This window comes from the organism of the source record quoted next, unplaced genomic scaffold (assembly GCF_019419815.1).
Source record: "Pyrus x bretschneideri cultivar Hongxiangsu unplaced genomic scaffold, Pyrus_bretschneideri_v1 Contig4, whole genome shotgun sequence".
Lineage (NCBI taxonomy): Eukaryota > Viridiplantae > Streptophyta > Magnoliopsida > Rosales > Rosaceae > Pyrus > Pyrus x bretschneideri.
In genome coordinates, this window is record NW_025999723.1 from 3333111 (window position 1) to 3454606 (window position 121496).

Genomic DNA, 121496 nt, shown 5'->3' on the forward strand with positions numbered 1-121496 from the left:
ATACCGTTCCGTGTACCGATCACATTAAAAAATCTCTCATAGCCTTTTATTTTTTTTAGGCTTTTTAGCCAAAATGGTCTCTGAGATTTCAAATCAATAGAAGTGGTCCCTGATATTGTCCATCATCCATCATTTTGATCATTCCGTTAAAAACTCTGTTAAGTGTCCCGGAACTCTTGGCTAGAAGTTTAAGCAATTTTCAAAGCTTCGTAACTCATCTTGGTGATGTATATGTTTTATCTGTATTTAGCACAATACACTGATAAAATAAAGCATGTTCATTGATCTCCGAGAAATTACAAGTGCGTATAAAAAAAAAAAGATGAAGCTTTCACAAAGGTTGTTCACGTGAAGACCCACTACGTGGCAAAACTCTAGAAGCGGAAGGCATCGGAGCAGAAGGCATCAGAGCGGGAGGCATTGAAGATAGAGCATTCGAGGCCTCAATACTGGGTGGAACGCTAGATGACCCAGGAAAAAGGTGCCTCTGGAGATAAGTCGCAAGCCTTTGACGGTCACTTTGAATTCGACCTTCAGATTCTTGCAGCTCATCAAGCTTCCTCTTCATGCCCGTCGAATAGTTATTTGCAAGCACATGCAAACTTCTATTCTCATACTTAAGCTGTTTGATCTCTTGCTTAAGATCTTCCACCTCTGCCATCAATGATTCCACTTGACGAGACCGAGCAAGCAGACGTTGGCCCATGTTGGACACAGAGCTCGCACACTGAACACTGAGAGCGAGGGACTCTTGAACGGCCAACTCATCGGACCGTCCTGAAAGCAGCCTACTATCTTTTGGTGTGAGGAGGTTCCTAGCTACTATTGTAGCTGTTGTTGCATTCTGCATCACTGAGTCTTCACCTGTAAGAGGACCGTTAGAAGATAAGAAAGACGGGCACCATACATTACCTTGACGCGGCGCAACCGGATCACTGCTGAGACTCAATTCTAAGCTAAGGTTCGATAGGTTAGCCATTTTTCAAAGGTGTTAAAAGAGATGGGTGGATGGAGTTAAAACTCAAAAGGCCGGAGATGATTTTTAGGAATGAGCAAACTTCAAAGTGTGCATGTTAGAGGTGATCAATACCTCTATAAAAAGGAAGAGGCGCTTGCTCAGAAATCGAAGGGCCGCTTATTCAAAAGTGAAGAGACATCGCTCTGCAAATCTCAAAAGCTGGATTTTCCGGCATAAGTTGACGACGCTTTCTCTGCTTTTCAGAAAACGCGTGCAGCTTTGTCAAAAGAGGCGCTCGTTCAGAAATCGAAGAGGCGTCGTTCAGAAATCAAAGAGGCGTATTCAAAGATCGAAGAGTCGTCACTATTTCAAAAAGCTGGATTTGCGGGATCAAAACGTTTGTCGACAAGGGTAAAAGAACAGTACCACCACTTGCTATTGGGAAATCCCTATATATGTCGACCTTCATCTTTTATGGCAAGGCAGACCTGCAAACAAAAAAAAAAAAAAAAAAAAAAAAAAATGCCCAACTCTTCCTCACCTCCGAGAGTGCACTCCCAGCCCTGCTCTCAAGTACTCATCTTCAACTATTGATGTACCCCCAAAGAAGATACCAGATGCCTGGAATACAGATGAGGCAGGAGGAAACGGTAAATCGAAGCATGTGGAGACAAGCACAACAAATATATGTGTTGATTCATTCGCTGCTTCTTCAAAAGCAAAAGTATCTCATATCATCAAGGGCGAAAGCAAAGGTATCTCATATCATGCTTTTTCCCTGTCTTTTCCTTTGCCCTTGTTCTCACCTGCCAAGACAAGGACAGAGAGAGCAATATGTCGGAACCTCCACTCAAACTTGCGCTGCCACCAAGAAGTGATGGTCCATTCAAATGCAAGGTTTGCATTCTACTCCTGTATCAGAAGACAAATACTACAAGAGAAGATGCCAAACCTGCATAAGGAAATACCACTTCTACAAAGGGGAGCAAGTAAGGCAAGTGAAAATGATACATTGAAGCATGTGGAGACAAGCTACAACTGCATATGCTGAGCTATCCTCTAACCCTCTTCAATACGAATTAGAGAGATTGAACAAAGAAACAGAAAAAATGAGTAAGCTCAGACCTTCGGGGGAGACCAAAAGAATCCTGCTACCCAGTTCAAGAGTAGCACAAAGGAAAATCAACGAGTGGAGGAGACCAAAAGAATCCTACACCCAATTCAAGATCAAGCCTCGATGGCCCTTGAAGAAATCACAAGCCCGATTCGAAATCAAGTGTTCTCCACCCTTGAATCAAAATCAACTCCAGATAAAAGGAGTAAGTTCAGACCTTCGGGGGAGACCAAAAGAATCCTCCAGCCCAATTCAAGATCAAGCCTCGATGGCCCTTGAAGAAATCACAAGTCCGATTCAAAATCAAGTGTTCACCACCCTTGAATCAAATTCAACTCCAGATAAAAGGAGTAAGTTCAGGCCTTCGGGGGAGACCAAAAGAATCCTCCAGCCCAGTTCAAGACTAAGCCTGTGGAAAATCAACGATTGGAGGAAACCAGAAAATCTTCCAGTCGAACTCAAGATCAAGCCTCAATGGCCCTTGAAGAAATTTCCAGCCCAATTCAAGATCAAGCCCCAACGGCCCTTGGGTTGACATCTACATTAAGAGACTTCAAAACGCACCTTCTACACGTGACAAGCACATGTCTACGACGCGCCTTGAAGTGGGGGCATTTGTAGACATCGAAATTTCAGTAAAACAAATGTTCACCAATGCATTAAAGTTTTGACGTGTCAAGGCATACATGGCATACGCCACGTGTTGTACAAATTATACACGTGGCGTGTGACTCAACAAAATAGGGAGAAATACCCTTGAAGGATTAAACAAGTTTTTCTTCTCATTTTGGGCAATGACAAGGCAAGTACATTTCAATCCATTGAGGATCAAAACAAGTTTTTCTTCTCATGTTGGGCAATGACAAGGCAAGCATACTTCAATCCATTACGGATCAAAGCAAGTTTTTCTCATTTGGGCAATGACAAAGCATACACATTTCAAGTTTAAAATGGTGTTAAGTGGGAAATTAAGCCATAAGTTACACCACTTCAAGTTTAAAATGGTATTAAGTGGGAAATTAGGCCATAAGTTACACCACTTCAAGTTTAAAATGGTATTAAGTGGGAAATTAGGCCATAAATTACACCACTTCAAGTTTTAAATGGTATTAAGTGGGAAATTAGGCAATAAGTTACACCACTTCAATTTCAATATTGCATTAAGTGGGAAAATTAGGCAATGGTGCTTGGAAAAGAAAAAAAATATTTTGTGGTGATGATTCATTCTCAAAGCCTATAAATAGGCTTCTCCATCAAGGTATCAAGCATCAAGGAATTCACAAATACATTTCTCTACTCCAAAATTAGAAGAGGAATTCCCCAAATCCTTGAAGCTTTGAAACTCCAAAGCTTCCAACCATCCAAATTCCCAAGAATTCCGAAGGATCAAGAAAGCTCTCTTCGTTCTTCGTTAAATCCTCTTTCAAGATCAAGCCCCGACGGCCCTTGAAGAAAGTGTTCATCCGTTCATCCTAAGCATAAGTCCCCAACGGCCCTTTGGATCAACAACCTCAACAAATCCACACATCCAATCGTTCTTCAAGATCAAGCCCCAACGGCCCTTGAAGAAAGCGTTCATCATTCATCATCCGTTCATCCTAAGATCAAGCCCCAACGGCCCTTTGGATCAACGACCTCAACAAACCCATACACCCATTCTTCAAGATCAAGCCCAACGCCCCTTGAAGATCCATTCATCAACTGTTCATCCTTAGATCAAGCCCCGACGGCCCCTTGGATCAACAAACAAATCCACACATCTATTCTTCAAGATCAAGCCCAAAAGCCCTTGAAGAAAACCAACTGTTCATTCAAGATCAAGCCTCGACGGCCCTTGAAGAAAACCAACCGTTCTTCAAGATCAAGCCCAAAAGCCCTTGAAGATCCGCTCATCCATCAACATTCAAGATCAAGCCCTGAAGGCCCTTGAAGAAACTTCCATCAACCTTCAAGATCAAAGCCACGAAGGCCCTTGAAGAAACTTACAACCGTTCATCCAAGATCAAGCCTCGACGGCCCTTGGATCAACAAATCTACATCTTACGGAGATCGAATCAGAGGATCAAATTTGAGAGAGATTGTAACCCCAAAATCATTAAACACAAAAATATTATTTTGTACACGTTATTCTTGTTTCTTGTTTCAAGGAACTTTCGTGTTCACAATAACATCTCGTATAAGCTGACAATCCAATAATATCGGCCATTTTTCAGATCCTCATCTCGTTGGAATTGGTTCGGCATGTTAATAAATCTAAAGATTTGTTGAAAGTTTTGCTTCTGTGGTGACGACGGGAGAAATTAACTTATACCATTGCTTTTGCCATTTAGTTCTTACCTTATACAACCAAGAACCTCTGTTGCTTTTGCTCTGGAATCAGGTTTCAACACACTATTTGTGTTATTTTGTTTCTGTAAAATCAAAGAGGAAAAGTCAAGAAGAAGAAAACGTATAATGGTGGAAGAGAGGGTAACATTGGAACCCAGATCCTCTCCAAATCTCTAAAATCGGAGCTCAGGAATCAAATGATCTGGACCGTTAAAATTTGATCTAACAGCTACAAACCGGAAACTCTTCTAAAAATTATAATAATTGTAGCCGTTTAATTAAATTTTAACGGTCCGAATCAGTTCATCTCTGGGCTTCGATTTTTAAGATCAGGAGAGGATCTGCATTCGAAATATTGGGTGTTGAATTGAAAGGCCACTACTGCTGCACGAATCATATTATCATAGGAGGCAGATTATCTGCCGTCCTGTTTGGTGTTCTTCCCATCCCCTCCTATTTTATACGGTCATAGTTAAGTCACATCAATATTTTATATTGATTTTTTATTTATAAAGATAATAAGATAAAAAACAATAAGAATATAAAAATGTTAATGTGGTTTAAGTATGATCGCATAAATAGGAGAAGATGGGAAGAACATCTAAATAGGAAAGCAGACAATCTGCCTCCATTATCGTACCAGTGCCCACACTCCTCATATAAAAAATGTCATCAATATTAGAACGACACTTGTCTACAATCTAAAGGTATATAAGCCTTTGCATCTAAGCCCTATATGTGTCCAATTGACTCAAGTAAATCATAGCGACGTGAATCATGGAAACCACTAGACAATTTACTTTTCAACAGTCCGTGCTTGGATATTTTTGTATTCTTTCTGATAGGGTCGCAGAGAAATCTTGACCTTTGCTCTTTGATTCAAATCTTCCATCGATCGATGACGAATACTATGAACAGTGTAGAGTTTGTTTTATTTTCCATGGTTAATTCATGGTGGAACCTGAACTAAAACTGTTGGGAGTGCAATTCTCCTCTCTCTTAATTCTATCATCTTCCCTTCCCTCCTCACTCTTTTTTTTCTTTTTCTTTATATAAAAAAAATGCAAAATAAGATGTTGACCTAACTAGAAAAAGATGGAAAAAGAGATAATAAAAAGAAAAAGAATCTTACTCCGTCTTAAAAATGGGTAATCCTCGAAAGGCTGAATTTGTGCGCAAAATTTTATAAACTAAATGACATAGAAGTTAGCAAGTAATCGTTTACCATAATGGTGGAAATGTGTTGAGCCCTTGCATACCGGCGTGGGTTCAAACTCCGTTGGTGGCTAATCTAACAAAATCTATCATTTGAAAAAAAAAAAAAAAAAAAAACATAGAAGTTGATGAATAAATTATGACTTAAAATGTTAATAAACGTATTTATTTTTATTAGTGATATATCATTTAATTTGTAAATTTAGTCCATAAATTTAATTTTCTATGCATTACCCTAAAGAGGGACTAAAATGATATATAGGCTTTACTTATTTTTATTAGTGACACATTATTTAATTTGTAAATTTTATCTATAAATTACGTGATTAAAAATTATTATAACTGCACAATTTACGATGAATGAATGTAATAAAAAAATCTTCAAGATCCTTATAAAGAGAATCCGGTAAACTCCTCTCTCCTTCCATAAAGCCTTTCAACACGGAAAAGTCTTGCATACAACCGGCAAGGACTTTTCTTTCCTTCAATTTTTGGTTTTTTGTCCTCGTTCAAGTGTATTGAAACTTGACTATAATTTTTCGTGAAGTTTCAGAAACAATGAAGCAAATTGAGAGATGTTCAGACGGAGGTAGATTGTCTGCCCTTCTATTTGAGTATCTTTCTCATTCTCTTCTATTTGTATGGTCACGGTTAAACCACGTCAACATTTTATATTCCTATTATTTTTTGTCTTATTATCTCTATAAAAAAATCAATATAAAATGTTCTAATTCAATTAATTTAATTGTGTAAACCAATGACAAAGTCTAAGCCAGCTCTCAATTAATTTAATTGTGTAATCCATCAATTAATCATATTGCAGTCTTTGCAGGCTTGTTCTGATTCAATTTCAGTAATTAATCAGTCCCGGTTTATACCGTGGATTTGGCTTATATATGAGCAGATTAATTTGCTTTTATCCATACGGCAAGAAATGAGAATTCGAGTTAGAAAGGTGGTTAGCAATGTGTTCGTAATAGTTGAGTTGGGAATTGCGATATTGTAGCAACAGGTCAGGTCAACAAGTAAAGCCAAATTAACGAGTTCAGATCTACTGCACTTATGTTTCATCTGCTTGCATCCGCTGCTGACAAGTGTCCTATAACACCGTCAGCAAAAGTACGCGGATGGAGGATGAGCATAGGAAACTTGTGCACCGCTGATTTGAACTCCAAAGGAACCATTGCCACCAACTGGGATTGACTAGTAAATTGCATGCAATTTGCCCTTAACAAAGTGAGCGGGTTGTCTCTGGTTTTGCATCCGCACCTCCCCAAGTCTCTCCCCAAGTCTCCTTTTAAAAAGTAACAAAACAACCACCATTTTGTCGTTGCCTACCATGATTCGTGAAGCCTTTCAAATCATCAGTTCAAAAATTCTTACATACAACTTGTAATTCCAAAATTATACCCCACCACATTACAATACTAGTTATGGGGATTATTCCACCTCTTTTTACAACAATTTCTTGAATTTAATGCATGTTCATCGGTTGGTGAAAGATAAAGACAAAGACTCAAACGTGTCCTTCAACCCATTTAATCACGTCCAGCGGTCAAATTTTGCAAGGGCAATCATGGGCCATGCAAAGTCCGTCCAAATGCCTAAGCAAAAGAAGCCCAAGCTGACGTCAACATGGTAATTGACTTTGGTCTTACCCTTTTTCCTCCAAAAAAGATGGACTTACACTAATGCAATTACTATTTAGAGTAAATAATAAAAACAATTTCAATGCCTTGCCCTTGCCCCTCCTTAAACGGGTGAATATGTGAGCTTTTATTTTTTCACTCGTCCTATAGCGTTATTCGCTAACTTCTTTTACTCGTATATGCAATTTCAATGTTTAGAGTGATTCTGCCATTTTGTATCTTTGGCCAGAAAGCATACAACTGATTCTGCCATTTTGTATCTTTGGCAATGGCAGGAGTATTACATGTACAGAAAATCTATGATTTGTGCTCCATATGATAAACAATTGGTTAGGTTGCAGACGATTTTCTAGATTGGAAGGAGACGTCAACATTTGTCTTTTGGCTAATATGTGTTGTACAGTACATGCTGATTGAAATTCGAAAGTGACTAATTCTAAGCCAGCTCTCAATTAATTTAATTGTGTAATCCATCATGTAATCGTATTTCTAATTCAACTGCGGTAATTAATTAGTGCTGGCTTATACCCTGGACTTGGCTGATATATGAGCGGATTAATTCGCTCTTATCCCTCCGGCGAGAAATGAGAATTCAAGCTAGAAAGATGATTGACAATGTGATCGTAAAAGCTGAGCTGGTTACTGAGATGTTGTAGCAATAGGTCAGGTCAACAATTTAGACCAAACTAACGAGTTCATATCTGATGTGCTTAAGTTTCCTCAGCCCACCCTCTCAGCATTCTCCTGCTCACGGTGTTAAGAGAAAACTTGGGCACAGATCTGAACTCCAAAAGAACCGATGCCACCAACTGGGATTGACTAGTAAATTGCATGCTTCGCCTTTAACAAAGCCAAGGGGTTGTCTCTGGTTTTGCATCAACACCTACTGAACTCTAATTTTAAAAAGTAACCAACAAAACAACCACCAATTTATAATTCATGAAGCCTTTCAAATTATCAAATTAAAAATTCTGACATACTGCCGGTAATTGCAAGATGACATAAACAAAGACATTCCACTGTTGGAGCAACATTAAAAGGGGTGTGCTAGAAGATTAATATAAATAACTAGAGAGAAGTAAGGGAAACTGGTAAACTTGGAGATTGAGGCTTGCATGCTGTCACATTCTGGCCCGGGACGGATCATTTTCCGAGCCCGCTCCACCACCATAGTACGATATTGTCCGCTTTGGGCTTACCATTCCCTCACAGTTTTGTTTTTGGGAACTCACGAGCAACTTCCCAGTGAGTCACCCATCATGGGATTGCTCTAGCCCCATTCTTGCTTAACTTCCGAGTTCCGATGGAACCCGAAGCCAGTGAGCTCCCAAAAGGCCTCGTGCTAGGTAGGAATGAGAATATACATATAAGGATCACTCTCCTGGGCGATGTGGGATGTCACAATCCACCCCCCTTAGGGACCCGACGTCCTCGTCGGCACACCACGACCAGGGTTAGGCTCTGATACCAAATTGTCACATCCGGGCCCGGGGCGGATCATTTCCCGAGCCCGCTCCACCACCGTAGCACGATATTGTCCGCTTTAGGCTTACCATTCCTTCACGGTTTTGTTTTTGGGAACTCACGAGCAACTTCCCAGTGGGTCACCCATCATGGGATTGCTCTAGCCCCCTTCTCGCTTAACTTCGGAGTTCCGACGGAACCCGAAGCCAGTGAGCTCCCAAAAAGCCTCATGCTAGGTAGGAATGGGAATATATATATAAGGATCACTCCTCTGGGCGATGTGGGATGTCACACATGCAATGTTCTAAAGATAGAATTTCGTCCCTATTCTTGTGTAGGCATCCATCTTTCAAGATTCAACAATCTATAATCCGAAGTCAAAGCACCTCTACCTTTGGACTCGTAAAGAACTTTATATATTCTATATTCTCAAGACACGACTCAAAATTGAACAACAAATGAAGAGCATAGAGTACATGGGTAATACTCTTATGTCCAATACGTTCTAATTATTTTGTGAAGACTAGGTCAAATATCTACGAATGGAGTGCCTGCACCTTTTGATAAGTTATGTGTCTATTGGCTTTAAACCGTATGACACCTCTTAATACAAGTATAAGTTTTTAACAGAAAGTTACACTTAAGTTGCAACCTTTGTGAAGAATAATGTCATCGCTTATCAAAAGATGGCACCAATTTGAAACACCAAAACCGTTTTCACTAATTGAATGACAACTAGCAATTTACATTCGATATTAGAAATTAAAATATCATATAATTTCCAACCATCCCACCACATTACAATACTAGTCAAGGGGATTATTCCACTTCTTTTTATAATAATTTCTTGACTTTAGAGCATGTCCGGTTCGTGACAGATAAGGGTAAGGGCTCAAAAATGTCCACCAACCCATTTAATCATTTCCAGCAGTCCAATTTTGCAAGGACAACTAGTGGGCCATGCAAAGTCCGTCCAAAAGCAAAAGAAGAGTGCGGGTAAAACACCACGATAAGACATCAGCTGCAGACGCATGTAACGCATGCACGAAGAAGGAGAGGAGAAATTGAGTGACCGATATCAAGTGTGCAAAAAGCAGGTATTGTTTATTCTGTTGGGCTGATATGAGTGGGTTAATTCGCTCCTATGGATCGTTGTCGTCAGGACTGGTCTTGAGAATTTGGAGATTTTAGGCAAGCTTGTGAAGTGGGATTCTAAAATTATCTGATTTCTGGTTTTTTGTGTATTAATTTGTATAAAAAAGAATTCGTTAAATATATAAAAAGTTCTATTTTCACATCAAATATCATTAAAAATTAATATAAAAAGAAGATAAATATACAAACATTATTTAAACATTACACGATTCACGTTTTCAGACACAAATGTACTAAATGTTTGCAGTCAAGAGTTTAAGATTGAGAGTGAAGAACAATAAAACTTGATGATTAAGAGAGTGAATAACAAGAAAACTTGATTGACCAGTATAATAAATTCAACGCCAATTGTTTCTCTTGTGTTTTTTTTTCTTCTAAAATCAACATCACACTAACGAATTTAATATTAAAATAATCCAATTGAATAAAAAATTATTGAAAAGAAAAATATATAATTCAAAGTTTTGATTACCTTAAAGTACAATCTTTAAGACCATATGATAGTTGGTTTAAACATTCGATAGAAATGGATAGAATGAGAAGTTGAAAGAAAAAAGATTGCAAAGAGACTTGAGTTTTATAACTTTATATGCATTTGGACAGATGGATTGGCAGTAAATTTGAAAAACAAGAAAAATTAAGAAAAATCTAGTGACTGAAAGGCGGCTTTGTGTTTCAAACTCAACACCCCAAAAAAAAAATGAAGCCAACATTTCCACTGCACTAACAAATGAATTATGATATTTCTTACTTTTTTTGTAATTATATGTTAATTACAAAATATAAATTTTTTTTTGAGGGCCCTTATGAAGTGGGGGCTCTAGGCAGGCGGGCGCCTACTTGGGCTACCCTTAGGGCCGGCCCTGGATGTCATTGGACTCAAAAAGCTCTAATACCATATACATGTAAGAGCAACCATATAAGCTCTATAACAAACTAGCCAAGAACATAAGATTTAACTAACTAAATCACAATCATCACTCCAAATATTCTGTATATGCAAATACTGAAGTAATATCTGCAACACATACCAGCAAAACTGTTTGCCAAAGTCTTTCCCGTGTGTTCTGTCATAATAGTCCTTCATAGTTTGTTATATGATCTCCCTATCCCACACATGGTGAAGATTGGATTTGTTTCTGTACCAACGCAAGGCTATCGTGTTTCCTCCCTCATCTGTCCTGAGCCCGACATGCATCGGCAGCAACACACATGTTCTTTACGGCATTGATCAAAGGAAAGAATAGTGCTAGACACCATATCATAACTATGTTCAACAAATTAGGATTAAGAGCCATTAGAGAAATCTACACACAACCTTCTCCTCTCTGCAAAACTCAATGTTCTCCAAGTTATAGGTAATTGGAACAATAAGAGCGTATATTTGTGAGAGCAGGGCTTGTGGTTTTTATACTACAAAATCTGGATTACCCTATAATAATCCTACAAGGAATACAAGACCAAATCCTTGTACAAGTATGAGTTCTATTCTCAAGCCAACAGTAGAGTTTCAATCCAAACCAAAGTTGAATTAACTCTTATAAACACATTAAGACCTCTTTATACCAATATGAAATAACAATGATTATTACTAAACTATGAGAATCACACTCATACTCTAACATTCTCCCACTTGAGTATGATTCACAATAGTAAATAATCATCTCAAATTCAATATAAAGGTGATCACATAAGTCATTCATCAACACACTAGTACATAGACACAACCAGCTTACATAAACCAAAACAATGAATTTATAATTGCCTCTGCAACACAAAATACAGATTTAACTTACAAATCACAATGTCCGGTTCATGTTCATAGCAATGTATCTAAGCTCAAGAGTAAACCAAGACGTCTACTCCCACTCATATAGCCCAAAATTGATAAAAAACCAAACCAATTTGCTCACACTTATCTAGGCCATACTTAACACAAACAAGTTAAGTATAAGTTAATATCAACTGTATTAACTAACAGTCATTGCAATACACTGAATGTCTTATCAATGTGATCAATTGCCGTAACCAATATGCAAACAGATTCCATGATCACATTCATCCAATTTGTATTTACAACAATGTGATTTTACTTGACTAGAACAAACACATAAATTGGTTTGCTCCCACTATTTCAAGTTAAGTTTAGTTCCAGCAAATAGCACTAAACTTCTCATTACTTAAACAAATTAAGTAACATAAATAATTCAACCAATTGCTTCAATAAAACCATAAACTGGTTTGCAAGCATCCAAATGAATTATAATGGCTGGCCTAAATACTCTTAGCCTTATGCTTACATTCGAATATATGATTCTCCCACTTAAGCATAAGCAGAATATACTGCATAGCCGATAAAGAAACCAGAGATATGAACCAATTGGTTCCCGATTCCTTACCTATTGCATAATCTCAGTTTAGTCATATACACCTAAACCATTATGCAAAACAGTCTATGTATCAAAAGATAGTCACAATCCATTTGGAATAACTTATCTCACATAAACCCAAAATTACCAGTTTCAACAATGATCAAAATCAGAATAGCAAGCACAATATTTTTGCATTCAATTTGATCTTAACTAGTTCAATATCCATCGAGCAAGATCAACCAAATTTTGATAATGTCTGGATATATATCACAACAATGTCTTGATTAAAACGAGATAATCAAGACCACTATTTCTTCTGGAAAACTCAAAATTCATCTTCCTCCCTATTTGTGATTTCAACCAAAGCATAATAGCGGAAGCATGCATCATATATGAAATCACAAATATATATATATATATATATATAAAAAATAAGCATGCATCTTAAACTCGATGATTTTCACAATACAATAAGCACATGCCCTCTTATGAATTCATAAATTTAAATCAATATGCATTCGGCAATGTCAATTTGTATTGTACAAGAATATAGACAATAGCTCACATAAGCAATTTGTTTATCATCCCTGTATATGGATGAGACAAGCTAATTCTCAAAATTTATAGCTTGACCTATATAATCATACCAGTAAATTTTTTAAGGTTAAGGTCAATGCCAAAACAACTAATTAAATTTTCAATGCCATGCATTTAAGTTCAAATGATGCCATTCATCTCCCGATCAGTTTTTAGGTCTTAAAACTACATATACAAAATACCTAATAAGAGTTGGCAACAGAACATTTCGCATTGAAGTCTCACGCAATGCCATTGCTTCTCAATGATCAGTTTCAAGTCTTCAAGCCACAAAATCTAATTTGGGTCAACTAATGAAAATAAGATCATTACAAAATAAAACCCAAATTACACTGTATACAGATCCGTCATATATGCACAATAACGATTCTACCCAAAACATATTTCACATATATGTTCATTCATCTGTTCATATATTTTCTTGTATGCATGCATCAATATGCAAAGAAACTTGTGCAAGTTCTATTTGATATAGATAAAACCGCATGCCCATAATTACAACATCTATGCACGAATTCTATCTCCATATGCATATAGATTTCATTCATATATGCTATTATATATAAATCACAAAGCAATTGGCATCCATTATATATATGCATTTGTATTTGTTTCTATATAATACATGCCGACTTGCATATGATATGCAGTCAAATCCATTCCAACCCAAACTTGATATAAATCAAACCAATTGAAAATCAGGAATTGACAATACGATGTGCAAGTGCTGCTCCCCGCAATTAAATACATCGTGATTACCGACATCTCACGTAAATCACAAGTTGGCATCTATAGGGATTTCGAGTGTAATCATGCCTTCACTATATATATATATATATATATAAACAAACAAGCATACTCGAAATAGCACAAAAGCCCTAATTCATTATGCTCCAACTCTTCGTACTATAATCACGCATATAGGAGAACAATTAATTATGCATGAAACAGTGAACTGAGTTACCTGAATGCATCATTGGACCCGTGTTCGTCAACCCAATTGCAATTCCTCGGTTCCAAATCAACGAAACAAATTATCCATCAATGCTCGAGACCCATCCATGCGGATTGCCATCACTCCCAATTCCGATGGACCTCGTACCATTGCAAATTATCGAAGTAAATCGCCATTGTTACAGACGCGCCGACCCAAAATCATCGTCAAAGTGACAGCCAGAATCCATCGACATAAATTCCCATAAAAAAAAAAGACAAACCATGAACATTAATATCTCCTAGACAAACAAAAACTTATTAATGTCATCAAACGAAGATTTCATCTTTCTTTTATGTTACTAATATTTGGTCTGTACAAGGCATATTTTATGCACATCTTTATTCATATAAAGGATTAAGAAACCACAATTACCTCAATTTTCAGACATCATAATGAACACAGCGGAAGCAATAATTCTCAAAATTAGAACTATGATGTTAGATAAATGTGTTTTGCTAAATCTCTTTATTGATCTCCAAAGAAGCAAGCAAGAATAAGTTCACCCTTTCCCAGATTGAAGAACACGAGTTTCTCCCCTATTGGATCGATAATGGTAAAAAAAAAAAAAAAAAATTTAAATAATAAATCCCTAGTTTTTCTTTTACGTTGTCAGGGTCAGAAATAAAAACAAAAGGGTATTACTAAAACGACGTCGTATTATCATCGTTCTATAAAACCAATAAACAAACTTATTCTTTAACTTAATTCGCAATTAGTTTTGCAGATTGAAGGACCAATGATTGAATTTAATTGAAAAATCCATTGGCTCTGATACCACATGTAAGAGCAACCATATAAGCTCTATAACAAACTAGCCAAGAACATAAGATTTAACTAACTAAATCACAATCATCACTCCAAATATTCTGTATATGCACATACTGAAGTAATATCTGCAACACATACCAGCAAAACTGTTTGCCGAAGTCTTTCCCGTGTGTTCTGTCATAATAGTCCTTCATAGTTTGTTATATGATCTCCCTATCCCACACATGGTGAAGATTGGATTTGTTTCTGTACCAACGCAAGGCTATCGTGTTTCCTCCCTCATCTGTCCTGAGCCCGACATGCATCGGCAGCAACACACATGTTCTTTACGGCATTGATCAAAGGAAAGAATAGTGCTAGACACCATATCATAACTATGTTCAACAAATTAGGATTAAGAGCCATTAGAGAAATCTACACACAACCTTCTCCTCTCTGCAAAACTCAATGTTCTCCAAGTTATAGGTAATTGGAACAATAAGAGCGTATATTTGTGAGAGCAGGGCTTGTGGTTTTTATACTACAAAATCTGGATTACCCTATAATAATCCTACAAGGAATACAAGACCAAATCCTTGTACAAGTATGAGTTCTATTCTCAAGCCAACAGTAGAGTTTCAATCCAAACCAAAGTTGAATTAACTCTTATAAACACATTAAGACCTCTTTATACCAATATGAAATAACAATGATTATTACTAAACTATGAGAATCACACTCATACTCTAACAATACAAACTTAAGAACTGCAGGTTTTGTATATTCGACAAGATGGTTGTTTCACATCAACTTTGCATACACAGAAAGACTTGGGTTGCGTATATTTATAGCCAATATACAGATTACATTCAGGGTTTGAGAACCCAATTTACATGGGAGGTTTGAAATTCAAATATACAAACATAAATCTTAAAGACGTTGACAAAGTCCTAAGCCTATCCAACTCCGAAGAGATAAGTCTTCGAAGCCAAATACAACACTTCAAACAGACTAACGACTCGGTCTAACAATAGGCTGTTGAGCAGTGCCAAGATCAATGTGACTCCTGGCTCAGCCTGCCACTACGTAGAACCAGGATGGTTCAGATGTTGTTTTACTACTTTGACTTCAGAGGATGTTGCTTTAGTTATATGGACCGGATCCGGAAAGTTGCTGAAAACAATTAAGACTTCTAGTTAGTTGATGTTTTTAAAAAAAAAATTTGCTATAAACCTCTTTGGGTGCCTTTGGCATTGCCCGTTTAGTCGAAGCTGATATAACTCTAGAAGAGGGCTATGTTGTGGATAATCACAGATTCGATATTGAAGCTAAACACACATTCAAGCGTTGCTCGCTTTGGTACATATTGGACGTCTATATACTCAAGCCCAAAGTGAAAACTAAAATCATCCGGAGGACAGACTACATGGAGAGGACTGACTGCATGTTGCGTGGCTCGCTTAAACTTTAAGCTAGTGATTTTTTTTTTCACATCAGTTTAAGTGCAGGCAAGTTCTTCCTCTTGCTGTACAGCCCTTCTATCACCTTGATTCCAGTTCCGAAGATACCGCATCCAAAAGCTCTATTCTTCATGAGTTTCTGTCATTGATGCATTGAGGAAAGAGTAACAGTTCATGAAATCTTGGCGCTGTCAAAAGGAAGGACCTTCAGTTGATATATATAATTCTCTTTTCTGTTTTAAATTGATATGAAATAATATTTGGTACAGCCGTAGATGCGCCGGAGTAGCTTGGGAACCAAATAAATTTTAGAAAACGACGACAGTGAACGTAAGAGTAAGAATGGAAATTTACCATTGAGTGATTGTGTTAATTTTCTCATTTGAATCAATCAGAGCTTATTTGTAATTGATGGATTCGTTCATTTGATTTCTTTTTAGTTATTTTTGGTTTTTCGATCTATAAATTTGACTTGAAAAGACTCTTACGCATGAAAATAATTCACATATTGGTCATATCTATATATATCTCTGTGTGTGTGTCTGTGCGTCTGTTGTGTGGATTCCGAACCCACTGACTTGAGTGCATTTTTGCCCATCCCCTAAAGTGAAGGTGATGCTCACCCCCTTAATTGTCGTTAGATTAGGTTAAGTTTTAAAATTCGTGTCTTAAATTAATTAAACCAAAACTAACGGCAATTTAGGGAGGTCAGCACCACCACACTAGGGAATGAGCAAGGTTGCACTCCACCGACTTAAAGTTTCTACCAGAAAAAGAAGGAAACAAAAAACATTTAGAAATCTGTACAGAGTAGGTTAATTAGAAACCAATCCTAATAGGAAAAGGAAATTCATACCGCTCCTAATCCTACATCACTAGGCGCGAGCACCCCTTCGCACTATAAAACTACTCACATACTCGCCAAACCTCATAACTAATAATTGAGAGCATTCACTTTTCTAGATTCCAAGTCTCAAGTTCTATTTTCCACCTCCCTTGTATCACTTAACTCCGCGATTACGAAAGTAACAAAAAGAGATTCAAGAAACCAAATATGGACTCACCAAACGACACCAACATGGAGCCTCCACGCTGTGCAAAAGGCTGCGGCTTCTTTGGCTCTGTGACGAATATGAACATGTGCTCAAAGTGCTACAGACAGTACCTGAAAGAAGAGCAGTTTGCTAAGCCTGCAGCCATGGTAGGGTTAGCTTCAGTGGACAACACACTCAGTGACTCAAGCTCCGCTACCGCAGCCGTTATTTCTTCTTTGCCTCCACAATCTTCACAAGGTTCATCAGATTTATCGCAGAAAAAGAGGTGCTTGAGCTGCAAGAAAAGGGTCGGCCCGACAGGGTTCGAGTGCCGCTGCGGCGGTGTGTTTTGTGGGAAGCATAGGTACCCTGAAGAACACTCATGCTGTGTGGATTACAAGAAGACTGGGCAATATCTTTTGACCAAGCAAAACCCTCTTTGCAAGGGTGATAAGCTGCAGTGGAGGGTTTAGAGTTCTAGGTGAACAACTTAATTATCATAATGTTTAGTTGGCATAGATATAACATTGTCTTTGTTAGTTTAATTGCTCAATTTCGAGTTTGTAATTCTTTTCCTTTTGATTTTATGTCATTGATTATATATTGAGACACAATATAATTATTTTAGTTAATTGAATTACAATTAAAGTCGAGATTTAATTATTAGAAAATTTTTATGCATGATGTAATATTTTTATAAAAAAAAAAAAAAAAGAAAAAAAATAGAAGACATATCATCGGTACAATATTGATATTATCCATGATGTATCAATACGTACACACGAATAGTATCGATGGCAAACAATCGGTCCCGTAGCCGGTAAAAGGACATACTCGTACTCTCCAAATACCAAGAACATCAATCACACTTTTTTTTTTTCGTTCAACATAATGGGCCTAGGATTAGTGGGCTTTTCTTCAACATATGGAACCTAAGGTTAATGGGCTTAAGATAACTGGGTAGCCTATAAAAAATTTGCCACATAAATACCAAAAAATTTTATGTGGACTCCTTTAACAAAAAGAAAGGTGATTTTATGGTTTCAAAGGAAATGTCAAAATCCTACATGGATTGACATTCTTCACTCCAAATTTGAAAGTAACGCCAATTTTTCTTTTGGACACATATTTCTTTAATTTCTTCACTTATTGATTATTTTACTAACCCCAATGAAGGGGAAACTTGATATAAGTCCAATTTTTTGAGCCAATAGTAAGAAGAGTCTAGTTTATTAAAATAAGTCCAATTTGTTATGTTTAATTTTTTAATTATCAATAGTTATCTGTTCAATGACAAGATTTATTAAAAAAAAAATCAAATTTCTTCCCAATTATTTCTTTGCTTATTTCTTTTTATTTTTGTTTTTGTTATTTCTCGTTTTTCCTTCTGCTTTAAACCTTATTTATAGATTTTATTTTTAATTTTTATAATCAACCTATATCATAGGTTAATTATATTTATCTACCTAAATGATAGATTATATATATATATATATATATATATTATAATCAACATATCACAGATTAATGTGTCTTACTTGTAGGTATGTTATGTTTTTTCTACCTTTTAATTAGGTTTCATATCTCACTTATGGGTATAATATACATTCATATATTTGTTACTTGAGTTAGGGTAGAATGTTTTGCAAATAAATTTATGTTAGTATATTAGTTTTTTTGTTATAAGATATTAATTATATTTTTTGGAGTTGGAAAATACATAATATTAGAAGATTTTAATTGATTTTTAATATTTGTAGAAAATATAAAATGAGTATAAAAGAAATAAAAACATATAATTAGATAATTAGACTCACTCCTAAAAACATTCTATGTTTTTGGACCTGGATCTAAAAACCCCAATAAGTGAAATTTGACATTTTAATTTGACATCTTTATTGGAGATGTTTTAACAGTCACTTAAAGTTGTGTGTTAGATTTGCCCCTCCTACAACATGATTCGTATCAATACAAAGGAAAAAGATCTCAAGATTCGATTTTTCAATTCAAACTAAAACACATTCACTTAATGCCCTATAAATTGTCTTTCAATGCCAGATGGTTCAATTTGGAGTGCTTTTTAACACATATCAAATACAATGATCATATGAATGTCAACCAAGAATCTTTTACAAATATATATTATAAGTGGGGCAATGCATCTTTGCAATTATATGAATTTCACTAAGCAAGATGCCATTAGCTGGAGGATCAAACACTTTTTTATTCCTATTTCTTTGAATTTGTGTGTTTGGATTTTAGTCCACTAGTGTTTGGGTCTGGCCGAAAGGTAGAGATTCAGACTCACATGCTCACATGAAGTCCCTTCTGGATTTACATGATTTACTTGCATGAATTCAATTTTTTATATCGTCTTGCGCTTGCGAATGTAGGTTAGGCTAATTAAATTCGGCAGTCTCGTAAGTTATATATATATATATATATATATATATATATATATTTTTTTTTTTCACGGGTAGATTAGTTTTTGTATTCAATCAATATTGGAGAAGAGAAATTCAAACTCAGAAATTTCAAATGTTATTGGTGTAGAACAAATGGTAGATTGGATCGAAGAGGAAATGGACCGCCGAAAGACAAAAGAATGTAGTAAGAATTTGCAAATTTGACGTCCGAGCTTTGATTTGGGCCCATGGTACATTTTTGGAAAGGAACTACGCCACGAGTCCAACTCATGGATTTCTCGTGATGTACGATGGATTTTAGCCATCTGAGGTCATTTCAGCTTCCAAAATAGTGTTTAAAGTTTTGTAATAAAATCAGACCCTTCTTTTCTCGTCGATTAATGTTTAATTAATGTTGTTTAAATTTCTAGAAGTCCTTTGAGTTGTTCCAAACCTTTGTAATCATTATTTAAGTCATCTAGATGTAACCATTCGATCACTCAATTCTCAATTAAACAACAACCTTTCGGAGTTTCTCTCAAATTTTTGGTGAATTCTAGACTTATTCTTCAAAGGATTACGTTGGTAATTCTTTTGATTACTTCATGCTGCGTCAGCTACAAAGAATACTCTTAATTAAGCTACACATTCCTTACCATAAAAAGTACTTTTGATGAGCATAAAATGTGCTTGAATAGTGAGAAATCATATATTCGAAGTTGACATAATTTTTACTTATATATACTTTTTCTAATAAAATAGTGAGGAAAATAAAAGAAAGTGGTCACAATAAAAAGGCTAGATTACACTGTAACCGAAAATTAAAAGGCTATATTATTTAGGAGTTTAAGTGGGAGTCCTTTATAAAATAAATAAAGCATACGGTATCAAGTATTCCCGTTGGAATAAACTGAATTTGAAAGTTTTGGCAGTGGCGAAGTCAAGATTACCAAATAATGGAATCATGATTTTGACGGATTTTTTATTTTTTATTATTGGATCATTTCGATGAGCACCTAGTAGGAACATGTCAATTCTTGTCAACATATGTTGAAGGAATATGCTAACATATGTCAACAACTATCATGATATGTGGAGGCTTGTTAAGGGTGGCTAGAGTAATGTAGAAGGCTGCCAAGAGAGCGCACAATAGAGTTACACTCAAAAAGAGATAAACGGAAGATAGGGATGATAAAGAAAAAATAGAAGAAAAAGTAAAGGAAGTTGTGTATTTAGTTTGCCTAGCTGTTTATAGGATCTAATACAATACATATACAAATATACATAAGATTTTTGAAGTTGTTGGGGTCATGAATAAATAATGACCTCATACTAGCTCCGCCAATGAGTCTTGACCAATGATGGACTCGTAGCTAAAAATGTTAAGAGCGTTTACAATTATACTCAAAATTTTGTTGTTGAATTTTCATTCCTAATATCGTCTGCTTAAATAGAATCTGTACTGTAGCCGAATTTAATTATTGGGTAAAGTACAAACAACTACCTCAACTATAGGTCGAACGATACTTTCATACCTCATCTTTTAAAATTGACAATGTCATACCTCATCTTACGAATTTATGACAATGTCATACCTTCTGTCAGTTTGTCTGTCATCTATTCTGTTAAGTAATGACGTGATTTAAAAAAATTAATTAAATATTAAAAACTAAAATTATAAAATCATTTAACAATTTTTTTTTACATGGGGACCCACACCTTATCCCCCTCACCTTTCTTCCTTCCTCGCATCTTCCCCCACCCAAAACCCAGATCCCACCCGCTCCCGTCTTCCCCTAACCCACCCCCTAAACTCATCACCCTCAACCATCTTCCCCACCTGTCTCCCCCGAACTCATCGCCTTCACCCTTTTTCCCTATTTCAGTCTCCAATTTTTAATTTACCTAAACAAATCAAATCCCAATTGGAATTTCGCAAATTGGGTGTGCTCTGTTGCTACCCCTTTGACACCTCTGCCTCGTGCATCCATCATTTTCTTTCTCCCCTGTTCGAATCCCAATTGGAATTTCACAAACTGGGTGTGCGCCGTGACGGCGTGCTCATGCGTCCATGGATTGCTACATCGTAGTAGAGGAATTAGAGCGGGAAAGGCGCTGGACTCACAGATCAAGGCACGATTATCAACCCGATTCTTCGCTAAAAGCCTGAGCTTGGCCGTTGCAGATTGCTTCACGACAAGTGACAGCGATTGGAGGTCGTCGATGCAGATCTTGATCGTCGGCTGAAGATCCTTCGGCGAAATGCTCTCGATGATCTCGGTTGAGAAGTTCTCCCTCTGCAAAAACCCCTGACATGGTTCCAGTTCTGGCGCAGCCTCAGATAATTCAGAGGTCAGCGCGTTTTCAGGCGACGGCAAGCTTACGAGTCGTTTTAATTTTCCCGATATGTCGTTGTTGCAGGCGGAGAAATCACTGAAGGCTTGGGATAGCTAGAGGTACTCCTTGTCAGAAGACGCAGACTTACTAGCGAAGCTGTAGGTGCGGAGGGCAAGCTCGCCGAGGCGCATGTCAACGACCGAATCGGTTAGGTTCTCGGAGACGAAAAGCTATCGGCGTGGGTGCAGAGGATGAGGTTTGTGAAGTTTAGGGCTTGGAGCTTGTGGACAATGGTAGAGCCGACGAGGCTGCTGTTGCAACATGAAAGGGAGAAAGGTAGAGAGAATACGGGAGGAAATGGGAGAGAGAGAGAGGAGGGATGGTGGTTCTAGGCACGGCGAGGGAGAGCGAAGTGGGGATGGGATCTGGGTTTGGGGTGAGGGAAAACGGGAGGAGGGAAGAAAGGTGAAGGGGATAAGGGGTGGGTCTCCATGTGAAAAAAAATTGTTAAATGATTTTATAATTTTAGTTTTTAATATTTAATTAATTTTTTTAAGCCACGTCAGTACTTAACGGAATAGATGACAGACAAACTGACGGAAGGTATGATATTGTCACAAATTCGTAAAATGAGATATGACATTGTCAATTTTAAAAGATGAGGTATAAAGTGTCATTCGACCCATAGTTGAGGTAATTTTTTGTACTTTACCCTTTATTATTTAATGAATTGTTCATAACCAAACACATGTATTACAAGTTCACAAGAAAATATTCACCTTATTTTAAAATTTTATTTTGTGATCTTTTATTGGTACAGAGTATCAACAAATATTTTTCACATGATCATGCATGAACTATAATCTCAAAATTCATAATCCCCTACTTTTGATTTCGGAAAATATCTCAAGAAACAAATCATTTACATTTTATATCTATTTATTTCATCATATACAAACGAGAATTCGATACAAAAACGAACCCTGAAGATCTTATCAACGCAGCTCAATTCAAAACACGATGGTAAAATTTCAGAAATCAAAATTGAAATCCAAAATACGAACTAAAATAACCCCAAAAAAAAGAAAAAGAAAACGGTTTGATTCTTTTTCCTTCACTAGCTAGCTAGAACTCTGCAAATTGAGCAACCCATTAATGGAGTTATTGCATTCAAACAAGGCCTTAGCCGTCATCTCCCTCTCAAACCTGCAAATATAATTCAACCCCACAAGCAGCTCAGTTATGGCAGCCTCCGTCTTGTCCTTGTTTGCAAAAAACAAAGTTTGCAAAAGCATAACATTTGTTTTTGGCACAATGTTTTGTTGCTCAAAGCTCCTCTCACTTTGCCATTTCATCATATTGTGCGCCAACGGCGCCAACCACTCTAGGATCTTCCCCAACGCTTCCCTCCACTCGCCGGCTAGTACCGGATCGCTGGCGGAAAACCCTACCCCTCTCAACCGGGCGCGTAGCAAAGACCTTACGCTGCTCGGCAACATCGAGTAGAGATCGTCCCTCGCGTCGACGCCAACCATTTGTGGGAATTTTATCATCTTCTCCATCACTATGATCAAGTTAGCGTAATGAAGCGACAAGGCCGCCGCGCCTAATGTGCTCGCAGGTGGCTTGAGGAGCTTCGAGTTGGACTCAAAAAACCCAATATCCTCCGAACTGTCTTTCATATCAGCGAACGTTCTGGACAGAGATTTTTTTTTATCTTGATGGTCAATCTTTGTGATACTTGTAAGGTACGACTTGCACACAGAATTTTTGTTATCTTGCTGATCAAGCTTCGGGGATCTCAAGGGCCCTGATACGAAATGACATGTCGATTGGTTGGACGGATGGACAGTAGCTGAGGCCGAGAGGCTCCGAGGCAAAGACAACGGAGGGCATTGTCCGATACCAAAAACGAGCTTTGTCCTCGCAAGAACAGTGAAAATCGACCTCGCTATAACCCAAGTGACCGTGTCGAAGCTTCGGCTCCACAACGATCTGCCCTTCAAATACTTCACCTCATTTCTCTGCCACACGATCTTCTGCTGAAGATCGACAATTTTTTGCTCTTTAGTACTACTTGTCATCGGCGCGGAATGATTATTAATCTCGTACTCGTTGCACTTCCAGGCTTTTCCCAACGCGCTCTCGAGCGCACCAAGCTCGTCCATCTCTCTGTGGAGGGTGGACGTGATCGTGACATACCTCTCCAACTTCTTGACAGTGTTAGCATCCATTTCTTTAAATCCGAGCACCCAATTGTACGGATCGCGGCCGGAGTTGGCGAACTCGAGGAAGACGCGGTCGAAGGAGCGGAGGTGGGAGTCCTCGCATTTGGTGCTGAGTCGGGAGATTGAGTTGGCGAGAAGGCGGAGATTCTCAACGAGCTCGGCGCAGGCGAGGGCAAGGAGGAAATCGTCATCGTTTGAGACTATTTTTCGGACGCCATCGAGGGAGATGGACTCGTTGTGGAGGCGGATCATGTTCTTGTCGGACAGGGCCTGCCAAAGGTGGATGAGCTTCGACATGAGGCCGGCAATCTCGAAGGCCAAGACGCCGACGTTTGATTTTCTTACCGGTTTGAGTGGGTGGTGCGGGTGGTGGGTGAAGGTTCGCACGGCGTCGAAGCGGTGGGAGATTGCTGTCTTCACCTTGAGAAGCAGAGTCTCAAGTGCCATGAATAAATATTTTATGATAAATTAACAAAAATGTTTAAATTTGAGAAGAAGACGAAGAAGATGATGTATGAGTAGAACCAGTGAGTGAGAGAAAGAGAGAGATAATTGAAGTGTGGGAATTGGGGAGAGAGAGAGAGAGAGAGAACAGAGGAAGCTAATGGAAATAATGGAGGGAGGTGGTGGAAGAAGAAAAGCTTTGGCTAAGCTTTGTAAATGTAAATTAAGCTCGTGAGGTGCTGTGGGCGTTACATATAAAGTCTAATAAATAAATATTAAAATATTAAATAAAATGAAAAGAGGGAGAGGAGGAATTTTCGGTCATTGCCACTTGATATTACTTGTCAGTCTCTATTATAATACGTGTATAATTAAGAATTTTTTTTTCAAATACGACGGTCGCACGACCCCACCTGTTACTAATTGATCGTGCTAGGTTTTATAACATGGATAAATGACATGGTGTATACAGTGATATTACCACGCAAGGTCGCAAAACTTTTTACTGCTTTTGCTTTTCAAGATGGTTTATGTCGGCTTGGTACTTTTATCTATGAATAAGTTATCGGCGTTTTATTCCTATAACACACTATTTTGCTTTAGAAGTGTGAATTTGACAACTGTGGCATGTTGTTATATAGGATTCAAGACCCATCAGATACATGTATGACACTCAACAACTACACTCACTCTTTAAGACACATTTTTTTCTGATTTTGTGTGAGTTCGATTTCAGTTTATAAAAACTTAAAAATTTCTATATTAATTATGTAAAACAATACGAAGAGGTAACTATGTTGTCCATACATATTATAACATTTAAATAAATATGTGACAGAATATATGTCGCTAAAAGGTTTCTCAAGGAGTGAATTTGGGTAAAAATGTCAGGCTGGCCTACACAAGACATGTTTTTGTATTTTTTTTTTTTGGTCGAGGGCAATATTCATTGAACAATATAATGTACATTTGGATAAAGCCAATCAGCCCAACAAACAGATAAGCAAAAAACTCACAACAGATTGAGAAAGCAAGACAAGACCAATCGGTTGAAAAATATATTTTAAAGCATAATCCTAATGCATATCTTGAAATGACGGAACGTTGCCGCCGCTGTCACGACCACCTACACAAGGCGTGGTTAGTTTTGTAGTTAAAGCATTGGTTTGTCTTTTCCGGTTAATTTTGTAGTTAAAACATTAGTCGGTAAAGAGGAACTGTTAGGGGCTATTTGGATGCTGAAAACGTTTTTTTTAGATGCTGTGTGTTCTACAAAAGTGGAGTGGGAGGGCCATACCATTTTTGGTTTTTCCTTTTGATTGTTGTGAAGAAATAAACGACTTTTCTCATCGATTGATTTATTTGTCGTGTATTATTTATTATTTATTCAATCCAACAACTTTAACTTGAGAAGGAAAGATGCAAGCTCTAATCTATGAAGAAAAGTAGTGACCTCACAAACTAAATTTTGTTATGATTAGTAATTAGCTTAATTTGGGAAGAGAATATTACCAAATAAGATCTATTTAATTTCCTTCTTACGCTTGAGGAAGTTAAACCCTAACATATTTCGTAACCTATACACTATAGGAAAATGAATTATTAGGGACGATTTTTCTTTGTCATTTGGGTTAACCCGAAGGACTTATTAGGTACTATAAGCTCTATGAAACAAGAAAGTTTATTTAGTATATACTGCTTAATAATTCTCATTTGATCATGGATCTATATATTTTAAATTTCTCCAGGAATATTATATTGTATTCTATGTAAAAATGATAAAGATAAAAAAAGAAAGGTAATGATTGATTCAATTTGCACTAAGTGCAAGTTGATATGTTAACTTAAAGGAATAACGTTAGAGAGATCATATAGGTATATTACATTGGTGTAATATCACATGTGGCAAGTGATTCATACAATTAATATTCAATGAGATAAATTCATTAATTAACGTGACATGTACGCATCACTTAACACATCAGATAATACACTAATGTGGTACAAAAAATGTAATATCCCTTACATTTCCTTAGCTTAAAGTAGGATTTTGACCCATGAGTTGGCCACAAACCACATTTTTTTTAGGTGCCATTAGATGTGGTAGTAATATTCCTATAGTGCAAATACCAACCTCAAGTATATATGTTGTTTGACATTGAATTCATCGAAGGGTAGCGGCTGTGCGGGGCCTTAGGTTAACTTGGAAGAGTCACTTGATGGAGAGATGCTTCACCATGCATCTTAGCTAGCTAGCTAGCTAACATAATGATGATACACCAAGTTTGAATATACAAACTGATTAAGTTGTTAACATATACTTTAATACATATAATCTCACAAATGATAGTAGACTTGTCTCAATAAAATATTGTGTTATCAATGTAATTGATAAAGTGTGTTTGATGACGAAGTTAGAATTTTTTTGCGATCAAGATATAATTAAAGAAGCTCCCAACCTCACAATGTTGAGAAATGTTTCAGTACCATTCCTCACAATATTCAATCTCCTTTCCTTTACCCTCATTATTTCTTAAAGATATTTCATCATCAAAGATTTTAGGGTAAATATTAAATATAAACGTCTCGAATGAACATCGAACGAGATTAATTAGTGAAAGACCAAGCATGACCATTGGGGTCATTTGAATCCATTAATTCCGTAGCTCTGTTATTGTGTGCATCTAAATAACATAATTGTATAGCGAAAAAATAATATTTTTGGGTGTAGAGAAAATAGGGATACATGTAAGATTAAATAAAAGGCACTAGGTTACTCATTCCTCATCACATGGTGAGCAGGAAGTGTGGTCTTACTGCCTGAGAGAGAGAGAGAGAGAGAGAGAGGATGTTTAAAGGCTTGTTTCTTTTTTACTTTGCCTTAGCTTTTGCCTACCAATGGAACGGCAGAGACGATTTCCTTTGTTTACTTGTCGGAAAACGAATAGGCAAGCCATCACCCCCTTCCTACATCTCCCCATCTCCATGTCTTGGTTAAAGTGCTTCTCTCTTTCTCTCTAAACACGTACAACTAGTTTAATTATTACAATTTTCATCATGTCAAAAGATAAAAAGGCAATGCCGACTGCCAAGTTGTATTCTAATGAGTCCTTTGTTCACATGGATATTGCGTAGAAGGGGTTAATTTGACATGCATATGTATATAATTCGTAATGAATGGGACGGTTAAGAGCTTTACTTTCTCATTGTTTGTGGGGATTTCAATATTATGATACATATCAAGTTGATTGATATTATATTAGAATAATTCTTTATTTTCGGTAACGAACTAATTCTTCATTACGTGTCATTATTTTATTGCAAAACTCATAATTATTTTTTTTGACTATCTGTATATGTGGAAAGAAATATTGACAAGATCAACTATAACTATTAGGGGGCGTTTGTTTGCCCTCACTAAGTTGGACTGGACTAGCTATTAGTCCAATACTGTGTTTGTTCCATGCTGGAACTAACATTAATGAGACTAAAGGGGACTAGCATGGACAAAACCCTTCACTAAGAGGTCTTAGCGAGACCCCCCAATAACCATGGGACTAGCTAAGACTATCCTCTCTTTGTAAACCTCGTCATGCTCAACGACCACTCCCGACAGACTCCTCGTCATCTCCGGTCACCTAGATCAATCATTAACTTTCCGACTCCATTTCAAATCCATTTCACAACCAACTTTCATATAAAATATACCAAATTGAAGCTGGGAGTGACAAGATTACGATTTTATCTGAATAGAGGCCAAAATGTGGTCGAATGTGGCCGGAAAATGGCCTGGAAGTCTCGGCTTGTTTGGGCTTCTTCAAATCCATGACAGATTCGAGCATTCAAAGCTAAGATCTCGGTCTAGGGATGGTGATGAATTTTTTGGCGGTGCTAACTTCATCCAATTTAACGAGGGTTGGCCGGAAAACACATCGGGAAACCTGCAACTCGTCGGAAATTGGAGCCGTGAGGTTCCATTCGAACAACACATAGCTAGAGAGGGAGGGAGGACAGAGAAATAGACACTGGAATCAATAAGGAGTTTGACCAGGAATGAGAAAGAGACATGAATTGAGAGGTCTAAGAGGAAAAAAAGAAGGAGAGGGTGGGACGATGAGAGAAGAGGAAAAGAGTGGGACGGAAATGGTAGGAAAAGATGAAGAAAAAGATAAGATCATAATAAAATATTAATAATTTATATATTAAATAATATAATATTAGAATTTGTTATTATCCAGCTTCTTAGTCCAATACTGCACCAAACGCTTCACTAAGTTAGTCCAGTTTAGTCTAGTCTAAGCCAGTCCAGCTTAGTCCTTGAAGCTAATCCAGTCCGAGATAATCCGGCGCAACAAACGTCCCCTTAAGGTTTCCTTCTAACCGAAATAAGAAAAGTATTATTCATTATCATAGTGTGCACATATGTATGTATGTATGTATACACACATATATATATATATTAATAGGGTTTGAGTATGCACCCTTTTTTAACATCTTTTTTGTCTTTTGTCTGTTGCATTGCTAATATCTAGAGGCAACGGGATTTGCAGTGATGTAAAAGATCAACTAGATCGCAATGTACTACGTACCACTTGTTTGTTTCGCTGAAAAAAAGCTAGCTTTTCAAGAATTGTTGGAAAAGGATGCCAACCAAGCTCCCAGTATATTCTTGGTCTGCATCTGCACGAACATGACACTTGGCAGAAACTGAATGGATAATTGGTGAAAACTAGATCCGTCGCACAAGCGGATTAAACAGCTATAACCCCTGATCGTGATTCCAGATTTGTGATAGTGTTCTTATAAATTTATAATCAAGTACACTAATATGATTACCATTAGTCAAACAGTCAAATATTATCGAAGGTGCGAGTATCAGTGCAAATCCAAGATTGCCATTTTTTTTTAAAAAGACAAGAAAATTTATTAATTTGGAATTAAATTGTTTACATCAGTTTCGAAGATTGTGATTTAATCAGATAATATTGTATAAAGAATAAATTAAGAAGAAGGCGTTTTGTTTTTTACATGCGGACATGGCTTTTTGTTACGAATGCAATGCACCGAATGTTATCGAATCTGCAAAACTCAAAGAAGATCTTGGATTCTCTGCCGACTAAGCTGACAAAAAATGGGTAACATGCACTTTGTCTCTGTTTTAAAATGCTGCATTTGACTTCTATATAAAAACTAGTCAAATAATGAAGCAGGATCTCTAAATTTGTCATAAATTAATGTTCAGTATAATTTTTTTATTATAAGCGATATAACTATTTTAATTTATAATAAAACATATTTAGGATCTAAAATGTGTTGACAGTCTCATTTCAGTGGGGGAAGTCAATAAGGGTGGCTTTAAATATGATTACCATACTCTAACATTACCGATGCCTTTTGTGGTAAAACTCCACACTTGACGGATTGGGCAGGTAGTAAAATTTGAGATAGTATCCTTCCTGAAAAGATTGAAAACAAGTGTAGACTCCATTGGAGTGGATCTCCACATGTGGACCACTAAATTGGGTTGTTTCAATTGCTAATGTGTGGATCTTCACGTATGGATTACTAGTTTACACGTGAGGGGTAGTCAACAAGGGTGGCTTTAAATATGATTACCCTACTCTAACTAATACCAAGATCTTTTGTAGTAAAACCCCACACATGACGGATTGGATAGATGGTAAAGTTAGGAACAATATCGGTGTCATCAGAGTGGGATCCTCAGATCTGTCGATTTAAAAAATTTCAACAAAATGAAGTTGAAAAAAAAAAAAAAAAAAAACCTTATCCACTAAGACAATCCACCACTTGCTTCAGTTTCCTTCTCAACATTCAAAATAACTTCATATATGTAAATTTTAATTTGAAATTTATAATCGGAAACAGGCAGCATTGCATCTGCATGGGAGACAACATGATATAGTCAATTCCATTACTTTAGCGTTGACTAAAGTTTCGATTTTATAATTCAAATGGAGTTATATATAATTGAACTTTCCGAAATCACAGTACTACCAAGGTGAAAAGAGTGTACATGTGTAATTCATATGGCCAATTTGGACATGGATAAGCTTTTTTTTAGAGAAATTGGTTGAAATGAAGAGTTTACAAATTATAATTACTGAAATAATTAAAAGCAAATAGTGACAACATATATACAAGATTCTGAATCATTTTAGCAAAGATTTGTATATTGATCATATTAGAAATTTCCCTATCTTATTTATTTATCTATGCATTTGATAATATAAAGGAATAGAACAAGACCTGGATGGTAAGACTCTTGACCAACCAAACTGTAAGTTTTTTACATTGATATATACGGATATGACCCATCTAATTACGAGAGTACTAGGTCAAGGATTGAGATGATGAAACAAGAAGAGGGTCCAATTAGCTTCATGATGGTAACCAAGTACACTATGAGAGCCAAGGCAAAACAAATTAAAATCGTATTTAATTAGCAAATGATCGAAAAAGAGACTACAAAAATTGGTAATTTTCAAGTGTGTGTGGCACCATGCGGACTGACTTAGGCTTGGTTTGGTACTGAGATGATTATGAAAAAAGTTGGTATCAAAAAAAGTTGAGAGCTATTTTTGTGTTCGGTAAACATTCAGCTTCAGTTTTTTTTTTCACAGTTTTGGATGAAAAAAAGCCAAAAACAAGAAGCTGCAAAACCCAACTTTGAAAAACCGGCTTTTTTTTTCACATCTATTTTACATAAAAGTTTCTATAATACTGTTTTTTTTTCAAAAGCACTTTTACAAAAAAGTTTATCAAACACTCTGCTGCTTTATTTCATAACTACTTATTCTCACAGCACAATAAAAATGGTTTTTTTTTAAAGCACAACAATATCAAACCAGCCTTTAATCTGATCTCGACGGCCAAAGTGGCTGGAACTGGAGCATGCTGGCCTGTCATTGCTTTCACGCTGCCACGCAAACCCCCTCATTTAACATCATTCAACAAGGAAATCATCATCAACGTCGACTCGGAGGGATGGTGAGGTCAGAGTCAGAGCATGCTAAGTGGGTGCATTTTAATCCATATATACATAAATATACGTATATCTTTATAATAATGGGGCTGATGCCATCATCCATATAACTAAGTGGGTGATGATACATACATAATATATATATTTATACATAGTCTCTCCCACTTTCTCGTTCAAGTCAAAGGGATCGATCGATGAAGATTGGAAATAATTTTTTGGAATGTATTTAATGACTGACGTAGGCTTTTAATTATAGGGCATATGGATGGATAACGTGAACTCCTTACAGTCCAAGGACATTCTGCAAGCTTTTGATTTAAGCCACACTTCTGAGTCAAAGACTCAAAATATGATATGATTTCAAAATGACAATATAACACGCTTGTAAATATATGTTTGTGTGTATCTGTTTGAATTGGACTCAAATTATTAGTGCAAGTCTCTTTCTATCATCTGAAAATCTGAATAATGGTACATGAAAACCATTTTACCTAATTGAGTATTTTCGTATAGATTTAGGGTTCCTCCACTAATTTTTGGCTGCTAGCACAAAGTTTGAGAGGTTGCACCACTAAAACCACAAGTTTGACTCAAATTAAACAGGAGGAGGGGAAAATCAAAATGACAACGTATGATGTACTAACAAACTTGAGAATTGAGTGTAAGATATTTTTAGCCTCAAAAGAAAAGATATTAATTATGGTATCGTTTATCCTGCCTAAATGACGAGAGTAACTTACCTATACCGAAATCAGTGTTCTTATCTCTTTTTTCTTTCTTGACGTGATTGGTCATGTAAGAAAAGAAATACACACACTCATGTTGAGAGAGAGAAAGAGACTAACATGAAACGAGTTTTCCTAAATTAAGGAAAGGAAATGCGACATGCAATTAAACGACATTGTAAGAACAATGTTTTATGCTGCCGTTTTACTGTCATCAAATGCTCGGGGGGCTGTCGCTTTGACAGCAATGGAGTAAAAGAGACCATGTGAAAAATAATTAAAAAGGTAAAGATAAAAAGGAAAAACAAATTAAAAGTTAATTCTGGTTTTGTCAAGAAGCAGTGAATCATCAGGGTGGCCATTGCCAAAGTGTTGATTTGGACGTCGAATTGGACCCATTAGAAAACAGAAATTCAAACACTACCTCAACTTTGGGCATTGTCAAAACACTTGTGTTCCGCATTGTCAAAACACTTGTGTTCCGCTCTCTCTCTCATAACATCAGTGTGCACTACTAAAATCCCACTTCTAGTTCTAGATTTTCTAGTAGTGCAATGCCTTTTTTGGAAAATTAAAAATTTAAAAGGACGACTTCAAATTAATAATGTTTTTCATTTTGCGAGAGTTCGGTAGGGAAACACGTCTACTATACGTAGTTTTACTCTTGTTTTGTAAAGAAACTATTTCTATGATTCGAACCTGTAACCTTTTAGTCATAAAAGAGTAACATTTTCATTGCGCAAAAACAAAAAAAAATAAAAATTAAAAACGCTCCGCCCAAAAAACGTTTGACAAAATATTGCAAAGAAATATATACCTATAAAAAATGGAAAGAGATAAGGGAAGTAGTAGTGATGGATTGGGACATGAGAGGGAACAACTCCTCACACTCCGTGGCCTCTCTCCCATTCATCACATTTGAAATGAAGGACTTAGTGTTGCGCTTTAGCTCGACATTCTTTGAATCCATTGGTCCCATAACACTACACCACCTTCCCACATGCATGCACTTTTCCTTTACAAAACCCAAACCCTAATTAGAAGATGCTCTTTCTATTTCTCTTCTATGTTTCCAGTCATTCATTCCCCTTGCCCAAAGAGATGGATCGAATTATGTGCACGTGAGTTATCATCATCTTACTTCCTATGTGCATGACTTCCTTGAGAAAGTTTTGTGTATATCTGAGAACACATGTTAGGTGTGATATTTTTAATGCGGTATAATACAAATGACAAATTATTTTCGGCTTTTTAGCCAAAATGGTCCATGAGATTTGTATAACACATCACTTTGGTCCCTGAGGTTGAAAATCAATAGAAATGGTCCCTGAGATTGTCCACCATCCATTATTTTGGTCATTCAGTTAAAAACTCCGTTAAATGTCCCAGAGCTCTTAGCTGAAAGTTTGGGCAATTTTCAAAGTTTCATAACTCAATCGTTTCTTAACCAAATTCGACCCATAATATATCAAAATGAAGATAGGAAAGTGTAGAACAAGATTATACTTATTTGGAAGCCCAATAGTTGCCGGAGATGGCTGGAAAATATGTGACTGGTCCGCGGGAAAACTAGAAAACTCGCCGGAAACTGGGTAAACTTTAAACGTTCATAACTTCTTCAATACTCAACAAAATCAAGTGATTCAAAAACGAAAACGAAAATCATGCTTCTTGACGAGACGACCTTTATCAATGGCTAACTCGCTATGGTTTGGCCAAAAAATAGCTCAAAAGTGGCTAAGTCAACGGCCAAGACGGCCACTTTCGAGCCGTGTTCTGGATAAACCACGGCGAGTTAGCCTTCAAGAAAGATACCATTCTCTTCATCTCATCTAAAGCAAAAGTTACACTGAACACTCAACTGTTGAAGATCAATAGTCGCACACAAGCACCAAAAACCAATAATTGGTAGAACACAATCCAACCAACGAAACTAGCATGCTCAACCTCGAGACTCATAAACGCAATACAATTACACATGTAAAACCTAAGAATTATCTTCAAGAAATCATAATTTGAGCTCGAAGTCGAAAATCCAGACATGTAATAGCAACCCTTTAACTTCCCTCTAACACCATAATTAACATTGTGGTAATAAGCCCATAAGATAGGGAACTTACCTTGCATGCCCATCCTGGGGAAACACACACCTCACGGCAACCTTCAAAAGCCAACGCCACCAACCATGATTGATTTTTTGGGAATGTCCTTAGCCTCTGCATATCCCCCATCTTCCTTCTTCACACTATAGAAATCACCTCTTTCAAAGTGATCATTATTGCTTCTTCCAAGCATCTCAAACCGCAAACACTCAATTCACCCTCATGCCCTAATTTCCTACTACACATGTAACTTAGAGGAATTTCCAACCACATAGTTAGAAAATTAGTTAACTTAGCTCCAATTAGAGAGAAGAAATACTCTAGAAACCACCCAAACACAACAATAATTGAAGCAATTGGGCAAAACCCTAACCCTAGAAATTTTCCATGTTTTCCCCTTTTCCCCCTGTCGACTCTCATTTTAATGAAGCCTTTATTTATATTAATATACCTTAGAAGTGAGCCTTATAAAATAATGGCTTTTTATCCAAAATTGTCCCTGAGATTTGCATAACACATAATTTTGGTCTCTGAGATTGAAAATCAATAGAAATGGTCCCTGAGATTGTCCACCATCCATTATTTTGGTCATTCCATTAAAAACTCCGTTAAGTGTTTCGGAGCTCTTGGCAGGAAGTTTGGGCAATTTTCAAAACTTCGTAACTCAATTGTTTCTTAACCAAATTCGACCCATAATATACCAAAATGAAGATAGAAAAGTGTAGAACAAGATTATACCCATTTGGAAGCCCAATGGTTATCGGAGATGGCCGGAAAATAGCCTGAAAGATAACTGGTCAACGGAAAAATTGGAAAACTCACCAGAAACTAGGTAAATTTTAAATGTTCATAACTTCTTCAATATTCAACGAAATTGAGTGATTCAAAAACAAAAATCATACTTATAGGGTTTGGGTGTTAGATGTTGTTTCTATCCCATATCCTATTTTTCTCTGCATGAACTTCCATATTTCAATCATGACGGTCATTTCCCAACATGAAGCCTCTTCCTCTAGGCAAGCTCATATCCCTAATAGCCCCAGAATTACTTCGTGGGATAATAAATTTGCCAACCCTTTGCATGGGCAACCCTTGGTGGCGGTGGAAGGTGCTCGTGGCACCTTCACACTGGAGAGTGGTATTACCAGGGTCTCTACCAATATTTATTCAAACCTTAATGTCGAATACATGGAGAGCAGGGTCCTTATGGGAAAGCTTATGTGAAAGCAGCTGGATGCGAGGACCATTAAGTGGAAACTTGGTCTAACTTGGGAGGATAGAGTTAAGAATCCATTTTATCTCGATCATTTTGGTCATAGGTGGTATGCCATTGAGTTCACTGATGAGGAGGAATTGGAGTTTGCTTGGATAATAGGCCCTGGTATCTCAAAGGGCAAATATTTCATATGGAAATGTGGAATGTCCATTTTCGGGACATTGATTTTATCTCCAACCTGAAAGTTTGGTTAAGGATTCCAAGGGTGCCAGTTCAATACAGGGATACTCAGATATTGGAAATAATTACTCAGCATGTGGGAAATTTTATTAGAGCGGATAAGACCACCATGTCTGGTCTGAATGGTATGTTTGTACGAGTTTTACTTGAAATGGATCTTAGACTACCACTTAAGAGGATTCTAGTGGTGAATGATGATGAGGAGTGCCCTTTGCTGCTGAGCTACGAAAAGCCCTTCGAAATTTGTTTCTACCATGGAAGAAAGCGCTGTGAGAGGCATTCCTGCCCTGTGGATTATGATAATGATGGTTGTTTGCTAGTTGATAGGATCTTTGTAGATGAGCCTTTGATTTGCCCAACTGATTTCCCAGTTAGTGAGGAGACCAAAAACGAATTAAAAGATAAGGTTATGTTATTTTTCCCTCAACCTACTTTGGTTGATGAGTTTAGCTCTACGGAATGGGATTTCTAGGCTCGTGGTGATAACACTCAGGAGCATCATATGGAGGATGAGGGGTAGATTCAGGTGCTTGTGAGGCGAGCTAGAAATAATAATAGAAGTAGGGGTACTGCTCATGGAGATGGTAGAAATTATGAGAATGTAGTCAGAGGTAATAGAACTTGGGTTTTGCAGGCTGATTTGGTGTCTAAATAGTGCCCTATGGCTGATAGGGTTCTAATACAGGGGTTGTTGGTGGGAAGAGTGGTGAGGCGGAGCATGCTATAGATAGTGGTAGTAAGAGGAAGAGTGTGAAAGAGCTCACGAATCTTGAGACGGGGGGTGAAGTTTTTAAGGAAACTGAAGAATGAGAGTTTGAACAAGAACAGTTTGGAGGAAATAGGGAGAGGATAAAAAGTGAAGCTAAAGGAGGAGCGAGACCAAGCTACAACCTGGAAGATGTTGACTAATGAAGTTGTTGCTATGGAACTGTAGGGGTTGGGGCAGGCCTGATTTTGCCAATCAGTTTTATTTTCTTTATTGTTTAAATGTTTTAGATGTTTTTTGTATTGTTGAATCGAAGTTTGACCTTGATAGTGCTATTTTGTCTAAGCAGTTTGCTGGAATGTTTTTTTTTTGCAAGAGGGGATGGCAGGGCTGAATGCCTTTGCTTATGTTGGAATGACCTGAATATTAATATAAATGTACTTGCCAATAATTCCAGATTTATTCATTGTGAAGTTACCGAAAAATGTTCGGATAAACACTTCCTATTTACTTGTTTCTATGCTTACCCCCAAAAGAGTCTCCAACTCCAGTTATGGAATGAAATTATCTCTTTAGTTCCAAGTAATAATTTCACCAACCTTTGGTGCTACTAGGTGATTTTCACAACATTGTTAATATGGGAGAGAAAATTGGAGGTGATAGAAATGTTAATAATCACATGGTTAACTTTAATAACTGCCTTAATGAAGGAAATCTAATTTTTATTTCCGTCACCGTGTTTTGTTTACCTGGTGCAATGGTCATAAGGATAATACCATTATTTTCGAGAAACTAGATAGGGCCATTGCTAACATGAACTAGCTTAACTTATATCCTAATGCTACTATTCATAACCATCCTATATTTGGGTCTGATCATAGCCCGATTTTGCTTGAGACTAATAGCTATAGGAGTGGTAACAATCTGGGTGCGAGCACCTTTAAATTTAAAGCTATGTGGCTCTCCCATCCTAGATTTAGAAATGTTGTAGGAAAAACTTGGGAGCAAAATATTTCTGGTTGTGCTTGTGAAAAGATTAAGGGTTACTTGGGGACTTTTAAGTTTCTAGTTAGAAATTAGAATAAAGAAGTTTTTGGGAATTTATTCGAAAGAAAGAAAAAAAAGTCTTCTTTGGGACCTGAATAATATCCAACAAGAGATTATGAATATGTTTGATCCTAGTAACCTTTTTGATAAAGAGATCAAAATTAAAAACTAGCTAAGTGATGTGTTAAAGAATGAGGAGTTATTTTGGGCCCAAAAAGCTAGAACTAACTGGTTGCAACTTGGAGATAAGAATACTAGATACTTCCAAACGGTGGCCAACATAAGAAGGAGATGAAATGAAATTAATAAAATAAAAGAAAATCAAGGCAATTGGTGGTCGAAGGGTGAAGGTTTGGAGAGGGTGTTTGTGGAGGATTTTAAAATTAGGTTCTTGGCTTCTATTAGACCTTCTCAAGGATCTCTAGATAATTTCATGGCATTATTGAGCCTTGTATATGTGGTGAGCATAATGGTAAATTAAATAGGCATATCCTTGATAGTGAGGTGTATGAGATTGTTAGAAGTATTGGTGCTTTGAAAGCACCTAGACCAGATGGTATTCATGCTTCCTTGTATCAAAACTGTTGGGAGATTGTTGGTCCCTCAGTGGTTAATTTAGTTAAGGATTTTGTTGGTCCCTCAGTGGTTAATTTAGTTAAGGATTTTTTCAACAATGGTTCAAGCCTGAGTTTGATTAACCATACTAATATTGCTATCATCCCAAAGGTGGAGAATCCTGAATTGGTTTCTAATTTTAGGCCGATTAGCCTTTGTAATGTTACTTATAATACTAAAATTTTGGTGAGTAGAATTAAGCCTTTGTTAAACAATTGCATATCCAAGAAACAGGGAGCTTTTGCCACTGAATGCGCATGAACTCTTTGCCTCTTTTAAGAGTAAAAAAGGTAGAAGGGGTGCAATGGCCATTAAGCTTGACCTTGAAAAGGTGTATGACTTCCTCAGCTGGGATTATATTAAAGGTATGCTTACTAAATTTGGATTTAATGATCACTGGATCAAGCTTATCATGGAATGCATTACTTCAACATCCTTTTCTATATTTATTAATGGTAAATCTCATGGTTATTTTTGTCTTCATAGAGGTATTAGGCAAGGAGACGCTCTGTCTCCTCATATTTTTATCCTTTATATGGAACCCTTGATCAGACACTTGGATAAGTTGGGAGAATCATCCAGAAGTAATGTTGGTCTGTTGACTACACTAGAGGTTATAGAATTACTAATCTAAAGTTTGCAGATGGCTGTCTAATTTTTGCTAATGCCACTAGCACTGTTGCCAGGAATATTGCTATGGTGCCAGATAAGTTCGCTTAAACTTCTGGTCAAAAGATAACATTCATAAGTCTTCACTTTATTTTTCAAATAATACTCATAACCATACCAGAATTGATATTGTTAATATTCTTGCTATTAAACATAAAATCACTATTGGTAGGTATCTAAGCATACACAATATTATTTTATGGAAGGATCAAGTTAATGCAAAAGAGCTAATTATCAAGATAAAAACTAGTTGGTAAAAACCCACACACACACACACAACCCACACACCCTTGTATTCCCTCACTTTCTCTCGTCTCTTTGGCTAATCTCTCTCCTCCACACTTTGTTTTTATATTTGGTTGCTGAATGATGTAGCCTTGCTGTCTACAAAAACCGGGGAGCTACTGTTGCTCACCCTTGTTTATGATGGACGGTTAGTAATTACAATTTTTTTTTTTTTTTAATTTCGTTTGAGCGGAAGAAGCAGAGCTTGTTACTTTCTTCACCACCAGTGCATGACTTGCTAATTGTATCATCTTCTGTACCATAATATCTTGTACTTGGAGGGTATTATCATTTATATTTTGCGTGATTAGGGAATTGTGTTGTGATTTTTTATGATGTTAGAATTACAAGAGGGCTCAAAATTTCATTTTATGAGATAAAGTCAGTTATTTCTGTATTCAGGTTTCAGAGGTGTATGCCAAAGATTTCAGGGTGCCATATCTGCATTAGCCTCACTTCATGGTCATCTGTTGATAGCTCAAGGTCCTAAAATTACTTTAAACAAGTGGAATGGCACTGAACTGAATGGTGTGGTATTTTTTGATGTTCTGCCATTGTATGTTGTGAGCTTGAATATTGTACGTATATTTCCTTAACTGTCTTTTTTAAATTGATTCATTGTTTGATACCTGGATATCAGTACTGGAATATACAATTTAATTGTGTGATGTGAAATAAGAGGGTGCATGTTGAAATGTTTCAAAACTTCTCAAGTTGTGTCTTTAATTTGATTCTGTGTGTATAATGTTAGTCTTAATTTATTAAGATATGATTCTGTGCAATATTTGACCAGTGTCAATGGCCAAATTTGTCCTTGCAGGTCAAGAATTTTATCTTCCTTGGTGACATTCACAAAAGTATTTACTTTCTCAGCTGGAAGGAGCAGGGATCTTAACTAAATATGTTGGCCAAGGATTTTGGTGACCTAGATTGTTTTGCAACGGAATTTTTTATCGTTGGAAGTTCACTGAGGCTTGTAGTTGCTGATGAACAAAAGAACATTCAGGTTAGTGACTTGTAGTTGGAGATATATTTTAGTCCTCTTTTAGGGCTCTTGTTATTTTATTTTTTTGTGACTAATAATTCTTTTGGTTGGTTTTTCATCCCTGATTGTTGGAGGGATTGTGTTAGTTTACTTATTTTAAACACATTTTATATGCCAAACAGATCTTTTTTCTACGCACCAAAGAGGTCTGAGAGTTGGAAAGGCCAGAAGCTTCTCTCAAGGGCTAAATTTCATGTTGGTACCCATGTTACCAAGTTCTTGCAGTTGCAGATGCTCTCTAACTCAGGACCAATCCAGGCTCCAACAAAACTAATCGCTATGCTTTGTTATTTGGTACCCTGGATGGCAGCATTGGCTGTGTTACGCCTCTTGATGAACTCACATTTCGTAGGTTGCAGTCACTACAGAAAAAGCTTGTTGATGCAGTTGCCCATGTTGCTGGTTTTAATCCAAGAGCTTTCCGCCAGTTTCGGTCAAATGGAAATGCTCATCGGCCTGGCCCTGATACCATAGTTGACTATGAGCTTCTAACCCAGTGAGTTCCATGTTCCTTCTATTTAGATTACCGTTCAAGATACAAAAGATTTTCTACCTTGCTCTTTGGAGAGAAATATGCCGTCATCTTTGTAAACCCAATGATGCTAAAAACTTTCCTGATAAAATGATGCACGCTTCTAATTCTAGATCAACACCATCAACAGTATTTGATGGCATGATAAAAACCGGGCCTAACAAGTGTACTTCAATTTTCATCCTTGCAGTTATGAGATGCTTCTATTGGAGGAACAGCTTGAAATTGCAAACCGGATAGGGACGACTCGTTCCCAAATTTTTACAAACTTAAATGACCTCGCTATAGTAACGAGCTTCTTGTAAGTGCTGCGTTTGCCTTGTTCGTGATCGTTGGGTTCCGCTGAATTGAGAAGAAAGAGGAGGGGTAAGAAGTGGGAAATACTGTTGCTTCACTGCTGTAGTTTTAGATGACAAGAGTAGAGAGTTTCCGGCTAACCAATATTGCTAGGCTCGGTGAATCGTTCGGTTTTGTTGCGACAAGTATAGCAGCCTAGCAACCTAGTCATTCGTTTCCGCTGATGGGTTGTAAGTTATCATAGTCGTTAACCTTTGTCCGAGACCGCTACATTTGTTCACATGTAATAACCGTATTGATGAAATTACCATGAGTTTTTATCACCTCCATCTCTTTCGAACTCGATTTTCTTCTTTTCAAGGACGTTTCTTTATGCACTTTTCGGGCAGAATGCCATTTTTTAAAATATTACAGCAATGCCTTGTAACTCAAGGCTCCTCTTTCGCTTTTGTGAAAGGAAGTTGAAATTCTGGATTTGAATGGAAATCAAATTATTGCACATATCGAACTTATGAATTATTGTTTTCTGAATATATGTTGAAATTCCAAATTCTTTTGGAACGGAACTGGAAGGGCGGGCAGAAGTTCGGCCCGGTTTTTTTTTAGTGTTGCAGGGAAGGAATGGCCTTTCTAACGTATGTTCCGTTGTACCGACATGGCCGCACTGATTTGTTTCCGATCGGAGCATCAAGCAACTTCAGTGATGGTGAGCTGGTCAAGTAAGGAGAATCGACAAGGTGGAGAAGATTTAAAAAGAATCTGCAGCAGTGAGAGTCAAATGACCGATCGTGATCGTCTGCAGAAGTTGTTTGAGTCTTCAAATATGTAAGCCTGTTCGCTGAGGTGAACAAGTAGGCCCCGTATGCCCTGTTGGTATTCACAAGAGTTTACTAACTCAATACCAAAATATGTGGGTGATAAGTTTACAAACTCTATCACACCTCTCACTTTCACTCTCAATAAAATTGGACAAAGAAATAGAGAAAGGAGGGAAGCAACAAGCTTTGATAAAACACTTGGACTTTGATATATGAAAGAAGTAGCAAGCTTGGTGATAACAAACACTTTGAAATATTAGAAGAGTTTACAACTCTTAAAGCTTACAAGCTGAAAATGAGAATGGAAATGGGATTTGGATGGGATGCTATAAAGCTTAGCAAGATGGCCTATTTATACAAAACAGAAATTGATAAACAATGCAACAACACATGCAATGAATGGGGTGTTTAACATCTTTACACCCTTTAAAACACATGCAAGAACTTTGGACAGTCTAGCACACATATGCAGCTATCTTTCCAGCTTGCAATCAACACTCTTTCGGCTAATACACAGCAGCACACTGCTGTCTTCCTGCTAGCACATCACATGGCAGCACACTTGCTGTCTTTCATCACCATTTCAGCTAGCACATGGAGGAAACTTTAGTCTTTGTAGTTGCAACATGTGTGGATACAACCTGTAAAGAAACTAACAGCTAGAAGCAACCTTTTACAGCCTGTTTTTATTTGAATTTCCAACATGCCCACTATACGGCTGAATCGCCAACTTGCTGCCCGAGCAACCTGGTCCCTAGTCTCTTACTTGTTCGTTTGATGCGTGGTTTGTGTAACACGTATTGACGAAGTCAACTTCTGATATTAATTCAAGACAGATTTGGGTATTGGGTTTTTATGTAATTTTCAATTCCAAAAAATTGTGGATTATAATCTCTTGATTTCGATTTGATCTTTTCGAAAATCATGTTTATTGATTACATTGTTTTATTGGTTAATAGAAGATTATGAGGAGTAAGGTAAAATGTTTGTAAAACACAAAGTAAAAAGTAAATTAGTCAATCGTTGTGTGAACTTTGAACGTCCTCTCCTTCCCCACCAATGAGAATAACAATCAAATATGAGGTGAATATATCTAATAGAATCTAGAAAACAACTGCACGAGGTAAACAATGGCAGACGGAGACAGCATGAGTGGTTTTCCACTGTTCCATAAACCTCGTGGGCCTATCATGACGATGCGCGTGTGCCCAAATTTACTAATTACTCAGGTGACCATCTCTCTCAAGTCTCACCCCCCTCCCTCCCTCTTCATGTAGTGGATCAAAATTTTATTCTATTGGAAACATTGTGACGTGATGTTATAATTTTACTCAAATTACATAATGTATGCCAATCACGGTTGGCTAAGTTGGTAATGATTTTTTTTTTTTGCTGGACCAAGACCTAGGTTCGAATTTTGTTGCCAACAATTCTTCTTGGCGGATTATATGTAAAAACTAAAAAAAGGGATAAGACCCCCTCAGTAAGTCCTCAAAGAGACTTGTGGTATGTCCTAACCCTAAGATGGAATAGCCTCCCCTCTCCCTAAACTTTCAGCAAATAAACAAATTATATTATGTATTTTTTTTTATATTTTTTTAATAAAAAAAAACTACATTAAAGAGAAAAACCCCTAAGGCAACCGGTTTTGGTACAATCAAAGAGGAAGGCTTGACGAGCTTCCAAAGGAAGAGTTTTAACCCAAACATGAAAATCAAAGACTGAATAACCCACACTAGTTATAGCATCTACCAGAAAATTGCTTCCCTCAAGACATGCTTCCTGCAAATTTCCTCAAACGACTTGGCAAGCCGGTGAATATCCTCTAGGATGACCTTCAATCTCCAATGAGGGGCTATAGGCTCCGCTGATAGACTCAATCACTAGCTTTGAATCACGCTCCACCATAATGCGAGCCAAACCTTTGGCCTTAGCCATCCACATGTCATCCCTCAACGCCAGGCATTCCGCAACCGAAATAGTGTTTTGACCAATAAATCTAGCTCCCGCAACAATAGGCTATCCCTTCTCATTTCTAATCACAAACCCAACAGCTGCACCTTGATTCACAACAGAGCCATCGAAGTTAAGTTTAACAAAACGAGCATTCGCTGGGGAGCATCGGATAGAAGATGGTGGAGAGGACCTGCTACCATTGTAAACCACAGGAATTATACCATTGGCACCTATGAATTCCCTCCCTCGATTAAGGGCCGACTTAACGATCCATGTATGGTTTGGAATTTTATTTTGGAAAACCACAAGATTCCTCTCCTGCCAAATCTGCCAGCAAACTAGTAAAACTTTACTAAGATCACACAAACTTGCATCATTCTTAACAGTTAATTCATTGAGCCAATCATTAAAAGGAAGAAATTGATTTACTCTTATGTTGTTAGAGATAGCTTGACAATTCCAAACTAGCCTCGCAAAATTACTATTTATAAAGAAATGAGATCTGTTTTCATCCTCTAAATTACACATAGGACAGGTGGACAAGATATTATTGACATATCTTGATAATTTGTCTCTTGTATGAAGCCTTCCAATTATGAGAAGCTAACTAAAAATTTTAACTTTATGAGGAAGTTCAAGCTTCCACATTTTCTTAAGAAGCTCTCTTACATTCTTATTGGTATTATCACTATTTTGTATCTAAGTTGCCGACTGAACTAAGAACTTACCATTTGCATTAGGCCCCCTACAACACATATCGCATTGGGGAGTTAAGGGGAGGGGAAAACTATAGATTTTATTCACAATGTCCTCATCAACTAACGATCGAAGTTGATCATTATCCCATTGTCCATTATTAATGAATTGACTCACCTTCACATTTAGATCGATGTCATTAACATGACTGGGAGAAATAAAGTTGGATAGAGGGAAAGGAAAAACCCAATTATGGGTCTAGAAGAGGATACTCTCTCCATTTCCCACAACCCCCCTCAGCCCCATTTTGATAATATCTCTAGCCTTAAGGATACCTTTCCAAGCACAAGAGTGGTGTTGTCTGACACTAGTGTTAAGCTGTCTGTTCAAGTATTTATTTTTAACAATCTGTACCCAATAATTTTGATTATTCGTTAGGACTTTCTAGCCAAGTTTTACTGAACAAGCATTATTAAAGTGATCACTTTTCCTAATTTCCAATCCCCCACTTTCCTTAGAGCTGCAAACTCTATCCTAAGCCACAGGACAAGTTTGCAATCTTTTCCCCAAAAAAAACTTCTACTTTCTCTATCTATTTTTGTGATTTTCTCAGGACACTTAAAACAAGACATGGTATGATTGCATAAAGTAGGTAAAAACCTCATAAAAATGTGCTTCAGCTAATAAATCCACTATAATAAATTAACTTACCTGGCTATGATAATGGATTAAAATTTGCACTAATCACGAGAACACCGCCAATTGGAGATGGTACAGCAAGCAGCTTGTAGGAATCATGTGGGAGATTCTGACACAAATATAAGTAAAAATAGATCGAGTGTAAGGATGTCTTCCCAAATATTCTCACATTAAGAAGGATAATCTTTCAGGTCATCTGACTTGCATCAAACATACACATTTCTCCAGTATAGCAAAAGCATGCAAGACTTTCAAGAAAAATTTGTTCGTAGTTTCATAGTCAGCTGAATGCTTAAACATTGATTTTATGGATCAAAATGACTCTAAATTAATTTTATGAACATAAAAAAAATAGTTGGGGACATAAAGAAAAGAAATTTATAATGAGTAATTTCAAAGTTTGAAGATAAATTTATCTTGGTGGAACTTACAAGAGCTGACCATATAAGCGGACGCTGCTTCAAAGTTGTGCTGATACTAAGTGCAGAAATCATACAAGTATGGTGCTTCCATGAGACACGCCCAGCCCAAGTAAGCTTCTGCTCATGAAGGATAACCATCACAGGCTCAATGTAACCTATACAACACGCGTTATGTCAAACTTTACAAGATAAAAAGCCACAAGAAGTTATTAGAACTAACCTATTTTGTTTCAAACCTACTCGGGAATGCAATACAAGAAAATATGGATACTGATAACCACAACCATTTTTTTTTTTTTTAAGGAAAAAAACACTTTTATTAATATAAGGAGTGAATTATGCAACCTATATGAAATTCTGTTAATTTCAAATACTCAAATTCACATATGAATTTCATTATCATAGAATATCTAAAGTCTCATTAAATAATGCACGCTAAGAATTCATATCCAAATATCTTTTTAGTTCACAAATCCAAATACAAACTTTGTCTATTAAATGTCTTACAAATATTGCTTCTTCCAAAGATTATTCCACATCCAAACTCACCATGTACAAATGTATAATCCTATACATGCTTCATGTCCATGTCTACCAGATTAACAATGTAAGACGACTCAACATGAGCAGAAGTTGCACCTTCGGAACCAAAACCATCATCGTCCCCAACCAAACCAGAGCCACCCTGACAAGAAGATATACAAATTGAGATACAGGAGGACCCTCTAAAAAAGATCACGTATCTACTAGAGGACCATGAGAGTTGAGGCACAATGACCAAGCCAATAATTGAAAGCAGAACTAACAAAGGCATACTGCATAGGTAACACTTAGAACTGTAACTAAGGCAACAAGGTTTCACTTTTTTCCTTCCAAATCCTACAATTTAAAAAACAGGAATAGAGCATTAACTTCTTAAATTTTACTTTTTTAGCCTAAGACACCGTGACCAATACTAAGCAACACATTGTTGAATATGAGAGCCAATAACTAGTTGACACAATATCGTAGGCCAATTGAGTATGCTCCTAATAAGGGCATAGGAGCCAATGCTTAGAACTGTCGCTAAGCCAACAGTTTTTCCTTTTTCCCTCCAAATCCTATTGTAAATGGATCAGGAATCAAAACTAACTTATTAAGCCATAATTTTTCAACATGAGACACCATGAGAGTGCTAGTACCACTATGACGACCAAAATACAAAGTGTAGGAGGCAAAAGAGACCTGCGCAGCTTGAAGAATTATCATTTGAAAGCCATAAACAAGAACGCCTCCGCACCTGCCTTGGGGATCAACCTTAACCAACGGGCCTCTTGCAAATGACTCTCTGCCTTTTCTCAAATGAAGCCATTCTGGGCCCTCAAAACAGTGCATAGAGCTGGGAAAAGGTCAACGTCAATGAATTAATATCACCTTGCAACACAGTTAAACAAACTATGGAAACATATATATAACCAAACTCCGGTAATAACACAGTAAGCAAACCATGGAAAATATATAACTAGTTAATAATGAGAAAGACTACAGATTAGAGACTTTAAAGCTCTTCAATCACTAAATTACACAACCAACTTCAAGTCTTCTTCTTCTTCTAAGCCTTTTCCCACTAGGTGGGGTCACCCATCCTAGTACTCCTCTCGCCCAAAACTCGCTTAACTTCGGAGTTCAAATGGGACCGATGCATGTGAGTTGGTATGATCGCATCCCATTAGTTGATGTATAGAAGTCTGCTAGAGGACATCGAGTATTCCCTTAGCAAATTCACGATTAAATTCTTACTCGGGATTCAACATTCGTGACTCCAACACTCCAACACTTCCAAAAAAAAAAAAAAAACATTCAAGTGTGTTCCGATTTGGACTTAAACGAAACTTGAACTGATATAACATCAACCGAAATAGCAAGACTAATAATTAATTTTTATTAACACACCTAGTACGGAGTCCATGAATTGAATCATCAAACTCAAGAACTGAAATTTTTGCATCTTCAAAGGCTAAGACAATAGGATCTCTTCTTCTAGAACCATCGCCGCCTCCGCCAGAAAATGCCGCCATCGTTACCACATTACCGTGCATTCTGCAATCCAACTGCATGCAAACAAAAATTTGAATAGAAACCATCATTAATTAATTCAAAAACAGTATTACGAAAGACTAATTTAGCGAATTCGAGCTAAACTCCAGGCCGAACGCCAAGAAAATCGAAAGAGCGAACCTGTAATGGCGGAAAATCTTTAGTTGGAATTGATTTCTTAATATTGGACATATTTGTAACGGCAGAGCTCAAGGCTGTCAAGTGTTGTTATTTTGTTGTCGTTTTGCTGTATTCGGCAGCCCAACGAAGGCCCAATTATGGGTTTTTCTTTTTTTTTTTTTTGGTCCTCCCCTCTCCAATTATGTATTAATTCCTTCAAAACTAATAAATAAAAATAAGTTTTAACGAAACACTTTTGGTACCGTTCATTTTTAATTAAAAATCACATTTTTACATTTTCCTGATACTATTTACTACACATTTATTTGTCATTTTTCATTAAAACTAAAGTTTTTTTTTTTACTTTTCATTAGTTTTTCTTAAATAAAAAGGTTTTTTTTTTTTTAAGTCATCTTGTTACCAAAATTCTAAAAGACGCTAGGCATTAGTTGACTGGCAAGCTAAAGCCTAATGCTTAGGCAGCTAGGCGGAGTTTAACTGGAGAATTAGGGGTATAAGATGGATTGAAGTAAATTATCATATATTGTATAAATAAGTGTTGATTATACTTAAAAAAAATGCTTAATTGCATTGGAATACATTAATTGCAAAATAGAATGATATATATAGATCATAAAGTATTAGAAAATAATAAAAACATAAGAAACAAACATATAATTTGCATTCATCTAATTATTCAACAAGTCTCTTACAAGTTATTAAAAAATGTAACATGAAAACTTATTTATTTTCTGTCTAAGTGAGTCTCAACCTAGGACAAGTAGGTGTGGGCGGATGCCAAAGTAGGTTTAGTCGTCATTTCTTAATTTTCAAACGTCTAAGAATTAATTAAAACGGTGGCCAACCGCTTAATCTAAGTGGAACCTAAACGACACCAAACATGAATTTTCAATAAATTAGCTTTCAATATAATATAATTAACTCCTTCAATGTGACCTTCCATCAAAATGTAATGCGAAAACGAGTCGACATTAAATTTCTTAATTAATTGTTGAATTTGATTGACTTCTTTCGAAACAAGTCCATATTTAGTAATGTTTATTTTTTCCCCAAGAAAGTAGTGTATCTAAATTTGCAGCTTTCAACAAATTGGCCGTCGCAAAATATCAAGCATAGCCCATAATTAAATTGTAAGTCGATACAGAAAGATTTTTTTAATGTACAGAAAACACGTTCTAATACACAATTATAATAATATAATTAATTGGAAATTTGCAAAATTAAATTTCCATCAACAGCACAAACCATCATGGCGGACCAAAGGGCATTGTAGTAATTTCAATATTCACATATCTCTCCTGTTCAAACTATAAACAAATCCCAAGAAGACGATTCGTCTAATTCAATCTGCCGCACATCACTCAAATAAACAAGATTATATTTTTCCCATCTAAATCTTTCTCTTTCATCTTCATTCTTTAAATCCAAGCCCCCTCTCCGGATCTTCATCCACCACTTCCATTTCCACCAGCTCTCCGCCGTTGATCTGATTCCATGTTCCGTACATAAAGCATTCAACCTTCCAGGTCGGGAATCCAAGTTTCCCATTGTTTCCACTTACCCAGGAATCCAATTCCCCTGTAAACAAATCTTCATGCATCCATTTATTGTTTCCTTTTAAGTGCTTCAAGATCTTCTATTGCGTCTAGCGTTGATCAAGGTATATTTTCTTTAGATCTTCATACCCTTTTGGAAGCAATTGTTGTTTGTCTATTTTTAGTAATTAAATTTACTTATAAACGTAATTATCATTAAGCATGATTATAAAGTTTCCATTTTTAGCATTGTGTTGCTTGAATTACATGTAATTTCTGGAGTTGTTTTGTATGTTTTCAGGGTTTGCTGGAGGAGGTTGAGCTCAAAGTTGGGGTTTTCCTAATTTGGAAAAAAAACGATGAGTTGGGATTTTTCTTTAGCCATTTGTATCCATGCTTTTGGGGTTTTCCATTGGTAGTTTAATTTAGGCTAGATAGTTTATTTCACACGAATTGCTTGATTTGGAAAGCGATGACTTCATTGACTTGGGCTTCGTCCAAAGGTTCGATTTCGATGACTTCCTACCCGAAAGCCCTTTCGTGGATGGTAGTTTCCGGGGTGGCATTGGCTTTTTTCTTACTTTTTGCTTCTTGGGTTTTAGTAACTTACCCGATTGGTTCCACGGTTAGCTGGTATTTCTATGGTGTTGATAGTATGCAGAAGTTGGATTATTCTACCTCTATAGGGAATCCCACTAACCACGATGCTCCCCTTCCTAATAATGTAGATAGTGTCGATAAGAATATGGTATCGGAGTCTAATTCAGAAGTTCCGAAAAGTTCAGTTGATCCACAAACAAAAGTTGTTAATCAGAATATTCTTACCGAGTCGAATTCACAAGTACCCTCGAGGTCAGATGGTTCACTGGTTGTTTCAGAAACTAGAGAGATCAAAGATCTGCCGGATGTGGCAAAGAATTCATCCGGTTTATCAGATAATGAAAATGTTGGATCAGTAAACTCAACTGGTACATCAGAGCCTGCAGTTTCAACCGCTTCATCAATTGATGACAGTATGATTAAAACTGATAAGAATTTGTTAGACGAGTCCAATCCACAACTGTCCTCGAGTTCAAGTGATCCATCAATAGTTTCGCAAACAAAGGAGATGAAGGATATATCAGCACCTGCACTCAAGCCAAATGATACTACATCAGCTTCTTCCCATTTGCCCAACAATGCAACCAGTGGTGTTTCCGTTGATTCAGGTAGCTTTCGTGTTGTTTTGTTATGTTTTCATGTATGCTCAAATTTGACATTTTGCTATAATCTTAGTCTTTTGTACTCTGATTGAACTTATGTCTAATTTAGCCTTCTGTACTGCTGAAATTTGACTACTTGCTATAATATTTTCAAGTACTTGTTTCTTTGAATTTGACTTACTTCTGTTCATATTATGCAGGCTGTGATCTGTACAGTGGAAGTTGGATTTATGATTCAGCAGGACCGGTATATACAAACAATACGTGCCCTGTCCTGACACAGATGCAAAATTGCCAGGGAAATGGGAGGCCTGACAAGCAGTATGAGAATTGGCGATGGAAGCCCTCTCAGTGTGACCTGCCACGTTTTGATGCCAGGAAATTTCTAGAGTTGATGAGGGGGAAAACAATAGCTTTCATTGGTGATTCGGTTGCTCGAAACCATATGGAGTCATTGTTGTGCATGCTCTGGCAGGTAATTGTCTAAATTTTTTTATGATTTAGTTACCTCAAATTAAATGCTTTTTTCTTATGGTAGATGGAATTTTTGCAACTCTGGATTCATCAACCCTGCTAGTATTATATATCTCTAAATTCATGTGGAATTAAACGCAAAGCAGCTTTATGAAATTTCATCTCCATCCCTTTTCGCGGATAATGCTGTTTTAAGTAACTCTAGTGGTGCTTACATCTTTGTGTGGTGTATGCAGGTAGAAGTTCCAAAAAATCGGGGGAACAAGAGAATGCAACGTTATTATTTCAAGTCGACATCTATGTTTGTTGTCCGGATTTGGTCCTCTTGGCTTGTGAAGCAGACATCCGAGGCATTTGATTTTGCTTCAGAGGGCGTGGCCAAGCTCCACCTTGATGCCCCTGATGACAAATTCATGGATCTCATCCCACAGTTTGATGTGATTATTTTCTCTTCCGGCCATTGGTTCGCCAAGCAGTCAGTATATATCTTAGACAACGAGATTGTGGGAGGGCAGTTGTGGTGGCCGGACAAATCAAGGCCTATGAAGGTTAACAACATTGAAGCATTTGGAATATCTGTCGAGACAATTCTCACTGCTGTTGCTAGACATCCAAATTATACAGGGATCGCCATCGTGCGTTCTTATTCACCTGACCATTACGAGGGTGGAGCTTGGAACACAGGAGGATCATGCACCGGGAAGGTAAAACCTCTTGCACTGGGCGAAGTAGTGGAAAATGGCTTTACGAACATAATGCATGAAAAACAAGTTATGGGTTTCAACCGGGCGATTCAGAAAGGTGTGACAAACAAGTCGAAGTTGAAATTGATGGACATCACGAAACCTTTTGAGTACCGCCACGATGGGCATCCAGGCCCGTACAGAAGCCCCGACCCTAATAAGAAAACACAGCGGGGCCCTGACGGAAGGCCTCCGCCACAGGATTGCTTGCACTGGTGCATGCCGGGTCCGGTCGATACATGGAACGAATTTGTGCTTGAAATTATAAGGAGAGAATATGAGGGCAGCGACAACTCTTCTTCATGAGTTGGGGCAAAGCTTGCATGGTAAATTTTTTTGTTTAAAGTCTTTATAAATATAAGAAAATGATTGTAGAGTAATTATTTGTTGCAATAGGTAGGAGGATTAGCGGCTAAATTTGTATTTTGCGAGCAATTTTAGTTTAGTTACCATTATGTGTTTTTGAATAAATTAAGTGCTGGCTTGTTTAGAACTCGTTTGGAAACGTTTTCAAATGACTAAAAGCGCTTTTGGGGAAAATAGTTTTGAAACCAATTTTTAGTAAAGATGCAGGTTAATCCTAAATAAGCACTTTGAACCGCTTGCTAAGCACATAACTAGTGTTTTTGCAAGAAGCATATGAAGTCACTTAAAACTACTTTCCAAATAGGTCATTTAGTATCATAGTCAGGTGATATTTCTTTTCACTTAAAATTTTAGGTTGGAAACTCGTGGATGACGAATTCAATACCAAATTAAATTGCCTATTGTGTGGTTTTGCCAAACTTTTCTTTCCTTTAGTATAAAAAATATCAGTGTACTAAAAAAAAAAAAAGGAAAAAAAAAGAAACTACTTTCTAAATAAGCTGTTAGTTGTGTACTCCTGTCATACATTTCACTTTTGATCAATAAGAAACTTTCTTTTTAAATTTTCATTCCAATTTAGAAATTTTTTTCTAAAAATTCTTTGATTAGTCTAACCTTAAACTACATAGGTGAAGAGGAGAGGCGGACTATTCTAGTCAACTTAAATATGTTTAAATTTGGGTTTGGTCTAGTGGATAAAAGCTGGCTAGGCCATAAGTTGGGCAGTTCTTCTGAGTACCATCTTTAGATCATCTCTAATGGTTGGGTTAAAAGCCAAATATTTTAGTCTGAAAAATTTAGCTTTGAGCTCAGAAACAGATTTTCTACTCCAATTGTTATGGCCAAAAATTTTAGCTCGGGATTATTAAAGAATGAACTTAGGTTTTTTTTTTTTTTTCTTAAATTAAATTTAAAAAAAATATGTAGACTATCGTAAATTAATTTTATGAACATTTTAATCTAAAAAATTTAAATTTCGATAAATATTGAAAAATCACTAAATTTTCCACAAAGCAAGCCTTCAACTTTTACCAATCTTTCAACCCTGGGCTAACTTACAATTCACCAACTGTTTAACAATTTGGAAATGGAAAGAAATGATAGAAACATAAATTGGAAGAATTGTAAGAGAAAATTGAGTTTTGTATAGATGTTTGAACAAATACATAGGTATTTATAGAGTTTTTGGGTGAATTTTGAGTTAAATAATTTTTTTAAATTATTTTAGTCGTTGGATTTAAATTTGGGCTGCTAGATCTTTTTTTTTTTTACCGTTATATTTGATTATATTCGATCTCAGTTGTTGGATTCAACGTATTTTAAAATAACATATTCTAAAAAAATTAAATTTGAATCTAGACCATTGGATCAACCAACGGTCCTTAAAGCCCAGCCATAGGATCAAAATTATGGCCGTTGGGTTTTTGTGGGTGGCCGACACACACCTGACGGCAGGGCCCACCCCTGTCGGGAAACCTTTGCAAGCGCACCATGTGGTGCGCGTTAGAGGGTGGGTGGGCCGAGACTGGCCCAACAACCGGCGAGTCCACTCACTTGGGGGGGTATTTGGCCCACCTTTGGCATTTGGCATTTAGCCCAAAGTTTTAGCATGGGTTGGAGAGTGTTTGGGGGGGGGTGAATTTGAGGGAAAATTTAGCATTTAGCCCATCATTGGATATGGTCTGAGGGAGGTCAGAGGTTCGATCATCCGCTTGTAAAAAAACCTCTTGGGGAGAGCTTTTCGTAAAAACAGCGATCCGGCTCGAAGTGGTAACCCACTACTACCATTTTTTTTACCAAAAAAAAAAAAAAAGGAAATGAGATAGATAAATCTTATTTAAGTATTTATTTTCATATTTATTGTTGCATTGATCCAGTATCATTTTCAAATTTGGTATACCTTAGATTATGTTTTTGAAAAATATTAATTTCCTTTCACAATCTTATATCCAATTTTTCTAATTTGGATCCCATCCATATCCAAATTGTAGAATTTTAAGAATCCTCACATACTAACCGTTTATCGTATATCGTGCAGTCATAAATTATTTTAAATTTTTTATTTAAAATTAAACACAAATGACAAAACTCCATTGGACAAATACATATTAGAGCATCTTTAAAGGAGATGTTAAAATGTACACATTAGCTATAACAGTAAAAAAATATCACACTAATATTCTCCAACCGAGATGCCAAATTCTATGTAGCGATGACATGGATTGACAGCAAAAGAAGTTGCTGTCAAATTTGACAGCAGTTTCAAAATTTTTATTATTATTAATTATCAAATGTATTTTATTGATTTTTAATTAGTTTAATCATTTATTATAATTAATGTTGAGTTGACCAATGTAATTATCATACTTTTTTTTTCTTGTCAATCAAGGAAGGTGAACAGATTATTAATTAAACTTTAAATGTTATTTATTAAATTTTAATTAGTTTAATAATTTATTTTATAAAATAATAATTTAATTTGACAAATTGATTGAAGAATAAAATTTTAAAACTGTCAAAATTTAAATTTTATGTTAAAAATTTCACATCTGATGGTCTCACAGCAGCGATAAATCGACTACAGCAATCCGAGTCATCTCCTGAAAATTTGAAATTCAAATGCCGTTGGTGCGTGACCTGCTTCGTCCCGGAGAATCATTAAAAAACAAATCTTTAACAAGCCCCCCCTGCGTTCTTCAACGGTCCTCTTTTCTCCACATTCAAACGGCTTCTCTCTCTCTCTCTCTCTCTCTCTCTCTCTCTCTCTCTCTAAACATCTCACATCTCCATTAAAATTCAAACCCCAAATCCTACCTTTTTCCCCCAAAGTTTCCAAGAGAAGAAAAACGAAACGAAACCCACATTTTCTCGGGAAAATCCTCCAATCGCCGGCCTCTGCTGTGGCAAGAAAATCCATACAGCAGATAGAAAATTGATGCTCGTTGACTTGCTCTCTCAGGTTTGTTTCCGGGTTTTCCTCTTCCCGTCTTCGTTATTTTTCTTCAATTTTCCCCAGTTCCCCGTTTGGTTCTCGAGAAAGAATTTGAAATTTGAAATTTTGAATTTTGATAACAATTTTTTGAATTGTTGAAAAAAAAATTCCTCAGCTTCTTCTAGTTGATTTTGTCGCCTGTGGTCTGGTTGGTTCTTTTGATTTTAATTTCTTTGAGCTAAATTGCTTGGGAATTATTTGTAGAATAGAGAATTTTCCATTCAATTTTAGAATTTGGTGTTTACACAGAAATCTGACCTAATATGGACTAGAATTGGTGATCTAATTTTCTTTTTCTCCAAAATTTTGGGAGAAACCTGCAGTTCGAGATATTTTTGTCTGGGTTTCGAGGAATCTAGGGTTCTGTTGCTTTTTAGCTTTTTCCATATATTTTGTTGCTATTTAGAGATTTTTAAGAATTTTATGGTCAATTTATGCAATGCATATAGTTAGGGTTTGATGGTGAAAATTGTTTATGGCAGGTAGCACTGCTTCAATATGTCTAATCTCCAAAGTGAGCAGCTTCTGCAAATGGAAACAACATGTGGATCACTTCTATATGAGCTTCAGGTATCACATGAATCTCTAAATATCGAAAGAAAATTTGTCTAGTTTTTTCTGTTTTTATTTTATTTTATTTTTTATGGAAATTGGAGTACTCGAAAGTACTAATCTCAATTTGTTTCTTGTCTAATACGAAAATTGTAGATAATTTGGAATGAAGTCGGAGAGACTGACAAAGATAGGGATAAGATGTTGCTTGAGCTTGAGCAGGAATGTCTAGAAGTATACAGAAGAAAGGTAGATCAGGCAAATCGGTGTAGGGCACAGCTACGGCAGGCAATTGCTGATTCGGAAGCAGAACTTGCGGCAATATGTTCTGCAATGGGGGAGCGACCGGTACATATTAGACAGGTCAGGATGGACTGTTTGGTGGATAACTGTTATTGTTTTTATAGATAAATAGTTTAAATGTCCCGTTCCCATCGAAGTTAAGAAGACTATTGCTTAAAATCAGAATTATTTACAAATTGCTTTATCATTTCAGTCTGATCAAAATGCCGGAAGTTTGAAGGAAGAGCTCAGCAAAATAATCCCACAGCTGGAGGAGATGAAGAAAAGAAAATGTGACAGAAAAAATAACTTTCTGGAAGTTCTAGAGGAGATACGGAAAATTTCAAGTGAGATTAATGGAAGCATAGATTACAGTTCTAAACCGGGTGTGGATGAAACTGATTTGTCATTGAGAAGGCTTGAAGAATTGCACAGACAGCTACATGCACTCCAAACTGAGAAGGTTGGGAGTTATTTTTTCAATTTCCTTTCCATCTGCATATCATCTTAATCTGATTTTGTATTCTTTTATGCTCTTCAATTCCTCATGTATCTGCTCTTTCTTGCTGTGCAGAGTGATCGGCTTAAGCAGATACAGGACCACCTGTGTACATTGAACTCATTTTGCTCAGTTCTTGGTATGGACTACAAACAGACAATTAGTGAGGTACATCCCAGTTTAGTTGATTCCGCAGGAAGCAAGAATATAAGTAATGATACAATTCAGCGATTGGCTGCTGCAATACAAAAATTGCGGGAGGTTAAATTACAGAGAATGCAGAGGGTAAAGAATGTTCTTTGTCGTTTTTTAGTTTTTAGTCGAAGTTATGTGCATTTAATTGAATGATATTAACCTCCTAATCTCTGACAGCTTCAAGATCTTGCAACTACCATGTTAGAGCTGTGGAACTTGATGGATACGCCAATTGAGGAACAACAGATGTTTCAGAATATAACCTGCAATATAGCTGCATCAGAACATGAGATAACTGAACCAAATACACTATCTGTGGACTTTATCAATTATGTGAGTTTTTTTATGTTGTAACTCTGTATTATTTCATACTATTGGATCAGTATAGTTGTCAAGTATTCATTTGGAAATCTATTGTGCAGGTTGAGGCAGAAGTGTCTCGGTTGGAAGAGTTGAAATCAAGTAAAATGAAGGAGCTTGTTCTTAAGAAGAGATCAGAGCTAGAGGAAATCTGTAGAAAGACACACATGGTCCTAGAAGCAGATAATGCAATTGACTACGTAATTGAAGCTATAGAATCAGGTGAATCTTAAATTCTTAATAGCATATCATGAGGTAACAAAAAATTCCTACGTAATTGTCCTTGAACTTGTGCATCATTTTTACTTGTGCAGGAGATGTGGACCCTGCCTGTGTCCTCGATCAAATTGAGCTTCAGGTTTCAAAGGTTAAAGAGGAAGCTTTTAGCAGGAAAGACATACTTGAAAAAGTTGAGAAGTGGTTGTTTGCTTGTGATGAAGAGTGCTGGCTCGAGGAGTACAACAGGGTTAGTTGTTTCCATCACCATGTCACTTACTTCACAACATTGAAATCCCTTTGCTTACTTGTTCCTTTTTGCATTCGTGTAGGATGAAAACCGATACAATGCTGGAAGAGGAGCTCATCTTACTCTCAAGCGTGCTGAGAAAGCACGTGCTTTGGTTAATAAACTTCCAGGTATTGACCGCATTTGTAAAATGGCACCCTTGGTTAATAATGCTAGACTAGCCCATATATGAAACTGTTACAAAACTGTGCTTTGGTCAAGAATATCATTTTGATGATATTTCTGCTGGTTTCAGTTTTTTCTGTCATTTTTTTAATTTTAAATGTGTTTTTACACGGATCCTGTTTTTTATACAGCAATGGTGGATGCATTGGCTTCAAAAACCATATCATGGGAGAAGGAGAGGGGCATTGAGTTTACATATGATGGTGTAAGTTGCTTCCCTTGTATTTCTGAAATCTCTAGGAGGTCTATTCCAGTTGAGTTTATTTTTTTGTTTTCACACATGCAAATTCTGGAACAATTTTTATTGTTTTCAACTTCTGTTCAGATTCGTCTTCTTTCCATGCTTGAAGAGTATACTATATTACGGGAGGAGAAGGAGCAAGAACGTCGAAGGCAGCGGGTATGGCCCAGCAGTTTCTCTTGGACATATTTCTTTGAAGATCTTACTGTGAACCGTGTAACAACTATTCATCTCCCATTTTCAGGACCAGAAAAAGATTCAGGGTCAGTTGATAGCTGAACAAGAGGCACTTTATGGGTCAAAGCCAAGTCCATCGAAACCTCAGAGTGTAAAGAAGGGTTCAAGAATGTCAACTGGAGGTGCAAGCAATAGAAGACTTTCAATGCAAGCTCCAAAACCCGATCCACTTCACTCCGTCAAAGGTACTCCGCGTCCGCGTTCAAGAAAGGGTGACCGAGTCCACCAAAACGAGCAATTAAACAATCATCTGGATGATAGCTTTTCATCCTTGTCCACAGGTTAATCTCTTCTCCAATAGTTCTCATTTGTGTCTGGTTGACAAATGAGAGTATTGAAAATAAAAAAGATATATTTAGTTGCTTTGAAGGTTATTCACCGTCTGTTTCCTTGCAGGGGGGGACTCTGACTCTGGTAGTAGTACCTAAAAACATGTTTGTATTATTCTTCGTTGTGCCGGTGTTTCAGAAGCTTCTGTTGATTTCATTTTAAACAAAACATGAGGCATGACACCGGAACACCATATCTATGTTGCTGTCTAGTGCTTCGATATAAAAAGCCTGCTTTCCAGACATCATACGAAAACATGCTAACAATCAAATTTTAATATATCTTTATCCACGTCTTTGCTTATGCAGGTAGACGAGGCTTAGATGTTGCTGGACTTCCTGTTAAAAAGCACTCTTTTGGTGCTCCAAATGCTTCTGAAGTGGAGACACCAACGACTCGTAAACCCTTCTCCCCCATTTCTGTTCCCGTTTCCATTCCAACAGAAAATGTCACTTTCGCTACTACTCCTCTGAAGCCTAGAACTGTTGCAGAAGAAGCGAACAAGACGCCCAAGGTAATGCCAATCTTCGTGCCAACGACACCATCAACGGTGTCAGTTCCCATGCAGACAGCTATGACACCAGCTCCTCCTCCTCCACCAATTCCATTTGCTACCAACTTAGTCCAAGAGATTCCTGAGGAGATTGAGTACTCGTTCGAGGAAAGAAGAGCTGGATTTGTGCTCCCTAAAACACATGTGAAGCCAATGATACAAGTTTGATAGGTTAATTAGTTAAAGTTTGGTGAGATTTTGAGAGTTAAAATTGCTGTTTTAGCATTTCTTTTCCCTTTTGCATGGAATTTTTTTGTTTTTAAGTCAATTGTAATTGGCTTTCCTGGTTTTATGTACATAGTCTAAGAATGTCTAAACCTCTTCCCTGTTGATTAATGTGATCATTAAGTTTCTAATCTCTGTTTTGATTTTATGGTTTGTTCTAAAGAAATTTTAGTTGAGCTGTCTGATCGAGGTAACTCTCATATTTAATACGAATTAATGTTTTTGTATAAGATGGACAACTAATATACAATGATTATGTTTTGTAAGAGCAAATATAGTAGAACACGTGATTTGGCTGTTTTTCGCAAATTTTTCTTGAAATTTTGATTTTGGTTGTATTTTTTTGAAGGGCATATTTTATTTACAAATGGCATTAACAGTAGATACCTAAAACTAAAAGGGTGTTTAGTTCAAATTAAAATCTTCCAGTCAAAGTTTAATTTTCTGAAAAGACAAAGAAGTTGTCAGTAGTTGGAAAATTGGTGTAGCTCTTAACGTTAGCTTTACAGCTTTGAGAGAAATATTTATTTATACAACTTTAAATAAATAAATGGTAATAAAAAATAGAAAAGCCCTTTTCTTTTCTCAAACAAAACTTGATTGTTTTTCTTTAATATTCAAATTTAGTATCATTGTCCATTTATTAAATTCACCTTTATTAAATTACCAAGACGGACGTGAAACATTTTCTTAACTAAAATTTATACTTTGCATTTGCAATTAGAATATTAATTTTTTATTAAATTTCATCAATATTTAATTATAACAATTTCATTTTTATTTATAATTTTCCAAATTTTTATACTTTATTTATTTCTCCTCCTTTTCCTGCAAAACCCTAAATTCACATTTCTCAGAAGTATTTCTGAAATCAATGTTGCCTGTTTCCTTGTAATTTCTTTGAAGTGGTTTATAATTTTTTTACTGAAATTTCAGTTTCTGCCATTGAAGCTTTCTGCTTTCTCTGCAATGGTGGAGACAAGCTTCAGAACTGGAGGAGTTGCAGCACTGAGTTCTTCAGCTTTCTGCATTTAGAGACGACTTTTTGTTTCTGGGTTCCAAATTGTTTGAAAGTTTGGAACTTTCTAGCCTTCTTTAACAGAATCTGCTCAAGTTTTTGTTTTTCAGTTAAATTATTTTCTGGTTTTTTTTTTTTTTTTTTTTTTTGCTTCCTAAAGTTGCAGACTTTAATTGGTAGATTCTAGGGTTTCAAGTGTTTATAGGGTTTAAGATTTTTTAGGGTTTTGGGTGGTTTTTGTGTGTCTGCAAATTTGCATATGCAAATGGAGGAGAAAGACAAGAATTTGTTTTCTGGTGTAGCGGTGAGCGGTGAGAACGCTCCAGATGATTACAGGATTGCCCCAAGAAATGAAAACCCTAGCCCATCTGGGGGACCCACAACGGCGGCAGCTCCGACGGCTTCGCCGATGAGCTTGACCGGGATCGGTACGGATGGAAAGAAGAAGAGGGGCAGGCCTAGGAAGTACGGACCCGACAGCAAGCCCCTCCCGTCGTCGGCATTGTCCCCGATGCCGATTTCGTCGTCGATTCCGCTGACCGGAGAGTTCTCCGCCTGGAAGAGGGGCAGAGGCAAGCCCGTTGACTCGATCAAGAAGTCTCACAAGCATGACGTGTTTGAGAACTCAGGTAACGAAATGAAACGAAACAACCCTTTTAAATAAAAGCTTTGAAAATTTTGACTTTCGGTTAATGTTGGTTACCGTTTTTACTGTTTTACATTTGGGATGAAATGATCATGATCTGTTGTTGTAGCTCTGACACTGTTGACGGGGACTTTTGGATCAGCGTTTTTTTATTGAGCGTAATGACGCAGATTCAGAAATCCCCGTCAACAGATTGTATCATGTTTACTGCTGTGTGTGTGAATTTTGGGATTGGATTTGTGTTTTTAGAGTGAGATTTGAAGGGAATGTTGGTTGGATTTGGTTTGCAAGTGGACCCTTTGTGATCAGATTCCCTTGTCAGATCTGGAAGTAAATGGTGTTTTATGTGGATTGGAATTACTGATTTTTTCTGCTGGCTACTGCAATTTATATTATACTCTCTTTGCCTTTAGGAAACAGAATGAGAGAATGATTGAGGTAGCTAGCTTGTCCAATAGGTAGAGTATACTAATTAGGCTGACGTGCCTGGATTAGACTTGCCTAATTAGGTCACCTCTTAATCACCTGCTGACTCGGGTCTAATTTGCACCAGATAAGAAAGAAAAGAGAAAAAGAATGAAGAAACTAGAAAGCACAAGCAGGGAATTGTGATATAAACACCTGGTTTATATGCTCCTAATTACAATTTTAATATGTTTTGGGGTCAGTTTTGACGTTAACCACTCTTTTCAATCTGACCATTCCACTTTTGAAACCTCACCTTATGTTCAAAGCTCCTGTCTCCTGAGGATTACCGTTAGGCGTAAACTATGACCTTTGTTATGAAATTAATGGGGTTTTAAATATTAGTTAATCATTTTGGTTTGAGGTGATTCTTTCGTCTTGTGAACTAGGCAACAATTTCCGGGCTTTGTTCATCTTGACCCTCTATCCTAACAAATTATCTCCTGGCATTGTCGTTTTCAGGTTTACGAGTATTGTTTTCATTAGATGAGACTTTTCCTGTTTGTTAATGTTTTGTCTTTTTGATTGCTTTGGTGATTAGATCATTAAACTAGCATTTTGAATTCTAATTGGGATACTTCTGGGCGTTTAATTATGAAAATTCCAATTTAAAATGATCATTTGATTTGGGATTTACTGACGGTTTTTAATTTTTTTTGTGTAGGTGAGAAAATTGCGTACTCGGTTGGTGCGAACTTTACACCTCACATCCTTACTGTCCATTCTGGCGAGGTATGCATCAGAAAATTGTTATATGTGAAGAAAAAAACTCGTGTCAGTACAAAACTGTTGTGTCAACTATTCTAATCGATAACAAAAGGTTTTCATCGTAGAATTCATGAAACCAGTTATTATTCTTGTAGACGTTTAAAAAACGAGCAAATAACAACATCAAACAAAATTACAAGCTAGAAAGTTGATTCGGGTCCCTTATCTCAAGATTTGTAAAGGATGAGTTCCAGTGTTATTGCTTTGATCAGGGTTGTACTTTTACTTGATTTCTGATACTAATTCTGGTTCTTGCAGGATGTTACAATGAAGATCATGTCATTCTCTCAACAAGGAGCTCGAGCTATTTGCATACTTTCTGCAAATGGTACCATTTCAAATGTTACACTTAGGCAGGCCAGTTCTTCTGGGGGTACTTTAACATATGAGGTATGGCGGTGTGGCCGTCTTTGAAATTATCTGTTATTAGTTATTACTGTATCAATGTAAGTTCATAGCTGCAAGCTATTTACATAAGGGAAATTTTATTTGAACTCATGTAACTTCTTTTTACACCCAACTTACTCTTTAAACCCTTGTTATTTTTAATTAAAGAATTAATATCTCTTTAAACCCAAAATTATTATCTAAATACCCTCCCAAACCCAATTCAAAATGTAGATTTATTTTTACACCCATTTAAAAAATAAAATCCCAAACTAAATAATTTGGTGAAGTTTCTACTTGTTTATGAATCTTCTTAAAACCTAACACTTTTAAATTTCTTGTTTTCTTGATATTCATCTCCCCGTGGTTTTATTTGCATGTAGGAGTAATAGATTTTCTTGAGCATAAGAAGATACTTCAAAGGTTGTGTTTTCAAGGAAACTCGAGATCAAAAATCTTTTCGGTCCTTTCTCTCCCCTCCCCACCTTGAGCTCTTTGAAACAGAGCTTTTAGTCCCTTGTTTCCTCTTAGCTTTTAGCTCTTTAGTGATACAGCTTTTTGAAATTTTTCTCTGAATTTTCCTACCAATTGCTTCACTGCATCTTATTTAATTTTTTCATGAAGTTTCAAATTTCCAACTCTTATGGCATCTCTTATGCGTGCATCTTATTTGATCTTTTTCGTATAATCTTCCTAGTAAAACAAAGGCCTCAATTTTCATGGGCTAACAACTTAATCATGAAAGGTCAGAGAGCACGGTAACTAATGCTTGCTTAATATGGGAGGACAAACTAGCACAGCAACAAATTGTAATACCAAAGAAACAGTTTATTCTTTCTAATATGCCAAACAATTTATTAACACTTCTACCCATAGAAAGGGTTTAGCATCCAAGAAATTTGGTGTCTGCAACAGCTATTAGGGTTTGAACTCGAATGAATGTAGGATAAACAAGGAGTGATGGTAGGTTTAATTATACGGTGTGTGTTTGTTGATAAATTTAAGTTTTATTATTAATTTCATGTTGTACTTGATGGTAATTATACATGAGGATAAAAAAGACAATTAACATTTAAAATTTAAATTGGGTGTAGAAAGAGGTTATATAGATTCAAATAAAATTTCTCTTTACATAATCGGTCTCGTGCTTGCCGTGTTTTGATTAAAATCACTCTATATATAAGAACAGAACCTTCAGTAGTATTTTCTTTATGATCATGGAAGCTCTCTCTCTTGAAGAAAAGACAGTATATACGTCATGGTTGCTCAGGAGAACATCTCAAATTCTTTTTGCTGATTTTACAGGGCCGCTTTGAGATACTTTCCTTGTCGGGATCGTATATACCAACTGAGAATGCAGGAACAAAGAGCAGATCCGGTGGCATGAGTGTTGCTTTGGCAGGTCCAGACGGTAGAGTGGTTGGGGGTGGACTTGCTGGTATGCTGATCGCTGCTGGCCCCGTGCAGGTAACATCATTATACAATTATATAGTAATTTTGACCATCAATAATCTAGTACTTCGATATTGTGTTAGAAATTGGTTGTGGCAATGTAGTTTACTCTCTAACACTAATTCTGTAATTAATGCTTTTCCTCCGAACTGTTTTGACTGCATCAGGTTGTGGTGGGCAGTTTTCTGCAAGGTCACCAGCTGGAACAGAAGCCGAAGAAGCAGAGAATCGAGCCTGTATCATCGTCAATTGTCCCTATCATTGTCAATGCTGTGTCTGGTGAAGAAATGAAGGTCTATGGCGGAGTAAAGCCCATTCTGATGGCTCCTTCCTTCCATGGAGATCATTCTAATTCTCTGAATCCCGTGCAAAGCTACAAGAACTCAGCTTCTGAGAGTAAATCATTGTTGTTGGAAGAGGAATCTAAAGGCTCTGGTCAAGCGAACTGTGAAATTTCTTATTGATCATGCTTTTTCCTTTCGTGTGACGGTTGTATCTTAATTGTATTGTTCAGACTCAGTGACATCTAGGCTTTCTCAACCTTGTCTGACTATTTTATGAAGGACAAACTAGGCTTAACGTACCTTGTGTTCGTTTTAACCCCGATTTGGTAGTCTTTTTTAGTAGGTTTTAGGTCAGTCTGATCGTGATCAGGCTCGTCAAGTACGTGGCTGTTGTATCCATGTATTTCAAGTGTTGTATGATGTAGCATTTTTAGATGTATGAAAAACATGACTCGTCATTTATCTCTTCAAGTTCTTATTATCTGAATGTTGGAATATGAATGGATGTTGTGACTCTTTGCTTACGAACTTTAAGTGCTTAAACATTCAAAAGTGCTTATGAGCGTAAGTGCTTTTTTCTTATAGTACATTCTCTTTGAATGATTTTTCTTTACATTGCTACAGTAGAGTTTCATTACTGCACCACAAGATTGCTGCCTAGAATACGCATGAAGTTCTCAGTACTTCTGCCTTCCATGCCTTATTAACCTTTTCTATAAACTCTTCTGCTCTCGATCTCAGCTCGTCATCAGTGTCAGTTTCATCATAGTCGCTGTCTCCATCGGTGCTGCTGAATTTACCATCGTCGGCTGATGCATTCTGTTCATTGGACACTAATTCACTGACCTGCATCAAGCCATTCTTCTCCTTCCACACGTGTTTGGCCTCCATGCCTTGTTCATCGTCCGCACGGTTGCTGGCGGGCTTTGTGATGCGAATTTTGCTTCGTTCATCGTTGTTGGAGACGGGTTTTGATCCCACGAGGATAACGACTATGATCAAGTTGCAGATGCAGAAGATGAACACGGAGTTGGAAGCTGCCTGTGTGATTAATTCTAGCGTGGAACCAAGCATTATGAAGGTATGTGTGAGAGAGATTTAAAAGCAAGCTTGTATCGATGGATGAAGGGTGAGGGTGGAAAGCTTTATTTATGTAGCAAAAGATGAGATCATTTCCAACCGAAGGCTGGCAAGAGGGTTCAAACGAACCCTTTTACCCTCAAGATATTAATATTTTAATGAACATTATATTGTCATATTTGCCTCCATCTCCAACCGAGAACCAAATGGCTATAGGGCTCGTTTTAGTCCTGTCATAAAAAACGGTCTCCAACCGAGAGCCAAAAATTCATAGGGCCAAACATAATTTATTATTTAAATTTAAAAACTACAATAACTTAAATTTAAAAAACTACAACTTATGATTAAAAACTACAACTTAAATTTAAAAACTACAAATTAAATTTAAAAATTACAACAACTTAAATTTTTAGGAAAAAAATGAGAATTTTTTAATATTTTTTTTTAAAATTTTGGCCGAAAAAAAAAATCAAATTCAAATCCAATAGCTATATGATGTTAGCTAGCTGTTGGATTTGAATTTTTTTTGCTATAAATAGATTGGATATTGGGCTATAATTCACACACCTTTGAATTCAATCTATTTCATTTCAATCTCTTTCAATTCAATCTCTTTTAATTCAATTTCTTTCAATTCAAGTTTACAATGAATTCCAACTTTGGATCCTCTTCAAATTCCAATTAGGGGTCCTCATCCAATTCCGATTTGGAATAAAAATGGGCACAAATGAGACGAGAAGATGAGGAGTTTGATGAAGAAGATGAAGCATGGCGCAACAAACAATATGTGGCAGCCATGGTGTGTCAACCAACTGAGGAACAACCTCAATGTGGTGGCTCTGTTGCTGGTCGCTTTTACAAACCACGAAACAGAGCGATGACGCATGCCAATCTAATGAACAACTACTTCAACCCCAACTCGATGTACACAGAAGATGATTTCAGACGTCGTTTTAGGATGAGGCGTCATGTCTTCAAGCGTGTACTTTATGATGTCCATCATGTCAACCCATATTTTCAACAGAAGCTGGACAGAGTAGGCTGCTCTGGTTTCTCACCTCATCAAAAGATTATTGTTGCACTATGAATGATGGCCTATGGCTCCCCAGCTGATTCGATGGAAGAAATCCATGGTATGTCTGAGTCTACATGCCTTGATACTCTTGTTGAATTCTGTAACACAATTATTCAGCTTTACAAAGAAGAGTACCTCCGGAAGCCAAATCAAGAATATATGGATCGGCTCTTTCACAAAGCTAAAGACCGTGGGTTTCCGGGCATCATAGGGTCATTAGACTGCATGCATTGGAATTGGAAGAATTATCCCATCGGATGGCAATGAGGCTTTAGCAGAAGGTCAAGAAAGTCAACTATTATGTTAGAGGCAGTTGCCTCGTATGACACATGGATCTGACATGCTTTCTTTGAAGTCTCTGGATCCCAAAATGACATTACAGTTCTTGGTTGTTCACCCTTCTTCAATAACTTGACGGAAGGTAAATCACTTTAACTTGACTACTACATTAACGGTCGTCGATGCAATATGGGGTATTACTTGGCAGATGGCATTTACCCAAAGTAGGCGACACTTGTCCAAGCAATCCCAAACCCTAAAAATGATGCCAAAAAGTGTTTTACCTTACACCAAGAGGCATACTAGAAAGATGTTGAGAGTTTACACAACATGATTGTGGAGGATGAGCGAGATGGGTATATTGATGGAGAGTCCGATGACTACCAAAAGGATCCAAATAGGTCAAGAAGGGCTCGTGCAAAAATATATGATGAGCCTAATTTTCCTTTCAATCCAAGAACTGGTAGTATCTCTATAAACGAGTACATGAGGCGCTATAGGATGATACATTCCCATGCCACAAACAAGTACCTACAACAAGATCTTGTTGCACATCTTTGGGCCAAAAGAAGCATGGAGTAGGCGTTTAAGTTTTATGTTGTTAAATGTTTTTTAAAATGTTGTTTAAGTTTCATGTTGGTAAATGTTTTTTTTTATGTTGTATAATTTTTATGTTGGTTAATGTTATTTATTGTTGTTTCATATTCTTTAATGTTGTTTCATGTTACTTAATTTAATTTAATGTTGTATAATGACTTAGAAAGTTATAGGAAAAAATAGAATTTAAAAAAAAATGAAACAAATTTTGTAAAATAGAAGTTCTAGGAAAAAAAATAGAATTTTAAAAAAATATATATGAAACAAATTATGTAAAATAGAAGTTATAGAAAAAAATAGAATTTAAAAATAGAAGTTATAGGAAAAAAAAATTGTTAAAAAAATATAAATAAATAAAATCAAACTGTAAAATAAATAAAAAATAAAAAATAACGGCTAGCTGACGTCAGTTAGCCATTGCATTTGAAATTTGGCTTAGCATTCCTGTTGGATATAACCGATAGGAATATATTTAACATAAATATATTCATGTCGGTTATAATCGACAGAAATGCTATGATTTCTGGCCAAGCCCGGAGCTGGTTGGCTGGCTGGATTGGGCCAACAAGTTGGCCCTTTGGCCCTTTTAGATTTCGTGGGGCCCACGAGCCATCTGATCTAGCTCTCGGTTGAAGACGGTTTTTGGCATTTTTCGGCCCTTTGGACCTTTCGATTAGAGATGGTCTGAGAGGAGGATATGATGTTCTGTATAATGTGAAAGCTTATTCTCAACCATATTATGTAGAAATTGTTTAATGTGTCGAAACAGGGCATGGTACACCAAATGTCATAATACAAATGATTGATTTTATTTTTTCAAGTATCCAACTACTTGTATTATAACACGTGACATACCAAAACCGCGTTTCTGACCTATTGAAAAACTTCTCTATGTTGTAGGGCCTCTTTCTTTCTTTTTTTTTTATTTATTTTTATTAAACTGTGTTTATTACCTATTGAAAAATTTCTCTATATTGTAAGGTCTCTTTCTTCTTCTTTTTTTCTTTTCTTTTAGAAGCGACCTCTTTCTTCATTAGTTTTGTGATTTTTTTTTTTAAAACTGTGTTTCTGAACTATTGAAAATTTTCTCTATATTGTAGGGCCTCTTTCTTCATGTTTTTTGTTTTTTTTTTTTTTTTTTTTTTTTAGAAGCGGCCTCTTTCTTCATTAGTTTAATGAAAAGACAATTGTACCAAACAAGAACATCACATGGATCCTTCTCATCCTCTCCTTTTCCTTCCCTCTTATGTCATCACATCCACATCACTATTCCTGGATTTATGGAACTTTGTTGTCTTCTCCTTTCTTTTGGCCTTTTTCTTTAAATCAACACAAGCCGAAAATTTCGGTTCTTTCAATATTGAAAGTATTACTTGACTATGGGCAAGTTGTTATACGTGCGATACGACGGTTGCTCAAGATATTGTATCTGCTCTTTGCATCCAAGTCTGTATTCCCGCTCTCTATTTATTACAATAATTTAGAATATATACAGCCTTGTAAAAGAAAAGAGTAAATTGTAGCAATGGTTCCTCAATTTTAGTTAATTGGAGCAATAGTCCCTCAACTAAAAATCTATTATCATTGGTCCCTCAACTTATCAAAATGTATATCTATGGTCATTTTCGTCAACTTAATCAAAATTTTGTTAAAATGAGTTATGTTGGAAAGATTATTGCTACAATTGGGTTAAAGTTAAGAGACTATTTCTCCAATTTGGTTAAAGTTAAGGAACCAGTTCTCCCGTTTGATTAAAGTTGAGTGACCATTGGTAATGGATTGAGGGATTATAGCTGCACGTTTTGATGAGTTGAGGGACCAATGGTAATAGATTTTAGTTGAGGGACCATTGCTCCAATTGAGTTAAAGTTAAGGGACCATTACTACAATTTACTCAAAAGAAAAAAACACTAATTGGTCTCTTTTCTTTTGCAAAAATGAAGTACATGTACATGTCTTGATTAAATTATGACATTTATATCAATATTTGAATGATTCTTTTTAAGTTGAAATGTATCTATGAGTTTTTTCGAATTTTAAAAAGATGAACTGCAATAGAAAAACCTGATCTATTTCACATGATAATAATAATAATAATTGACCCCTTAAAATTGACTTAGCAAGATGTTGACAAAATACAACATTAGGTGATTATGTGAAAGAGACTAATAAGAATAGTCTAAATTAAATCATATTTAAAGGTTGGTGGTAACGGTTGTATATTCATGTCTTTAATTACCAACTTGCTTCGAAATTGCTTCAACGACATTGACCTGGCCTTCAAATCGACAGCTTTCTTAAAATTGGCAACATAATTTGGAAAGGGTATCCCACGCTGAAAAACAATGAGTGAAGCAAATATGAGAATGATTTGTTGGATGTATAGGCACATAAGAGATAATATAATTAAGAACGAGCATATTCAAGATAAAGTAAGAGTGATCGCAATCGAAGAGAAGATGAGATGAAATCAGTTAAGATGGTTTGGACGCGTGAACTGAAGACCTACAAATGATTCGGTTAAAAGATACGACTATGGGATGAAGATTCAGGACAAAAAGAGTAGATGAAGACCTAGATAGACATTGAAAGATACTATAAGAAAATATATAAAGTACTTGAAGCTAACAGAAAATATTACACAAAATCAAGCGCAAGACATTCTAGAATTCATACAACAGACCCTACTTAATGTGATAAGACTTTATTATTGTTTGTATCCCACGTTTCGACGAAAATCTAGCGTGAATGCTCGATCTTGAACTTCAATTAATTTTGAGATAAAGGACGATAAACGCTTTATGAGAATGTTATTGCCAGGTGGGAAGTGATGCAAAAGAGAGAAGATAAGAAAAAGTTCAACATCTTATATCATATGCAAGTTACAAACGAACATGCCCTTTTGTAACTTTTTCAAGCACTTTTTTTCTTCTCTTTATCCATGTGATGTGAGACGAGAATCAAATGCATTTTCTGTGTTTTAAAATATTCGAAACATCCAAACCCTAAAGAGGCTTTTTCTTACCAACTTGTTCTCCGTCCACAAACGATTGTAGTTGCAAATGAATTTCAAACAATTAAAATTAGAGTCACAGAAATGCAATCGCTCATTCTTAAAACCAATAGTACTAAGACTAGACGGGAGAAAATGTAGCAAAAGCATTTGAAGTTTCCTCAGTAAATCAGATTAGAGTTACAAATGTTCAAATTTTAAGCTTGATCACTAAAACCAAACTTCAAAGAAAAAGGCGACTCCAATTCAACAAGGCTTCCAGCTTTGCAAGGGTCAAAGGAACGTTTATCGTATACAGTCTTACCCTTACTTTGCAAATAAGCTGTTTCTACCACTAAAACCAAACTAATACAAATATCCGATGCTTAGATTAAATTTAAATGTGAGGTTCTCGACAACTCTGCCTTCCATCCTCTGTTAACTTTTTCAATGAATTCCTCCACTCTTCTTCTCAGCTCATCTTCATTGTCACACTCCTCGCTTTCATTGTGATGATCGCCGCTGCCATTGTCTTCTCCGGCAGTGGCAAGTTCGTCCTCGGGATTCGCCACTTGGCCAAAAGCAATTGGTGATTTGATCATAGTACCCTCCTGCTCACATTTATCATCTTCAACTTGTTTATGACCATTTGAGATTCTGGTTTTGCAGCTGCTGGTGACCGTTGAGACACTTTCTTGATCAACGTAAGAGCAGGGTTTCGAACCAACGAGGATCATGAATATGATCAAGTTGCAGAAGCAGAAAACATATAGAGAGTTGGAAGCAGCCTGAGTGAGCAAGTCCAATGTAGAATCCAACATGGTCAAAGAACGGGTAGGATTGGATTGGACTGGATAACTCTCTACGAGCACAAGGGAAGGTGGGTTTATGGTGGTGTTAAAAGAAGGAAATGAAGGTATTTATAAGCACTGGTGTGGTGTGGAGGGGATTGAAAGAAGTGTCTGTGACAAGCTTTTTGTAGGGGAACATGTTGAAGGAGTAGATGGTGAGTTGTGTGAAAGCTAACCGAGAAAATGACATATATTATATATTTTAAATCAAATGATTAAAAAAAATTAATAGTAAATTTGGGATGAAACTTCTCAACTTGCCGTTTTGTGGGTCTTCGGTCGTTTTGTTTATTCAAAGACCACAGGTACCTCCCAAGAACCTCACATGGAACTTCCTTGGGTTTTCTCATGGACTCCATGTCATCGAAAAATGACATCATAGACGAGAAAGGGTAATGATTTTCGCACTCCAAATTTAAGATTCGATGGTCCGACAGCGAGTGAAATTTTGTATAAATAATTGATTTGGAGAAGCTAAATTAAGAGTGCCAAAATCGCCGCCTTAAGAAAAAGACATAAAGTTGCATTGTAAAACGTTGCAGTAAAAACGGATTTTCTTCCTTAACCCACGCACCAACTGTCGCCCTTCATAAAATTATGAACTTTCTATTACCAACAAGATAATTTTCCAATCTCCCGTCCGTCTCCGTCAGCCGAAGCTCGCTCCTACATCCCGGGCAGCCTCAAAGTCCGGGGCACCAAGTATAATGTCGAGACTGCCTCTGTTTTTAACACGAGAACTAAAAATTACCGAGGGCATCAAAGAGCAGGAATCACCAGACCTGCTGGTCTGAATCTGGCTAATAGAATACGAAGTACAGACCATTTACAACGCATGAATACTGTAAAAATTTCGTACGAGTTGGAACGGATGAACACAAGTGTCAGATAAGTAAAACATTCCATCAGCAATAAATATTACTACATAAGATACTAAAGCAAAGCAGAACAAAACTTAAAAGTTCACATGTATCAGAATCACCGGCAAAAATCAATAGGCTACACAGGCAAGCCCTTGCCGGAACACGAGAGTAGAACAAAAACCAAAATCATAAGATGCTATCACCTCTTCCTTTTCTTATTTCCTGATGTGAGACTATCTTTGTTGAATCCCCTCAAATCGTTAGTTGTTTCCGCCATATTTTGCTTCTTGGAACCTTTCCTCCCTCCGTATCCAAACTTGGAATCCTTAATTTCCCTCTTCTTTGGTTTTTTTCCCGTCGGCTTCCCACCTTGTCTTGCCTTCCCTCCAGACCGATCTCCTGGAGCCACAAATGGCTTCTTATTTGACCTCTCGAATGGTTTCCCATCCTCGAATGCCAAATCCAACTCACTGCCTTTGTCACCCCCGGCAAACCCACTCTGCTGCCTCTGCTTCCTCCACTTCTTCACAGATTCTATGTCCTCCTTTTTCTGCTTAGCTCTCTCTTTCAACTTCTGAGCCTGAATCTCTTTAGATAGTTTCTTGGACTCCCTCGCTTTCCTTCTCTCATCCGCTTCCTCGATCTTCTTCTTCTCTACCAAAAGCCGGCTCTTCACCCTCTCCATATGGGAATCTGACTTCACCATCTCAGCATAGTAGTCCTCGGGCCTCAGAAAAGGAAGCCCCATTGACTGAAGCTTCTCGAAGGCCTTCCTCGTTCCCTCTAAAGCCTGTGTGTAAAAGGCAAGCTCTCGAGTCAAGTCATCATTCACGTCCACCTTTTGCTCTTGATCAATGTCAACAGAGAGTTTGTGCACCCATCCTGCATTCTCCGGCCAGCTTATATCACCAAGTTTATCCATTACACCATCTCTGTTGTATATGGCCTTCTTCGACGGTTCATCCAATTTCACATCTCCCTCCTGTTCAGATTCTGCCTCCGATTCTGACCCAGACCCAACATCTTGGAAATCATCCTCTTCCATCGAATCCTCGTTCAACAACCGGGACTCTTTATTGGACACACCCATTTAGTAAACCTATTAAAGAGAAACAATTCCCACATACTAATGAGCAAAATGTACAAAAACCGATCAATGAATTCCGAAAAACAAATAATGAATTCCTAACAATAATACATATCCTAATCTGAATAAACACAGAAGCATTCCAAATACCGACAAAATTGTATTATTTCCAGCTAAACTCAATCAAACCTCAAAAATCATATTATCGCACGACAACCTATGAACAACATATTCAAACCCTAGAAACATAAAATTGGGATTTCAGGAAAACTGAAAACAACAAAAATGGGATACTTCTTACACAAATTTTCTCGGCAACCAAACAGAAAATGGGAAAAATAAGAACTCAGAACTCATAACCCAGATAATAATACAGCTAAATCGAAAGAGGATGATGAGAGTATAGAGCTCAAATCCGATTTGCTTTAAGATTGGAATTTAGGAAGCTGAGTGAGAAAAATATTACCTTTCCGCCGTGGCTCTCTGAAACCTCGATAAAACCCTAATTCTTCCAATGGTGTTGGTCGATGCAAAGAAGGGGGTTTTAGGACCCGGCTTAAGGGCTTAAAATTTGGGCTCAAAGATGGTGGGCTTGGGCCTTTAACATTCCAGTTTTTCCTTCTTGTTTGTTGGGTGTTTTGACCTCGGATGTGGGGAATGCCTCTGTGTTTATTCAGATTAAGATATTTATTATTTGTTTTTCGGATTCATTGACTAGTTTTTAGTAAAAGCAATGCAAATGAATCCTTAAAAAAAAAAAAAAAAAAAGATTTTAAGTGCTTCTTACAAGAACACGACTGATTCTTTTTGCAGAAACATTTTTAATCCTTTTAGAGTTTAATTTTTAATTTTTTATAGTAGAAAAAATGGAAGAGAGATGGCGGTGAGAAATGGGATTACTAGCATGTGAGGGAGAAAAAATACAGCAAAATTATATTGCCCGTAACATTTATTTTAGTGTTTGCTTTGTTGATAGGATCAAAATGGTTTTTTCATCATCTTTTTATCGACAGAGATTTTTATTAAATAGGAAGGATTAATGAAAAGCGAAGATGAAGTGCAAAAATGTACAAATAAATTGGGGAAAATTTCGTCACTAAAAGTATTAATTTGAAGTTTTGATCAAAACCAGGTTCTTATGGAGAAATGAAGGAAAAAATAAGCTACATTATCCTTTAAGTCAAAATTGGATGCGGACGGAGCATCCCCACGGCTGATTTTCCGATCAGAACAAGAACTTCAAAGTTAGAGGCCAACGGAGCATCTCCATAGCTGAATCAATTGACATCGAGCAGCTCAACATCAAACACAAGCCATGAGTTTGGTGGTATTTTACCGGCACGTTTATTTCCATAACTGCATCCAAAGGAAACACAAAAATAAGCTTTGCGGAAATGGGAGAAAGGACAACAGCTCAACTGGTTTTAGGTCCCCCTGTTTCATGGGAAGATACGGTTATGATCATGGCATACCCCATTTCTGGTGGAATAGTGAGTCTTCTTTTGTCCCCGACACGCATACCTGGAGGAAGGTAGATCCGCATTAAAAGATGCAACGACTGCTTAGTAAAAGTTGTAGATCGGATTTAAGACAGATTTGAACATCTCAGAAACTTACCGTTAACCCCGACATCCCATCCTGCTATAACTTGTCCAAGACCTGCACAACCGGAAAAAAAATGAGGTCACACTCATAGTGAAGTTGAGTTATTTCTTGATTCCTGTAAAATGGCATTAACTTACCTAAGCGAAACTTGAAAGGTGGCCCTCCCACATTGGAGTCAAATATGTTGCCATTCTTTAGCTTGCCAATGTACCGAACACTGACCTGAAAAACAAATATTAGCATCATGAATCCTTTAGAGGGTAAATGTAAACATGCTGAAAGGCTAAATCTTTACCTTTTTTCCTGAAGAAGCTTTTTTGCCATCAGGTTTTCCCATAGCTAGCTCCTCGACAACCAATCCATTTGGAAAGGTTTTCCCCTTAGATCGCTTGCCACTGGTCTGCTCCAAAGCAGGTTCGTTCTGATCTTCCATGTTGCCAGCAGTTTCATCCGTGTCCGTTTTTATTTCACTCTCCTGGGCTTTCTTCTTCTTTTTCTTCTTCTTTTTCCCCTCGGTGAGATTGTCACCAGGAATAGAATTATTTTCGACGTCAGAGCTCCTGTGTATGAACATACTATTTTACTCAGTGTAAAAACAACAAAGCAAATGTATGAGAAATAATAGTGACCGACAAATCTAAGCCATTAGTGAAACTGTTATCGTGCCAACCATTCAACCTCTTGGGTACAAATTACTAATATGACAGGAATTCTTAGCAAAATATATATTAAGTTGGCCATAATATAATTTTAATTTATTATTAAATAAAAAAAGGCTCAAGTTTCGGACTGAAAAAGATTCATAAAGCCAGCGTGTATTTGTTCTATTCCGCATTACTGAAGCCCGTTGCATTCAAATCCATCTTACAATCTATACATTAGAGGGGCAGGGGTAATTTCTCTGCATGTCTCAATGAAAACACAACATAAATGTACTATGTAAAATAACGAAACGATGATGTAGCAGATCTCACTTCTTATTAGATAGCTTTTGCTCATGCTCTTGGCTCTTCAAAACCTCAGGTTGCTTTTCATTGTCATCAGCATTTACCTCCTTAGCTTGCTCTTTCAATTTCGTCTTCTTCTTATTTTTCTTTTCCCTGACATCATTTGAGGAAACACTTCAATAAATTCAAAAACTGAATATTTGGCGGGCACCACAGAACAAGACAATATAAACAAAGTTGTCAAATGATTGTTGATTATCAACTAAAGGCTTCAAAGAATAACCCAACCTAAAAACTGATAAACCTCTAACCACTGAAATGGTCAATTACTCACCCTTCTGGCTGACAATCTTGGTGAACATCTTCGACTTTCCTTTTTGACCCAACAGCCTCACCATCTTTCACTTTCTTCTTCTTGGTTTTCTCAGTAATTTTGTTATCTTTCTGTTCGGTTGCTGCTTCAGGCTTCTCAATATTGGTTTTCTGTTTAGTGGATATTGGAAAGCCATCTTCATCTTCACTCTCCAAAACAGTGACACCGGCATTTTTCTTGACAACAATTTGATGCTGAGAATTTGTGTTCTTTTCAGAGTCATTCGATTGATTCTTTTTCACTTGTCGTTTGGACTGACTGTTTCCATTAGCAGGTTTCTCATCGTCCTCTATCTCCTCAATTACAACTAAGAATTAAGCCAAAGAAAACACCAAGTCAGGCACTACATAGCAGCATAATAATGAATAAATCACAGCTGAAAAAGTGACAATCATGAATAAATCACAGCTGCATTTACCAGCAGCGGAATACAACTTCATTAAACAAGACAACCATACTTAAGTATAACATAATGCTGAACAATGGTTTGGACATTGGAGTACGCCAAAATATAAAGAAGATTAAGATCTAACTGAAATTTAACAGCATGAAGTTAATCAAACTTTCAGCATGGAAAGTTTTACTATGTTTATGCTTTGTCTCATATCAGATCCAAAATGAAAAACCAGTCACGAAATTCACGAAAGATCTATTCCAAGTAATTATAAAAAATACGTTTAATAGGTTTCCGATATGCCAATTTACCTCCACTATTGGGAACAGGCGAGGGCGGGTACATGGCAAAATCTTCGTCATCAATAAAATCAACATTATCATCATCATTATCGTATTCTGAAGACTCTGACTCTGACTCGGTCTCGGCAATATTCTCCCGAAAAGAATCCCTTTAATTGTTGTAGAGAGATAAAAATTACCGTTAAAAAGATAAAAATGTTACAAAAACAAACTCACAAAAAGTGAAATTAATTAGCACATACGATCTATAGTCATCTCCTTCATCTTCGCTCTCATCCACTTGGTAACCAGAGAGGTGGATGCTTCGGGTTCCAATCACCGAGAAGGTCACCAAACCATCAACCGGCTCAAATTCAAGATCCAAGGGGACCGATTCATTCTTATTTGGTAACAAAGAACACACAAAGACTGAAATGTAACTTCCAATGGAACACTGAACTATACACCTCTCCTTCGATTCACCGAGGCCTAAAGTCGCCTGATTTATCAACACAACGTCAACAAGAAAATTCACCATCCTACCACACCCAATTCGCAACGGTTTCTTAAAAAAACCAGAGTGCTCTAAGCAATCAAAAGGTTCAGAAAAAAAAAATTAAGGAAAATTACCTGAGTAATGTGAAGCTTTCCTTCGAATTCATCCGATTGATACCCAAACGATCTGCCTGGTTCTATTTCAATTCCTACAATTTAACATTCAACCAAAAATAAATAAATAATTTCTCAAAGTTCCCCAGACTATCAAACCTTTCGGTTTTCTGAGAAATCGTAGAATTTTCGCTATATTTTCTTCCGAATTCAAGAAATATTGTGAACAATTACTGCATCAAAAATAAATGAAATTAAATAATTATTGATAAGAGAGAAGACTGACCCCAGAATACCATCGCTCCGGTATCGTTGGCTCGCACAGCGACGCTCCGAGCTAAAACCCTGGCAAAAGCCTAACGCGGCTCTTAAAACCCTAATTCTCGCCTCGAGTTTGGATTACTTACTGTAGCACGGTTATTGTCTGCAACAGGTACTATAATAACCACGTGGCGTGAGGAGGCTTCACGCGCGAAATTAACATTTAAACCCCAACGCAACCGAAGGCTTTTGTCTTTTTCTTGTTTTTGGTGTTTGGGTTGATATGGTGAAAAAATAAACTAAGGGGAAATGTAATGGATTGAGAAATGGGCCCAGTACGCCTAAATTGACGAAATGTGGGGCTTTGTAAGTGGGCTCCCTCTGAGCCCATTTGCACACTTTTCGGGTAGGTGGTTTTTTTTGGGCTGGTGATAAGAGTACAATTTGGTGGACAAATTATTATAAACTACACCAATCAACGGAAAAGATGATGGGTTTGAACTTGGGATAGAGTAAGTTTAAGAGGAAGTCCTAATTATCAGGGTAATTCAGCACTTGTAAAGATGAATTACATTAGCTAAATAATGTGAAAATGATGCTACAGAACAAGATTGTTTTTTCCTTTGATGATTTGATATTCTAAAATATTCTGTTATGACGAGAGAGAATTTAAGCTCAGCACACTGTCTTAATCGATGGCTAATCCATATATTCATATTACAAAACTAGCATTTATTCTTACAATTATCTAGCCTAATAAGTTTGGAAGAAATTTTGTAGGCAACTTTTGTAATCGTCTTGGCTCAAAAAAAATTGAAAGATTTAAATTAAAGTTATCGCCTAATGACATTTATCTTTACATATAAGTGAGAGGTAACATAATTAACTCATTTAGCTAGTTATTATGAATAGCTCATGGCTTAGTCCAAAATCTCGCAGTTCAATGTGTAAGATGTGAAGAGATTTTTCAGTGTGCCAAAAACACAGCTAAATACACTAAGTGTCATAATACAAATAGTTGAATACTTTAAAAAAAATTCTGCCACTTATATTATGACACCGAACATACTCGGCCGTGTCTCTGGTACATTCCCCAACCTTCTATTTTTAAAATTTGAAATGGACCTTAGATCTAAAATTATGTGATATGTAGAAAGCTTTAGGTTGGATAGATCATAGCACCCATATGCTTTAGGTGAAGATGCCATCTCCTCTTCCTCGAATAATTAAGGATACTTTTTTGACTTTTCACATCCACATATACCTAATGCAGTGATACACACACATATATATGTTTTATCTTTGTATAAAATCATTACCACTTTTTTAAATATCATAATAAACAAATGTTTTTATGTTCATGAACTTCTCCTTTGATTTTTTTTGGTAATTTTACTGCAATTTATTCTCTTTTTTTATAATAAAAAATCATTCCATAATAATAATTAAACATAAAGTAGTGTTTATGGGTCACACTTGTAACCACTCCACCAAACTTTCAAGCATGATGATAACATCATAAAATCAAATAGCTATAACTGGTTCCAACTTTTAAACTTATACATGCATGGTTAATCGACAATCATATTGCATTTGCTACATTTCTTTAAAATTTAATTCCCTTTATGCTAATTTTGGAGATAGAAACAAATGCCTAATTTAATGAAAAACTTAAGGATATAGGTTATGGTCTTTATATACTAATTCAAAATAAAAATATACAAAGTACTAAGCTTGTTTTAAAATTCATTTAAAATAATTGAAAGCACTTTAAAAAAAAAAAAATTTTGAATTCCAAATCACTTAAAGTGCTTCCTGCAAGAAACACTAGTTATGTGTTTTTTTGCAACAAACACTTCAAGTATTTTTTTTTCAAAGATACATTTGCATAAAGATTAATACCGAAAATATTTTCATAAAAAAATGCTTTAACAATTTCAAAATATTTCCAAACAAATCTTAAATCAACAAGGTATCGCTTTAATAAAAAACAAAAGTCATTTTGAGGTCAAGAAGATCTCCAATCAAGAAGCAGAGAAAGTAATATTTGAAATTCCAAAACAAAGAAAACACTAAGAAATTCCGAACACTTTTAGACATTGACAAAACCGAAGAACTATATAAAACTTGCAAGTCTTGGACAAAAATTCTCACGAACAAGAAAAAATGGAAAGAAAAAACAAAAAAAACAGAAAAAATATTTGTTGGTCAGAAGAATAAATAGAAAAAAAAAAAAAAAACTTTGTATTTTTCATCATGTCGAATAAAATTCTCTCTCTCCTCTCTATGTTTTTCTCTCTCTGGAGTCAGCAGAGTCTGCACTATATGTATGTCTCCGTTACTCCTTCATTTCTGTTGTGTGATGAAGGTGCAGTTGAGCAGTTTTGCAGCTGACTCTTTGAGAATTTTACAAACCTTCCACCATTAAAGCCCACTTCAAAAGCTTCAAGCTCCCATCTTTTCCTACTCTTTCACTCGCCTAGATCGCCATGGCAATGGACCTCTGCTTCAATCCGAACCCGAACCCAAAACCCAATTCATCATCTCCTTCACTTTCCGGCTAAATGCCCTGAACCCACCACCGTGAGAGACCAATCACCTAAAAGCTTGGTTCTTTCACTGAAAACCCATCACTTCACTTACTGAGTCACTCGCACTCTCCAATTTCGACTCGTTTGCTTCAATGGCGTCCACAAACTCAACCCCAACAGAACCATCTCTGTCGCCGGACGACATAGCCGCCAGGGCCCTCAACCGGCGATTCGAAAGCCTGGTAACTGTTCGAACAAAGGCCATAAAGGGGAAAGGAGCTTGGTACTGGGCTCACTTGGAGCCCGTTCTCGTTTGCGCCCCCAACTCCAACATCCCCAAGGCCGTCAAGCTCAAGTGCTCACTCTGCGATGCCGTCTTCTCCGCCTCCAACCCCTCCAGAACGGCCTCAGAGCATCTCAAACGGGGTACCTGCCCGAATTTCACCTCTGTTTTGAGACCCAATTCATCGGCGGCGGTATCTCCGGTTCCGATATCTTCCTTGCCTTCTCCGTCGTCTCACAATCACAGAAAGCGGAGCTCTCAAATGGGTACTAGTCCTTCTCCTATTTCTCAAGCTCCTCCGCACATTAGTCCTAGTCCGATACAGGTTCACTCTTTAGCTATGATCGAGTCTTCCCGCTTCGGTGGTGACCATAATTTCTCACAGTCCCCAAACCCTGTTGGGATTGCGAGAAGTACGGGGCTGGATCAGCACCATTTGGTTTTATCTGGTGGGAAGGAGGATTTGGGTGCTTTGGCAATGTTAGAAAATAGTGTGAAGAAACTTAAGAGTCCCAAAGCTTCGCCTGGTGCCACTCTTAGTAAGGATCAGATTGATTCTGCACTCCAACTACTGTCTGAGTGGTTCTATGAGTCATGTGGGTCCGTCTCATTTTCGAGCCTCGAGCATCCCAAGTTCAGGGCTTTCCTTAGCCAGGTGGGCTTGCCTGCATTGCTGCAGCGTGAGCTTTCTGGTGCTCGACTTGATGCTAAGTTTGATGAGGTGAAAGCTGAGTCTGAAGCTAGGATTAGAGATGCAATGTTTTTCCAAGTTGCTTCTGATGGGTGGAAAAGCGGGGATTCTTGTGGGGAAGAGAATGTTGTTAAGTTCACGGTTAATCTTCCGAATGGGATTAGTGTTTTCCAGAAGGTGGTGTTTACTGGCGGGTCAGTTTCTTCGAAATATGCAGAGGAGGTGTTGTGGGATTCAGTTACTGGAGTATGTGGGAATGCTGTGCAGCGTTGTGTGGGGATCGTTGCAGACAAATATAAGGCCAAGGCATTGAGGAACTTGGAGACTCAGAACCATTGGATGGTGAATGTCTCCTGTCAGCTTCAGGGGTTCTTGTCTTTGATTAAGGATTTTAACAAAGAGCTTCCACTGTTTAGGGTTGTCATTGAAAATTGCTTAAAGGTTGCGAATTTTGTAAATAGCAACTCTGAGGTTAGGCATGCTTTCGAGAAGTGCAAGATACAAGAGCTTGAGTATGCTGGGTTGCTCCAAGTTCCTTCGCCCAAATGTGATACTTCAAAGAACTTTGCACCTATCTACGCAATGCTGGAGGATATATTGAGTTGTGCCCGCATACTCCAAATGGTCGTCTTGGTTGATTTTTATAAAGCGATATGTCTAGAGGATCCAATTGCTAGGGAAGTTGCAGGGATGATTCAAACTGAAGGATTTTGGAATGAATTAGAGGCAGTTTATTCACTTGTTAAGATGATCAGAGGGATGACTCAGGAGATTGAGGCTGAGAGGCCATTAATTGGGCAATGTCTGCCCCTTTGGGAAGAATTGAGAACAAAAGTAAAGGATTGGTGTGCCAAGTTCAACATTGTTGAAGGACCTGTTGAGGAAATAGTTGAAAAACGATTCAGAAAGAACTACCACCCAGCATGGTCGGCTGCATTTATCCTTGACCCGATATACTTGATGAGGGACACTAGTGGAAAGTACCTTCCACCATTCAAGTGCTTGACACACGAGCAGGAGAAGGATGTAGATAAGCTCATTACCAGGTTGGTTTCCAGAGAAGAAGCTCATGTTGCATTGATGGAGCTCATGAAATGGAGAACAGAAGGAATGGACCCACTTTATGCTCAGGCAGTGCAGGTTAAACAGCGAGATCCTGTAACTGGAAAGATGAAAATGGCAAACCCGCAGAGCAGCAGACTTGTGTGGGAAACTTGTCTAAGTGAGTTAAAGACATTGGGGAGGGTTGCAGTGAGACTGATCTTCCTCCATGCAACCTCATGTGGATTTAAGTGCAATTGGTCTTTCATGAGATGGATTCGTGTACATAGGCACTCAAGGGTAGGCCTGGAAAAGGCACAGAAGATGATATTTATTGCAGCTCATGCCAAACTAGAGAGAAGGGATCTTTCTAGTGAGGAAGAAAAGGAAGCAGAGCTGTTTGGGACTGCAGACGTTGAGGATGACATGCTGACTGAGGTCTTTTCCGATGCACCCACAGTGTAATGTTTTTCTTTTTGACTCCTCTAGGATTCTGTAACTCTAGGATTTATTGAATTCTTTCCTCTCTTTTTATTTTTTCTTCTATATACTTCACATCTAGGTAAAAGATTTCAGTGTTATTGCTCGAAGGGAAGGTTAATGTGAAGGAATTTTGAACATTGTATTACTGAAACTGGCATATCTTCATGATTCTAATGAAATAGTCAATCTCTTGCCAAAACATGATTGTGGGTTTCTTCGGTTTGTACTTTGTAAACAAGAAGCCCTTTGATCTTTATAATCATAAAAGTGGTCCAGGGATTGAATATAAAATTGTAACATTTTTCAAGAGTAGTTTGAGATATATGTTTCTTTATGTTTAATATGGTGTCCTGCAAAATCCAGTTTCTCTTCGTTGTCTTGAAAAAAAATGTGCTTCATCATATTTCCATTGTTGATATCAGTTATTGACTGTTGTTTTCTTCTTGAGTATGAGATATTTGATTTGGATAAGTCCTCCTATGTAACATCGTCCATTTTACTGCATCTAGTTTAGCTCATGACGTAAAATATAAAGAATTGGATGGTCATGTATGACTGGTGTGAAAATTTTGGTTTTTTATTCTTCTGGACTATTTTTTGAATTAATGATGCTTATAGTGGTATTAGTGTTCAAATAAGTATGCAAGATGCCCAACATAATGACATGAAAACAAATTGGACAGTGAATGGACATATAAAAATGTTAGATTGTCTCGGAAAAGGAAAGAAGTATAGTAAAACATCAAAATAGGAGCTCTATTGTTGAAGTGATGCCTATATGTTGCAGTAGTAATGTGGATTAGAGTGACCGTGAGGAATGACGTTCTGAATCATTGAAAGATGAATACCAAACCAATTGGCCACTTGATGGCTCATTACAACTGGCCTTTTCTGTTCCCCTATTGTTCAACTTATAATTTTTGTTTATGCTATTTTTCATTCCCCAAAGTGTAACCGCTCTGGTTGAAGTGCCCGCCAGGACACTACATGCGGACCACTGCTAGTTTTCTGTCACTGTGCCACTTCTTATTGGACAAAATATGTATAGGGCATTGTATATCTGTTGGATATGCAGTCACACTCTCAATTAATATTGGCTTCTATGCTAAGTGTGCTTGAACACAAAATGAAGTGCCATGCTGAACAACATATTGTTTAGACAAGTAGATACGCAGCACTTCCGTTTCTGGTGCCCTAAGATCTCGGATAGACATGTACGCATGCACTTAATACATGGAATTGATGCTCATGACCAAGATTGAGTATGTTGTACAACCTGTACAAATTAGCACTGCATTGGCCTCAGTATCTTGTCATGATTTAATTTCTTGGGTAGGACTCTTAGAAAGTGGCAATACCAATATGTTTATGTTTTTAGTCTTTTAACCATTTAACTTATTCTCTTCGTGTTTTCCATATAACCTGAAATGTATAACTATCCTACGAAGGACTCCTTTTTCTTTGTTTTTTTTGGGAAATTATAGTTTATACCAAATTAGGAACACCTATTCGGGCCTATGATGGAAATATCTGTCAAGGCTTAATGTTTGGAACGAGTAATGGTGTGTTCTAATTTAAGCGTAGAACTTCTTGTATTTGCTTGAGAAATGAAATCACCGAAGGACACGAATGGCATTTGTTTGAAATGTTTGACACTTCCTTTCTGCTGCAGGAGAGGGTTTTCCTGAATGGGCTGGGTGGATGGCAAACAAGGCTTGAGTCATCACACGGGTCAAACCTCGTAAGAACACAAGAGCGAATCTTTGTAGCCAAAGACACACTTCTCACTGATTGAACTAGGCATATCTGCTGGTATATCAGTTTCTGAAATTGAAGAGCCCTACCACGGGAAGTGGAAGTCCATTTCAGTGCTTTAGTTGTCATGGTCAACGAAAAGGAAGGTATAAGGGGCCTTATTTTCCATCATTCCTCTCTCTCTATCTCTCCCTGTTGTATGTCTGTCTCTCTATCTTTTCTCTCTCTCTCTCTCTCTATTTGTGTGTTTATTGTTTTAGATTTTAGCTTAAGATTATTTCTAATCATCTTGGGTAACTTGTGCTTTAAACATTCCCTGTCTTGTGACATTTTAGTCTCCAACTGGGCCCTTACGAACTTTGTTTTTGGAGGATGAAAATTTGCAGTCCGCACAGTTATCAGATAGGCCTTCCATGATTGCTAAAAAGTCTTGAGCAAAATGGAAGCAAGGAGGGGATGTGCATAATATAACTGAAAGGGATATTGCAACGAACTTGAACTGAATCTGCATGTAATTTGGCTTAGTAATATTGAGCATAAGTAGGTTGGTGATTCTTTTACTTGTGATTCACATGCTTAATCTCCAAGCCCCTTTCAACATTGGCTCCACCTAAAATCCCAACTTTTTGAAAATTTCATGAGTGTCTGAAGCTGTTAACCAAGTGCCACACCTTTCTTTGTGCAGGCTGAGAAATGAAACGGGTTATGTGCATCACGTGTAAACGGATTTCATTAGTGGTTCAACTGGCGAGAAAGACCTTAGCCTTGTGGCAATTGCTCTAAGATGGGAGAATGCGTATGTGGTATTCACTGTATATATGCACATAATATATCTGTTTGCAGAATTCTGAAAATCGGATTCAGGAAACTCAGTTCGTGGCCGTAGCAGGTGATACATTCAAATTTAATTCTCTTTTTTTTTTCCCCCGAGTAATGTGCAAGAACGATACAGTATGAAAAATGGGACCAAAAAAAAAAAAAACAGAGGACAAAGTGGCATATGAAGTCACTAGTTGAGTTGGCCATAGTTTTAGTATCTTATAACAGCACTTCCAAATTTTGGAGAATTATTACACTTTCTGGTGCACCTTCAAATCATACTCAGTTGAGTTTTCAATAAACCATACCAATCATAACCCCCTCTTGCCATAGAAACCCAATATGGTAACTTGACTGAGCAGTAGACTGAAAAAAAAATACCAAGTGGGTTTGTGAATGAAGAAAAAAATTCGGGTAGAGCTCCCCCACTATGTTATTCGCAAGTCATCTCTCACAAAAACATGAAACCTTTTGTATTTTGTTCCCACCTGGTGTGAGAGTTCCCTAGTCAAACAGCTCTGCCAAAGTTCAAAGTTTTCACTTTTGAGTTAAGTGTAGTTAGTGGTGGAGTAAGAATTTGTTACTTTTTCTTTCTACCTTTGATTTCATTTGTTACTGAATTTGGTGAAGGCATAGGGGGTCCTGTCGGCAGGGGGAGGCAAAATACTGACTACTCACCAACTAGAAGGGAAAGGGAAAGCCTAAGCCTTTATTTAGAATTGTATGGTATAGGAGGATGGATTCATTGTTCACTCTCCACTCATGTTGTTGTTAAAGAGAAAGTAGATATGATGATTAGTATAGGACAACACTCTTTTCTACAAGAATCTTCACACTTTCAATGCTCCTTCATAATTAGCTTTCTTCCTTTTTATCATCTCTCATCTCCCTCTTTTTTTTCTTCTTGATTGTTTTTGAATTTTGAAGCCTTATGTCCGTCATTTTTCTTGAGTACCTACAAATGTTCAGTGTCGATATGTATTTACCTGTTCCTCAGCCACTGAGTTTGAGCAGGTAGACCGAATTCAACAATCAAATGTGTTGACAGTGAATGAATGTAAGTACTCGAGAAAAATTGCGTATCTAAGCACATGAATTGACATGATATAAAATTAATTTTGGTAGGTATTTCTTGTTTGTGGCCCTCCTTTGTATGTTTTGGTGACTTTAGTTTTATGAGGTAAAATGGAAACATTTTTTCTTTGTATTCCGCCAATAATTGAGCAAGTTGACACAGGAAAGTGTCATGATAATGTATGGGTAATGATTAGATATGGATTTATGCAGAAGTATATACATCATTTTTCAATCCAACTAATCTTCAAGTTTTTGCACATGGTTGGTAAAAATAAAAAATAAAAAGCGATCTCAAGTCAACAAGGCTTCATGTTTTGTGAGGGTCGTGAGGGGAGACATTTATCTTATGCAGTTTTGTTTTTGCTTTACAAAGAGGCTATTTTCACGATTCGAACTCGTGACTTTTCGGTCACAAATAAACAACCTTTCAGTTTGTGCCAAGGCTAAAAGTAAAGGTTAAATTGGGTATTTGATGGTGGGGTAGGGAAATGAATAATATATATGTACCACCTGCCTTTGTGTTTTTTGGTATTCTACGGTTTGTCTTTCTATGATTTCATTCCACATGAACTTCAACCACATGTATGATGTGTCATTATGACAAAGATAGTACTCTAATCAATATTTTTCGCAAAGTTTTTGTATCTGTAACCACTAACCCCACACCTAAAAGTTGTGGAGGCGTTTTTGTTCGCCATCCTCAAGTGGTGGTATCATCCTATTTTTAATCATTTGATGGGTTTAAATTTTGAGATTTATAAATTTTGAAAATTTAACTCATTCAACAGTGATAAATAAGGTGGTGAACATCACCATCATTTAAAGGTGGTGAATAAAAAGATTTCCAAATGTTGTGGTCCTTGAGTTTTGATTTTAATGACTGTGAACCTATCCACTTTATTAGAGTAGCGAAATGGTACCTACAAGTGATTGGGAGTTATTGATGTATAGCAGACATGCATGTGACTTGAATTGTTGACGCATGCATATCAGAACTCACATACATTAACGGCTCACAACCACTAGCATACATGGAGCCTAGCATTTTGAAAATGATTGGATGTGCATAAGGACTCACTAGTAGTCTTATTAGGCTCTTGCTATTTCTTTCCCATTGTATCCTAATTTGTGCACTTTTGTCCCTTTTTCGTTTGACTTTGTTACAAGAGGCATCCCTCCAGGAAGGTTTCTCCTACCAAGTGGCTAAATTGGAAAGAGATTATTTCTTTTGAGTGAAAACTTTTTTGTTATTCTTGTTTGAAAACCCAAAATCTAACCACAAATTTGAATTTAACAACATCAGATAAAAAAAATGTTATTTGATCATCGAATCGAATGAATTGAAGATGATCAAATGACATAAATTAAAAAGAGGTGGCCTAAATATAAGGGTAAGATAACTAAGATTGTCCCTTCTTTTGAGAAAGTGTTATGATTATCGAGAACACGAGTTACAGGTTGTATTATTTTTCATGTTATAATAAATTTGGACATAGTTGATATCTCTCATTTTAAGTATTAATTTAATTTACATATTATAACTTGAGAAAAATAATAACGTCACGTGACCGCATTTCAAAATGCTGTATAATTGCTCGACACGTTGAGCCTTAAAAGTTAGAAAAATCCATCCTACCAGACTCACCTGTGTCATTATAATTTATTGTCATTAAGTAAATACCAGAAACGAAGAAAACAAATTAAGTGCACTCCCATCAAATCAAAATCTCCAATTATCTAATCTCAGCCTAATGGTCATCATACAATATCATTACCAAAAATCCTCCCCTAAATATTCCCTTCATTTTTATGATTACATTTTTGTACGATGCAAAGTTGGCCACCTAAAACGTATTATTTTACTTTATGTTTTTTACTAATTGGTCCACGTTTAACGGTAACGCTTTTTATAATTAGTAGGTTGATTAAGTATTAAACTTTAGGTTAACTTTTTCTTTGCTTATGGCCTGCCCTACGACACAACATTTGTGTGGAGCCAAAATATAATGTTTTAGGTCGAGTAAGGTCTACAAGATAGAATAGGGCCGTCGTATTTGTAATGCTAGTATGCCACCCATTTGTTCTACACAATTCCATCTTTGAATTTTGTGCTATATATCATTACATTCCATACCAATTACCAATTGCCAAGCATAGCATCTGTGCTTCTGCATGTGGTCAAATATCTTATTAGATACAGTAAGTTCTTATCCGTGTTTCTCAGGTTCAAAATTACCCTATTTCTTAAATTTTTGTAATAGTTTCAATTAAAAAATAATAAATAAAAAAAATAAAAAAAAAACCTTTGCGGGAGTTTCAATGAATTTGTCACACTGTTGAGTGATGCTACCAATCAATTCATGTTATCACATGTATTTTTAATACAATATTGCTCGTAATATATCAATATTGTTGTGTAACGTATAATAAAACGTAGATTCATAACGCCGTAACGTGACATTTGAGAATCACTCCCAATAATTTACCCTACATCTCCATAAAAACAATTCATGATAAATATTGGATTTGGGCCTTCGGGTGCAACTTGAGACCCAACCGAATCCAATGAGCTAGTCCAGACTACAATGGACCATTGTTCCCGTGGGCCCATGACAAAGCCCACTTTGTTAACTCCTGACAGAAAATAAAACGTGGTCTAAATCAATAATTAAGAACAAATAACCATTAGGATCCTCTCCGGATCTTCTTGGTGAAGAACTTAAGAATCCGTAAATCATATCCGTTCATCATATATTGTACTGTCAAGTTTCTATCACATATTGTTTATGTTTATTTTTAAATAAAAATCTTTAAAATGATTTCTAATCGCTGAATGTACGATGAATGAATACAATTCACGAATCCCCGAATCCTCACAAAGAGGATCCGGACTCAACAAATAACAATCCCTAATAACATTCATTCAAAATAATAGCTTTATTCAGACCTATATATATTCAGACCTATATATATTGGGCTGTATTACTATTTCTTTATATACACACAGAGTCGACATGGTGTAAGTCTATACCATGTTCTTCATTCCAAAAGAAATGCAAACAAAATTAAACGAATCGAATTGCATAAACTATATCTTATGTAACAACCCTAACCTGTTCGCGTCATCTCGAATTCGATAAAAAAAAAAGTATTGTGACCAAGAATTTCTCCAAACGAGCGTATTTACTCGGCGTTGAGCTGAGCACTAGATGCCTCCATTAGTCCGTTGCGTATTTGATCACCGATGTCCCTAACGTGTCCCGGACCGTGGGGTATAAAAACTGTAGTGTTTTTCGATGAGTTCCCGAGGTCTTTGATTGTGTCAAAGTACTGAGTGATCATGATCAGATCCATCACCTCCTTTGACGAGGTGCCTTCCACCTTGCCTGAGAAATTCAAGATGTTCTCTCTTAATCCATCGGTGATTGCCTGCCTCTGCCTGGCAACACCAACTCCGCCAAGGTACTTGGCCTCGGCTTCAGCTTCTGCCCTTTTCACCTGAAGCACCTTCTCTGCTTCTCCTTTGTATACATTGGCTAGCTGGAGCCTTTGAGCTGCAGTACAGATGCTCCATTATTTAGTAAATTTACAAGCCATAAACATATATAAAGACTGCAAACTACTGATCAGTGTGCGAAATTCAACATTTCGAGATAACCAGGAATATATGATAAATAAGTTCAGCTTCTAAGATGACCTCGAGTCTAGGAATCTAGGAGAAAATGTTCCAAATTTTAAGAAAAGCAACGTTTGTTCGCTCCAACATATAAAGTACTTTCACGAAGCAAACTCAAATTAATTTACAGCTTAACATAACAGCAGAATCTAAACATTATGAGGCCAGATACGTCATAAGAATATCTTGTCAGAATGTCGCTAGTATCATACACTTCTGTACAAAAATCAGAAGAGACGCAACTGAGTAAACCATAGCACATAACCATTCCAAAATGTTTGTTCTCAAAACCTGGGGCTAACGGAGACTCATGTTCCAACAATATACTAACTCCCAAAACATGTCTTTTCCTACCGCAACTACAAGCACAAACAATTGCATGTGTAAAATCAGGGAACGAATCAGAGAAAATTGTACCTGCATTGATCTCATTCATTGCCTTGCGGACAGAGGCGTCAGGTATAATGTCAACCATCAGTATGTGCTCTATGCTGTATCCATATCCTCTCATAACCTGATCAGCAATTTCAGCATACAAAGTAAGAAATCATGTAAAACAAAACATTTCTTGTTATACAAGTTTCAGATAGAAGGAAACATAACAATAAACAACAACATTTCGCTCAAAACAAACAGCTGAGAAGCAATCACAACAATCCAATTGAACTCAAACTCATTCAATTCAAAGCATTGCAACGATAAAATAGTAACAATCAAGCATCCTACCGTCAAAACGATCACGAATACAGTAAACACTTCAACAAATCATTTCATATGTTACCTTCTCAAGCTCCTCCAACACGGCTTTAGCAACCTCACCCTTCTGCTCAAAGAGCTCGTCCAGCGTCATTCTCGGAACCAGAGCTCGAACCACTACACAATTCAATTCAATTATTCGCGTAAAAATTAAAAACCCAATTAGCCAATATAGGAAAATACCATCAAAGACATAAGCTTGAATCTGCTCTTTGGGGTTTTGCAGCTCATAAAACGCATCATCAGCATTCTCTTTCACCACCCTGTATTGAATTGAGCAGACCAATTGCACAAACACATTATCCTGCCCAAAATTGCACAAAATTTCAATCCAAACACCAACAAAAAATTTACAATTTACTCAAAATTCTTGCTTGTGCTGTATGCATTTCAAAGGGATGATAAGAATTACCTTGGTTTTGGTCTCGATGCGGACGTCGAGAGAAGCGATCCTGGTGGAGAGGATGCCGGCGACCCATTGACCGACCAACGGGTTCAGGAGGTGGAAACCGGGTTCGGCGAGCCTCTCGAAACGGCCCCACCTCTCCAAGATGCCTATGCTCGCTTGGTCTATGCAGGTACAGAAGAAGCAGCACGAATTGCCCATCTGGAATGGATTGGACTGGACTGTGTAGGTTCTTGGGTTTGCCGACGGACGACGACCGCCGAGGAATATTTATACGGTTAGGGAAGAGCGACCGACTTCTGTACGATTGGGCTTTTTGGATAAGAGAGTATTTATCCGTAGAGAATAGTATATTGGGCTGGACTTAGAGTTAAACACATGTAAATGGATATTGGGCTTCAATCATCTAACAAGAAGTTCTAGTGGGCTTCAAATCTTGGAAACAAATCAATGATTTAATTGTTTTTCTTTTCTTTAAAACAGACCAGTTGGTGGCTTCGTCAGGACAGTCCATCTTTTTAGAAGCCGGAAATACTTACAAAGTCATTTCAATTGTGGCTTGTCCACTATCGTGCAATCCACCAGCGCCAGGAGTCGATTCCAAGATTACCGTGTAGAATACAGGCTTGGAATTCATCTTCAACTACTGGTTCGCTGATTAAAATCAATGATTTATTTAAGGGTTTCAAATCACCATGCACCTCCACGGTGCATTCGACCAAGCCACCCTCTCACCTCCACCCGCTGTGCATATGATATTTAACCCCAAAAAAAAAAAAAAAAAAAAAAAATTCAGACCTTAGGCGTCAAAATGGAGGCAGAGAAGAGAGAAAAAAAAAAAAAAAGTAGTTGCGGGTACTGAGATTTAAGGTGGAAGAGAGCGGTTCTGACGTGGGTGCCGGTGAGGGGGAGGCCGGCGCCACTGAGCATATAATGTATAAATCACACGTTACATATTATAGATGTTAGTTTGATATGCATTGTTGGTTCGTTTCTTAATAATTTTAAACTTTTAGAGTTTAGTAGTTGTCTACCATGATATCATAATTATGGTTCCACAAATTTTTAAATTCAAAACCGATACTTGTTCTGGTGTGTCGTGAATCGATCAGTCTCTCCAAATAGAAAACCACACGGACTCGAAATGCGTATGCAATGCATACTTTGTACATGAACTTACAAGAGAAAAACATTGCAAATATGCGTATATAGAAGATCCCTTCATACTCCACAGTCCCTAGACGTGTTGGAATACATGTATTTACAAGAACATTATACGCGTAAAGTGTTCTTGTAATCTTTTTTCTTTCTCATTTTTCGAACTTTTAAGATTGAGAAGCAAAGAGTCAAAGACAATGAAGTAGACATGGTAAAATTTTGAAGGTACCACACATTTAATGTCCCCTTCCAAGATTGCACAAATCCAACCAAAAAACCTTCGACCCACACCTTGTTTCCACCATGCTTCCCCGTTGCTTGTTGGAGTGGGATTCTGTCATTTTCAATTTGTCCTAATTTTCTTTTCTCTCATTTTATTTTAATGGTCACGATTATACTATGTCAATATCTTGTGTTGATTTTTTTACACAGAGAGAGACACATAAAAAAATGAGAGAGGAAGATAAGAAAGGGGAGGAAATTTAGAAGGGAGGGAATCGTACTCATTTCCCATCACTGTCTGATCAATACTCCCACTTTCTCATTACATGCTCCATATTATGTCCTACACGAGCTTCTACCCATAAATTATACGTTATAACCGAAATTCCGTTCTATTATGTTATTATTTCACTCAAATGATATGTGTATATTTGTTTTGAATTGATATACTGTAAGAGTGAAACATATTAACTATATCATTCATTCATATTATAAAACGTATATAAAACAAAATAATACACTGTGCAACAAGTGTTCCCGATACACCTATAAGTTTCATTTTCCTAAAAGCCAATGATAAAAACGACAACAACAATTAAAAAATTAGGTCAAATTGGTTCGACCACACATACGTATTCGTTCATGCATCGTCTCTGTCGTCTGATCACTCTACCAGAACTGGAAAAGATGGAGCATCTTACAGACTTACACTGCAAGAGATGGACCACGAGACATGAAAATTTATGTGTTGCGTTGCTCTGTTATGAATGTGCTTGTTTGGGAAACAACTTGATCGGATCCAGATCTGTGTTGTCATTTCTGGAGGCAAGGACGAGACCTCTTGCGTTATATATTTATGATTAATTAACCACATATTTGTTTATATGTGCTAATAATATTAAGTTTAGAAAATACATTTTCAAAGCACCTCTAATACCATAGCAAAACGATTAAAAAATGCATAAATTAATAAATTAAGTTAAACTGGAAAACCTTTGGTCAATAATATTGTAGCTCGTACGTATGTACACCCCCGTACACAACAAGACAGCATGTGTCTATGTAGTGGAGTCTAGATCCTCTTTGGATTTGTATATATGTTTGGAGCTTAAGAATTCGGAGACCAACTAGACTATTAGTTTGTGTGAGGTGGGCTAATGGAATGAACTATAACGAGGATTGCATAATCAAAATGAGTGGTCTGGATCTCCGAATTCATCGGTTCCAAACACAAAGATCCGAAAATAATCCCAATTATGCGTAGTGTACAAGTTGATAGCTAAAAAATGTTAATTTAAACCCAAGATTAATTTGCAAATTGAGGACTTCCAAACTTGTTGGTTTTCTACCTCGGATAACATGGGGCTCTCCTCCTCCTATATATTATATGTAATATTCAACTTATGTTGTCTCTAAGATATAAGGCATCACAGCTAATCAATGATTATTTGGAGACAAATAATTGGCATCGTGCAAGTTTAATTTTATTTTTGGTATCAAATATTAAGATACTTCCTCTAAAAGTATTAAGATGTTTAGTTGAACGTTAATGAGTTGCCTCCTGGAAACTCATCTAATTATTTAATAATTAACTAAGCAAGCTCTATATATTTCAACCGGGAAGATTAAGTATCCGATTCCTAAGATCCTATTCATATCTTGTTAATAATTTCCTTTTTCTCTTTCAGTTTATTAAGCAAGCGGAAAATTTGATAGTTTATTTCCTACATTTTGTAACTTTTTTCAAATTATACTAAAAGGCGAGAGTCATACCTTACAGTGAATTTATAAGCACTTACGCTTGAAAGTAACTAATTTACATTTTATCAGAGAAAAAGTGTGTAACACTAAATAACTAATGCACGCACACTAACATGGTTTAGCCCTAGTTTTTCCAGACAAACTAGTACTAAAAGGACAACAATTTTATATATAATCCTACTATCCTAGTTGGTACTTGTTAAATTTTGATTTAAACATCTTCTAACATGGCCAGTTGGATTGCCACTGTCCGTAATAAGAAAGCATTCCGGGCAGTACTGCCCCCTATATATGTCAGTCCTTCCACGCTTTTCCCTATATATGCCAGTCCTTCCATGTTCTATCCAAAGCAAACTTGAAGCTAAACGTTGAGATTTGAGAGAAAAAGAAAGCTACAGATTTATTCACAATTACATTTTCAAAGAACAAACATGGCTTGCTGGTCTGCTGAGAATGCCACAAAAGCCTACCTCAAAGCCCTAAAAATGGTGAGTATCCTTTCATAATTTTTTTCTTCAATCACTTAACGGTTTTTTTTCGATCGTTCCATTTTGTTTAATTCATGCTTGATTTTTCTGTTTAATTTGGTCGTTTCTAACTAGCTGGTTTTTTGTTTTGTTTTAATTCAGGGCCAGAACGGAAACGAGCCAGATGTGATCGAGTTCATTTCAGCCCTAGCAGCAGGCAACAATGCGCAGCTAATGGTTGTTGCGTGCGCTGGAGCTGCCGACTCCAATACCCTAGCCCTTGCTGTGGCTGCTCAACAAACTGGCAGCAGAGTTGTATGCATTCTTCGCGGTAACGAAGAATTACACTTGTCTGAGAAAATCCTCGGCGTCAACGTTTGTCACGTTGAGTTTGTTATTGGAGAAGCTCAAAATCTTCTTTCAAATTACTACAAGGAGGCGGATTTCGTGCTCATCGATTGCAACCTCAAGAACCACGAGGCAGTTCTTAGAGCGGTGCAGATGGGGAGGAAGCAAAACGGAGCTATTGTTGTGGGGCATAACGCTTTCGGAAAAGGGTCGTGGAGGTCCGGCGGATCAAGGACTCAGTTGTTGCCCATCGGAGGAGGGTTGCTGGTGACAAGAATTGCAGCAGAAAGTAATAATGCAAAAATGATTGGAAATAAGAACCATTGGGTTGTCAAGATTGATAAATGCACAGGTGAAGAGCATGTGTTTAGGGTTAGATCATCGGTTCCACATGGGAAAGGGATTGCAGCTTAGGGTTAATTAATTAATTAAGAGAAGATTAAGTTTTCCTTCTGTTAATTGCTTCTCTCAAACAACAAATGAAGCAATATTAGAATATTAGACATTGTTAGTTATTTTTGGGAGTTTTGGAGATTCTTATATATATGTAATATCTGAAATGTATATATCAAGTGATGTTACATGTAATAGTTACATATATTATGATTATTAATAGATGATCAATTAAATTTAAAGTTGTAAATCTTCAAAACACATTCTCTAAACATTGTGAATTAATAGCTTGAAAATATCAGTTGGCCCATGCAGATTTTGTCCCGACTCCCCTCGATGTATATCCATTTTTCCCATCACCTTCTTACGAATCTTAGCCGCACGGTTTCCTTATTATCTTGTGGTTTTCTTGGAATCCAATCACGTTTACGAAGAGTTGAAAGAAAAAATTCCTGGCAAGTGACAAGTGGTTCGATTCTTTAAACAATCTCCATCTTTATCATTGATATTTTGAATTATTTGAAGATAACATGTAAGAATGATATTTTTAGCTCTTTTGAAAGCAGTTTTAGCTCGACTTATTCATGCTAAAAGTGTAGTCAAAAGATTTTTGTGTGATCATAAAATAATTTTAGCTCTTTGAAAAGCAGTTTCAAATGGTCATGTATAACAAACAGAATGTCACAAATAGCCTACGTCTTAATTGCCTAGATGTGACGACACCGTTTGGTCAAGAATTAAAAAGCAGTTTGTCTTCTTCTTTTCTCTCAGGCTGCCCTCCTGGTTCGCTCTTTTCCCATCACTGTTGCCATGTACATAGATTTGTTAACTAATTTTTGGTGCCCCTCAACGATCGCCACGTTCGCCCTGCCTCAAGGCCGGCCCTACTAAAGTACGCTTAGTTCTTTCAAAAGAAGTTTGAAACGGCCATATATATGACAAATATGTTCACTTACATAAGAAAAACTAGACAAATTAATAATAGTACATGTTATAATGCACAAGATAGATTAAAATTGTGTACCTGGTTGGCCTGGTTCCTTAATTAGTTATCCCTGGAGTTTGCTAGGGAAACATATTGATCGGATCTGAATCTTTCTGTTGGATTTCTGAGGACAAAAACAGGTTGCAAGGGCTAGCCTCCAGCCTTGTGATAATATTTGCATCCACTTCTAGCCAACTCAAATTCTCTAACTCTATTTCTGTCGTCATAATTTACTTATCATAACAAGCTTCTTCAAATTTATTATTTTTATATGTAATATAGGGAAATTTACTACTAGAAAGGTGGTTAATTCAAATTCATTGGCTTCCTTCATAACTTTTGTCTTTCAAGGTTGTTACTCTCGTTGGGGCGGGGTTTTCCTTAGAAGACTTAGGGCGTGCCTAATTTGACCTCAACATAGGTTGTTACTCTCGTTGCGGTGGGGTCTTCCTTACTAACATGAGCATTTAAAGAGTGCTTAATTGGACCTTAATATAGAATGTGATGATGCATCTCTCACCCATTTAAATTATCTTCTTTACAACCAATCATGTAATTAATTACATGCTCAAACTACAAGGTTCGGTGTTTCGGTGACAAAATCTGGTTGTGGTTTGCTTTCGTTTGCGGGTTTGTAATTGTAGAATTATCAAAGAGACGGGCCGTATGGCCCACTTCCAACAACACCGATATTGTTCCCAACTTGGTAATTACCACATGCACAATCTGTCAGGTGTGGGGTTTTATTATAAAATATCTCAATGTTAGTTAGAATGGGGTTAGGATATTTAAACTATTACTTATCTTTCACTACGACCGATGCGAGATTCAACACGCCTCCTCACATGGGACCCAATTAGGGGTTACATATGGGAGATCCACACATCGACAACCACATGGAGCTAAGGGGACTCACCCTACACGCGAGGCCAATGGGACCCACCCATCATGTGGCAGTACATTATGGGCTCGCTTCCTAACTTTGATACCATGTAAAATTATCAAAGAGACGGGTCATACAGCCCACTTCCAACAACACCGATATTGTCCATAACTTGTTAATTACCACTTGCACAATCCGTCAGGTGTGGGGTTTTATCACAAAAGGTCTCAGTGTTAGTTAAAATGAGGTTAAGATATTTAAACTATTATTTATCTTTTACTACGATCGATGTGGAATTCAACAGTAATTTTTGTGCTCCTATGCCTTGATCGAATTTGCCACTCGGTCTTGTTCTCTGCGTTTGGAGGGATAGGGATTAGAGTGTAATTTTAGTTTATTTGTTTTGTTTGTTTGCTTATTGGGCTGGCTTTTGTGTTTCTCAATTTCTCAATATGTCTTGGGTTATTTTGCCTTCCCTTGGGTTGGCATGGAACCTTTTTCTGCTTTAAAAATGTTACTTCTCGAAAGGAAAAAAGAGCGCACTTTGGAAGCTGAACTGTGGGATTATTTATGGGTTCTGCAGCTTCTTCAACCCCAAAAACTTCAGCTACCTTCAGTCTGAAGCCCATATAGTTCTATAGACACTAGGGTGTCTAGGGTGAGAATCCAAAGTTTAAAGTATGAACAATTTGGCAATTAAATAGTAATAAAAGCCTAATCATAGTTACCTAGATAATCTGCCACACCTTTAGCCAGACAAATTAATTTAATTAAATTTACTGACATAATAATGTCCCTATATGATAGTTCATGTGCAAGAAACTTATAATTTAGCCCCTCTTTGTTGACATGTTAAAGTGGGTTTACATTTCATTTGAAGGAAGATTGCCTCTGAATTATTTGCAACGCCAAATTCACAACAATCCTTACTTTCTCAATGATTTGGAGACAGACAGATCCTTCAAACTGATCTCCTGATTTGCAGGCCAATAGATCACCGCCGATGTAAGTAATAAAAAAACAAATATGCAATCAAACTATGTGATTAAATAAGTAAATCCCTGTCAACAAGGGTTGATTCTGTTGGAAAGGGCGTGCATGCGGTTAACTCTCAATCCATGTTCACTCCGTGCTGCCAGCAATTCTCGTTAGTGCGTGATTTGTAAATTTCTGCGTAAATCCATATTGATAGCGGCTAATAGTTAGGCGTCACGCGTAAGTCTTTCCAGCTTGAATTTGTGGGTATGTTCTAACTTGAATGTGATAGTAGCCAATCTCCTCCCTAAACTTGCACACCCACCTCTAATAGGTGCAAAAAAAAAAGGAGTAAATCCCTCGTCATATCCAATCTCAACAAATGCCGGTTCAGCTAGTTGGTAAGGATAGTGTGCCGGTCCCCCGGTACACCCAAGTTCAAATTCCCTTCTGGTAAATTAGATTAGATTAGAACTTTGCTTTGTCAAAATATAAAAAATACTAAAGGCTAATAGAAAGCTGCATTAAACAATGGTTCAACTTCACAACAAAGCTTGGTCCTCAAGAAAAAGTCACAGAATATTACAACATAAAAATCTTAGAATTACATCCTAAGTTAGCAGTTAGTTTTTAGCTAACCATTACCAGTCTGAATACTACTGAGGCAATGGTTGAACAAAAAAGACAGCACCCAGGAATCAGACACAACTGCTACAATTACTCAACTCCTGAACAACTTCTTCCATGGAGGGTCTCTCAATTGGAGACTCGTGGGTGCAGAGCAGAGCAGTCTTTGCAAGCTTGGACGCTTCGTACTCAAAGAACCTGCCTTTGAGGTTTTGGTCAATGAAATCTTGGAATCTACCCGACTCAGCACCAAGGCGCATTGAGCTGGTGACTTTCCGCTTCCCTGATAGAATTTGGAGAACAAGCACCCCAAATGCATAGACGTCACTTTTCTCTGTGAACCGCCCTGTGGTGGTGTACTCGGGAGCTAGGTATCCCATGGCAGCACTGGCCTTGAGCGCAGAGAAAACAACATCATTGGTGAGAAGTTTGTGCAGGCCAGGATCTGAGAGCAAGGGGCTGTATCGCTGGTCGATCTGCACCTTTTCAGCTGAGATGTTTTGGTGAACAAGGGCAGGTTTGTTTGGCTTGTATCCATGTAAATAAGACAGACCTGATTAAAAGAACAAAACTCAGTATAGATAATTCAGAAACTGACTGTAACGATAACATTTTTGGAATTTTAGTAGCATAAGCTAAAAACCGCAACATATACTGACCTTTAGCAATGCCCTTCACAATAGAAACCCTAGTAGTCCATTCAAGAACATGGCTGTCGCCGTCCTGGACATCAAGATACTGCAGCAAATTTCCATTAGGAACGAAATCATAAATGAGGAAGCATTCTCCGCGGCCCTTTGAGCAACAGAACCCTCTCAAGCTCACCAAATTTTCATGCCTCAACGAGGTTAACATGTTCAATCCCTTCAAGAACTCAGATTCCTCCGTCTTGCAGCATGATTTGCCAATGCTCTTAATAGAAACAACAGACCCATCTCGTAGTATTCCTTTATATGTTGCAGAGAAGTTACTCTTACCCAATAAATTCACCTCTGAGAAATACTGAGTAGCCGTCTCCACCTCTTCCAAATTGAATCTAAAGCTTTGGAACACTTCTTGTGCAAACGCGCTTAAATTCCTCCCATCAGCTAAAGGATCCCAGCCGTTGGCATACTCAAGGCTGATGAGAGGAGATCCATTCTTCCTGTAAACTCCATTGCCCTTGGCCTCATCAGTACTAAGACGGCCATCAGCTGTATCAAATGAGTTACCAAGCTTCTGTTTCCTGCGCCGGTGTTGGGCAAAGAATAGAAACCCCACACCTGACAATGCAATAGTTACTACAATGAGACCAACAACTACAGCAACAGAGGCTTGATGGGATTTTGACAAATTCGAGCAACGAGTTTGGTTGCAGGGCAAAGGCACATGTGCAGTCTCCGGGATGTCTCTTGTTGGCACACCGGCTCTAAAGGGCTCAGGTCGACTCGTGTTGAGATGACCGGAAGTAGTGCAGGCGGTTAAGGACATGAATCCAGCTCCACATAATCCCAGATTGTTTTCATAAGAGAATCCTTCATTAAGTCTCTTCAAGGCTGAAATTGATCAAGGGTTTTAGTATTTTCAACATTTTTCTTATTCGAAAGATCGAATTTGAGATGTTAGACTGTTCTTACCAAGAGGTACATTGCCGGATAGGGTATTATTCCGAACGTCTAGAACTTCAAGCACCGGCGCATCAGCAAGTTTTGTGGGAATAGAACCGAAAAGATGATTGACACTCAAATCCAGTCTCATCAACATTTCTAGGTCCCCCAAACTAGCCGGTATTGCGCCGGTTAATTGATTAGATTGCAGAGCAAGAACGCTCAGGTTTTTCAAAGATCCCAGCTGTGTGGGAATGCTTCCGGTGAGCTGATTATAGCAAAGTTGCAAAACTGAAAAGCAAAACGCAAAGCCCAGTTAAGCAGAACATTAACTGGTACAATACAAATGAGGAAATTTAACAAGTTTGGTACTTTACTAAAAAGTCATTTGGGAAACAGCAAGCACTTAAAACAGCCAACATATAGTAAGTGCTTACGATGACGTTTGACAGAAACTGGGTTGTACAAGCGCTTTTTGGACAAGCTTCACGAAGTACTTCCAAGTGCTTTTCCAGGAAGCACTTCCAATCCAAGAGGTTTTCATGAATGATATTCCTAGTGTTTATTTTCAATAAAAATTGGAAAGTGTTATTGACACTCCAAAAATCTTATTCTACACTCGTTGTTATAGGTGTATTTTTCTTTTCAAATATAGAAAGTTTGGCGTGTAGAATGAGATTTTTGGACTGCCAATAATAATTCTCTAACACATATTTATAATAAAATTACTTCTGCTAAAAGTGATTCTTACATAAGCAGTCCAAAACTAGCCCTAAATCATTCAGATTAACTTGAACGAAATAATAAAAACCAAAGTCTTTCATAAAAAATTCAGCTAACCTTGCAAGCTGCTCATGCTTCCGATCTCGGGAGGAATAACTCCGGAGAGATTATTCACATTCAAATACAAGTCAGTCAGCTCCGTCAAGTTAGCAATCTCCCTTGGAATCTCTCCTTGAAGAGAGTTGTAATGCATGTAAATCCCCGTCAGATGCTTGAGCTGTGCAATGGCGGGAGAGAGCTTCCCAGAGAGCCTCTTTCCCTGCAGCGAAATGTTGGCGACTTGACCCGCCTTATTGCACCCTATTCCCTCAAAGGACCCGTCGCAGGGGTCGCCATTAACTGTCCAAGAAGAAAGGTACAAGCCTTGCGGGTCCAAAAGCGCTTTCATGTCCAAAAGTGCTTTTAGCTCTGCGTTTCCACAAACCCATAACGGGTTTGTGAAGAAAATCAGGAAGGGGAAGAGAAGAACTGCAAAACCCATGTCTTGGCTTGGGTTGAAAATGGTAGTTTCCTTCTCTGTTTAAAGAAGCAAGCAAGTTCTCTCTCTCTCTCTCTCTCTCTCTGTCTATAGAGCAAAGAGAAAGTGGTGACTATCTGTGAGAAGAAACGAGTCACAGAGGGTGTGCCTAACTTTCTTCAGAGGGAGTGTGCTAAAAGCTGTGAGGAGTGAAAGTGGGTTCAGAAACAGAGGAATATAGAAGAGAGAATGACTGAGTGTGGGCCGTTAGATTAGTTGAGTGTTGATTGCGGCAGTACAGGAGCAGGTGTGGGTGCAGTTACATGGTAGCACTACTAAGTTCAGTTTAAAGCCCGTGGGAAGTGTGACCGGTAAACTGTGCTCAAGTAACTCCATATTTACGAGCACATACCACAAATGTTATTTCTATTTATTTTTTATTTTTAATAAACGATATTATTTATATTTAAAAAACTAAACTTAGTTTCATAATAAATTAGTAATAATATCATTTAAATTCATCTTTTGTGATAGGAGATGTATTCAATTAGGATTTTGAGGGGTTTTAATTCTTTTAATAAATCTAGAGATATTCAATCAGGATTTTAAATGATCATCTGACATTCAATATGTATTTAATCAGGATTGTAAGATAGTTTATTAAAATCCTTAGAAATCTTTAATGATCTAGGGGTATTCAATCAGGATTTTAAGATAGTTTATTAAAATCCTTAAAAATCTGGGTGTATTCAATTAGATTTTTAAAGAATTTTATAGCATTTCAATTGTATTCAATTAGAATTTGATTTTAAAGAATTTCAAAAAGCTGAGGAATTAGAGGGGATTTGAGAGATTTTGTAGTGTATTTTAAATATCCACGTATCTCCCATCTACTCATGAGATTTCGAGATAATTAAATCAAAATTTTACATGCAGGGGTGTATTCAATTGCGAATTGAAAAGATTTTTATGGAGTTTGATTGATTTGTAGAAATTTCATATAAATTTTTTATTCAATTCCCTCGAAATCTCATGGGAAGATAGGAGATTTGTGGATGCTTAAAATACACTACAAAATCTCTTCAATTCCCTATAATTCCTTAACTTTTTGAAATTCTTTAAAATCAAATTCTAATTGAATACACATGGAATGTTATAAACTTCTTTGAAATCATAATTGAATACATCCAAATTTCTAAGGATTTTAAAAAACTATTTTAAAATCTTGATTGAATACACATTGAATTTCAGATAATCACTTAAAATTCTAATTGAGTACCCCTAGATTCATTAAAAAAATTAAAATCTCTCAAAATCTCAATTGAATACACTCCCTGAAATCTCTACAAATCAATTAAATTCCATAAAAATTCATAGATTTATAAATCAATTAAAATCTCTCAATTTCCCAATAGAATACACCATTTTCCTTAGACCTTTCATTTAAATGTAAAGAGAAATACCACAAAATCAAGTACTTACTGGCATACGACAAATGATATTGTAATTGAAAGAAAAATTAGTTGCTCAAATTTGAAAAAAAAAATTATATATATATATATATTATAAAGTAGGTTAATCAAGGAAAAAAAAGAAAAAAAAAAGAGGTAAAATAATTGTTCAAATTTAAGGAAAATACTATTAAGTGGGGTCTACGTTCCGCAGCCTTACGTCCGCCACGTGGTCGCCCACATGTGGTGAGCTACGGCAGGATTGACCGGTTAAGACTCTGTCACGGAGATACTCCCGCACAAGTACGCAGTTCGAATTCAAAACGTACGAATCACATGCATCAAACCACACAGTAAACCCATACATGTTCATCATCTGATTGGTCCAAACTTAACAAACAACCCCTAAATCCCCACGTGTCCCGTGCTCAATGGATCGAACTGTGTCCGAATCAAATTTCAAATAACATATTTTCTTTTTAAACAAACAACACTATTTACATTAATAAGTCATAAAGTAAGCTAAATTTTATAATGAGCAATAGGTTTTTCTATATTAATATAGTTTAACTTCATCGTTAACGAGAATCGAATTCAAAATCTTTCATTTACAAGTAAAATAAAATATCATTAAACAGCAATATTAAAAAAAACAAAATTCAAATAACATATTGTCTGGGATTTGATCGGCTGGGAAAGTGGGATAGGTTGCTTATTTATTGTTTGGTGAGATTGTCTTCTCTCTATAGTTCGAGAAATTTTTAGTTGTGATGAGAATACGGATGGTATATCAAGTATTTTTATGTAAGCAGTGAAAATTTTTAATTTTGAAGTTATTAACCTTTTAACACATATAACTCACTATTTATATAAAAATATATAGTGTACTACCTCATGTGACGATTACACTGAAAAATCTTTCGGTTGGTTGTGCCTGTCATGCCAGAAATTCTGACACCACACTGCTGCCTTGCCTTCAGTCCAATGTCCATTAGTTCTTGTCTTAGCTAAAATAATTTTTATTCCCCTTTGTTTTTTCTTATTAGTTTCCCTTTGATTTGAATTGTTTAACGCATTTACGGTATACGGGTTATTAGTAACTTTCACATTCGGGCTTTTTTAGTATTTTGCAACGTTGCTTGACAGAACTGTCCAATTTATTGTTCACATTTTAAAGATTCACTTTGCAGAAAATCACATAAATCGTCAATTGAAAGTTTAATTTTTTAATAGAAGTTGTCGAAAGTTTAGTGTTTAAGTGAAAATTATGATCTGTCTGTCTAATTAGATAACTTTTAAATAATTGAATGATTTTAAGTGTAGTAAAGTTTTTGTAAATATGATTTGAACCATCTATTTTCTAAGTCATAGATGACTCAGAAAATAAACTATGACTTAGAAAATAGATGATTCAAATCATTATCGAGCATTATAAGATGAGAAAGACAACTGAGAATGTCCATATGAGAATGTCGCTAGGATTCTCCTTACGATTTTAACCCGATGTTCATAATTCAAAAGTTAAAATTTTAAGGATATTGATTTACTCATTCGTAAATGATAATGATTTACATATAACATGATAGGAAAGTTTGGGGTTTCCAAACCGATCATGTGACATTAGCATGAGAAAGTTAAGGCAAGTAACTACTCTAGGACACCGTCAATTGCTTTCCCATTTGCTTGAAAGTCTCCATTCCATGGAAAGAGCCATCATTTTACTTGTAAACAATAAGTAGCGATAGTGGCATTCCATATTGCATGTTTTATTACAACTTTTTCTATACTCATATGAAAAACATAAGACTTGACGCGAAACCGAACGCAATAACGATTTAAGATTTATACAGCCGACCCATTTAGTGAGATACGTTTTGTTGTTGTGGTTGATCGATTTTTTGAGATGAGAATGATCGATTTTGTGAGGCATAGAGATAATAGGATGGTCCAACTACAATAATATATGATGCATTGGTCCCCAAAAGGTTGTCATTTGCTATTCATTGATTGATAATGGTGCGTTTCCTCTCCCTATTCTAGAGGGAGATTGCCGCCAGCCATGCAGTATTGTGGAAGCCAAAATTTGAAAGTTTCATGGGAGAGGATTCATATGTTTAAAAACCAAGTCAAATGGGATTTATTTGGTTCCCTTTAGTTAAAAAGTTGTCTTTCAACTTCTGCCAAAGTATTCGAAAAGCACTTCTATTAAGACCCAAACTTGGCTTGGAAAACCCATAGAATGCTTTTGTTCTGGAAAAACGCATGCATGAAATGCTTTTACTATGAAAAAAAATGGATTTTTTAAACGGTGGAAAAGCTATGCTACACCAAACAGGAAGGAAAGAATTGTTTAATGATAAAATCCAGCCTTATTTGTTGGGGGAAAAATGTTATATGTACATATATCGTAATGTGATTGTATTTAGCTCATCATTTGATTACGTCATAAGCGGGATACTTAAACAAGACAATATTTCTATGTCTTTCTAGATTGTAATGACATACAATATAGAAACCGCATTGATTTAGGGACAATGGGTTGGTTGGTATGCACAAGATGTTGTTGTCTTTTGCTTGTGATTTGGTGATAGCAACCGATCAATTGGTGTTGGTGAACACAGGACTATAAGCTACCTTGTAACCAATACCTTGAAAACCCCAACATAATCTAACATGGACTTTTCAGACAGAGTTCCAGACCTTCGATACTTGAGATTTGAATATCTAGATCTACACGGAAAGCCCTTATTTAACATAAAAGTAATGTTAAGAGAACTCTTGAAACAGCGGGACTCTTTATAGATGCGTTGTCACCTTATTTTTTTTGACATAATATTTTATAACGTTGATACGAGAACCGACGTTAAATTGTGAGGTGACAAAGAGTTCATAGAGAGTTATATTTCTGAAAGAGTCCCTTTAGCATTTCGACATATATATATATATACACACACACGACTTTTTAGCTAAAATGGTCTGAGATTGATGTAACTCCTCACTTTGGTCCCTCAGGTTTGAAATCAATAGAAGTGGTCGCTGAGTTTGTCCACCGTCAATCATTTTGGTCCTTCATTGAAAAATCTATGTTAAATAAGGATCAAAATAACAAAATTACACTCAGTTTAATAAATAATGGGCCAAAATGATTTGATAAATATTAAGAGTATTTTTGTCATTTTATCCTTATTTAACGAAGATTTGTCACAGAAAAATCAAAATGATTAATGATGAACAAACTCAAAGATCAGTTCTATCAATTTTAAATCTCAAATATCAAAGTAAAAGGTTATCACAATTTCAAATACGATTTTAACTAAAAAGCCTATATATATATATATATATATATATATATATTATGGTTGGTCATGGCACACACACCCGCCCAAAAAGGAAGGTTTGTCGCGGCATTTTTTTAAAATTGTACAGTGCTGCTTTTTAGATATCAATCTTGGTGTGGTGCCTGCAGTGGTGGTGTGGTGCTGGGGCTGTGGAAAAGGTTGGTTTCTTGACAGTGCATGCATATGGAATAGGATCCTCTCATGAGTAAATGTTCGGGATCCTCATGATCAACCAACATGGGTCGTTAGATTTTAATCCAACGGCTATAATTATTTTAACTTTTAGGGAGCTCTTTATTTGTAGTCATTGGATCAAAATCAAACGGTCCGTGTTGGTTGGTCATGAGGATCCCGAGCATTTGCTCAGGAGAGGATCCTATTCCCATGCATGGTAAAGGGATGGGAAGTATTTGTTAATTATAAATATGCTTTGGAAGATTGATTCTCTGTCTCCATATACTATCCTTATCGTGCATGAAACTTTTCCAAGTTCCTTTGCAGAGGGACAAGGCATCTCTTAATACTTGATCGGATAGTTCTAATGGCATGCATGCACGAAGTCACTTTTTTCCTCACCTTATTCGTTTTTATTTTAATCTCTTTAGTTCTAGGCTCGTTTGAAGTGTTCTTAAAATGGTTAAAACTAGGGCTGGAAAAAAATCCCAAAAATCCCAAACCAAACCGAAAAAATCTCGATCCCAAACCAAAATTCCCGAAATTTTCGGTATGTCATCCCGAACCAAACCGAAATTTTCGGTACGGGATTCGGTATTGCATCTCCATTTTTTCAGTATTCCCATACCGAACCGAAATAAATATTATATATATATTATTTTTTAATTATAAGAGAATTATTTCAACCGTTCATTGTTTTAGATTTAATCTGTGCCGTTCATTTGTTTTTAGGTCAGAACCCCCATTTCAATTTTCACTTCCGTTCCGTCAAGAGCTTGAAGCGCAGCCACTGTGCCACCAGCCTTCCTTCACCAGAATCACCACCCAGCTTGGCTTATAACTATTATTTTTGCTTTTGAGTTTGTTACTGTATTTATTTTAAAACCTTGGCTTGTAACTATTATTTTTGCTTTTGGGTTTGGTACCTAATTTATTTTTATTGCATGCATGATGCATGTGTAGTGGGCAGATTGAAACTTTGTTATTATTGAAACTTTGTGCACAAATGGGCAGTGGGTAGATTGAAACTTAATTTATGAAACTATGTCAAATTTGTGCAGTGGGCAGTGGGCAAATTAGTATAAATAACAAATTGGCAGTTCGGGCCCAAAAGCATAATATGTCAAATTTTAGCCCAAAAGCATAATATGTCAAATTTTAGTTCAAAAGCCCAAAAGCATTTCGGGATTCCCGATTTGTCCCGAAATCCCGAAATTATTTCGGGGTTCCCGAAAATTGGGATTCCCGAAAATTTGGTTTGGGATTGGTATTGAATTTGGGATTCCCGAAAATTTCGGTTTGGGAATCGGGACAAGGGTTTCGGTATGGGATCCCATACCGAACCACCCCTAGTTAAAACCGTTTTTGATTAAATGTTTTTGGGTCCCAATTTTTGTTAAAAATACAATTGAAACCTGAAAAATCATTTTAAGTATGTACTTCCTACAAGAAACACATAATTGGTGCTTAAAGTGCTTTTGGAACTCAAAAATATTTTCTCCAAAAGCGATTATAGTCATTTGAAAAGCGCTTCCAAACGAACTCTTAGTTATGCAGTGACCATATTCTGATATCCTTAACTTGGTTCGGCGATGGCTTTAATATGGTTTATACTTGTTTCGTTTGTGGTCTTTACAAGAAATCTGTATTGATAGCATAATCCTTGTGATTGTATAGTAGCTGTGTAAGGTTTTACTCTTTGTGTTTGTGCAAATTCACGCTCAATCAATATGTAAGTTACTTGAAAAAACACATCCATACGACACCTTGGATTCAAAGGCATACCAAATCCATTTGATTAGGGTTTGTTCATCAAATCAAGCATTTCTTTTGTGTGGACGTTAGTTAAAAGAAATCGGGGACGTTTGAAGATTTACAGTAAATTAGGGTCAACGTCGAAATGAAGAGCATCTCTTTTTCTTAGCACATCCGACATGTCTATGGAGAATAAAGGTGTGCATTATATGCCAATGGCCCAGCCACCTATACATATCATATGCCTATCCCCACACTTACAAAAATTGAAAATCAAATCCCTTGCAAAGCTGGCTCAGAGGCGAGGCAAACAAATATATGTTTAGGTTTTTTTTTTTTTTTTTTTTTTTTTGAAATTCTCATAAATTGCATTCTCGATAAAGAAGAGAGGTTTAGTAGTATTCATCTTTACTTGTAAGTATGAGGTTTTATGTTTGATTATCGTCAAAGGCAAATTTGAACCACATTATTGCTAGCCCATTATAAGGCTAAGTCTATTCCCTCTCTCTTGGTGTAAATAATATCATTTGTTAAAAAAAAAAAATTATAATACTTCATTGCATTTTTGTTTGAAGCCTCAATTTTTAAATATAATTTTTTTTCTTCAAATTTACAACCAATTGCATTATTACACTTGATGTACCGAGCCATTTTTGCACACTGAAAATTTTCTCTAATTTTCATGCTCTGTCTCCTTTTAGGTGTGTTTATATATACAAAATCAATGAGTTCTACGCTAATTAAATTGCACCACTCATCACTTACGATCCAGTTGTTTAAAATGAGACCCAAAAAACAATGAGTTTTGAGCACAACTTGTGTTCTAGTGGTCTCTCTGTAATCATGTAAGACAAGCTAAATGATGGCATATGACATGATTTTTCCCAAATTTTAAAAACATGAAATTTGAGTCACCCGAATGACAATTTCAAAAAGTTGTGGTTTTCGTTCATGGGCGGCTTTTTAATCAGCATAATTGGCCTTTAAATTTGCTTTTTTGGACTTCTTTTTATCCAACAGGGTATCGATACCTTTAGCTTTGTTTATTTGGTGCACCTTCCCCAGTGGTGCTCTCCAGCCTCCATGTTAGGTGCTAAGAAGATGCCGAGCTTTTCTATTGCCGCACAAACATGGCCCAAGCAAGGAAGGTTGTTGTTGTGTGGGGTTCAACCCGAACTTGACTATTTCAATTAAATTGAGCTAATGTTTTTTATCGGTGCTTAGTGAACTTATAAATATTGAGACTAAACTTATTAAATTGGACAACAGCCAACATCATATGTGGTAGTCGTGTTTTTTTAATTACATTGGATTAGCGGCCTTAAAATCCCTTGTGTCGATGTGGTAACCTCCCAAATGACGCCTTAGTTGAGCCTTGTCACCTTCCTTAACAATTCCTCAAGCTTCTATGCCTGCCTTATAGAACTCTTCGAGTTGACCTGAAGGTCGAATTCTATGGTCGAGGGGGATTACGCGTTTTTGGTTTTTTTTTAATAAGAAACGATTATCTACACTAAGAAAGAGAATGTGAACTTAGTTTCATAATGGGCTATCAATAATACTATCACACACTGGACATGTCTTAGCTCCAATGTCTCATTTAGAAGGGAGTGATACGTTATAGAACTGACTTGAACTCAATTCCGATCGTTGCGCAATCTTAGACACCAAGCGATCCCTAGCAACTAATTTTGTTGTTTTCTTTTGTTGGGCCTGGCCCAATGTGTGATCAAAACCAAACCGATGACCAATTAAGGCCCTTCTTATCAAAGCTTGGCAAAGAGCCCATGAGGCCTTTTCTGTTGGGGAACGGGTCGAAGTCCAAGCCGGCCTTCATATATAAACAGCTTTAAGAAAAAACCTCATCTCTGAACTGAAAAACCAGCGGAAGCATTTGGCGCCGTCTCAGAGAACCTAAGCACATAGCCAACCTCCGCCTCCGACGCCATGGGTCGCATGCACAGTCATGGGTACGCCTCCTCTCTCTCTCTCTCTCTCTCTCTCTCTCTATAGAAGTATTCGATGTCTGATTCGTTTTGGGGTTTTGCAGAAAGGGAATGTCAGCCTCAGCGCTGCCGTACAAGAGGAGTGCGCCGAGCTGGCTGAAGGTCACTGTTCCAGATGTAAGTAAATCAAAAACCCAAAATTAATATGTAAGTATATGTAATTATCGATGCTAATTGAGGCGATTATATATATGATTAAGGTGGAGGAGAACATCTGCAAGTTTGCAAAGAAGGGTATGACTCCGTCTCAGATCGGTGTCATTCTCCGTGACTCTCACGGCATTGCGCAGGTTAAGACCGTTACTGGAAGCAAGATCCTGCGTGTTCTCAAGGCTCACGGTATGCCTCTTTTTGGGTGTAATTTTAATATTTTCAGTATGAATTGTATTGCACTGTTTAATGTCTGTGGGAATTTATATTAGAAATGTTTGGATGTGTAGTGGGAATTGTGGGATTGAAACCCATTATTCTAATTAGCCAAATTACTTAGGTGAAGCGAGTAAGCACTGACTGATTGCTTAATATGTTTTTGTAGATATTGAACATGTGATTCAAACCCAATTTTGGTTTTACGATTAGGCTAGTTCGATGTGACGAGGTTTTCTCTTCCGGTTTTTGTGCTCTGTGAAAATATGAAGATTAGGAGTTCTTTATGATTATCAAACAGGCCTGTGGTATTGTGTCTTTCAGTTTGCTTCGCACTGACGAAATAATAGCCTACTTATGTAGATGATACGTAATATTGTTTGCTGTTGGCTAGGTCTCGCCCCTGAAATTCCTGAGGATCTATACCATCTTATCAAGAAGGCAGTTTCAATTAGGAAGCATTTGGAGAGGAATAGGAAGGACAAGGATTCCAAGTTTCGGTTGATTTTGGTGGAGAGCAGGATCCACAGGCTTTCTCGTTACTACAAGAAAACTAAGAAGCTTCCACCCGTCTGGAAATAGTGAGCATTCTTAACTCTGTTTCCAACATATAAATTTCTGTGATTCATTCTAGTGTGTTGGTATCATTCCTAGCGCCTTGTTAGAACTCCTGGTTTCTAGGCCTTGTAGTGTTGGACAAACAGGGCTCTTTGCTTATCAACTGCGAGAGTTATATCTAGTCGTAACATGCATCGAAGCCCCCTCGCTTCAAAAGATTTCATCCTAATGTTTAACATGTATTTGATATTTCTTAGCATCACAAGAATAATTTTATCATTCCCTATCTTTGCAAGAACGGATACATAATCGAAGTACCCTATACATATTGTCTCTTCTTTGCATATCTGCCACGCGACGTTTGGAGTTTATTGTCAGCAGATTTGTTTTCTGTTTCTATACAACAATTTACGAATTCTCTTTTGTTTTTACAGCGAGTCAACCACTGCCAGCACTCTTGTTGCTTAGGTTGGTTTTGCAACTTGCTACCGCACTGCGATTAGCTTGGGTTGATGAGGTATACTTCGGAAAGCAAAAAGGGAAGATGGTGGTATTGTGTGTCTCCATGTTTCGAACTTGTAGACCCTTTAGCTATTGAAAATTTTGGTATTCATACATGTAAGGAAAGACAATCCTAGGGCCTTATGTTTCGGCATTGCATGTTTTATTGAGATTGATGTTTTCGGGAGTTATATTTAGCATTGCAATTTATCGTGCTTACATTTGTAAGTTGGCTAGTGTCGAATATCATTAGCTTAACAAGTTGGGCTTGAGTGATCTGTTAGCTTAACGGGTTGGGTTTGGATTACCGTTTAGCTTAACCAGTCAGGTTCAAACCGAACCAAAATAAAACTGACCCGTTTACAGGTCTAGCCACAATGCTTACTTGCTTAGGGCATTGTAGGTATCGTAGACGGTTTAGTTCACGCCGGATCCGTGCACTTGTTGAATGAACCTAACTTAATTCAGAGATTCTTAGCTATACCTGTTCCAACACTCGCGGAATATAAAACCAATTACAAGGCAAATTTTTTCCAATTTGCTTATCTCCGTCTCAAATTTTATGTGAATTTTTAAATGTCGTGACATAAAACAGCAATTAGTTTTTGTGGTGCTACGTTAAGTCGGACCACATAGCTAGAGTGGATGTGGTCTCCTATGCATTTGAGTTCGTACTTACTTGTGCTAAGTCAGATTAGTTCAAAGTAAAATATAATTAAATTAAAAAAATAGAAAAAAAAGACCGCCATTATTAAAAAGAAAAAGCAAAAAAATAGTTTGGGCTGAGATAAGTAGTGGCCCGAGCCGGTTTCAACGGTCCAACACCCCAACTTGAACCCAGAAGTCCACACGGCTTAAAAAATGGCGGTTTAAACCACTGAAGGAAACTAAACAAACAACTAGTAAAACCCTAGAAAACCGAAGAAGGCGAAGTCAGTGTCGCTTCTCTTCCCCAGTGCTTGCACGTTTTGTAGCAGATAGAAGAGAAAGAAGAAGAACCCAGGTACCACATCCTGCTCACCTTTTTTTTTTTTTATTGAATTGCATCTTCCTCTATATTTTTCTGCTTAATTTATCTTCTTTTTCTTGTATGTAAATCGGTTTGTATTGCTGTTCGTTCGTTTCATCCCGTTCATCGTTCAGATTGTTTTCGCAAATTTCAACCGTTGGGGTTTGTTTTTCTGAGAAAATTGTTGGAAATATAAGAATTAAATTGCTCCTTTTTACCTGGGTTGGCCTCACATTTAATTGGTTAACTTCAAATGCTCATGTAGGTTGCAAATTAGTTTGTTTAAGTGAGTGTTTGTATATATATGTATCTGTATGACAGTTTATTTGAGCAATTTTGTGACCGTGGGCTGTCTATAAACATCAATTTTTGTTTTGAAAAAAGAAAAGGAAAAGACCCGAGTCAGCGAGCAAAATGGTGGCAGGGCTTAAAGAATTCACTGCAAGAGTTGAAAGAAACGGTGTTTATGAACCGGTACTGGATGCGGCGAACGGTGAGGAGCTGATGCACGTTCAGCCTGGTGTTTCTATTGTCCTCGGTAATCGACCCCCTGAGTCCCCTGGCACCCTCTACATCTCCACCAAGTACGCCATGTCCTCTCGTGATTTTGTTTATTTATGTCTAGGTGAATTTAAGGGCATGTGTAGTCTTTTTTATCCCTTACAAAATTAGAATCCAATCGAAGAGTTAGCTTTGATTTTGGTCTTGCAGGCAAGTGGTTTGGTTGAGTGACGTTGATAGGGCAAAGGGTTATGCTGTGGACTTCTTGTCCATATCACTGCACGCTGTATCCAGAGATCCGGAGGCCTACACCTCTCCTTGCATTTACACTCAGGTATAGGCTTTCTTCATCATTGCACTGCCGCAGCAATTTGGGGTTGCTATCTTGTCTGACATGTGCTTCGTCGAAACTGTTTTATTGTGTGGGGTGAAACTTAAGTTTTTGTTTTCGTGAGTTTAGAATTATGTTCCTAGACTTTAAGAACAATAGTTATTGCAGGAGAATGAGATATTTATTTGTGTTTGGAACTGTATCTCGTCATAATCTTCTTCTCGAATATAGTAGTGGCACCTTTTAGTATATATCTGTTGTACACAAGAATCACTTGCTTATTTTTGTATATATGGTTTGTGTGTCTTTATCATATTGTCAAAGTCCCAGACTAATCGTTAACTTCAATATGTAATTTCAAGGTTTTTGGCTTTTTTGTGCATCGTTTCTCTGATTAGAGTTTTTAACTTTATAGATTGAAACTGAGGATGACGAGGATGAGTCTGATGGTTCAGATTCAGAATCCAATGGTGTCTTAGATTTATCCAAGATCACAGAAATGAGACTTGTTCCTTCAGATCCTAACCAATGTATATATCTCTCTCTCCCTCTGTACTTTGTTGGATTTTTTTGTTAGAATTTTTCTTGTTATTTATTGTGTGGCAGTGGATTCTCTGTTTGAGGTGTTTTGCGAGTGTGCAGAGCTTAATCCTGAACCAATTGAAGGTTAGTACGATTTCTTCATACCCTGTTTATTTTCTTTTACATTTTTGTTTTTGTGAATGATATTTGTTATTTTTGATTCATGAGCTGTGCCCTAATATTATACTTTTGAGCTGCCTTTCTTTAGAAGGGGAAGAAGAGCATAATTGGATTTTTAGTGCTGATCAGTTGGAAGACGAGGCAGTTGGTATGTGATGCACCATCGAACATTTATATCAGGTCATGTGTCAATATATGTAAAAATATGAAATTTTCTATTATGTATGACGTCTTTGTTTTGAATGTCGCGGTATTTTCAGGGGACGATTCTGAGTGGCCTGTTCCTCAAAATCTTTCAAACCCAATTGGTCAATCTAACGGGGATCATGACCTAGCTCGTACTGTGCTTGAGGTAAGCCTGTGAATATCCACTTAATGCTTGCTGTAGAGTTGGCGTATTTGTATTGTTCACGTTTTCATCTTCTTTGCAGCTTCAGATAAACGATCAGCGCTTTGAGGATGCCGAAGAAATGGAGCATGAGAGCGACAGCGACCGCCATTAATATTCATTCACCTTTCAATGTTTCATCTCATTCAAGTGCTGCCTTTACCGCCCCCCGCCCCCCGCGCCAGCTTTCTTGTTGTGCACTCAAATATTGCTGTTTATACGAACAAATTGTCGTAACTCTGTTAGCCCGTGACACAAAGTGGATTAGGGAATTTGTCAAAGTACCTTGACGCCTTTCGGTGTAGTCTATGTGCTGGTTTTGTGGTATCTTTATGGAAAGTTAAACATTAATTTCTTTGGTTTTTCTTTCTCTGTTAGTACATTTGAAATTTAAATTTAGTAGAATACACGCGACATGAGTAGAAGTTCGAAGGATGAAATGACACTTACACGTGCGTGGTTGTTTTTGAAGTTTGAGCGCTGTTATAATACATTTCGTTTGTAGGCAAGTTTCTCTCTAAACTGAATGGCTAATTAATAATAAAATTACAAAAAGTTGAAAAAAGTTAAAACTTGAATTAACACCACAATAACATAATGTTATATACCTTATTCATAAATATAGATGTAGAAGCCCAAGTAACCCAAACCCATCAACGTTTTAATGTAGAGACCTCAATTTTTAAATCAAGCATTTGTAGTTTTAAGATTTTTGATCAAACATTCTTTAATTCATTTCTAATAAAAATTATGATTTTTCATTATATTTAATTCACCAATTAATTCAAAAAGTAATTACCATCACAAAATTTCTAAAATCTCATAGATAAGTATTATCTTATAACAGTTTGTTTGAAAATAATTTTTTGTTACTTAAATAAAAAATATTTTAAAAATTCTGAAAACACAACAACAATCGTACACTATGTTTGGATGAGGGAAATAAATAAGGAATTTTGGTAGAAGTCATAATTTATAAATTTACAGGCACCAATTCTCTTGTTTGGATTCATAAATATATAAATTTAGAATTTCCACGTGGAAAAAAAACTTAAAATTTGGGACCTCCAAATCCCAAGTTCAAATTCCATGTACAGAGATGTCATTTCTCAATTTTTATGATTGAGAGTTTAAAAATAACAAATTCCGTATTCAATTTCATTGTTCTTTTAGGTTAACCAAACAAGAAAATTTACAAATTCGAGAAAATAAAATCTTGTTATTTCAATTTCCATCATTTTTAAATTCCTTAATAAACTTAAATTTTTTCATCCAAAAATAGTGTTATTCACTTTTAATTATGAGAAATGACACATTCATGCACATATATATAAATATGACGCACCAATGTATTTTGGTACATTATAAAATGCTAACTTTGGTACATTATGTAATTCTTTATTGGTACATACTATATTACTAATACGCTTTGTTTTCCTAATTTTTATAGTTACAAAGTTAATGATAAGTTATGTGTAATTCTAAAATAAAAAATCATATTAAACATATTCTATCAATCCTCAACAATGAATTATTAAAATAAGGACACATTATTCAAAAACGAAAAAAATTAAAAAAGGGAAATCCTCGTTCACGTAGGTTTCTTAGTGAAATGTTGGACAATTCAAAATTATTTCCCTTTCACTGCCACGGAGAGGCCTAGTGGTTTGAGATGAATTTCAAATTCGTATTCCACATGACATATTCTGGGTTCGATTTCTACGGCTGATGAAATCGCACAATGATAGTGATCACGAGGAGACTGAAAAGCATCTATGGATATTCCCAACCTCTGAAAAAATGCATTACCATGAAATATTTTTTTTTCCGTTGCCATGAAATCCTTGAACTCTAGATTCTATTTTTATTTAGAACTCTTATTTTCTTGAAGTTTATAAAAATATTGAGTTGGAAATTAGAAAAATGACATAGATAATTATCTCAAACCCTAATAACCCACCGTATATAATCTCACTAAACACTGCATATCCTTCCCACCGCTTTGAGAAAGAGACGAGCCGCAGCTCCCGACCTCCCTCCTCGGCCACCCAGGTCCGCTTCTCTCTCTCACACAGTTTTTACCAGATTTGTTTGAATTAGTTCTGGCAAACGTGATAGAAATCGAGTAATTTTTGGTGCTATTTCTGATAGTTTTAGTTAAAAAAAACCTTCGATTAATCGTTTCATTGCACTCTGGATACACAGGAAAGCGAAGAGTTAGACTGAAGAAAATGGCGTACGCAGCGATGAAGCCGACCAAACCAGGTCTTGAGGAGTCTCAGGAGCAGATCCACAAGATCAGGATTACTCTTTCTTCTAAGAACGTCAAGAACCTCGAGAAAGGTCTCTCCTTTCGCTATTTGTTTTTTAATTTATGCCCATTTCAGCATAATTTCGTATTATTTGGAACACCTTAATTTGGGGGTAATTAATCGTTTGAAACTGACTAATATGCTAGTGATTACCTTGTTTCTGTTTCCTAAAACCCATTTGATAGCTTTATCTGTTGTTGCAAATTGAAATTTAGAGAAAATTTTCTTCGAGCTGTTCATATTATATGTTGTGTATTTAATAAGAGTGACCAGTGGGATTTTCTTTTGATATGTTTTAATTGTCATATCGGAATTGTTGTCTTAATCTCCCGTAATCTTTTGGGTTTTCTGACGGTCTTTGAAATGGGCTTATCCACAGTTTCTATATCGTGTTTGTTTATCCATTGTTTCTATATAATGAGAGAGTGGTGCGATAATTTGGTTTGTCATACCCGAATTGTAGTCCTAGTCTCCCAGAATGTTTTCGGTTTTCTGAGATTGATAGTATTGCAGTGATTAAATTTCAATTTGCTTTCGTTGTGGTGGAAGGCGGTTGAAATGGGTTCATGTACCGTTGTTTCAAAGTTATGTTTGTTTAGACATTAAGCATTAGGATTTGCTTATATGAGTCTACCTTTAGCCTGTTGGATTGACGTCTTTTTTGTTTATAGTATGCACTGATCTGGTTCGTGGTGCCAAGGACAAGCGCCTCAGGGTGAAGGGACCCGTGAGGATGCCAACCAAGGTTCTGAACATCACCACCAGGAAGTCCCCTTGTGGTGAAGGTAAGCTTCAGTCTGAAATGTCGTTCGTTGTTGACTCATGGGTCGTTGAATGTCATTGTTATAACGTTGTTTCTATAACTTCAAATTATGGTTGGTGATTTTCAGGTACCAACACATGGGATAGATTTGAGTTGCGTGTCCACAAGAGGGTTATCGACCTGTTCAGCTCACCAGATGTTGTCAAGCAAATTACTTCCATCACTATTGAACCTGGTGTCGAGGTGGAGGTTACAATTGCCGACTCTTAAACTGTACCCGATTTCAGCATAGCTTTCCTAGTTATCTGAAAGATGAGCCTGTCCGTTTTACTCTAATTTTGAACTAAGACTTGTAGTGTTTGCGATTCTTGAGGTTTTGGTATGGATATGAACATTGGATCATATTTCAATATTTAGTAGAAGTACGTTTTGCAAGAAGCACATCTTATCAAGACATTGAAATTTTTATTTCAGTTTGTGGGTTTATAATCCTCTAATTTTACGTCTTTACTCGGCTACTTCCTAAATTATACATCAATTGGTTTCAGCTGTGTTATAAACTGTTTACGTTGAGATACGAGGCTTAACCTTTCGTTGCTAATGGCGACAGTTACCATGATTAGTGCCTCTTTGACATGAGAACGAGGCATGTCGATGTTATGTATAATAATTTTGCTAATTAGTCATAAACCAAATTCTGAGGAGTTCCGAAAGATCAAACTTTTGGAATGTGTTAATGCATAGACGTGATTGTTTTTAGCCAGTGTTATAAAGCATCCTAGTAGTGATTGTTTTTTGTCAGTGTGATAAAGCGCCATACGCGAGTCACATTATCTTAGTAAAATTGTATCTCTAACTGGAAAAAAAAAAAAAAAAAAACCAAGATTAAGATTTGACGGATAAACATCGTCAAACAAAATTTACATTTACCAAGCACTTTTCCAATTGGACTCCGAATAATAATCAAGATACCAATCCACAAATTTCCTCAACCCTGTCTTCAAATCCGTGGTGGGCACATAACCAAGCTCCCTCCTTGCCAAGCTTACATTAGCATGAGTAAACAAAACGTCCCCATTTCTCGGCATCGGCACCACTACCTTCTTTGCCTCCACCCCAAGCAATCTCTCCAAAATTCCCACAACCTCATTAACCGGCACCGGCAACGTGTTCCCGAGATTGAAAACCCTAAGCTGTGCCGGCCTCTCCACCTTTCCCCCGCTCCCGGTGCTCTTCTCCGCCGCGTCCACCGCCGCCAACAAACCCTTTACGACATCGTCGATGTATGTGAAGTCCCGGGCCACTGACTTGTGGCCTGGGCCCTCGAAAACAGCAATGGGCTTCCCTCTCAACATGTCTCTAGTAAACGAATAGTACATCATATCGGGCCTACCCCAAGGCCCATAAACAGTGAAAAACCTCAGCCCAGTAATTGAAAGCCCATATATGTGATTGTACGCGTGTGCTATTTCTTCCCCTGCTTTCTTTGTCGCCGCGTATAAACTCGCCGGTTGATCCGTACGGTGCGTTTCGGAAAAGGGAACTTTTGAATTGAGGCCGTACACGGAGCTCGACGATGCCCAGATGATCGACGGCTGTGGGTTGGCTGTTTTGCAGGCTTCGAGGAGATTCACGAATCCGGCGATGTTGCTGTGGACGTACGAGGCTGGGTTTCTAAGAGCGTATCGAACGCCGGCCTGGGCGGCCAGGTGGACGACGTGGGTGAATTTCACCGACCGGAAAAGCTTTGCGAGTTTTTCCGAATCGTTGATGTCGGCTTCCAGTACGAAGATCCCATGGCGGCGGAGGAGATCAGCACGGCGGCGTTTCAGCGTCGGGTCGTAGTACTTGTTGAAGTTGTCGATCCCCACGACGCCGTCTCCTCGCTTTTTGAGCGCGAGGGCGACGTGGGTCCCGACGAATCCAGCGGCGCCGGTGACGAGAACGGAGTGGCCAATGGTGGAGTTGGCGAGAGGCCTGGCGGACCGGATGACGACGTTTTCCCAGGCGGGGAGGCTGGGGAGGACGCGGCGGTTGGGATCGGAAGAAGGGGTTCGGTGGAAGAAGAAGAGGATGGTGAGGAGGATTGCGATCCAGAAGAAGATGAGCCTGGTGATGGAGCAGCGGAGGCGGAATCTGGGTTTGTCCATGGCCGGAAATTTTCTCGGGAAAATTCGGGAGCTCCTTACTTTTGAATGGGTACTAGTTTTCTGGCATTGCTAAATTCCAATGGGAAGGGTTTTGAGGTTTAAATTTGTGAGAATTTGGGTTTTTGAGTTGGAGAGGGATTGGGTTTGTTCTGATCTTTGTTCTTCTCAGTGTTGTACTAGGAGTAAATCTTATAGGGTTTTTCTTTTCACTTTTTTGTATTTTGCTTTTGAGTTGGAGGAGTTATCTGAATCGTTGCTATTTGGGTAAAAAGTACTGGGAATCCACCAGAAATTCAGGAAAAAGGAGAATGGAGAAATTGGTGATGGAAAAGCTCAACCTTTCTGTGTGCCCGTGAGAGAGAGAGAGAGAGAGAGGTGGGAGGGAGGTGGCGTGGTGAGGGGTAGATGGAGGGAAACATAAGTTTTTGGAGGGAAACATGGTTTGTAAAGGAGTTTAATTATAGTTAAACATCAATTAATTAATAATTAAACAAAGAGTGGAACTGTGGAGTAAGAGAAATAGAATTTTAAAGGGAATGGGAATATTGGGATTGCTTGCTACGAAAGATGACACGAGTTAAAGTCAATTGTGTTTGTACATTTTTTACTTTTATTTTTTCTGTTGATTGTAGTAATTTAAAATTTAATATAATCCGAAAGAAAAATCAAGAATTTCATAGAGAAAGTTAATCAAAGAAACATTACTCTCCATTTTTCCCTCGCATATGTAATCAATTTAGTTTGCTCTTCTTGTTTCTTGGCATGTATATCAAATGGTCAAATATTGGAGTAAGCCCTAGTTTGATACTAAGGTGATTCTAAAAAAAGTGGTTGTCAAAAAAGGTTGGGAGCTTTTTTACGTTTGGTAAACATTCAGCTTCAGTTTTTTTTCACGATTTTGAGTGAAAAAAAGCCAAAAACACAAAGCTGCAAAACCCAATTTTGAAAAACCAGCTTTTTTTCACATCTGTTTTATATAAAAGTTTATCAAACACTATAATACTACTTTTTTTTTTTTTTTTTTTCAAAAGCACTTTTACAAAAAAATTTATCAAACACCATGTTGCTTTATTTCACAACTGCTTATTCTCACAACATAATAGAAATAATTTTTTTTCTAAAACATAACAATACCAAACCAGCCCGTCTTTGGTCCGCACGCTGGCACCATGTGACTGTCCGAACAAGATGTGGGTTCTGAGGTGGGGGATGGCCGGAGTTTATGGGTAATTGGGCATGCCACCAAGGGCAGGGTGGTGGATGGCCGGAGTGCATGGGTAAATGGGTTGGTTGATTTTGTATAGGTCGTATGAGTAAGGTGATCCACTAAATGAACGATATAATTTCTTAAAAATGGGCTAATCTTGGGTGATTCCAGGCTTTCAACCTAATAGCCGAAGGCCCTAATACTAGTGTTAGTTGGGCTAAGACCACACACAATGG

General features: G+C 37.0%; 17 protein-coding genes across 26 annotated transcripts; 10 read left to right on the plus strand and 7 right to left on the minus strand.

Moving 5' to 3' along the window:
- The first annotated feature begins 17046 nt into the window (after positions 1–17046).
- LOC103938648 (zinc finger A20 and AN1 domain-containing stress-associated protein 1-like) lies at positions 17047–17945 on the plus strand. Its single transcript, XM_009348673.2, has one exon. The coding sequence runs from the start codon at positions 17111–17113 to the stop codon at positions 17561–17563; it is 453 nt and encodes a 150-aa protein (XP_009346948.2). The 5' UTR covers positions 17047–17110; the 3' UTR covers positions 17564–17945.
- A 4793-nt stretch (positions 17946–22738) lies between these two features.
- LOC103938642 lies at positions 22739–24597 on the minus strand. The gene has a single exon (XM_009348666.3). It carries the CDS (start codon positions 24505–24507, stop codon positions 22954–22956), a length of 1554 nt encoding a protein of 517 aa, XP_009346941.2. The 5' UTR covers positions 24508–24597; the 3' UTR covers positions 22739–22953.
- An 18770-nt stretch (positions 24598–43367) lies between these two features.
- Positions 43368–47783, minus strand: LOC108866528 (cleavage and polyadenylation specificity factor subunit 1-like). Of its 2 annotated transcripts, none has more exons than XM_048565100.1 (6): positions 47510–47783; positions 46802–46955; positions 46217–46262; positions 45587–45732; positions 45168–45264; positions 43368–44098 (listed from the first exon to the last, which is right to left on the minus strand). In XM_048565100.1, the coding sequence occupies exons 1-5, from the start codon at positions 47701–47703 to the stop codon at positions 45172–45174; spliced, it is 633 nt and encodes a 210-aa protein (XP_048421057.1). In that variant the 5' UTR covers positions 47704–47783; the 3' UTR covers positions 43368–44098; positions 45168–45171. The 2 variants fall into 2 exon arrangements, with proteins under 2 accessions (XP_048421057.1, XP_048421056.1); XM_048565099.1 differs by having other exon boundaries at positions 43368–44087; positions 47510–47782.
- Positions 47784–49125: 1342 nt separating this feature from the next.
- Positions 49126–52241, plus strand: LOC103938643 (protein YLS7-like). The gene is made up of 4 exons (XM_048565625.1): positions 49126–49454; positions 49631–50537; positions 50732–51006; positions 51242–52241. The coding sequence occupies exons 2-4, from the start codon at positions 49802–49804 to the stop codon at positions 52052–52054; spliced, it is 1824 nt and encodes a 607-aa protein (XP_048421582.1). The 5' UTR covers positions 49126–49454; positions 49631–49801; the 3' UTR covers positions 52055–52241.
- Positions 52242–54913: 2672 nt separating this feature from the next.
- LOC103961983 (65-kDa microtubule-associated protein 3-like) lies at positions 54914–59402 on the plus strand. 2 transcript variants are annotated; one of them, XM_048564933.1, is made up of 14 exons: positions 54914–55073; positions 55589–55676; positions 55815–56021; positions 56155–56403; positions 56515–56724; positions 56812–56967; positions 57057–57216; positions 57309–57460; positions 57543–57630; positions 57817–57890; positions 58011–58085; positions 58171–58444; positions 58802–58891; positions 58985–59402. In XM_048564933.1, the coding sequence occupies exons 2-14, from the start codon at positions 55605–55607 to the stop codon at positions 59212–59214; spliced, it is 2037 nt and encodes a 678-aa protein (XP_048420890.1). In that variant the 5' UTR covers positions 54914–55073; positions 55589–55604; the 3' UTR covers positions 59215–59402. The 2 variants fall into 2 exon arrangements, with proteins under 2 accessions (XP_048420890.1, XP_009372918.2); XM_009374643.3 differs by having other exon boundaries at positions 54915–55073; positions 58802–59402.
- Positions 59403–60058: 656 nt separating this feature from the next.
- On the plus strand, positions 60059–64815 carry LOC103961982 (AT-hook motif nuclear-localized protein 7-like). The gene is made up of 5 exons (XM_009374642.2): positions 60059–60918; positions 62065–62132; positions 62427–62558; positions 63861–64022; positions 64175–64815. Exons 1-5 carry the CDS (start codon positions 60549–60551, stop codon positions 64469–64471), a joined length of 1029 nt encoding a protein of 342 aa, XP_009372917.2. The 5' UTR covers positions 60059–60548; the 3' UTR covers positions 64472–64815.
- A 1283-nt stretch (positions 64816–66098) lies between these two features.
- Positions 66099–66713, plus strand: LOC103938651. The gene is made up of 2 exons (XM_048564873.1): positions 66099–66407; positions 66564–66713. The coding sequence occupies exons 1-2, from the start codon at positions 66099–66101 to the stop codon at positions 66711–66713; spliced, it is 459 nt and encodes a 152-aa protein (XP_048420830.1).
- A 5336-nt stretch (positions 66714–72049) lies between these two features.
- Positions 72050–73737, minus strand: LOC103961981 (probable rRNA-processing protein EBP2 homolog). 2 transcript variants are annotated; one of them, XM_009374641.2, is made up of 2 exons: positions 73582–73737; positions 72050–73127 (listed from the first exon to the last, which is right to left on the minus strand). In XM_009374641.2, the coding sequence occupies exon 2, from the start codon at positions 73116–73118 to the stop codon at positions 72228–72230; it is 891 nt and encodes a 296-aa protein (XP_009372916.1). In that variant the 5' UTR covers positions 73119–73127; positions 73582–73737; the 3' UTR covers positions 72050–72227. The 2 variants fall into 2 exon arrangements, with proteins under 2 accessions (XP_009372916.1, XP_048421651.1); XM_048565694.1 differs by lacking the exon at positions 73582–73737 and adding an exon at positions 73417–73555.
- A 431-nt stretch (positions 73738–74168) lies between these two features.
- LOC103961980 (peptidyl-prolyl cis-trans isomerase FKBP53) lies at positions 74169–77757 on the minus strand. Its single transcript, XM_009374640.3, has 11 exons — positions 77611–77757; positions 77346–77419; positions 76979–77214; positions 76746–76885; positions 76002–76347; positions 75695–75820; positions 75016–75280; positions 74858–74942; positions 74733–74774; positions 74588–74636; positions 74169–74471 (listed from the first exon to the last, which is right to left on the minus strand). Exons 1-11 carry the CDS (start codon positions 77621–77623, stop codon positions 74393–74395), a joined length of 1455 nt encoding a protein of 484 aa, XP_009372915.1. The 5' UTR covers positions 77624–77757; the 3' UTR covers positions 74169–74392.
- Positions 77758–79546: 1789 nt separating this feature from the next.
- LOC103961979 lies at positions 79547–86060 on the plus strand. Of its 6 annotated transcripts, XM_048565691.1 has the most exons (5): positions 79547–82592; positions 84287–84515; positions 84756–84913; positions 85055–85258; positions 85819–86060. In XM_048565691.1, exons 1-2 carry the CDS (start codon positions 80269–80271, stop codon positions 84300–84302), a joined length of 2340 nt encoding a protein of 779 aa, XP_048421648.1. In that variant the 5' UTR covers positions 79547–80268; the 3' UTR covers positions 84303–84515; positions 84756–84913; positions 85055–85258; positions 85819–86060. The 6 variants fall into 6 exon arrangements, with proteins under 6 accessions (XP_048421648.1, XP_009372910.1, XP_048421647.1 ...); XM_009374635.3 differs by having other exon boundaries at positions 84705–84913; positions 85055–86060; XM_048565690.1 differs by having other exon boundaries at positions 84741–84913; positions 85055–86060.
- Positions 86061–89183: 3123 nt separating this feature from the next.
- LOC103961978 (hypersensitive-induced response protein 4) lies at positions 89184–91407 on the minus strand. The gene is made up of 5 exons (XM_009374634.3): positions 91110–91407; positions 90881–91001; positions 90723–90814; positions 90359–90455; positions 89184–89819 (listed from the first exon to the last, which is right to left on the minus strand). Exons 1-5 carry the CDS (start codon positions 91302–91304, stop codon positions 89449–89451), a joined length of 876 nt encoding a protein of 291 aa, XP_009372909.1. The 5' UTR covers positions 91305–91407; the 3' UTR covers positions 89184–89448.
- Positions 91408–94601: 3194 nt separating this feature from the next.
- LOC103962005 lies at positions 94602–95607 on the plus strand. Its single transcript, XM_009374662.2, has 2 exons — positions 94602–94732; positions 94874–95607. The coding sequence occupies exons 1-2, from the start codon at positions 94676–94678 to the stop codon at positions 95471–95473; spliced, it is 657 nt and encodes a 218-aa protein (XP_009372937.1). The 5' UTR covers positions 94602–94675; the 3' UTR covers positions 95474–95607.
- Positions 95608–98797: 3190 nt separating this feature from the next.
- Positions 98798–101956, minus strand: LOC103962004 (somatic embryogenesis receptor kinase 2). The gene is made up of 4 exons (XM_048564989.1): positions 101349–101956; positions 100539–100799; positions 99582–100457; positions 98798–99475 (listed from the first exon to the last, which is right to left on the minus strand). Exons 1-4 carry the CDS (start codon positions 101770–101772, stop codon positions 98994–98996), a joined length of 2043 nt encoding a protein of 680 aa, XP_048420946.1. The 5' UTR covers positions 101773–101956; the 3' UTR covers positions 98798–98993.
- Positions 101957–110285: 8329 nt separating this feature from the next.
- Positions 110286–112116, plus strand: LOC103961977 (40S ribosomal protein S13). Its single transcript, XM_009374633.2, has 5 exons — positions 110286–110436; positions 110517–110589; positions 110673–110811; positions 111233–111419; positions 111831–112116. Exons 1-5 carry the CDS (start codon positions 110414–110416, stop codon positions 111862–111864), a joined length of 456 nt encoding a protein of 151 aa, XP_009372908.1. The 5' UTR covers positions 110286–110413; the 3' UTR covers positions 111865–112116.
- Positions 112117–112744: 628 nt separating this feature from the next.
- LOC103961976 (chloride conductance regulatory protein ICln) lies at positions 112745–115183 on the plus strand. 2 transcript variants are annotated; one of them, XM_009374631.3, is made up of 8 exons: positions 112745–112900; positions 113291–113490; positions 113618–113741; positions 114154–114268; positions 114345–114404; positions 114529–114588; positions 114701–114792; positions 114872–115183. In XM_009374631.3, exons 2-8 carry the CDS (start codon positions 113321–113323, stop codon positions 114941–114943), a joined length of 693 nt encoding a protein of 230 aa, XP_009372906.2. In that variant the 5' UTR covers positions 112745–112900; positions 113291–113320; the 3' UTR covers positions 114944–115183. The 2 variants fall into 2 exon arrangements, with proteins under 2 accessions (XP_009372906.2, XP_009372907.2); XM_009374632.3 differs by having other exon boundaries at positions 112747–112900; positions 113296–113490.
- A 1535-nt stretch (positions 115184–116718) lies between these two features.
- On the plus strand, positions 116719–118341 carry LOC103961975 (40S ribosomal protein S20-2). Its single transcript, XM_009374629.3, has 4 exons — positions 116719–116880; positions 117034–117171; positions 117812–117925; positions 118031–118341. Exons 2-4 carry the CDS (start codon positions 117060–117062, stop codon positions 118171–118173), a joined length of 369 nt encoding a protein of 122 aa, XP_009372904.1. The 5' UTR covers positions 116719–116880; positions 117034–117059; the 3' UTR covers positions 118174–118341.
- A 447-nt stretch (positions 118342–118788) lies between these two features.
- On the minus strand, positions 118789–120770 carry LOC103962003 (UDP-glucuronate 4-epimerase 4-like). Its single transcript, XM_009374660.3, has one exon. It carries the CDS (start codon positions 120051–120053, stop codon positions 118830–118832), a length of 1224 nt encoding a protein of 407 aa, XP_009372935.2. The 5' UTR covers positions 120054–120770; the 3' UTR covers positions 118789–118829.
- Between the last annotated feature and the right edge of the window lie 726 nt (positions 120771–121496).

Bases quoted from the DNA above. Each gene is read 5' to 3' on its own strand.
- LOC103938648 (XM_009348673.2), top strand. From the start codon at position 17,111: ATGGACTCACCAAACGACACCAACATGGAGCCTCCACGCTGTGCAAAA.
- LOC103961978 (XM_009374634.3), bottom strand. From the start codon at position 91,304: ATGGGCAATTCGTGCTGCTTCTTCTGTACCTGCATAGACCAAGCGAGC. The intron at 90,815-90,880 runs GTATTTTCCTAT...TGAATTGTGTAG, and splicing joins TCAAGCTTATGTCTTTGATG to TGGTTCGAGCTCTGGTTCCG. The intron at 89,820-90,358 runs GTACAATTTTCT...TCTGTACTGCAG, and splicing joins AATGAATGAGATCAATGCAG to CTCAAAGGCTCCAGCTAGCC.
- LOC103961982 (XM_009374642.2), top strand. From the start codon at position 60,549: ATGCAAATGGAGGAGAAAGACAAGAATTTGTTTTCTGGTGTAGCGGTG. The intron at 62,133-62,426 runs GTATGCATCAGA...TGGTTCTTGCAG, and splicing joins TTACTGTCCATTCTGGCGAG to GATGTTACAATGAAGATCAT. The intron at 62,559-63,860 runs GTATGGCGGTGT...CTGATTTTACAG, and splicing joins GGGGTACTTTAACATATGAG to GGCCGCTTTGAGATACTTTC.
- LOC103961975 (XM_009374629.3), top strand. From the start codon at position 117,060: ATGGCGTACGCAGCGATGAAGCCGACCAAACCAGGTCTTGAGGAGTCT. The intron at 117,172-117,811 runs GTCTCTCCTTTC...TTTTGTTTATAG, and splicing joins CGTCAAGAACCTCGAGAAAG to TATGCACTGATCTGGTTCGT. The intron at 117,926-118,030 runs GTAAGCTTCAGT...GGTGATTTTCAG, and splicing joins GAAGTCCCCTTGTGGTGAAG to GTACCAACACATGGGATAGA.
- LOC108866528 (XM_048565100.1), bottom strand. From the start codon at position 47,703: ATGATGGTTTCTATTCAAATTTTTGTTTGCATGCAGTTGGATTGCAGA. The intron at 46,263-46,801 runs GTCTCTTTTGCC...TCTTCTTGTCAG, and splicing joins TAATTCTTCAAGCTGCGCAG to GGTGGCTCTGGTTTGGTTGG. The intron at 45,733-46,216 runs GTGCAACTTCTG...CGTGTTGTATAG, and splicing joins TGATGGTTTTGGTTCCGAAG to GTTACATTGAGCCTGTGATG.
- LOC103961977 (XM_009374633.2), top strand. From the start codon at position 110,414: ATGGGTCGCATGCACAGTCATGG. The intron at 110,590-110,672 runs GTAAGTAAATCA...TATATGATTAAG, and splicing joins TGAAGGTCACTGTTCCAGAT to GTGGAGGAGAACATCTGCAA. The intron at 110,812-111,232 runs GTATGCCTCTTT...GCTGTTGGCTAG, and splicing joins GCGTGTTCTCAAGGCTCACG to GTCTCGCCCCTGAAATTCCT.
- LOC103962003 (XM_009374660.3), bottom strand. From the start codon at position 120,053: ATGGACAAACCCAGATTCCGCCTCCGCTGCTCCATCACCAGGCTCATC.
- LOC103961983 (XM_009374643.3), top strand. From the start codon at position 55,605: ATGTCTAATCTCCAAAGTGAGCAGCTTCTGCAAATGGAAACAACATGT. The intron at 55,677-55,814 runs GTATCACATGAA...CGAAAATTGTAG, and splicing joins CACTTCTATATGAGCTTCAG to ATAATTTGGAATGAAGTCGG. The intron at 57,891-58,010 runs GTAAGTTGCTTC...ACTTCTGTTCAG, and splicing joins TTGAGTTTACATATGATGGT to ATTCGTCTTCTTTCCATGCT.
- LOC103938651 (XM_048564873.1), top strand. From the start codon at position 66,099: ATGAGACGAGAAGATGAGGAGTTTGATGAAGAAGATGAAGCATGGCGC. The intron at 66,408-66,563 runs GTAGGCTGCTCT...ACAATTATTCAG, and splicing joins TTCAACAGAAGCTGGACAGA to CTTTACAAAGAAGAGTACCT.
- LOC103961979 (XM_009374635.3), top strand. From the start codon at position 80,269: ATGGCGTCCACAAACTCAACCCCAACAGAACCATCTCTGTCGCCGGAC.
- LOC103962004 (XM_048564989.1), bottom strand. From the start codon at position 101,772: ATGGGTTTTGCAGTTCTTCTCTTCCCCTTCCTGATTTTCTTCACAAAC. The intron at 100,458-100,538 runs GTAAGAACAGTC...GATCAATTTCAG, and splicing joins ATCCGGCAATGTACCTCTTG to CCTTGAAGAGACTTAATGAA. The intron at 99,476-99,581 runs GTCAGTATATGT...TCTTTTAATCAG, and splicing joins TGTGAAGGGCATTGCTAAAG to GTCTGTCTTATTTACATGGA.
- LOC103938642 (XM_009348666.3), bottom strand. From the start codon at position 24,507: ATGGCACTTGAGACTCTGCTTCTCAAGGTGAAGACAGCAATCTCCCAC.
- LOC103961981 (XM_009374641.2), bottom strand. From the start codon at position 73,118: ATGGGTGTGTCCAATAAAGAGTCCCGGTTGTTGAACGAGGATTCGATG.
- LOC103961976 (XM_009374631.3), top strand. From the start codon at position 113,321: ATGGTGGCAGGGCTTAAAGAATTCACTGCAAGAGTTGAAAGAAACGGT. The intron at 114,269-114,344 runs GTATATATCTCT...ATTGTGTGGCAG, and splicing joins TCCTTCAGATCCTAACCAAT to TGGATTCTCTGTTTGAGGTG. The intron at 114,589-114,700 runs GTATGTGATGCA...CGGTATTTTCAG, and splicing joins GTTGGAAGACGAGGCAGTTG to GGGACGATTCTGAGTGGCCT.
- LOC103961980 (XM_009374640.3), bottom strand. The intron at 77,215-77,345 runs GTAATTTTCCTT...TTGATAAATCAG, and splicing joins GAAAGCTTCACATTACTCAG to GCGACTTTAGGCCTCGGTGA. The intron at 76,886-76,978 runs GTATGTGCTAAT...CAACAATTAAAG, and splicing joins GAAGGAGATGACTATAGATC to GGATTCTTTTCGGGAGAATA.
- LOC103938643 (XM_048565625.1), top strand. From the start codon at position 49,802: ATGACTTCATTGACTTGGGCTTCGTCCAAAGGTTCGATTTCGATGACT. The intron at 50,538-50,731 runs GTAGCTTTCGTG...CATATTATGCAG, and splicing joins TGGTGTTTCCGTTGATTCAG to GCTGTGATCTGTACAGTGGA. The intron at 51,007-51,241 runs GTAATTGTCTAA...TGGTGTATGCAG, and splicing joins TGTTGTGCATGCTCTGGCAG to GTAGAAGTTCCAAAAAATCG.
- LOC103962005 (XM_009374662.2), top strand. From the start codon at position 94,676: ATGGCTTGCTGGTCTGCTGAGAATGCCACAAAAGCCTACCTCAAAGCC. The intron at 94,733-94,873 runs GTGAGTATCCTT...GTTTTAATTCAG, and splicing joins ACCTCAAAGCCCTAAAAATG to GGCCAGAACGGAAACGAGCC.